The sequence below is a fragment of the Amblyomma mixtum genome, unplaced genomic scaffold, assembly GCF_055824585.1.
Source record: "Amblyomma mixtum isolate Tamu unplaced genomic scaffold, ASM5582458v1 scaffold_31, whole genome shotgun sequence".
Classification (NCBI taxonomy): Eukaryota; Metazoa; Arthropoda; class Arachnida; order Ixodida; family Ixodidae; genus Amblyomma; species Amblyomma mixtum.
This window is the reverse complement of record NW_028317728.1, coordinates 355,761-499,939: the sequence shown is the minus strand read 5'-3', so window position 1 is coordinate 499,939 and position 144,179 is coordinate 355,761. Positions and strand designations below refer to the sequence as shown.

At 46.7% G+C, this 144,179-nt stretch overlaps 1 long non-coding RNA gene, 1 other non-coding gene and 1 pseudogene across 2 annotated transcripts; 1 reads left to right on the top strand and 2 right to left on the bottom strand.

Annotated features, from left to right (window-relative positions):
* Window positions 1-1,636: 1,636 nt before the first annotated feature.
* On the bottom strand, window positions 1,637-8,410 carry LOC149324461 (uncharacterized). Its single transcript, XR_016286839.1, has 3 exons — window positions 8,340-8,410; window positions 4,503-4,625; window positions 1,637-1,718 (listed from the first exon to the last, which is right to left on the bottom strand). It is a non-coding gene; the product is annotated as an uncharacterized LOC149324461 (long non-coding RNA).
* Window positions 8,411-23,378: 14,968 nt separating this feature from the next.
* LOC149324459 (uncharacterized) lies at window positions 23,379-81,496 on the bottom strand (annotated as a pseudogene).
* On the top strand, window positions 26,600-26,671 carry TRNAP-CGG (transfer RNA proline (anticodon CGG)). Its single transcript has one exon. It is a non-coding gene; the product is annotated as a tRNA-Pro (tRNA).
* Window positions 81,497-144,179: the final 62,683 nt, after the last annotated feature.

Here is a 144,179-nt window from a genome sequence, read left to right as displayed (position 1 = left end):
TGGCCTATGCTAGACCACTGAGTGTCCTTAATGTTTCTAGCTAAAGTTCAACCCGGGGAGTTATCCACGCTGACTCTATTGCCTATGCGTGCGCGATCATGGGGGTTATTAAGGATGAATAGCACTAGATTATGTATAGTTTCTCATAGCTTAATCCACTTAGGGGTGACATTCCTATAACACCATGCCTGGCGTTGCCCGTAAAAGTCGCCGACAACCAGCAGCTGTGCTTTGGCAGCAAGTTTAAGGGTTTTGACTATCAGGTTGGCCAGGCCAGCGCCCTTCGGAGTGCAATACATGTTTAGGAGGAAAACGTTTGCGTCTTTCTTCTTCGGCATTATTTCCACTAGTCTGTATCCTTCTTTAGTGTACTCTAGTGTGTGTTGTATAGCAGTGATGTTGCGATGCACAAAGGTGGCAGTAATTGAGCCCGACGACGCCCTCGTTTCGTACCCCTGTGCCAGGTACGTCATAAAAACCCCGCTAATTTCGCCGTGCCACTAGCTTCCGGGATTACACTGGATTCCTGGATTCTAAGTGCCCGTGCAACTTTCGAGAGTTCCGTGCCCACTGTCCTCCGCATATCAAATCGCAGATCTATATATGCTACCTCGATGCTGTGGTAATTTTTGGCCGGACCTTCACAACTAACCCCTCATCCGTGTACTGGACTGCCTGAAGCACGCTTGTCTGGTACGTAATTAGAAGTGTTGCTTCGGTGAACCTAAGACGTCGGTGCTCCGGCGCCTCGTCGACCACGAAGGTGTCCGACCTGACCCCTAAAAGACCGCAGCTTTTACGTCAGACTGTAACGAAACGTCGAAATTTTCTCGGACTGTGCTCGTATCGTCACCGCTTTATTCCACGTTTTTCAGAGATTGCTCACCCACTCACGTGCCTCCTTCACAAAAACGCTCGCTATGAGTGGACACACTGTAAAAAAAAATGCTCCTCAGTACAGAGAAACCCGCTGGTAATGCGTTGCCGGAGGGTTTTCCGCAACATGAATACAGCGACTCCGTCCGACGGTTGTCACATTCTTGGTAACGGAAAGTTACGCTATGCTATGAACGAGAATGAAATCGTTTCTTTGCAACGAATGCTTCTGTTGTGTTCTTATTAAAGGTCCCGTAATGTGTATGCATACTTCCTCCGTTCACTTGGAAGTCATCTGATCTAGAACGGAAATAATCTGCATTGTAATTATGTACTATCGAGAGCAAAAATAACAGACCCCTGCCAGCGCGCGCCGATCCGCGCCAAACTGCACGTGAGCACCGCCTGACGAAGCGCTCCAAGTGCCGAGACCAGCGCAATGGCGTGCGCCCATCTCGAGGAGCGCTACGCATTGCGTGCCACTGCGCTCGTCTCAGCATCTGGAGTGCTTCGTCAAGCGGCGCTTGCATGCAGTTTACCACAGATCGGCACGCGCTGGCAGGGGTCTGTTATTTTTGCTCTCGATAATACTTTCAGTAGTACATGCACATGCATCTGTGTATAGCTTCTGCCCAGAACGTTCACTGCAGATATAGCAGTCCAGAGGCCGAGGAAATAAGTATTATGTACAAGACTTTCATGCATTTTATGTATTGCACACGTACAAAGAATGCAACTTAGAATGAAAGAGTGGCAAGTGTTTGGTTGAGTACAAGTACATACGTTTTATTTTCATGACAAATTGCACACATTGTACCTCTAAAAATTGCTTTCGGATCCATCTGAAAAGATAAAAAAATCCTCATTTAGTAGCCACACAACACCTATTATAAATTTCACAAATACATTTGAACTATCCGCTATTGAGCAATCGGCTTTCGTAGAAGCTTGTAAAAGCCATTTACTGAGAACCAAACCAACATGATTCATTGCCTAAAATTTATTTCTCATAACAGTAAACAGCAAAAACCACAGGGCCAGGAAGAAGCAGACAAAATGCGCTTGCTCGGACACCACTGTGTGCATGAAAGTCTTTACGGTTGTCTACAATTTTGTGTAAATATAAAGTAGCTAAGGATGGGTGCCAAATACAATTCAATGCAGATGCCTTTCATTACATAGTACTCAATGCACAACTTAGTGAGCAAGGAACATTGGTAACATCTGAAAAAGGCCAGACACTTGCCCACAAGCATGATGATGATGTGATTTTTGATGGCGCGAGGGAATGTGAGGACAAAGAGCACCATGGCACAAGGTATTTTCTTCATCTCAAGGTGGGGCAACGAACCATTTGGCAGGCATTTCACCCTAAAGAAGACGAGCACCAGGTGAGGAGAAAGCTTGTACCCATTGGATTGGTGGTTACCCAGCACTTGCCCACAAGCAATCAGGAAGCATACTTCCCCGAAACCTTATGCTTTCAGTCATAGTTTCCATTATCTCAGCATCTGCACGAAAATGTACTAATCTCTGATGTCAGTGAAAATGCAGCCACAGGTGCTGGTTGCAGCTCACTAAGGTATTCAAATATCTCTGCAGTGCGCCTCACGAGGAACAGATGCTTAAGTTTCCACAAAGGGACCCTTGCAGAAATTTAACCGAAGGCCGCTGCCATGTTAACCTTTTCAAAATGATGGCCCAGAAAGACAAAGTGTAGTCATGTGTCTGATGTAGAAAAAGGATGAAGGCATGAATCTTTCAGCTTCTTCAACAGCTGTGATGTGTAACTGGTATCGCTTGGTTTGGTTATTAGGGCTTAACGTCCCAAAGCAACTCAGGCTATGAGGGACGCCGTGTTGAAGGGCTCCGGAAATTTCGACCACCTGGGGTTTTTTAACATGCACTGACATCGCACAGCACACGGGCCTCTAGAATTTCTCCTCCATCGAAACTTGGCTGCCGCGGCCGGGATCGAACCCACGTCTTTCGGGTCAGCAGCCGGGCGCCGTAACCACTGAGCCACCGCGGCAGGGCTGTTGCTGGTATTGCTTCGCACAGCTTCAGTCTTCTCTTTGACATTTCGTGAAATCATTCCATATCTGTGAAAGATCTCGCTCGCAAACATTTTGGTTCTAATGAAGGAACAAAAAAGACCCATGTCCTAGGCCTTTTTTTGTGACACTAAAGGAAGGCTCGCTTTTAGGGTCATTATTAAGAAGAGGTCCATGTGGCAACAAACTTCGAAACAATTTCTGCAAGGGCTGAGTGCTCTGAAGCCTAAGAATTTCTCATGAGGCGCCCTGTAGATTGAGTGCTCTGAAGCCTAAGAATCTCTCATGAGGTGCCCTGTAGATGCATCAGAACACCTAAGTAAGCTGTTACTGGGTCCTGTAAGTGCTATGTCATTTGCCATTAAGGGTATGTACTTTTCCTCGACACATGCAGTGATGATGTATATGTCGAGCGAAAGCATAAAAGACTTCGAAGAGTTGCGCTTCCGGATTGCTTGCGGAGGAAAGCACAAGAATCTGGTCATGCTCAGCTGTTACCTTTGCTTCTTTTTTGTTGAGTTCTGCAGTGAGTACTACATAATGACAGAAGGTATCTGCATCGACTCATGTTTAACATCTGTCTGTGCGACCTCCATCTTGCACGACACGACAGTCAACTCCATAATGCCCTTCATGCACCGAGTGTCAGTGTGTTCTGTCAGCTTCCTGGTCCTGTATTTTCTGTTCTTAAAGTTATTACTGCCTTCATTCTCCACTCCATGAAGCCTGAATGTGCTACACTGGGTTGCTCCATGCGTCATGCAGTAACCTGGCCATTTTTTTCATACATCGGAGGCACTCAGGTCGCAAGCCATGCTTACTATATTTAGCAGATAAGTGTACATGTGAGACATCATTTATAACCAATTTTAACAGTGGTATTTCATGCAAGAATATCTAAATGCTACTCAATTTTCGCTCAAATTTTCAGATACACACTCTTATTCAGATTAAAAACATAATTTGGCTACTGTGCTCTCGTGATGCCACGTCTTGAGTTTGCATCAGTAGCTTAGAATAGTGCCTCTGTTACCTCTGGCGATGAAATCGAAAATGTTCAACAGAAGATTGTATGCATCCTTTGTGATAGATATATTGAGCGCTGTCGTTTCTAAGACCACGACTTTCTTCTAGCAGACCTTGGTATGTCTACTCTTTATGACATGGATTTTCTACATAAAGTTGTGCTCGGCTCTATTGACTGCGAGCCGTTATTGATGTCACTGCGATTTCGTGTGCCTCAGGGAAAAACCACCAAATGCTATGATAGATTTTATCCTGACATGCATGCCATTTCACCAATGACTCGTTTGCAAATAACACAATTCAACTTTTTATGACACAGAAATATTTGCCTAATTTGCTGTTTTCATTGTTTATTCATTATGCTTGTTTTTCTTTACTATTATTATCATCGTATTTGTGACCATTTTTCTGTATTATGTCTGTTCACGTCATGGTGTTTGTATTGACTTAGTGTGCACTTGTTTAGGCCAATTGGCTGTTCAGGCACATTTAAAATAAAATATCTACCTATCTATTTAAGCAGAAGCACAGCACCAAGGTACTCACCAACTGTTTGAAGCACTGTGCGCAAGTTCTCGTGCCGACATGAATACAGGTACTTTGGAATGCACACTGTCCAAGTCTTCATCATGCCATGCCGCTCCAACTCCCTGGTAGCAAAATTTTCCACTAAAAAAAAAGAGCACTTTTGTTTATGGTAGACTAGTAATATTAAATTTTACTATATACTAGGTACTTCTCATCATTCTACCCCAGACTAAACCATACACCAGTGATCATCATGTTTTAATTTTGTTGTATATGATCACAAAATGTGGTGTAATTAACATGTTAGAAATTCTGGTCAAAATAAATCTGACAAAGTATTGTTTCAAAACATCTGGGCACAAGGAAGAATAAAGCTAGCCAGATAGCTTGGACGAATGATTTCAGTTTCATGCAAGCATCAGTACCCTTGCACACAAAATGTACAATTTAGTGGGTTTACCCTTCCAGAATGGAATTTCATGCTGCAAACATCTAGCTATGCGAAAAAAATGTTTAACTTCCATTCCAGACAAAGGAAAGAAAATTCCTCTGGTTTTTCTTCACAAGCCTCTGCAAGTATACAATTCAGTGAATCTACTCTGCAAGTACGTGAACCTACCAGCACGAGACAATGACAAGAAAGGAGACAAAGCAGGCGCTGACTCGCAACTGAAGTTTATTGAAGTAAACAGGGAGTACATAGAAAAGCCAAACAACACCACAAACCACACAGTTACAGATATGCTGTACCACAACATGAGTAAAAGATCGCTCTTAACTTTCCTCTCATCTAAATAGTCCAACTCGTTGCATATGAACACGGTGGACAGCACACTCACAGATTTGTCACCGAGTCATAAGATGTGTCTAGCCTCGATAATTTTCCGGTTAATCTGCTCCGAATGTATCGCCAAAATGAGTGTTGCCAAAAGGAATGGCTAGCAGCCTTCACATTCCTTGCGATTTACAGATAAGTTAGAACCCCTACCAATATCCAAATATCTCTTGTGCTCCCGTACTCTTACATTCACACACCTTCGAGTTTGACCAACATAAACCCAACCCCAAGATAACAGTATCCGATACACCACATACATTTTACAAGGCACATATGCTTTTCCCGGACCAAATTCACAAAATTATTCTTAACAATTTTACAGTTTGTAGACAACTTATTAGGGGCCAAAAGCACCATTTCTGCGCCATACATTCTGACCACATTTTTCAAATTGTGCGACAATCTACGTATGTACAGTAACACAGTCGATCGTTTGGTATCTCGATGGCTGGCCCTGGCCGTATCCTGCCAATCCCTGTGAAGGGGTTTTAGCTTTAACATGCTAAAGGGAAGAATGGCGCAGCATCAAGTAATAAGGACAGCAGGACAACAAGCACACGCACAAGTGCCAACCTTGGAATGTATACAGAATCCAAGAGCACGTGCTTGACAATCAGCACTGACAGTCAAGGAAATGAGAAAACACTGATTTGAACATTCAAGATTGAATGAGCCCGACCCTTGACTGCCAACGCTGAATGTCAAGCACACGCTCTTGGATTCTGTATCTGCTCCAAGGTTGGCACTAATGCGTGTGTGCTCTCCTGCTGTCCTCGTTACATGATGCTATGCCATTCTTACCTTTAGCATGTCTGACCAACTTGATCAATCTTATACGCTCAGCTTTAACAATTTATCACACACTCCTGCAATAGCATGGTTGGGGAATAATGCTTTCGTAAGCCTTAAAATCTGCTCATGGAGACCACTTGTCATGCTGTGAAAGCATCACTTCATCAATACCGAGCCTAGCCTAGATGACGCAATGCTATCTTTCACTAGCTTAGAATAGTTCGGCCAAATAGTCAAGTAGCTGCTTGACACTCCTGGGTGAATATCGGCAGCATACAGGGCATGTGCAGAACATCAAGGTGAAGCCCAGAAACCGCAGCTCTTTTTGATGGGACATTTCCTCTAAGGAAATGCTAAGTTAAAGAAAGGCCTTGCTCCTTAAACAACTTAACAATATGCACAGGTCCCACACTATCGCAACCTTTTGTAAAAGACCAGAAAATCAGACGCAGTGAAAGATTTTCCCTCAGCCCATGCAAGTTCTTGGCAATCACGCCATCCACCCTGCTTAAGAGAATATTACTTAGCACAGAGGCATTCAATCGATACATATACTAGACTTTTGAACATATGCCGCACAGCCACACTCCAGAAACATGCTCTTCAAATAAAAGGAGGTAAGTCCAAAAAATAAAGACTATTACGCACCTGTTCCTAAACACAAGCTCATCATTGTGCTCCGATATACATTCACATGCTTTTCATAAGGTCCTCATACGGGATGGAATAAAATAGTTCTACATCGACACTAACCACCAGACAATCTGCTGGATTGCCATTCTTCAGATACTCAACCACGCTGCGAATTGAGTACAAGAAACCGATCTTCAAGATGCGAAGTAGACAAATGCTTTTGCAAATAACCAGACAAAATTTTGCAAGAACCCTTTTCTGAAATTTATCGGAAGAGCATGGTAGTGAATAGCATTTATTTTAAGAGCATGGCTGTAGAGTACTGCAGTGTGGTATGTGTTCAAAAATCTGGTATATGTAGTGGTTCGAAGATGGGCTTGTGCTAAGAGATATTTTAAGTAGGGTGTATAGAATGATTGTCAAGGACTTGCATGGACTGGGGGAAAAAATCTTTTGCTATGTTGATGATTTTCTGGTCTTTTACAAAGGTTCTGATAATTTGGGATGTGAACATATTCTCAAGCTGTTTAAGGAGCAAGGCCTTTGTCTTAGGTTTACCTTGGAGCAAATGTCGCCACAAAAAGAGCTGCGGTTTCTGGACCTTACCTTGATAAGTTGATCTGCACACACCATGTGTGCTGGTGATATTCACCCAGGAGTGTTAAGCTGCTACTTGGACACAGGTTGGCTATTACAAGCTAGTGAAAGTTAGCATTGGACTGTCAAGCCTGGGCTCAGAATTGATGAAGTCATGCTTTCTTAGCATGACGACTAGTTTCCAAGAGCACATTTTAGGTTAATGAACGCAGGATTTCCTAACGAGGTTATTTGCAAGAGCATACAATAAATTGTTAAGGAAGCCGAAAGCTTTTCACGGCGACCGGCGCAATCAGGCCGGGGCCAGCCAGCGAGATGCCAAAAGACCGGTTGTGTTACTGTACGTACATAGATTGTCGCACAAATTGAAAAATGCGGCCAGAAGGTATGATGGAAAAGCGATTTTCTTGGCCCCTAATAAGTTGTTTAAAATATGTAAAATTTTTAAGAATAATTCTGTGAATGTGGCTAGAGAAAAGTACACATGTGGAGTGAAATGTATATGTACCTTGCAAAATGAACATGGTATCAGACCCTGTATCTTGTGGTCGGGTCTATATAGGTCAAACTGGAAGGTGTATCAATGTAAGATTACAGGAGCACAAGAGGGTAGGGGTTCTAACTTTTCTGTATATTGCAAGGGATGTGAAGGCTGCTACCCTTTCCTTTTGGCAGCACACATTTTGGCAGTAAATTCAGAGAAGATTAAATGGTAGATTATTGAGGCTAGACACGCCTTACGACTCGGTGACTAATGTGCAAGTGTGTTGTCTATCGCACTAACACGCAATGAATTGGACTATCTCGATCAGGGGAATGTTCAGGGGCATTGACTCATGTTGTCATGTATGCTTATCTATAATTGTGTGGTTTGTGGTGTTGCTTGGCTTCTTCATGTATTCCCTATTCACTTCAATAAACTATGGCCGCGACTCAGCGACTGTCTTGTCTCTTGTCTAGTCTTTCGCACTGGTAGATTCACCATGATGTCTCACCTCTGCAGAAATCCAACACGACATTTTCCTCTTCACACTTGAGGTTCAGTGCATAATAAGGCCAACGCCAGTCAATCGCAAGAAAAGTTCATGGCTCCATTAACACCGCCTCCTGCTTACAAGACACAGTGCGGCATTCATTGTAGATTCTACCTGCAACACAGAACGCAAAGTTTTAGTTTGAGTGGACTAAACTAGGAAAGCGGCACAAAATATCTACAGCCAAACGGCCGAGCTGAAAGAAATAGAGGGTAGCGTAATAGTGAATATACTGATATAGTTTTGTGTAACATCTTCTATTCATATAAAATGTACACTTTTTTTTCTTATGCTGACGCCTGGGTACACTATTTTGTGCACTTATTGCATGGGCCCGAACTAGCAGCTTGCTAAGGCAACAGATGCTTTTATCACCCTGTTTGTATAACCTTCATCCAAAGTGAATAAACTGATACTGATATTGCATGCAAGATATATGCATGATATATTGTGATATTCAACACTGCTACCATTGGCTTAGCCAACTATTTATGCATAACAAAAAATGCAGTATCACATAAATACTGATACAGTACTATTAGCGTTAATATTAGCAGTGCAGGTTCAATGAAAAAAAAGGGGCCTAGTGCGAGCTGCCATTCCCACAGCAGGCTTGTGACCAATCGCCAGTTTAAAGGAAAAAGGAATGACTGAAAAGGGAAAGAGCCAGTAGGAAGGAAGACGGGCATAAAAGGACTTAGGATACAATAGGCAGGCAAAGTTATTTAGACAGCAACCACAAAAGAAACATTAACACCCAAGTAAAGATGTACAAGACCAACCATACCATTGTGCACAGTGGATAACTTGTTAACCTCATTTAGCCCAAAATATATTTTCATATATACTTGTCCTATAAAGTGATTACATTCATTAATAGCATAACTGACCGACTGAAACCAAAACAGGGGTGAAGGGCGGTGAATGAGCCCTAGGCGTGATGCTTTTGCCTTCCTAGTGGGACACAGAAGGATCATTCAGTCGAACATCGTGTCTATGAGATTAATATGTAGTTTAATATTAGCGGAAAAATAGAACAACAAAGCAAGCAATGTAGCTGAACATTGTTCTATGCATATGAGAAAAAAAATCATTATGAATAACCAAATATGCAATGTTTGTAGCTGCACATTTCTTCACACACGTGTCTAAAACATGCGCATGATTTGCCACAAGATAGTGTCTCATTTAGATAGGGTACCTGCTATGGTAGTAGTGCACAATCAGGCTGGAATGAAATGCAAACAGCGCCTATGAACAAGACAAAATATTTCACCTGTGTGATTTCAGCTTGAGTATGCAGCTAGCCTGGTTCCTGTTTCTGGTTAAGAGATCTACCTAATACACATATATGAACCCTTCCTAAATGTATACCTCGCCGCAAAGTAGAAAAGTACTGCACATGTATGTTCGGATTTCGTTCCGGCCTAACTGTAAATGCATAATGTGTGTCTAATGCTCATCATTATCAGTCAAGGCTGTCACTTCCAACACCAAGCAGATAAATGAAACCTGCAAAAACTCCTTGAAGGCAAGAGTCTGGAGACAAGCTTCTAGACCCACTCTGAAGGATGTAGATTTGGTATTTAGTGTGGCATATAATTACTTCTGCATTAATAGCGAGCATGTAAGGCCAATACAAGGTGCTTCTGAATTTGGTCGCCTAAAATTTGCTTGGGAGAACGCAAAATAATGCTAAAGAGCAATCTATAGACACAGTATTGCATGCTGAATAAACAACAAGAAAAAAAGAAGGCAATGCTCTGGAAGCACCTTCAGTCATTCAAGACAAAAATTATGAGGCATGCTGATGCTGCTGCTTGAACAACAGAAAAAAGCCACTACTGCTTACTTACAATAAACGCTTTCTCTGAGCAAGCAATGAAAGAGAGCTGTAACTCATGAAACCTCACGTCATTCTTTTTACAAAAAAGGAATTTAAAAGGTTGCAATGCAAGAATCCCTGCCATAATAGTATTCTCCTCACACTTGGGTTACACAAGCCAAGGCTTTTAACAGCATGGGTTTTTGCATGTGTTCATTCTGAAGCATTACCCGGTTGAAGCGACACAAAATATTTACTTCCCCATGAACCTGTGCGTGTAGCATAATCACAGAAAATATTTTTTACACTGGACAGAAATACAACAGCATAGTGGTGTAACTGACACACAACAGGCTTCGGGGACAGTGCAAGACAATGATCTGAAATCCTACACAACAGACCTGCGCCATTACAATGGCTAAATCCTTGATAGTACTATTTAACAGCCATCTAAATGCTCGTGCGCAACAGGTGGGAGCACTATACTGCGAAGCAACAGTAAACCTTTGTCACTAGTCTAAACAAAAGTGCGCCTCATTGCGACTTCCACTAAACTTTTTTGCTCCCAGTGCAACAAAGCAAGTACACAGGGGGCTCGAATGGCAACGATACGATGTGTTAGGCTATCATGTCATCATCTTAACATAAACAATGCATGTGGTCTCTGTTCCGGACTGCCAATCAGCCTCGAGAAGACAAAGATGCTTATAAAAAAAGAACAAAGCAACAAGCTCTCAAACCTCACAGTGAACATAGAAGTAGCAGAACCATGTAACCTAGCCAGTAGTTCGAAGCTAAGCAGCAGAAGAAAATATGTTAAGGCCAGGACTGAGCAAACAGAAAATCATGGAGGAAACCTGAAAGCAGCAATAAGCAATGAGAGTGGAGTTGCCTTGATGTTCATTGTCAATACCTACTGCTCAAAGTAAAGGAAACCAGGGTATAAGAAATACAGGATTTCATATTATGCTTTGAGCAAATGCAGAGAGAATGAAACAGGGTAGAGATTTGTCTTATAACATTTTCACTCTTTACTTTGCACCAGAGGAAAATAAATTTGTGTGCAGTTCACCTACTGCTTGGCACTGTCCTAGAAGGAATGAATCCAGGTCTCGAAAAGTCTACAGAGAGAATACTGATGCTGCATGTGCATTTCTCTCTAGACTCCCTCGTTTATTCCTTCCCTTAGGTTCAGGAGTCCACCGAGAGACAGTTACTGCCCCATTTCCTTTCCTAAAAAACCAATTTTAATTTCATTTCTCTCAACTGTCCTGAAATGTGCATAAGTTACCAATTTTTTTAGTGCCCTATTAAATACTGTAATTTTTGCAAGGAATATGAGGTTGATGAACAGAAAAAAAAAATGTCTGGAATGGTACCTTTGGTAACTTGGCACCTGGACAAACAGCTGACCCACTGGGCGTCCCCAGGGGCTCTGCTGCGAGGCGTCCCTTGCAACAGTAGCCGGTTGTCCAGATCCAAAGGAACCATGCGAATGATTACCGAAAAGTTTAAGGACAGCAGATGCATGAACACAAAACAGCTTTTCAGCACTGCTGCAGTGGGATGAACGGTTCCAAATCTCTAGACTATACGTGGTAATAAATATATTACCAGAAGACCATCTCGAGCGCAGAATGATCTCAAATAGAGTTCAGTAAAGCAGAAAGTTGGGCTAGTTGGTATCGATCCATCAAAAAACGGAGCACAGAAAAACACGCAGAACACAGGGAGAGCGGACAGGACAAGCACATTCAACACGCACTACCAACATGGACAGCTTGTGCTTAATTGAATCGAAAAGTTTACGCTGACCGACCAATGTTACTTCAAATAGAGACAGAAAGTGCATGCACGTTGTGCTGATGTTACCGTGAACATAACATGCGACGAGACACAGGGTTACAATACAAACAAAAAACCGCTTTCAAAATTTGAGAACAAATTGCTCACCTTCTCACAAGTTCAAACCGGAGACGATGCCGTGTGGCTGCCGCCAGTCACTCGTGATGCCCAGAAACAGTAAAAACGCAATGCCGCTGACTTTCCTTGAGCAATTTCCAGTCGATTAAACTTCGAACTGTTCGCACCGACCACCGTTCACCTCACCAAGCATGTGTGCACGGATGCGGGCAAGTCAGCCGCGCAAAACTCCGAGCACGATGCCATTTGCAGAGCTATGGCTATGCTATGGCTATGGTGGCTAGCAGAGCTGCACGGGAAATTCATAGCCCCATTCGCGTATTCGCGTCCGCAAAAGCGCACCACTTTGAAAACATATCAGATGTATTTAATTTTACCGTAGCTTTTTTAGCTGACAACTTGAATGGTTTTACATATTAAAATTTTCTTTTCGTTTCATGAGCGTTGTTACCACAAGAGCGCAGGGCATGCAGCTTGGCCATGACGAGTCGAAGCGCTAGCCAAGCCCGCAGTCGGAACCATGCACGGAGTATGTGTGGTGTTGAGTGAACAGGTGCTTTAGAACGGTTTTTGTTCTTCCGTGTTCGCTGCGTGCGTCCTGCGCGCTGTATTGTCGTTACGGTGTGTGTATGTGTGCGGCCCGGTGTTGAGTGAACAGGTGCTTTAGAACGGTTTTTGTTCTTCCGTGTTCGCTGCGTGCGTCCTGCGCGCTGTATTGTCGTTACGGTGTGTGTATGTGTGCGGCCCGTACGCCGCATTGGAGTGTACGACCGCTTGCTGTCCCATGCGGCATCGATGCATAGTAAAACGACCGTGCAGAATGTGAGTCACAATGACAGTGGCCCTGCACTAAAGAGGAGACGAAGCCGGCGGAAAAGCTGCTCACCCTCGTGGGACTGCAAGAATCTGGCGAGGAACGGTCGACACGCGTTTCGGTGGATGATTTCGTTTATCAAGCTAAAAAATTCAGCACTGGCCAATAGCACTGATGAGCTGCTGCTGCGTCATGATAAACACCTGTCTAATGTTTATTACAAGCTTGTTGGATGTGAACGTGGCCATGAGTGGTATTCGTCGAGCAGCGGCCCTCAGGAGGTGGAACCAGTCGACACCTGAAGACGATTACTGTTTGCCCGCGCCCTGGCGCCTCGCTTCCAACCGTATGCGTTGGCGTTATTTATATCTGATTTTCACACGTAGTGGAACTGTCGCAAACATTACAGCCGCATCTTTCAAACGTGCCGTGTGAAGAGGACCATTTTTCATATTTTTTTGAGGGAGGGGGTGGGGGGAATGAGCGGCTGCTCAAATGTCATTCTTTATTATTTTGAGCTTATTTTCCATAAATGTGCCAGGTTGTCCCATTCTTGCCTCTTGGTTGCATGTAAGCAGTGCATTTATTGGGCATAAATTTCTTTGCTGTTGTATTTGCACAGGGTTAATGATTCTCATTGTATTGTGGTGACACATCATTGTATACACTCCTTGCAGAATGTCTAAGGGGGTAATAAATTACTGAGCAGAGAGTATGCCCTGTGATAAATGCGAGGAACATTACTGATTTACTTCACACTTGGCATGTTCTGTTGTCGTTAGTGGTTATGTATGCCTTGCCTGCTGCTTTCCAGTGTAGGGGCGAGAGGCATGTCAAGCTGTCAAGAGAGGCAAGCATGTCAAGAGAGGCATGTCAAGGGGATTCGCGGCCACAAGAGCATATCGGTGACTTGTGCTCTCTGCTTTCTAGATCCTGCCGCAAGCTTACCAAGACTGGGCGTCGTGCAAGCTTCTCGCCATCGACCCATCGTATCATCGAAAGCCTTACCTGTCATCTGGTGGCTCCGTTGCGTGACACCGCGGAACGAGACTCGTCCTGTGACGTCATCGACGGAGACAACGCCACCTGGAGCAGATTCATCGCCAGGGACGCCTATAAAGCCACCTTCCGCCTTCGCATTTCTGGGATTCGCGGCCACAAGAGCATATCGGTGACTTGTGCTCTCTGCTTTCTAGATCCTGCCGCAAGCTTACCAAGACTGGGCATCGTGCAAGCTTCTCGCCATCGACCCATCGTATCATCGAAAGCCTTACCTGTCATCTGGTGTCTCCGTTGCGTGACACCGCGGAACGAGACTCGTCCTGTGACGTCATCGACGGAGACAACGCCACCTGGAGCAGATTCATCGCCAGGGACGCCTATAAAGCCACCTTCCGCCTTCGCATTTCTGGGATTCGCGGCCACAAGAGCATATCGGTGACTTGTGCTCTCTGCTTTCTAGGTAGGCCTTTTTACTTACTGCTCAATTTTTAGCATATTCCTGTGGCCGCTGATCCCAATTGCTGTGTTTCAATGGGTGTGGATTTGTGCACGTATCGCGCTCGCATCGGCTCATTTTCTTCCTGTCGCGTGCATGTGTGTGAACATGACTATCGATTTAGACCAGGGGCGGGACTAGTCCGTGAACTTTGCCCGAGACCCACTTCATTCCTGCTTTCTACATGCCTGTCCCTACTTTTGCTTTGTGCGGGTGATGTCGAAGCAAACCCCGGACCAAAGGTTGATGATGTGCTCGCACTACTAAAAGAATGCCATGCTGAAACGACAGAAACGCTAAAAGAAATCAAACAGGACATAAACAACATCCAGGACCGTGTTGCTGTAATAGAGAAAAATGTGTCCGCTGTACTTGATATGAAGAACAACATCGACACCGTGTCTTCTTCTGTAGAAGACGTCAAGACAAACATACGCAAAACAAACGATGATCTTACAGGTGTAGTCGAGGATATGAACAACAGAATGAGACGGAACAACTTGATTATTAAAGGACTCTCTGAAGAAGAACACGAAGGCTATGCAGAAACAGAAAAAATAGTTAAGGATTTCTTTAGCGAGCATCTCGAGATACAGTGCGGTGACATCGAACGTGCCCATCGCCTTGGCCAGCCGCGTTCTGATCAAGCTCGACCAATCATAGTTAAGTTCCTGAACTTTAAATCTAAACTTGAAGCATTTCGAAATGCACATAAATTAAAAGATCTCACGGAACCAAAAGTTTGGCTAGACGAAGATTTCTCCCCAAAAGTTCTTCATGCACGAAAAAAGCTGCGCGACTTCGCCAAAGCAAATATCAAAGAAAACGAGCGTTATTCCGTAAGATTTGACAAACTTCACATGAAAAATGGTGTTTACCGGTATGATTCTGCAACAGACAGCGTGAATAAACTTCCTTCAAGGCATATGCCCCCCGAGAATTGACAGTCTACCGCAAAGAAAATCAACCGTATCAAAACCAAACCAATCTCATTGGTCTTGGCAAACTTCCGCAGCATACACAACAAAGTAGATGCACTTAAAGCTATTACACATACCTGCTCTGCTGATATCATCGTGGGTACGGAAACGTGGCTAACAGAAGACGTTTCATGTCATGACATCGCGCTCCCATCATCGTTCGTATTATTTAGGAAAGATAGGGCTGATTCTCGACGAGGAGGAGGAGTGCTGATCGCGATTAACGAAGACTTCCATGCATCTCTTATCCCTATCGACTCACCCTTAGAAATAGTCTGGGTTTCCGCTCAACTTGGCCATATGCTTTGCATTATAGGCGCGTGTTATAGACCACCAAGTAGCCAACCTGAATTCATTGAACTCTTAAACGACGCTATCGAGCAGATCCTTGTAAAGCACCCGAATTGCCTCCTATTTTTAGCAGGTGACTTTAACTTTCCTGCGATTAACTGGACGACGCTAACCGTTGACTCCAATAATTACCGACAGGACAACATTAACTTCCTTCACTTACTTCAATATCACCAGCTCACCCAAATTGTTCACGAGCCCACTCGCGGTAAGCATATCCTGGACCTCATCTTAACAACCCATCCTGAGCTCTCAGAGATCCACGTCTTGGAAGAATTAAGTGACCACAAAGTTGTGCACTGTTCCCTTTCTCTTCCACGGAGCGACAAAACAAAAATGAAAAAGCTTATCTACAATTACGCACGCGCGGACGTTGAAAAAATGAACCTGTTGCTGGAAACTTTCACAAATAGTTTTAAGGCCAATTTTCATAATCGCACGGTCAGTGAAAATTGGAAGTTGTTTCGTGACAAGCTAAAAGAAGTTGAAGATTCCTGCGTGCCAAAACGAATGATAAGCACACGTAATAACGATCCTTGGTTTACCACAGATGTCAACAGGGCACTAAATAGGAAGAAAAGAGCATTTAGGAAAGCCGTTCGAACAAAGGAAACTACAGACTGGGAAAACTACAAAAGCATTTCTAAAATAGCTGAAAAACAAATTTCGGAAGCCAAAAACAAATATTTTAATTTTACACTTCCTAGTTTGATAACAACAGACCCTAGGAAATTTTGGAACACTGTTAATCCTAAAAGCGCTAGTACGGTTCCTGTTCTTTTGGGTGTAGACGGCAGCACTCTACCTATAGAACAATGTGCAGAACAATTTAACAACCACTTCTCACAAGTTTTTACAGATGAATTGCCCATTTGCAATCCACTGCAGCTTCCTGAGGCCAATATCCAGATTCCTTTTTCACCCATTCACATATCTGCTCTTGGCGTGGCTCGTGCAATTGACCGCCTACCCCACCACACTAGCCCAGGACCCGATGGTATCAACGCGAAGCTGTTAAAAATAACCTGCCAGCACACAGCTTTCCTGCTATCACTCATTTTCCAACAGTCACTCGATACAACATGTGTGCCAGAAGATTGGAGGTCCGCTTATGTAATCCCGGTATTTAAATCTGGAGACAGATCCGTTCCTAATAATTACAGGCCAATTTCATTAACCTCGATATGTTGCAAGGTATTCGAACACATAATATACACAAATATTATGACTCATCTTAACCAGAACAACTTGCTTCACAACAACCAGCATGGCTTCCGCAAACATTTATCGTGCCAGACACAGTTATTTGAGCTAACAACGGACCTTCATCAAGCAATCGATTCTTCCCTCTACATTGACTCCATCTTTATTGATTTCTCTAAAGCCTTCGATCGCGTGCCTCATAACCGTCTGATGATAAAAATACGCAACTTGCAGCTGGATCAACATACTACGCAGTGGATTAACGCATTTCTAACAAACCGCTTTCAGTCAGTTAAATTAGGGAGCTTCTTATCAAGACGTACAGGTGTTGCTTCAGGAGTACCTCAGGGTTCGGTGCTGGGTCCACTGCTTTTCTTAATATATATTAATGACATCGCGTCGAACATAACATCAACAATACGATTATTTGCAGATGACTGTGTAATTTACCGAATAATATCTAGCCCTCGCGACATCGTTGCTCTCCAGACTGATCTTGATGAGCTAACTAATTGGTGCGGCAGGTGGCAAATGGTAATTAACGCCGATAAAACTAAACACCTCAAGTTTACTTCCGTTGCCAACATGAGCCCTAATGCCTACTCAGTTAATAATACTACCATTGAAACTGCAGCGTCGGTAAAATACCTGGGTGTAAATTTTAACTCTAATTTATCCTGGAGCGCTCATATTGAACAAATCACTAACAAAGCCTTAAAAAAACTTGGTCTTCTTAAACGCCGACTGCACCAAGCCAACCAGGACACAAAACTACACGCATTCAACATGCTGATCAGGCCTGCGATAGAATACGCGTCGGTGATCTGGAACCCTCATCACGTCTATCTCATCAACATGTTGGAATCTATTCAAAACAAAGCTGCTCGTTTCATCCTTTCCCGTTACTCTCGGTATCAAAGTGTAACAGCACTGAAACTATCGCTCCATCTCTCGCCTCTGGTCATGCGCAGAAAATTCAGCCGTTTATCCTTTTTCCATACTATCTACCACAGCAACACACCATTTTCAAGCTCTCATCTTCTCCCGGCACCGCACACATCGGCTCGTGTAGATCACAAGCAGAAGATTAAACCTATTTTCGCTCGGACAGAACGATACAAATACTCACCATTAGTCTTGTCTATCGAAGAGTGGAATTCGCTTCCTTCTAGCATTGCGACTATCGCTGAAACATCCTCATTTCAAACAGCTCTTTGGTCCTATTTAGAAAATTCTAACATATGTTGATGTGCGTTCTTTTTTTTGTTTCTTGTTTTTTTTTTCTTGGTTGCTCTAGTGTGTGTGTGTGCTGGCCGTAACGTTCCGCAAAATGTTAGATGCTGTGTTTAGTAACTTTCGAAGCCGGGATTTTTCTCGATTTTTTGCGCGGTTTGCTACATGTGCATTTTTTTCAAATACCTCATATTAGCTTTTTTTTGTTCCTCTTATTAACTTGTACCTGCCTTCTTAACTTGTTTACTTCTGTTTTCAGCCGTTTGTATTCTGTGTTTTATATCTGTTGTTTTCTTTGATGAATCCCCCCCTATGTAATGCCCGCATTGGGCCTTTAGGGTATTGAAATAAAATACATAAATAAAGCTCCACTTAGCAGCTTTTTTCCGTCCACTCTTTACTGGTAAACATGGTAAAATAAACTGAACATAATGCATGCTTGCTGAGACTTAGCTTAGACTACAATTCATTTATTTACTCTCAGGGCCTATCAGCGCCAGATAGAGGAGTGGGTGGCTAACAAAAATACATGTGTAATAGGCAGATTAGTTAAGGTGATTATACACAGCATACTTGAAGGCGTCGGATGCAGTGATGGACATGACAAAGGCAGAGAAGACGTGACAGTTGGAAACGTAGAAAAGTAGAGATCTGCGTGAGCTTACACATGACTTAAGGTGAACACTAGCAAAAAATTAAGAAGGTGCAGAAGACTGAGGCCAGAGTTAAAGCTAGTTTAACAAAGAAAAGAACCTCTCAGCAAGCCAAAATGAGCACATGCAAGCAGTTACGTAAACATGGAACATAAAACTTTTTGGATGGAAGAAAAGCCAAGGCACATTGCTCATTGTGACGTTGCTTAAAAAGTGGGTGTCTAGTTGTTCACCTTCATATCTGGTCCTTCCACACCTAGCAACTGAAATGCCATCAATGAGGAGCATCTCCAATCACTCTAATTGCATGGGAGGTACACATCTCCAGATGTCAGAGGCTTGGTGTCTCATTTTAGTCTAGATAGTTTGGTAGATATAAACATTGCCACATCTAAGAGGCATGTGGTAGCCTTGTAGGGGGTGTATTTTGTAAGTCTTACAGCATGTTGTGCAATGCTGGCATGTTTCATTATTTACATTGCAGTAATATGTTAGCACAGGCGAGAAAGTTTGTAACTGAGCAGAAAAAAACAATATTCATTCCATGTCTTAGCCGCATTCTTAGTACCATATAAAACATAGTGCGTGTAAGGAACTCCTCATTTTTTTATAATTTTTCTTTCTGAGCACTGGTTTTTTTGTAAGTTAGCAGGGTTCTACAGTCTTCTGTGGCTGTCGACTGGCCCGCATGTTTGTCAAAGCTGCAGAGTTCATGATGGGTCGTGTCAGTGCAAGCTAAATAAAGGTGGATAGGAAATTCATGCTTCCAGAGTACATTCCAGAAAAAACAGCCATTATTTCCTAGTCAGGATGAGGGAACAGCACCAACGGTGCTCATCCTCCTTGTCACTGCAGCAATTATGGCTGCTCACTGCTTTTTTGCAGCGTTTCATTTATCCGCAGGAAGACCAGGCATGAATGGCCGGCTATAGGTACCTAATAAATTGAACATTGCAATTAGCAATATTTTGTTGCGCCTGTGCTTTTGTTATCCGTGAAGGAGTTAGCGTTTTTGATTGATGGTTGTGTAGCAAAGATGTGACTGCTACATTGCACTGCATTCACAAATTTGTTTGCCCATGCTTTGGGCTTTCTCAGTGGTTCGTTTCCTTATCAAACGGCAGACGGAAATTCGGCTTTCACCTTGTGCACTTTCATCATGTTTGTAATGTATTTTCAGCTGGTGTTCAGTTTCAGTTTAGAGAAGTTGTCTAACAATTGTCTGTGTCTAAATTTTTTTTATCTCTTGACCTCATTAAGCTGCATTTCTAAATGATTTATTAATTGCATTTATTAATTGTTACCCTGTCATGTGGTTAGCAACATGGTGAAAATATTTTTTTATGAAGTCAACGTTCTTCTTTTAAAGTTATAGCAAAGTAAGTCCTTTGTTATTTAATGTTGCTTACAATTTGTAGCAATCCCTCAACGTTGAAACAACATTATGCGTCACTTGGGTCTCATTTGATTATCACCCCCCCTCGGATCTTCACCTTTGCACATGGGGTTAATCTCATTTTCGCCATGCTAGTTTGTGGACATTGTTGAACAAGAGTAAACCACACAGATCGGAAATGGGACGTCATGTGGTGCCTAGTCCGGGGGCCAACAGTTACGGCGAGTAATACGTTTCAGAAAATGCATAATACGGCCAGCCACCTTCACGAATGTGTTACGGATGGACCCTCCATTTCAGATGCAACAGAGCAAGCGTTCGTTCTGTTATGGAGAGTTTGTACGTAACATTCACGGAATTTTTTTGCAGTGTAAATTCAACGACGTAGAGTCCCCCGGCATAAGGCTGGGCAGCAAAGGTACCCCGCAAGGCGCCGTACTGTCCCCCTTCTTATTCAACATAGCGGTAAGAGGTCTCCCGGCCATGCTGAACAAGACCCCTGATCTAAAATTCAGCATGTACGCGGACGACATAAACATGTGGATGAATAACGGAAGCGACGCGGAAATTGAGTGGAGTCTTCAAAGGGCAGCAGACGTAGTGGTGAAGTACGCGGCCGAAAGAGGCCTGGCGTGCTCACCGCAGAAGTCAGAGCTCTTCGTGTACAATAGCGACAGCAGGAACAAGAGAGACGTAGAAATTAAAGTGGTGGTGGGAGGCCTGGAGGTGCCCAGGGTCGAGGAAATGAGGATCCTAGGCATGTTTGTCAACAAGAAAGGCAACAACACCAATACCATAAAGAAATTAGCCACATATGCAGACCAAGTGGTAGGCATATTCAGGAGGGTAGTGGTAAAAGGGCGAGGACTAAAAGAAAGGAATCTCCTGAGAATGTCGCAGGCGTACGTAATAAGTCGGATCTGCTACGCGACGCCGTACCTAAACATGAACAAGGGAGAAATAGAGAAGGTAGACAGAATATTGAGGAAATGCGCCAAGCGAGCTCTGGGACTTCCGATAACTACTACGTCGACGGAGCGGCTTGAAAAAATGGGGGTACACAACAGATGGGTTGAGCTGGCAGAGGGGGTGAGAATATCCCAATTAGAACGGCTCGGCCAGTCTGAAACGGGCAGAACAATACTCGAATGGGTGGGAATCCGGCCAGAAAGTAGCACGCACAAGATGGTAAACATCCCGGCAGGAATCAGGGCCAAGATATGCGTCCCACCTATGCCGCGGAACATGCACCCCGTGTATAACAAGGAAAGGCGAGAACATAGGGCTAAGGCCTACGAGAGGAAGATGAAGGAGCGACCGGCAGACCAGGTGGCGTACGTAGACGCGGCGTGCGGACAGCACGGGGCGGCTGTATCCGCTGTGGTCGACGGGGCAGGAGTACCAACGGTAGCGGCTTCGAGCCGCACGAGAGATGCCAATGCGGCGGAATAGTTGGCGATAGCGCTCGCTTGCGTCGGTACCAAGGCCACGACGATTTTAAGTGACAGCAAAACTGCAGTAAGAAACTTCGCGAAAGGAAGAATCTCGGAAGAGGCCAAACACGTCCTCGAGGCGAGGCCAATAGAACGTAACATAGAGATAATATGGATCCCAGCGCATGAGTCTATTGCAGGGAATGAGGCTACACATGAGCTTTCCCGCGCTCTCTATCACCGGGCGGCCGCAGAGCAGCCCTCCCGCATAGACATGAAAGATAGCCTAATTTCATACCACGAGATCACGGAACATTATAAGCTGAGCAGGAGGGTCTATCCGCCGCCCGACCGTTCCCTCGCAAAAGAGGAGGCAATTGCGTGGAGAAGATTGCAAGGGGGGAATCATATAAGCACCTTCTGGGTATACATAACAATCTCCAAAAAGGAGAAAGAACAATATTGTATAACGTGCGGGGAGAGGGGCACTCTCGACCATGTCATATGGGAATGTGCTGGAAGCCCGGGGGCCGAGCAAAAGATAGAAGATAGAGAAGCCTGGGAGACCTTGCTGCGGAGCGAGGACCCCGCTCAGCAGCAACAAGCCATCCGCCTGGCGGCTGAGGCCGTGAAGAGACAATGTGTCTTCACCAGACCTTAGTTTGCGAGGCTCCTAAGTAGGGCTCCCTTAGGCCTGCGTGCCGGGGGGTCCAAAAAGGAGTCTAATTTCAGTGGAAATAAACGTTTTGATGATGATGATGATGAACGGGAGCTAAAAGCATTCCATGCTTAAAAACACCTTTGTGGCGTTCGCGAGACCAGAAGATGCGACAGACTGGGGGTGGAAGTAACGACACAGATGTGACATGCAAAAAAAGGGTATGGCCTCAGAGGACGCAGTCTGTGGTGCTCTATGTATTTTAGTATACTTCTCAGTTCTGAAAAGAGGTGAGGGTGCCGTGGCATTCGTTAATGCCCCTTTCCACTGTCTTAAATTTAAACATAAAATATGATTGTCGTTGCTCCCGCTCACGAGTGTTTTTGAAGCCAGTCTGTAGTGTCGTTACTTTGTCAACTCGTGGCCTTTCTCGCGATGCTGTATCGGAAGAGGGAGATTGGGGACGGATTGAGTATGTGAGCGGTGATTATTAAACCTGAGTTGGATTGACTGGCCCCGGAGAGAATGTTTAAAATTTAAATGCGTTCTTTTAGCCAGCACTGTAGTTTACATGTGTTTGCATATTTGGCATCGGTTTTTTACGCATTGTGCCCAACCCACAGCCCTCGGTTTGTTAACTGTGGAATGGATGACATGGTTTTGTAAATTTTTTGGTCTTCTGTATGTTACCTGGGGCACCGTTGAGGAAATTTTGAAAAGCCGATCACACCGTTCTATGATATTGAACTGTTTCTTTAAGATTTCGTTAATGTTCGGTAGGTTGTTTTTGAAGGTTATTATGAGATTTCAGCGCTGTAGTCTCATACTGACCTGCACAAGCAACCTACGGAACATTGAAAAAATTCTCAAGAAGCACTTCAATATCATAGAACAGAGCCACTCCTTTCGAAAATCTCCTAAACGGTCCCCCAGGTAACATACAAGGGACCAAAAAATTACAAAACCATGTTGTCCATTCGACAGTCGATTAACCGAGAGCTGTGGGTTGCACACCTTGCGGAAAAAACCGATGTCAAGTCTGCAAACACATGCAAACCACAGCACTGGCTAAAAGCACCCATTCAAATTTTAAACATTCTATCTGGGAAGATTCAAACTGCGATTCCAGCAACGTTGTTTATATACTAGAATGTGGCGACTGTGTAATGCAAGTCATAGGCAAAATGAACAATTATTTCCTATTCAGGTATAATAATCACCACTCATATAGTCATTCCCTTTCCAGCCTTCCTCTTCAAAAGAAATCTGCGAAAAAGGCCACGTGTTTGACAAACTTAAAGTAACAATACCAAAGAGTGGCTTCAAAAGACTCGTGAGCGCGAGCAACGAGGATCATATTTAATTTTTTAATTGAACACAGTGCAAAGGTTCCTTATCGAAAGTTACGGCACCCTCACCTCTCTTTCCAAGTCAGAGGCCTACAAAAATACACAAAGTACCCCTGACTGCGTAGTCAGAGGTCGTAGCCCTTTTTTGCATACCACATCTGGGTCGTTACTTTCTCCCCCAGTATTGCTCATCTTCTGATCTCGCGAAGGCCACATAAGCATTTTAGACGCAGCTCTTAGGCGCCCGTTTCTGCGTTTCGTGGCGTCGCCGTCGATATCGGCGTTGTCCGCTGTAACCACGAGAGGGTAAATGCGGAACCTTCTCCCCTTCTTAGAAAAAAAAAAAAACAAGAGCGCCGTGCGGAGGAACCCCTGGAGAGCGACTAGCCTTATGTGCGGGGCTGCCCACTCTCCCACCGCTTGCCGACGCGGCGCGAGGGGGATTGCCGTCGATTGTTCTAGACTGTCCGAGACGTTTCTACGCGATGTTGACGGAGATGGCGTAGCCTTGCGTGCGCTAAGAGATGCCTCTCACATCTTCACTGGCGCCACGGCGGCGGCGCCACGACAGAAAGTTCCACATGCTCCTCGAAGACACTCCTGGCCTTTGACCAATGAGGCCTTTGACCAGCGCGAGAAGGAGAACGAGAAGGAGACTGCGCTGCCGACACTGTGTGTATGTCCATGCCTGCCTTGGTGCGAAGAAGACAGACGTGAAGCGAGCCTATATAAGAGGGCGCTGACCACCCGAGCCGCCGTTTTAGCTTCAGTGAAGAAATAGTGTTTTGTTTGTTTACTTCTCTCTCTTGTGGTAGTGCACTTTAAGTGCAATAATTATTTTGTATTGTATTCTCTCCCAAGTGTAACTTTACTTTTAGCAGTATGACAGAAGCCAACAGCCACAGTGGCTGTTGGCTTCTCTCATACTTATACGAGCCCCTCATCCCCTTTCCTTGTCTGCTTAATTGCTTAACGAGGGCCTCGGTTCTGGCAGACTTGATGCCTTAGGAAGCATGAGAGGGTTCTCACACAGCTTCCACCCTCGTCGTTCGATGACGTTCTACCTCACATCAGCGGTAACTCAGGACGTGCTACGTCCGCCGCTTAAGAACGTGGGTGGCGCTGGTGAACACTCCCAAGGTTAGGTTATTTGTAAACATAAATACCCCCAAAAGCAGAAGGGTTGACAGCCGTCGCCGTAGCTCAGCGGTAGAACACCGGACGCGTAATTCGGAGGTCGTGGGTTCGGATCCCACCGGCGGCATGTGGTTGTTTTTTCTTCTGCTTTTCTAATCAATTACCTTTAAGCGATAACATATGCAGTAAAACTCTAAATCGAACAGCACAGATTAAATAAATTAATTAAAAAATCCCCTGTGTCCCTTGGTTTCTTTGGCTGTTGGCTTCTCTCATACTTTTAGAAGGGTGTTTCTTGAAGAAGGAATATGTCTGAAAAAGAAAAAGCTGTCTGTAATTGTACATACATGTCTTGCTCGCATTGTTAACCTCAATCTGTCGAAAACATGAAACAGCTGATGAGCTGCGCTCAAATTTCGTATTAGGAAATAGCGTAATCGTTGGCATTTCTTTTCTCCTTCTTTTCCTTTCTTTGTTTTTCCTTCTTTCTTTTCTCAATTCGATTTTCACCGCTCTTTGAGCTGGCGTTTTTTACACTGGTAACATTTCTTCAGGGACCACCCCTCCGCCCCCCCCCCCCCCCCCCCCCCGCCTTTTTTTCTCTCATAGTCCAGCCTCAGCGGCGAAACCGGCAGCGGTGCAGTGTTGCCGGATGCCGAGAAAAACACTGCTTTAGGGTTTGTTTTTATTGCTCCCTCCGTTGCTGGGTTCTCCTGCCCTCGCGGCCTGTAGGAGCGACAAGTTCCCGCATTTTTTCACGAAGATTGCTGCGCGGCAAGGCACGCTGTCGGCCATCTCAGCTCAGCGCGACGCGCCCGTCAATAAGGAAGCATGCAGTGCTTAACAAAGCAGGGGCCCATCCGGATATTGTATTTTCCTACTCCTCACATGTTCTGCGCACTCTCCATATTTTCATACGAGTCTGACTCCCCTTTTTCCTCTCCATGCTTAATCCTCCGTGCTCTCCATGCTACATTGTTGCAGGTTGGTAGTGTCTTGCTTTACTTTACGCTAGTACGCTGTCACTGCTGGTGAGTGTCTAGTTGTTTTTATCTTTGCACTGATAAATGTGTTTGTCGCCATGGCAAATGAAGCCCCCAAAAATGCTTGCCTGTCATGTGAAGAGACCTTTGAATAAGCTGAAGGATTAATTTCATGTCAGGCATGCAAACCGCGATGTCGTCTATATACTTGTTTCGGTTTACCAGACAGAGGAGCAAAACCCCGTGGCAGTTCAAATAAAAGGAACTGGAAGTGCCCTGGACGCAAACCTACTGCTCATGAATCCCAAGGGCAGGATAAGGGTAACAGTACACATCTGGATGTTGCCGAAATAATGCCGGTGGCATGTGGTTGTTTTTTCTTCTGCTTTTCTAATCAATTAGCTTTAAGCAATAACATATTCAGTAATATTGCAAATTGATCAACTTCAAAAAATAAATAAATTAATTAAAAAACCCCTGTGCCCCTTGGTTTCTTTGGCTGTTGGCTTCTCTCATATTTATAACGAGCCGCTCATTCCCCTTTCCTTGACTGCTTAATTGCCTAACGAGGGCCTCGGTTCTGGCAGACTTGATGCCTTAGGAAGCATTATAGGGTTCTCACACAGCTTCCACCCTCGTCGTTCGATGACGTTCTACCTCACATCAGCGGTATCTCAGGACGTGCTACGTCCGCCGCTAAAGAACGTGGGTGGCGCTGGTGAACACTCCCAAGGTTAGGTTATTTGTCAACATAAATACCCCTGAAAGCAGAAGGTTTCACAGCCGTCGCCGTAGCTCAGTGGTAGAGCACCGTACGCGGAATTCGGAGGTCGTGGGTTCGGATCCCACCTGCGGCATGTGGTTGTTTTTTCTTCTGCTTTTCTAATCAATTAGCTTTAAGCGATAATATATTCATTAATATTGTAAATTGATCAAATCCACAAAATAAATAAATAAATTAAAAATTCCCTGTGCCCTTTGGTTTCTGTGGCTGTTGGCTTCTCTCTTATATATATATATATATATATATATATATATATATATATATATATATATATATACTTCGCGATATACTTTTTTAAGCAGTCAAGCACTTCATGCTCTTGCAAGTATATATATATATATATATATATATATATATACTTGCGAGAGCATGAAGTGCTTGACTGCTTAAACGAGTATATAGCGAAGTATACGCTGCATTACAGGAAACGTTTTTAAGGTGGAAGCCTTTAATGTCTCATCGTTGTAAGCAGGAGTTGTCGACAGAAATGTCACGCTTTTCAATTGGTCGAAACGGTCGTGACGTCATAGTGCGCGAATTTCAAACGGGGCAAATTATACTTTGGCTAGTAACCATGCAACCAATTGAAGGGATCATACAGTGATGCTCCAAGTAAGTGGGACTGAGCTTAGTTAATTGCTTAATTACCCAATTTAGCCTAATTAACTTTTCTAGTCACGCCATAGAAATAAATAAAACCGAGTAGGAAATTGGTCGAGCTCGGGAATCGAACCCCGGTCTTCGGAGTGCGAGACGAGCATGCTATTCACTCCGCCGTGCCAGCTCGATGGTTTGGAATGAACAAAGGCGCGTCTAGTGAATACGGTGTCTTCGCTCACTCCCATCCTCCTTCCTTCCCTTCCGGCGATGTTCAGGTGTCCACCGAGATATGAGAGACCGATACATTTCTTTTCGTCAAAAATCAATTTACCGACGAGTAGAACCGAATGTGCGATGGCGTTCTATGGACTCCCTGGCAGCGTTGCAAGACGCTGTCGCGTTCCACTCTTAGAGGCGAAGGTTAACATCTTAACGACACATCAGTGACCGCACTTTAGGTCAAAAAAGTGCCTGACTGAATTTTGACGGGTGTCCACCGAGATATGTGCGACTGCTACTGCGTAATTTCCTTTCCTCAAATACAATTTTCATTTTCTTCATTACGGGCCCTCTTTGTCTTTCTTCTTTCACTTCCACTTCCTCCCTTCCTCAACGGTGCGGTTCAGGTGTACACCGAGATGACAGAGAATTACTGCGCCATTTCCTTTCTTCAAAAAGCGTTGCATTCAAAGGGCAAGGCATCACGCCGAACGGGTGATGGCGTTCCGTGGACTCCCTGGCAGCGCTACAACACGCCGTTGCGTTCCACTCCTAATGGCGAGGTTTAGCGTCATTAATTAGCAGTTAATTACTACTCAAGCATTAATCAGTAATTAACTATTAATTAAATGATTTGTCATCACTTAGTAACTAGTACACAATAATATGTGACGCCACCAGTCAGAAGCAGTCAAAGTGGTGCTGAAAACGCTTCCCCTCTACGCACTTCAGACAGCCGAAGTGCCCCCTGAATTTTTTTTATTTCACTCGAAGTTTGGATTGGAGGCCGATCTTTTTCTACTGTAAAAAAAGATCGGTCATTCGCTGTGTGTGTGTACGTTCGTGCGTGCGTGTGTGTGTTATTACACCTATATGCTAGCGCACAGAGTTTTATTTGCTAAACCTTGCCGTTTATATACGAGAGCCAGAGTATGGTTACGCTCCTTGAGCAGAAGGTGCTCCTTCAGCAGAAGGCGCTCCTGGAGCAGAAGGTGCTCCTGGAGCAGAAGGTTCTCCTTGAGTAGAAGGTGCGCCATCGTCTGAATATTTAGGCACAATGTTGCAGGTGTCACGGCCTTTCATTTGTTCTTTCTTCGTGCACTGAAACGCTTCAGTGAATACGTCGAAGGTACTTAGTGCGTAGTTGACTCTGGAACACATTAACAGCAGATGTTAAAAGTCAGAATCATCCCACATGTACATTTATTGCCGTGATAGTCAAAAGTTAGCAGTTTTCTGACCGAGCACAAAAATGGAGTAGAGATGGCTACAATATTAACCAACTCGACGTTTAAGCTGTTGTGTTAAATTGGTAACCGTCGATCCACGGCTTCAGCAGTACCGTGGGAGCTGCATTTAAGGGCAGAAAATAGCGCAATATGCACAGAATGCGCAGTCTTCTGTAGGCGCTACTGTTGTACTAAAGATGGACGCCTTCACTCTGCCCGGCGGACACAAGAGCCGCATTTGTGCCTGCGTGGGCCCATGGTCCATCCGCACTTGAGCCGACCTTATGAATTCTGTGAAAGAGGCTGCCCGACTGGCCGTTGAAGCACAGGGAAAAATGATGCGCACGAGCCGCAGACGAAGCGGCGGATGCAGCTCGGCTAGGGGTTGGCACAGTGCCATGCAGGATGCCAAGGAATAGGAACACAATTTCGATAGACGATTGAGTCCCTATGGCCAGCGAAGGCCATTCGCCAATCAAAACTGTGGACTCTCACTATAGCAACAGGGAATCGCGGCGCTCGACTATTTCCTCCTGTAGTCTTTATATAGGGCGTTCGAGATTCGAGTTTTATTTTTCAGAAGATGCTGTACTGTATTTTAGCACAAGTTAGAAAGTTTGTTCTTCGGCCAAAGCATTCAACAAGACTTTCTATCCAAAGCTGCATTCTTTAGTTGGATTCCGCAGCACTTTAGGGAATAAAAGCAAAATTTGCTTAAATGCGAGGGCGCTTCTGATTTCTGTTTTGATAATTTTGTGCCGTTTTGGACTGAATAAATAGCTGGATTTTACTCAATTTTCTTTTAGATATTTCGAGAATAAATTTTAGTACCCACGCCCATTAGTCTCCTTTAAAAAGGGATTATTAAATCAAAATATATATTCAGGATATCGTAAATATTTTGTCTACTACTACACAACTCTATGGGCACGACCAACATTACGGATTCTCGCTACGAAATGGCCATTACAATGTTTTCTAGAATTAGGATGAAGGTCTGGGCGGCTACTGAATAAGTTAGCGTTAATAACTTCCTGGAAGCACGCCTTATCTGCGAACATAAAAAAAAATTGCAAAATTCTCATTAAGTAAATGCATAAGTAATCTTTACTTCCGTCCCGTTTTCAAGCCTACTGTTTCTTCTGTGTCTGCATGCAGCTGTATTCGAGTTCAACTTACGGTTCTGGTTGTCTTGCCTTCTTGCGCTTCCAGCCGGTTATTACCACTATGATGTTTCTCGTTTTATTTTTATTAATTTACATTACAATACTGCCGCGCTCAGTCGAGAGCCTAACAGACGGGCTTGAACAATCATTTTTGTTCAGGTACAAGCACACGCGTGAGTAACACAATGGGAAATGACCCAATTAATCAAAATACAAATAATAAGGTAATACAAAAATAGAATAAAAACAATGTAGAATATAATGAACAAAAGCCGTGCACGTAAAAAAGAAAAGCAAAACGGGAAATTTTAAAGAACAAGAAAATGTATTACAATACTACGTATTGTCAGTGTTACTTAAAAGGGAATCGGAAACAAACATTAGTAGACCATAATTATCTTTTCTAACGAGCCCTAGCTGTGAAACGAACCTGGATAATAAATTTTTCGTTGTTAATGACGAGATAACTTTATTCCATTTTCTAATAACACGAGGAAAAAATTAGTACCTGAATATATCGTTAGAAAAATAATACTCAGTGTATGCTTGTGCCGATGCCGCGTTTTACTCTATTGACCCAGTACCCAGGTACTTTATCGACCCAGACCCCGTACAGTCCAACTCCTCGTAGTTCTCTTAATAGGCTGCTCATTTCCGCCGCGTCGAAGTAGCAGTGCCTTTCTTTTCATTGTCCCTTCTTTATGGATAGTGTCTCCACCACCTCTGTTTGGCTCGATCTGCCATAATCCTGTTTGTGCGGTGTTTATTCCCGTCATATGGAAGCAGCTAACCCGTAGCAGTGCCTATTTGCAGTTCATTCCTTTTGCATAGGTACTTTTTGAAAAAAAAAGAGTGGTTTATACTAAAATGTAATGTTTAGGCTTTTTTTAAAGCGGCAGCTGTTGTAGGCTCGTTCCCTGGGTTTAGGGTGATCGTAGTAAGAGTATTAGTAGTAGTAGTACGAGTAAGGGTCGACGTAACCGAGAGTCGACGTAATAATGTTCCGTCTCTTTTGCTTTCGAAATTGCAGTGCTTATGCAAATTGACCCTGTGCTTTATTATGTCTGAATTCTGTATGCCCTGCTGCCTTGTAATGGGCCCCGGGCCTAGTCAAACTACTCTGAAGTAGATTTTTGCCTAGGGGCCTTTTTCTCTTTTAGAGAAATAAAGAATCTGTGTATGCATGTATATACATGTATATAGGGGGTGGCAACACGCGCGACAACGCGACAAGGAAGAATTGCGACATTCTGAGAATGTTCGTCAGTAGGGTGCGGAAACACGCGGGGGGGTGGGGGGGTGCAATGGATGCAGCAGGGTAAGGCATGCGTGCGGGTATTCGGTACCGGATAGGAGTTGCCATGCAATGAGGGGAAGAAGGGCAACCATAGGAGGAAAAGGCAATGATGAGCGTTGGGTGGTTCCTCAGGGTGGTTCGCTCGGACATCACCCGGAGGATGGTTGACGAGGAAGGGGGAGGAGGGTTACTGCGTAAAAAGAGTGTGGCATGAGTGATGGACTGCGGAGCTGGAAGGTGCGTGCCACGCCAATCATTCGGAAGGTGGTTATCATGAAAGCAGGGGGTAAGGCGAGAGCGCAGAAATGCGCAAGTGAAAAGTGGTGGGGACGGGAAAAATCCAGGTGTTGTTAACGTGGGCGGATGGTGTACACTGGCGAGTGCTAACAAAAATAGCACGCCCCGTCTGTGGTACCTCACGCTGAAAATACCGTCAGAGGCGAAGCGCGGGCTGTTGCACCACGTTACTGAAGTGGTGGCCTGGAAAGGTGTGCTACTACCTAAAGACTTAAAACTGCTTAAAGCTGTAAAAGAGCGCTCGATACCTTCATATACACTTATGCCGCTTTCGAAATGCTTACATTTTTTTCTCAAAACAAGAATACCAGAACAGTTCCCTGTGAATTTTGCATTGCTCAGTTGTAAAGGTTGCGTGCCTTTTTCTATTGAAAAAAAAAAGCAGAAGCTTAAATAAAGCGGGAGAGGCTCAACCACCCTGCCTCAAGGGGAAACTGAAAGTTACCAAAACGCAATAGAGTTCGAAGGATGAGCTGCATACATCATAATCTTACAGACGTTTATAAATCGTGGCTCAAAGAGATGGTTCTGCTACTTCATCACTTGCAAAAAAGCAAAGTTACAGTTGTTACCTTTTTTCATCGTCCCTTGTAGCACCGGCCCCGCAGTGCCTCTGAAAAATAGCATCATAACAATATTTTTTACTTATTTCTGCACATCTCATATATAAGGTCGACTCAGGCGCTCAGTGTTTTGCACCTACAGAGAAGTGAACTTAATTTAATAAGTATTCTTTTTTTATTTTGTTCCGAAAGCAGCCCTACGGGAGTCGCCGAGCCATTTAGTGCAGCTGACGAAATACCATACTGCGCATGCGCGAGGAGCAGGGATGTCACAGACCGCACAGCTGGCGCGCCGCCGCCATCGCTGCGCGGGTTACTCAAAGGCAGTGCTGCCAACCTCCAGCGGCGCTTCTCCCCCAGTTTCCGAAAAAAATGGCCTACATTTTCCTAAATACGAAAAATAGCTTTCAATTGTGAAAAAAAATGTATATTTATGGGTAGTTCAGTAGCAAGGTTTTTCATGCAGCTACCCTAGTACTAGACGTTGATAAGCAAATTAGCTTTATGTCTGAAATGAAGTATCTAAAATGAAGAACTTTTAAATGAAGCTACGTCTATGTGTTTTTTTTTTCACCGTACGCAAGATAATAGTAAATATATGTATCGGCATGTGGAACTAACTGAATTTTTTTTCCCTCACACTGTGCGTTTTGACTTCAGCCGAAGTTTACCACGTGTAAAATGACTGAAGGTCGCTTGAGAAAGGTACGGAAACTTCGATGTAAAAGCTGTTTGTCCATTCGCTGCGATTGCTCTAGAGGGTGGCTGACGTAGCGGTTTGAGTCAAAACATTGAAGCAGTTTTTTTTACAGCTTTTGTACTCCTCATGTGATCTCACCTTGTTCGTCGTGGTGGAACTGGGAATAATGGTTTTGGGGCGTCTAACGCCCGAAAGCCACGCAGGCTATGAAGGACGCCGCAGTGAAGGGCTCCGCAAATTTCGACCCCCTGGGGATCCTTAACATGCACTGACGTCGCACACCACACGGGCCTGTAGAATTTCACCTCCATCGAAATTCAACCGCCGAAGACCGGCATCAAACCCCTCGTCTTCGGGGTCAGCAGCCGAGCCACTGAGCCACCACGGCGGCAGAAGTGGGAATTGTTTCCCTGGTTGGACTAGCTAAGATTTCCAGCAAGGTGCTCCTTTCTCAAACAAAAATGACGCCCTTGTTATTTCCTAGTTATCAAAATAAACATGCAGCTATGCTTACTACATAGGAATTTCAAGTCGTTCAGCGCGCCCCAATTACAGCGTGACGAAGGGGCGCACGTGTTGAGGGAAGGCGGTGGCACGCCAGATCACAGCAGCGGGTGCCACTGGCCACGTCAGGGACCATACACGTCCGACTACGTCCGTGTAAAAGCTGGTTCACATGCATGCAAGCGACTGAAAATTGAGCAGCGCAGTGCTGCAAAAAATTAGTAACTTGTGGGAAGAATCGCCTCTCTGACTGCTGGAGCCGCCGAGATGGCTCTAAACACCTTTTGCGCCACAGCAGCAAATCGTTTTCTGTTGTGCGGGCCTCCGTAAGGTTTAGAGAAAAAGCAACGAAAAGCTTGTACTGTCTTCCTAAATAGAGGGAGAGAAAAAGGAAACTCTCCGAGCAAATGAAATTCCCTAGATTATCAAAAACGTCTTCTCCCCTAAACAACGTACAAATTCTATAGATCTAGGGAAGAATCTCTAGGGTTGGCAGCACTGCTCAAAGATGCCGCCGCCGGGCTCGCCAGTTCCGCATGTGCAGTAGAGGCGCATAGCTAGTGAGCCGGGGCCGCCGCTGCTGCCGCACGCTCTCCACCGCCTCTCTCTCTCTCTCTCTGCTCGTTGCTTTCGCAGTCCTCCAGGTTTAACTAGAGCTAAACCATTTCAAATTTCTGTGAACAAGGCACTAAGCCTGAGTTACTCCATCGGACTCCACCTACTTTTTGAGAAAATAAGTTTGACCAGGAGACCTTTAAAGGTTTAAAAAATTTGCTTCCCAAGTAGTTGAGTATCCGTCATATGCGGGCTATGCTCATAGATTGTAGAAAAGGGTTGACATATTGCAGCCTTTGTTCAGTATAAAGAACCGCAGAGGCTTGCTTGCTAGCCGCTTAGCGGGGTTATGTAGGATATCTGCCAGATAGACATCGGTAGGAGTGAGGATACGAGTTCCTCCCGGCTTCGGGAAATTGGGGTAAGAAAGCATGAAGTGAAGTGGCAGAGCCACGCTGCAGAGCTTGGAAACAAACCGCGTCCCCTTATTAGGCTTCTCAACGATGGTACCGGATAGAGGTGAAAGAAAAGATGTTTAGTTGACCAACTAAACCTGAGTCTCTTTTTACTTGACTTTTAAAGCAAAAATGATATCATGTTAAAATGAAGGCCGTCAACACCACGCGCCAGCGAAAGTTAACAATTTATGAGTCAGCATTGCAGTTCAAAATATCGAACATCAAACATATGCCCTTCAAATCTCCTTTAAATGGCTGCCTCACGTTGATATCGAAGGAATTGCGTCGCTGACGTGTTTAGGCATCAAATAAAGACGAAGTTTGTGTATTTTGTTCTTCAGAAGTTCACGGTATTGCGGCGACAATGCCACGCGCATCGACGCCTTTTTACATACGTGGAAAGAAGGAAAGTAAATTCAGTGAGTTTTCAAAAGGTTTATTCTTTACGCTCAGTATATGAAACCCAATGCCGGCTAAGAGAGTAAAAAATTTTAGTTCGAGTTCAATGTCGACCGTTATATAGATTTCACAATATTGCCCTCAGTATAAAACTTAGAACAGAACTCTTGATTACAAATTTTTATAGGTATCCAACGCTAATTTATTACTCCCTCTCACGTATATATAATAGCGATTTGCTGTACAATCCACAACTACACACCTCACTGACGTTCCTCTACACGGTATTCAAGTAACAACATGCGAAAGGTGATAACATCTCATCGTACAAACCCATATGTATTATGAAGCGCCTCAGCAGATACAGGTGCGAAATAAAATGTCATATTTCTTCAAGGAATGCCTGAAGCAGTGGCCGTAATGAGAGCTGCGTCTGCGAGAGTTGAGGTTTAGTACGCCATGGAATGAAAATCCAGAGACAGGCGTCTGGCATATTTATTTTAAGGGCCCAGCTTCATATTCCTCTCTTAAGAAAGTAAAGGGACAAACAATTTTGGCCTTTAGTGTGGTGTTTATGGTAAGGCTTTGGCATCCTTTTTGGTATGAAATATATTGCGGTAATTGTAACTGATTAGAGCAAGATTCACTCCATTATTCCTCAGAGTTCCAAAAGTTATAAGAGAAGTGCGCAATTCTAAAGTGCCCTCCCCTCCCTGCCCACAGCCAGCGCCTCCTATTCTGAGGTACACCCGGATATCACCTTTTTTAAAGTATACAACAAAGCGCTAGTTAAAATACCTGACAAAACAAGCTTCGTATCACTCTTGTTGAGACCTGACGCAATTTTTCAAGAATTTTGCATTGTTAAAGCAAAAATTGTGCTGAAGCCTGAGGAGATTACATGTTGTATTCGCATACTTCTGCCATAAGACTGAAACAGTCCTTCACAGCCGACATAGCACATCATGTCGTACTCTGCATTGTTTCATGTGCTGACTAAGGTGACATCTGAGAAATGGGAAGAGCAGAGCATCAATGTCTATACTTTGTAAGCAATTTCATACCGCCTGCTGTTTTGAGGCAATATTGTGGTACAAAAGAATGCGTGTGTCATGTCATTCGTATAATTGGTTCGAGCGACCATCGCCAAAATGCAAAAAATTTCTGTCACCTTCCCGTTTAGGTTCGAACGTGAGAAGTGATTTTTCCCCAGTTTTCTTGCGGAAAACTCAATAGTAATATCTCTATGGTGTTTTAGACGGTCGACGCATCAATCGTTTTTTCGTAAACGATTTAAAAAGAGAAATACCGTGGTAGTAAATTCTATTGTATACCATGCACTGGAAAGCTAAATTACGCCACATGTCGGAATAACCAGCATGTAGCAGAAATAAGATTTGCTCTCTCAAGTTATTGCGACAGTTTACTTGAGAGAGGTAGTACGTACCTGACCATATGCCCTGAAGAACATTTGCTTTAGCAAGCGCCCATCTTGAATTTCGGTGCATGGAGCCTTGCACTGGTTCATGCGGTTCCAAAATGCCTGCATGCGAAATGAAAAAAATGAAGAGCCTTTTGCTTCGTCTAACATCTTCCTCGGCAAAAAATATCTACCATGATTATTACGTCTCCAAACAACTATGAAACTTGCTCTACTGTCAGCGTATATGATTTATATGTCAATAGTCCACAGTTCTCCAAAAAAAGCTTTTTTTCGCTGTATATCAACACAAACCGAATGTAGTTGGTGTGCGAGAACTGCGTTATTTATTCAGAGCACTCTGCCTACAATGACGCTGAAGGTGAGTGCAACTCCGGGAACAAAACTGCGAGAAGTGAACGTACTCGAACGTCATTTGTGTAGAGGAAGTGTTTCAAATATAATGACTTCAGCCTGAGAGGCAAAACAAGTGGTTTTATGCTCTATCTGCGCTTTTGTGAGGAATGGATTTCACTGTATGTACAGTTATAGCAAAACGGTACTGAAGTTCATATTGTTGCTGGTGCCTGAAGAGGACATTCCTTCCTGACTTCAATAGCTTACAGTGCCTCTTTAACACAGCAGTGTTAAAGGATTCGTTGTCCAGAAAAGCCGGTGTTGGCGTTGTTGGTGTCGGCGTTCTGTGCGAAAAATTACGAGCAAGACTCTAACAGATGGTGCCCACAAAAGGAAGCGGATGGGCTGCCTAGGTCACGTGACCTTGTGCATGATCAGAAGCTGCCCACCGGATAGTGAGCAAAGCGCTCACTCTGGGAGGTCGCAGTTGAATTAATGACAGGTCCCTCATGAGAGCAACGTGGCTCGCACAACGCCCTTCGCTGGGAGCACCTGCCATCGCAGGGCCGTAGAACATCGCTTGACCGCAGCACCGCTGCGCCAGGAGGGGTATGAGGACTCCTAGGGAACTTTTAATGATGCGCTCAGAGTGACCTTGCATCCTAGTAAAACACGATGAGAGAGAGATGTGGGCGGCAGGTATTGACAACGTTGTGCCAGAAACGCGGCGCTGCAGCAGTAGGCCGTCGGCGTTCACTGTGTTCATTGGCGTTGACATTTTACACTGCGATCATTTTAAGGAAAGAAAGTGCGCATAACTGGGTCCCTGGTTCAACGGACTCTTGAATCGCGCTTATAGGTGCATGGGGTGATGGCGGAGAGATGTGGGCTGTATGACAACTCTTTGAATCAAACATTAACTGCCACCTGCCAGGGTGGCAGAATGGGTGGGGATTTTAATGTACATAAGAAGACAAACAAGGATTTCTTGCCACTTATGCGGGAGAACATCCCATTCCACTTGCTCGTAACTCCTCCCACGTCTGTGACATCCTTGCGAAATGCATAGACACCGTCTTTCAGGACCAGGCATTAGGAAGTAACGTAATCGTCAGCAATTTTTTCATAAAGTTATCATAAAAATATGTCAAAAGAGCAATAAAATATGCGGTTTATGCGTGTGTTCGGGATTGGTTCTGCAGCGGCTTGCCCTAGGAATTTAAAATATCGTAGACAAGCTCACGGAAGCATTCGCCGCCATAAAGTTGCACGGACTGTACAAAACAAGGCGGAGAGACATGTATTGGCCAGCTTGGGCCTCGAAATTGATGGCGGACGGCCCCAAATCGACACCCCTGCGCATACGAAAACTTGTAGTCGTAAAACGTCTGCCTAAAAACATGGAAACCGAAAAACACGAATGCAGCAGAACGGCAAGGGCAAAAGCCCTACACGCAAAGTACAAAGACCAACGATGATTGCTATACGTAGACGGACAAGACTATGGAACGAGGGATTGCATGTTTGAGGTTTGAGTGGTTACTCAGCCACGCTTGGGCGCATCAGGTCACGTGGTCTCAGCGGCCAAAGTACATACCAAAAATGTGAAATCATGGAAGAAGCTGCCATAGATATGGCCATTGTCCAAATAGGTGGTGACGTAATCATAAGCGAGTCTAAAATGAGCCATATGTCCTTTGCGAGGGGTCCAGGGTCATCCTGCGGCATCTAAATTCGATTTAAACTTCAACCCGACACTCATACTAGAGACTAGGCCTAATCTCAGGCGCTCCTGAGATTCTTAAAGGACTCAAGGTTGTCTTCCTGTCAATAAACTCTAAGCTTTAAGTGTGAGCCTTCTGTCCCCTTGAAATAGTGGTCGATGGGCACTTGAAAAACTCATTTCACTGCCACTGTTTTTCCTTTTCCCCTCTCTGTTCCCCCCCTTCCTCCCAAGTTTAGGTAGCCTACTGGGCGTCGCTTAGTTAACCTGCCTGCCTTTCCGTCCATTTCTCTCTCTATGTCTCTCTAGATCTAATCTCGACCCAGACAATTCGGACAATCCCGGAAATGAAGTTGCCTACAACCACGCTCGAGGTTGCGTCGGCCTAGGAGTGGCTGTTTGTGACTCGGATTTAGTCAATTAGGGTCTGACCACTTTTCATGAGATCACCTACCACTACCGCCAGGGGAGGCTAAGCATGCCGCTTTGGCACACCTCCCTCATCAAAAACAAGAATAATCTGGCGCGCACTCCAAACCTACCGCATCCCTTTCCGCAGGTATTTGCGCACATATTTCCAGATTTAATCCGTCTACACTGTAGACTTTGTGGAGACCTAACTACCGTAGATCACAAAATATTGAACTGCCCAGGGGATCTCCCTCTTTCAGATTTGTGGCTTCTCTCGCACTAAAAGCATAGGAAGATGTGCTTCTTAACCCGGACCCAACCATGCAAGTTGCTTAGTGGTGCCAAACGAGCGGCTAAGGTCACTTCCAACCATCAACTGACGCCCATCTGGCTCAGCTGACTACCCACTAATCCCACCCTTGACTCACTCACTACATTTGTATTGTCCACGCTCCCTCTGCGATGTTCGTCTTTTCTGTTGGCGCACGAGGGGGCCAGCCTTTTTATTCTTTCTACACCGTATTTTTCACCGGCATTAAGACATGGTACGGTTGACACAATACTGTACGGATGACACCACATTGAAAACTAAGCCTTGGATAAGAGCTACAAGGAGTTATCAACAAGGTCTAGTTAGAAAGCGAAAGGAGCTGCCGCAAGCCTACTATACAAGTTATATATTACATAATAGGCCTCCACAATGCACACTTGATGAAGTTTCGGCCAGGCGTAACGTCTGCGGCAGGGTGTGGTGTGTGATACGGCTAATGTTTAAAGGGAAATCTTATTATAGAAGGCTTCGCATGGTTGATATGATCACAGGTGAGCGCGAACCCCAACGTAAGCGACGAAGGTAGTGCGCTGGGTGGTAAATCTTTATTGAGTTGTCAAAGGCGCCAAAGGCCTGAAATTTAGGGATCGGCCAGAATGTTTTGGAATCTGGCAGCCTCTAGAGCAAGACCGAGGAGTGCTCGTCTCGGAAGTGTGGTATGCGCGCGCAGGGGTGTACGGCGATTGCCAAGTCCAGACGATTTAAAAGCTGTCTGCTGAAATACCGCAATATTTGCATGTCGGCGCATACCGTTCGAGAAAGATAAGAGGTCTCTTCGGATTTGGAAAAGTGTCCGTGTGGAGTTCACGCCAAAGGAGGGCCTCCATCAGTTGTAATTTGTCTGTGCCGACCTAGATAGCGGTGGTGAGAAAAAGCGATAGTGGTGGAGCAGGTCGCATGCAGTGATTCAGGGGTTCTTCCTCACCGGGCAGTTCAATTCATCAGCCAGGAATCTGCATATGACTGGAAAGTTTTCACCGACTCTAAAGCAGCCCTTCAAGGCCTGCAAGGTGCCCTACGCCGCGGGTCACACGAACAACTCGTTACAGAAATCCGCAAGCTATACCATGACGCCACAGATAAAGGTCATGACATAAATTTCCAGTGGCTGCCAGGCCACTGCGGTATTCATGGATATCACCAGGCCGACGAAGCTGCCCGTTCTGCCTACAGTGCCGGAATCTCTGTCACTATCCCAGTAACGAGAGCTGACGCAGAGTGTGGGCTTCGTCCCTTGAGGCTGGAGCTCACACTTTCAGCGTGGAACACGGGAGAGTTCTGCAACTGTCGCCTCAGGGCATTGGATCCTGGACTGTGCCTCCGTCTTCCATGTCATGCAGCGCGTCGTGAAGCAACATTACTGTGCCGTCTATGGCTCGGCGTTGCCTTCACGAATCAGTATGATTTCCGGATCGCGATGGCCGACAGCCCTTCTTGTGTAAACTGTGCCTGTGAAGAGACAATCAATCATCTCTTGCGTGGGTGCCTTGTCTTAGTTAACGAAAGACTTAAGCTGCGTTGTGCTCTGGACCGCCTTTATCCTCGCCCTTTCACAGAGGTCAAATTTCTCGGTCCGTGGCCACAACAGTCGACTGTCGTCAAGGCTTACAAGACATTGTTTTGTTTTTTTACGAGAGACTGACTTGATTGACAGATTGTGACTGTGTTTCCCGTTCCCTCTCTCTTCCCTCATTAATCCCCTTATTCCCTTCCGCAGAGCAGGGTAGCCAGCCGGAAGCCTTTCTGGTTAACGTCCCGGCCTTTCCCCTCTCTCGCTGTCTCTCTCTATGTACCCGTCCAAGTCTTTGTGTGCATTCATGGCATTCATGTTGCCTAATATAATTATCTCGCACTCTCCTCCTAGGTCATCAATGTTGCTTGTGATACATTCTAACATTTTCCTGTTTTCCTCTTTGGCACTAACTGCTGTCAGCCGGTAACCAACGCCAACGATTGTTTGCGCCCCAGTCACTCATCCTTCTAGCCATAAATGTTCCTTGCATTCTTTTTTGACCGTTTGCCGATTCATGCTTTTATGAATGAATGCCCCAATTCCACCCTCCTTTCTGCTTCCCTCTGTTCTATTGAAATATTGCCATGCGTAGTCAGGATTACAGGGTGGTGTCTCCATATGTCTTCCTCTAACTCATATGTGATTAATTCCTCCTGCCCTAACTGTTCCTCTATTTCCTTCGTTATCAGCCTATTCCTGCTGCCTTGCATTTTAATGTACCCTTTACCAGAATTAACTTGTAACTGGCGATAGTGCTTATTTTTCGTATGGTTCCATCGTTTCATTGACCTTGGTTATTCCCTTGGTTAGTCCCTGGTTATTCTTTGGTTATTCCCTCGGTCCCCCAAAAAAGCAATTGCTTGGCGACCAATCCTACCCCCGCGCTCTTGTCATTGGTACCACTGCAGTGCATGCCACCTTGTGCAAACGGGATTGAGCTGGCCTCGTATACGTCCCTGTTAACGTCCATTGTGTTGTATTCAAGTAGTCTATTCATTACCCAAACAAGACGGTTAAACTCACCGACCCTCTCCCCATTCCCGCTAGACTGCCTTTGGGACCCTGGGATTATGCATATGGGCACATGGACCCCCTCAGAGGCCTCTATAAGCATCTGTTTCTCGAGGTTGTGACTCCTCCCGTTCAGCACATCGTAGATACCAGCATGGAATAACATTAAGGTGTTCGTTATCCATGTTGTCCCCTATCACCTCCTGGGCTTTTTCCATTAAGCTTACCATGCACTTTCCTGGCTGGGCCTCCACCTGCGCCCGCCTGTCCACCTTCACTGTCGATAAAACACATTCCTCAGCCCTCGCTACGATCGGGTCACCCACAACCACTACCCTTCTGCGCTCTAACCGTTCGCTTCCTACCTGCGACTGTTGCCCCCGAGATCGTGCTAGCTCGCTCTCCTGCCGCCGCTCGCTACTGCCGCGCGTCACCGTGCCTGTTGTTACTATAGCGCCCGGCGACGCTATAGAGCGCCGGCGCTGAGATCGGCGTTCCCGAGACAGAGGAAAATAAAGATGGACAGCGCGTGCTCAGAGCGCACTCCCGGCACGGGCTGTTCGGAACTAGGAGCCTGCCACGCTGGGCATCTTGCTCTGGTGCTCCGCTGCGACCCCGCAAATCTTCAACAGTGGTGGCGCGGCGAACCGTGCCTTCTATCCCAGCGGCGTCCTAGCATGGTGTACTGGCAGGACCCAAGTTTCGACCCACCGCTCCCAGCGTTCCGGCCTGCAGGCGTCGGCGGGTGGTTCGCCCAACTGGAGGCTGCGATGTACCTGAACGGCATTACCATCCAGCCGTTTAAACACGCAGTCCTTTGCGACATCCTCCGGCCCGACCTGCTGCGTCGGCTCACCTACTCTGTTTTCGGCTGCCGGCCATACGATGAGCTGCGTATCTTCAACATTACATTTCTTTCTTCCCCACAAAAAGCCTGCTCCGCTGCTGCGCTGTAAGATCGACGAGCTTCCGTGTTACTAAGACACAAACAGCGCCATCTACGTCATGGATATTGCATTACTATTGCGATTCACAGCCACCTTCGCTATATCCGCCCTTATAAAAATTTCTATAGACAGTCCATAGACTGTCTATAGACTTTAGTCTATGAAGTCTATAGACTGTCTATAGACAAATCCTTTAGACTGGTCTATAGACAGTCTATAGATTTATGGCCATACACTTTTAGTAGACTTTTGTCTATAGACAGTCTATAGACAAATGTCTACAGAAAGTCTATAGGTCTATAGGAAGTCTATAGACACAGGTCTATAGACAGTCTATAGACGATCTATAGACTTATGGTTATACATTTCCTATAGGTCGTCTGTAGTCCGTCTATAGACACTTGTCTATAGACGGACTATAGACGACCTGTGGACTTATGGCCATTGACTTCCTGTAGATTACTGTCTATAGACAGTCTACAGACAAAAGTCTACTGGTTCAGTAGACATATGTCTATAGACTGTCTATAGACATTCCATAGGTGTGTGGCTTGGCAGTGCTATAGGCCTTTGTCTATAGACAGTCTATAGACCTCTGTCTACTAAACTATTAGTAGACCATTATCTATAGACTGCCCAGACTGCCCACAATCATTGAAAAAGGTCACCAGACAGAGTTCACACATGAAACAATCAACATACTTACAAATTTAGTTTATTTCCAAGCTATCCAGGCTGGGAATATGCAATACAAGCACCATAAGAATGCACCACAATAACATAAAAGTTGAAAGCAACAGTCCGGCTAGTTTCCTCAGAAGCATTCTTGTGGCCTGTCTGCAGTAAATCATCCGGGCATGTTCACCTGTACAGCACAAAGGAAAAAAAAATAGAAGAGGAACTGAAAAAAAAATTCCCATTCCATCTCTACACATGTGCTTTACAATGCAAGGCATATCCTGGCTATGCCATTCTAGAAAGGCAATCTTGATCTTCTGGTTTGGTTTTATGGGGTTCAAAGACCCAAGGCGACACAGGCTACGAGACGCTAAAGTGAAAGGCTGGGGAATAATTTCGGTCACCTGTGCAGAGTACACAGGCCTTTAGCATTTTGCCTCTATTAAAATGCGACCGCCTAGGCCGGAATCGAACCTGCATCTTTCAGGTCGCCATACGAACATGATAGCCACTGAGCTATCACGCCGGCTCAATCATTTCAGTAAATACACGACAGATTATAAGTGTCGTCATAAAACATTGTAACAAAGACCCCTCTCTAAATCCAGTACTGATATTGATTTCTGTATGGCAATACTGTTACAGCCAATACTGATCTCTTTATGGCAATCATTTTACACTGTTTATAACATAAGACTTCGAACAATTGTGCCACATATCTGCATTGACTCGCAAGCTTCTGTTAAGAATGCCACCTCCATAAATTACAGATTCACTGCACCTTATAGAGGGATCCAAAAAGGAGAATATTGCAGCATTTATTCTTATAACCGCTATAGAAGAAGCGCTTCAGAATACCCTGCGTGAATTAAGCATGGTACACCCGGCCAAACTTTTAACTGGCTCGGGTGTTGCATCGCTAAATGCACCTTGTAAAAAAGGTGCCTTTCGGCTACACTGCTGGCATAGTCATGCTGTAATTTAACGAGTGAAATGTCATTTCGTGGTTCCTTTTTGTTCATATAATGTTTGAGTGCAGTACTTACGTGTTTAGATCAACGTTATCAGAAAAATTCGGCTGCCACTACGAACAGCTGAAACAAGCGGCATACGCAGCAATGGATCTTGTCCATATGGCCTCATCCTCTGGGTAAAGTACCACTCTTTTCATGGCGGACAAGTCGTTTACCCAGATTAGTGCAAATGCGCCACCATAATCATTGCTGCGTATTCCGCTTGTTTCGGCTCTTCGTAGCGGCAGACGATGAATATTTCTGATAACTTTGATCTAAACATGCAAGTACTCCACTCAAACATTATATTAACAAAAAGAAACTATGAAATTCCATCTCACGCATCAAATTACAACATGAATATTCCAGCAGTGTAGCCAAAAGGCACCTTTTTAAGGCGGAAGCCTTTAATGCCTCATCGTTGTAGGCAGGAGTTGTCGACAGAAAATGTCACGCTTTTCAATTGGTCGAAATGCTCGTGACGTCACAGTGCGCGAATTTCAAATGGGGCCAATTGTACTTTGGCAAGTAACCATGCAACCAATCAAAGGGATCGTATAGTGATGCTCCAACTAAGTTGGACTGAGTTTGGTTAATTGCTTAATTAATCAATTAGCCTAATTAAGACAGAGGAGAATGAAGAGGTCAGAAGAAAGAGGAAAAGAAAAGAAAGACGCGCGCCGCAGCGACAACAGCGTCCGCGGAAGACGCCGCTGCTGAAAAAAACAGATAAGTACGAAACCGCGTTCACTCCACCGCCACGCACTTCCACACTCAGTTCGACGTTGTTCGTTTCATATACGTTGTGTCGAACATCCTAGACAGTTCCAACAATTGACAGGTGAATGAGAGAACACGATGGATAGAAATAAGTAATATAAATATGAAATAGCCTAATTAACCTTTCTAGTTAGACCGCATAAATCAATAAAACCGAGAACGAAATTGGTCGAGTTGGGGAATCGAACCAGGGTCTCCGGAGTGCGATACGAGCACGCTAGCCACTCCGTAATGCCAGCTGAATGGTTTGGAATGAACAAAGGCGCGTCTAGCTAATACGGCGTCTTCGTTCACTCCCATCTTCCCCCTTTCCCTTACGGCGAGGTGCAGGTGTCCACCCAGATATGCGAGAGAGAGATACATTTCCTTTCCTCAAAAAATAAATTTACCGTCCAGCAAGGCGTACAGCCGAATTGGCGATGGCGTTCTGTGGACTCCCTGGCAGCGTTGCAAGACGCTGTCGCGTTCCACTCTTACAGGCGAAGCTTAACATGTTAACCAGACATCAGTAACACACGCAGACAGCCAATGGACGCGTCATTCGCTGGCAGCACTTGAATCATCATTCACAACCACATTCGTGACAGAATGCTGTACTAAGGCTTTCGCCTTGCACCACTTTAGTCGCCAAAGTGACTCCTAATTTTTTACAGGGGCATTTAGCGATGCAACACCTATGCCAGTTAAAGATTTGGCCGAGTGTACGTAAGCCGATACTCAAACGTGCACAAGCTATACAAAACAAGCAGGCAGAAGCAACCAGTTCACCACAGATTTGCGCCTATAACTTGAAGCACAAAGACGGAACAGCATACTCGTACTTCTGCACGCACTCTTAGAAACAAGCAGGTTGCAGCGCTTCCATGCCGCGCTCATTATTAAGAAAACTAATACAGTACACAGAGGCTGCAGCTGCGCCGTTTCAAAAGCAGTCGAGAGGTTGAGACAGCAAATTACTGTCACGATAAAATACCGCCTGAAATTCACTTAGTTTTTCCTTCAAGTGCAGCTCCAACAGCGCAGTAAAGAGGTGTGTTTCTTGCATGGAGGCAGCCTAACCCAACGCTGCTAGAAAAATCAGCGAAAGCATTGAACGTGCTCAAAGTAGGAAGTATTTCAATGAATCAATTAACGCCTTCAACAGGCGCAGCTATAATAACACGAGAGCTTAATTTAATTTTAGGCGCAAATAAGCGGCGAGTCACATCGGCGCTTTCGTAACGTAGCAGTCTGAAATCAGAAACACATACTTTGCCTCTCGCGCAAATGGTATTCAAGAAATCTGTGCACGCGTGAGCGGGATTCATGAACGAACCACTCGGAACGAAATGTGCGCCACCTCTTGTCGAGCCGACCTTTACCCAGCTTTCAAAATGAAGTGCCCGCAAGCCAGCGACGGCGGCCAACGGCTCTGATGACAGACACGGACGAATGCATACGTGTGCAACGAAGGGGAGATGGGATGGAGCTCGTGGGTTCTTCGCGGTGTTTGAGCTCGACGGCCATTCGCGCTGGCAACGAATTTTATTCACCGATCACACTATAAGCATTCCTCCAGCGCCGCTTGAATACAACTTTGACAAACGTCTTCTCGCGCTCCAGTCTATAGCGTTACAAGACACCTTTGCTGAAACTTCGGCGTCCACGACGCGCACCGAGCGAGCGTCCATACGTAGCAAGCAATGCACACTTCAAAAAGAACAGCACTCCATGGTCCAGAGAGGCGATAACACAAAGATAAGAAAATAAATGTAATCCACCACTGAACGAGACTGTATGTAAGTACGTTTTCGGAGGTGCAAAGTAAATTGAGCTCACACGGCGCTAACTAACACACAGTTCCATTTCGGCCGTAATAAAGAGGCTAAACGACAATTCTGGCCGCGCATCTACCTTGAAAAACGAAAAATCTAGTAGACAGCTCGCGAGGAGCGGCTTATCATCAAGGGCATCGCACAGACTAACTTTCCGCGCGTTAGTAAAGACAGAGGGACAGAGATAAGCGGCATTAGTCGGAAACCCCATGGGTTCCGCCTTAGAAACGAAGATAGGACGTTTGTAACTGCGCACATAATCTGTTCTGCGCACACAGCTCTGCTTAGAGTGGTTTAGGAGACCAAATGAATAAAATATAAACGTGTAGACTTACCGTAAGCGGACGATGAAGCTGGATTTTGAAGAAAATGTAATCCGCGAAAAGCACGCCAACGCCAATGATGCAGCCACGCACAGGGTTGTTTGCAGCCCGAATGATTTTCCGCCGTCTCGAGGTAAAATGGGTAAAACGTGAAACAGAAACCCATTTCACGGTCGTATCTTTATCGCTCGCACTCTTGCCGTGTGCAGCTTGATCTGATATCCAAGACCACAGAAGGCAATTGGTTTATAAGCTTAAATTCTTCGCTTACCCTCTAAAAATCTTATTGTTTTCGTGAAAACAGAACCGAAATCTAACTTCTTGTCGGTATACGCGCCGCATCTCCCAGCGAATAGTATGTTGTACAATTCTCAAATGATAATTATAAGGTTGCATAGCATAACGTATTTTTGCGTGTGTTCGTGTTTAGAAAACTGATATGCGCCACATCAGCGTGTCATCGGCTCCGAAGCAACAGGTGCAAGGGTAGGAACTAGGGGTGTGCGAATATTCGAAATTTTCGAATATAGTTCGAATATTATATTTTTAGTATTCGTATTCGATTCGAAATCCAAGTATTCGTGTTGTTTCGAATATTCGATCCGACGCGAATATACGTATCTAGCCGAATATTCTATTCTGAGCACCGGCGTTCATATCGGTCCGTAAGTCCTTTCGACAGAGACATAGCAACACGGCGGCGCCTAGAGCAATGCGTAACGTTGGGCCATGCCGTAGCTGACTGCGCTGACGAGCTTCTTTGTGGCTATACCTGCGAAGCTGGTATAGTCAGAGCTGTGCACGAAGTGCCTCGCAATACGTCCCAGTTCATTGCCAAGTGGGAGTGCATTTTCTGTGGCTAGAGGAGTCGTTAAGGGAACTACTTCTGCCTGACCATGTGGAGCAGCGGGTTTTCCCTTCTCGATAACCTTTTATGTTCATCTCAGCAACGCGCTTTTGTGCTTATGGCAAGCTAGCCTTAATCAGTGCTGTGTACTAGCCATCTTCTCTGATATTTCCACTCTTCTAAGAATAATGTGCGAGACTTTGATGCTTTTTGTGCAGCCACACACACCTTTTGTGTTCATTTAATCATTGATAGTTAAACTGTGATGTTCTTGGGCGCTCAAATAAACGTTTTGTAGTGGTTAAATGCATCTGTTCTTGATTATTCGATATTCGATTCGATATTCGGAACCAAGTATTCGTATTCGATTCGTATTCGAAAAATTTGATATTCGCACACCCCTAGTAGGAACGAAAAAATACTGGCTTTGTGATTGTTGCGTCGCAGCACTTATTCACGTGAATACAAACTGCAAAGGTAGAAATGGCAGATGTTAATCGCACAGAGGACCAGGCTCTTTGAGATTAATCTAAAGTTTTTCTTAGGCATGGGCGCTTCCTTGAATTCTCACACCCGTATTTCCCCCTTTATTTTCAGGACGTTTCAAACAGAAATGTAGAACCTTTGATGAAATGTTTCTGATTTCAGCGCGTTGGACAGTAACGATCGAAAGATGGAATGGAATTGTGTAGAGCGATTCCTTTAAGGGACAGCGTATTCGTTCGATGTACTACAGTTTGCGGGCGCCCTTACTTCAAGACCGGCTGCCTTTCCTCGGCTTACTTGTTAGCATTAATATCTAATTGTATTGACAATATACGACACGGTATAACGAAAAGGAGCTTGTCAATGCTCCTGAAAACAATATACAGGAGGGTGTCGTAATGGCCTTACGCAATACTTTTTAATTTCCATAATAGCGAAGGAGGTGGGGAACTCCCGACATAGTTGCGGTCACTAGATGCAGGTCCCCTCAACATGCAGTGCAAAAATGAATTGACATTGTTCTGGACTTAGTCGAAAGTCAGTGTATCGAACATTGTTAGATAAAATTACGATTGTTACAGACTGGTCTATAGGCAGTAGACTATCTATAGTGTACAGTCTATAGACGAAAGGAAATTGAGGTAGTTGTAGACTGCAGTCTATAGAGAGTCTATAGACCGTCTATAGACAAAAGGAAATTGAAGGAGCTATAGACCTTGGTCTATAGAGAGTCTATAGACCGTCTATAGACGAAAGGATATTGTGGCAGCTATAGACCTTAGTCTATAGACCGTCTATAAACGAAAGAAAATTTAAGCAGTTATAGACTTTAGTCTATAGAGAGTCTATGGACAAAAGAAAATTGAGGCAGCTAGAGACCTTAGTCTATAGCGAGTCTATAAACCGTCTATAGACGAAAGGAAACTGAAGCAGTCATAGACTTTAGTCTATAGACAGTCTATAGACAATAGGAAATTGAGGCAGCTATAGACCTTAGTCTATAGCGAGTCTATAGACCGTCTATAGACGAAAGGAAATTAAAGCAATTATAGACTTTAGTCTATAGACAGTCTATAGACAAAAGGAAATTGAGGCGGCTATAGACCTTAATCTACAGCGAGTCTATAGACCGTCTATAGACGAAAGGAAATTGAAGCAATTATAGACTTTAGTGTATAGACAGTCTATAGACAAAAGGAAATTGAGGCGGCTATAGAACTTAGGCTATAGCGAGTCTATAGACCGTCTATAGACGAAAGGAAATGGAGGTAGTTATAGACTTCAGTCTATAGCGAGTATATAGACCGTCTATAGACAAAAGGAAATTGAGCCAGCTATAGGTTTTAGTCTATAAAGTGTCTATAGACAGTCTATAGACAAAAGGAAATTGAGGCAGCTATAGATCTTAGTCTATAGAGAGTCTATAGACAGTCTATAGACGAAAGGAAAATGAGGCAGCTATAGACCTTAGTCTATAAAGGGTCTATAGACAGTCTATAGACGAAAGGAAATTGAGGCGGCTATAGACCTTAGTCTATAGAGAGTATGTAGACCGTCTACAGACAAAAGGAAATTGAAGCAGCTGTAGACTTTAGTCCATAGATTTTCTATAGACTGTCTATAGACAAAAGGAAAAGTCTATAGGATGGCTATAAAGTCTATAAAAAGTCTATAGAAAGTCTATAGACCATTTTTATAAGGGCGTATATTTCCTCGTTATATCAAATAATATATTTTATAATCGTAGTATTGAAGAAGCGTAGCTTGTTTGGCCAGTTGGTGCATGGTACGTAGAAAACCAGCGAAAAGGACGCATTCACAAGGAAGAGAAGTACACAGGACAACGCTGGAAACACAACTGAAAATTCTTTACTTGGTGGATCGCCAACATCAGAACAGGGCGCACATGCGCGAGAGCACCACAAACGCTATCAAAACACCAACACAATCTCATTAAGCGAGCGAAGATTGCATGTGGCAACCTATGTCCCACTTATGAAACTATACTCTTTTGCTGTGAACCTAACAGAGCTGTCGCTGACGCATTAAGTTCCTAAATGCTTGATTTTAAAAGCTTCTAAGATTTCTCGTTCTATCTGTGTTTTGCCGCGGCCGATGATAATCGTAGATGGATCGTTTAACACCATCCGGATCCCCCTGCGACACACAGTTCGGCCGTAATATGGCCGTATGAATTTCCTCGGACTCCAAGGTTTGGGTGTGGGAAGGTTCAGAAGAGCAAGGTTCCTGGCTAGTTGGTAATGCATTTAAAGGAAGAAACAGCGCGACGAAACACGGACACACGCCCGTGTTTCGTCGCGCTGTTTCTTCCTTTAAGTGGGAAGGTTGTCTTTTGCGAATCCGACACATATTTTGGGCTTCATCTCAGCTCGTTATTTTATCCTCAGGAACATGCCAAGTCATTTTACACCTCTTGCAACTTTCTCCATCACATTGGTGGCCCCCCGATTTTATGCAAATGTTTGCCTGTGGTGGGGGCGAGGGTAGGATTTAACTTCGATGGCCCCTGTACTGGCACATATATAATCGCTCAAAAGTGGAGGCATCGAATGAGGCGCTACACGCTCAATGTTGCTATGTGATAGAGTGTCGCCAAGTAAAACAATTTAGCGTATTTTCTCAAAAAGGCGTAGATTGTTGTAATATATATTCCTAGAGGCTACATTCAGAACCTTCCTGCGGACATGAAACGCATTCCCTCGGTACACCGTTCCTTCATGGAAATAATCGCTTTAAGGAGCCGTATATTCGCACTGTGACCGCAAAAAAATGTTTCGGAGGCCACAAATTATTTATGCTTTTATGGAGGCTTAAACTGAGCTCTCCAAATGGGTGTGTCAGAGAACAAGCGATTTTGTGCATATCTGGCCAAATTTTTGATAGGTTTGCATTTAGAGTGTAGTTGCAAGCCGGCGCTGTGCGCAAGCATCAAAGGTGGGAGGGGGGGGCTTCGTTTCAGGCTCTGACCGCGCCAAGATGATCGAGTGTCATAGCCAGCACATCTTTTAAGCTTGAGAAGTCGTTCAATGCTGATACCTAGAGCGACGCCGTCGACAGCGTTAATGAGGAGTGGCGTCCAAAAAGCCAGTTGGACGAGCTGCGCGGGGCTTTCGCCACCGGTGCTGCCGGGAAATAAAGCAGTGCCCGCAACGTAGGACAGCGCGGAGAAGGAGTACGAGAATTACGCGCTTGCGGAGGTGCACTATCACTGACGCTGGATGCGCGAGAAATCAGCGTTCGAGCCAGATTTCATGCCCTAAGAGCCGAGGTACTTTCTCGCTAGCGTCAGAAGGGAACGGCACAAGAGAACACTTTTCACCTGTGCCCCACGGGCAATAGGTGTGTGCACAATGCCATGGTGCCACCAATGTGCTCATCCCATATTTTACGCGAATCCACCGGCACCAGCGCAGCTGTCGCCGGCCAATATCGTCATCACGGAAGAACCTGGTATGCTTTTGCTCACTTCAGCCCGTTAAGCAGCCGATCGTAATCAGCGCGTATTTATTGTTGCAAGATAACAATATTTGCATTCCAGACTATAGTTCAGGATCGTCTGCTCCCTCCCCCCCCCCACTTTTTTCATTTGAATCGCGTTCCATTAACTCTATGTTGAAATCATTGGGGATCATCTTTCTGAGCGCGCATGCTCCGCACCTTTATAAACTGTTTCTATGATTAACGGCTGAACTCTCATCGCAGATGTGCGATCATCTAACGCACGAAAAACTTGCAATATATTAGTCATCCGTCGTCTCTCTGCTATTTAAACTCCGGGCAAACTCCAGCTTAATCAGTGCAGCTAGTGGAACGAGGAAGAATTTGTTATACTGCTCATTTAACTTCTGTCTTCCCATGTCACCTGATAGTCGCTTTTGTTCCTACCGAGGCCTAGAAAACCATACTTTACACATAAGAAATCATTCACTGCAGTGTTGTGCTTTATTTCAAACAGGAAACACGTAACGAATATTTCGCTTTCCAAACATTTCCAGAGCAATCCCAGCTTCTGCTTGCCATAGGCACGTTAGCCAAAAGCACTTATACGGTTGTTATTTGTATACCTTCAATATAAGATTAGTGTGGCTTCCCTGACCGAATTAGATCTTACATGCTTTCGGTGTGGTAGAGAGGAAGGGAGAGATATGTAACATTTAAGCTGAATATTACAGCCTCTTGATTATATCATTTCATTTCAAATAAGAAGAAAAAAGATACAGTAAAAATGCAGAAATACATCTAAGTGAAATAACAGCAAACAAGCAAGCCCAAGAGAAACAAGAATTATACTGTCCCTCGAGGTCCTTGCCATTGCGCATGCCCTCCAGTCATTTGCCCTCCTTCCCTCTCTTCAAAAGTACAGTCTATTCAGACTCACAAGCCGCTATACACCACATACAGAAACGCACCCTAACCCCTTCTCTTCAACAGGAGGTCGAACGAGCGATCTCCGCTTTGCAGCCTTCCATCGTTTTCCTCCGCTGGGTCCCTGGGCATTCAGGGATTGACGGCAATGAGCTGGCTCATCAGCTCGCCCGTGCCACACTTTTCCGGGCACCGTTGATCCCCTGGCCGAAGCCCTCGGAGGACGGTGGGAGACTCACCCTTCGCCGCAGCATAAAAGAGGTCTACCTCGAGTCCGCCTCGACAAACGCGTTTACCTTCCCCCTCATCCATCACTCACGGCGCCGGAGGCTCGCCTTCATCGGCATGTTCAAATGAATGAAGTCATCACCCCGTCTCGCCTCTTTCTCTATCGCTATCGATCGGACCCTTCCTGTCCCAATTGCCCCTGTATCTATGCGGACCTTGCCCATTGCCTCTTCTATTGCCCGGCTGCTCAGCAGTCGGGTTCCTACCCCCCACCTTCTTTATCCATCACCACTTGGCTCGACTGGCTTGGCGCTGAAGGGGAGGAAGAACAGCGACTTCTGGTCGCCCAGGCGTTCGACATGCTCAGCCTGTAAATTTTGGCCGAATAAAGGTCTTCTACTACTACTACTAAGGCGCAGAAATGCAACTAAACGAAGTAAATAAAAATACAAAGGGTGCAGTCTATTCAGGATTGCTGAAGTTTTAGCTTCTTACGGAATTTTTTTCTATCTGTGCATTCGACTATGTTTTCGGGGAAATAACTCCATAAGACTACTCCATGAGGAAAAATGAGCTACTCATTGCAAGGGTGCCGGTGGAAATTCGTGCTACAGACTGGCTGTGGCTTAAACGGCAAGATCTTCTTAGTGGTGCTGTTAGTAGCTCATTTCTGGACCGTGGCTGATAATAAAATGTGTGAAGATGGCACAAACGAGATATGATGCGGTGTGATGCGAGGGACGGCAAGTCGAGGTCTCTTTTCATAGAGGTGACGCTGGAATGTCTTCAATAGTTCGAGGTGATAAATCGTGCTTCACGGTTTTGAATGGCTTCCAGGTTTGCGGCGAGATATTGCCACGCGCTACGCATGGGCCCTGAGGAAGAACGAAGGAGTGCACACTCAGAAAAAAAGACAAAGTCCAGTATCCTACGGCTGGCGCACCAGGCTCTGGTCGACCTGTCTCGTAAATGGCATTTGTGAATAGAACCTGTAACAGTGTGGTGCAAGTGCTGGGTCGATCACCACGGACCCCTCTCGACAACACTGCAGCCGAAAAATTGCCGGATTGCCACCGTTGCCCGTGCAATCCGGCACGGATTGCCCAAGTAAGCCGAAGCACGTCCGACCGGCGCAGCAACACCGCTTGGAAGCACTACCGTGAACCGCGGACGTTTTCCGGGAAGGCTGGCGAAGGCGTAGATGATTGGCTCACCAATTACCAGCGGGTGAGCAAATACAACCGCTGGGATGCCACTCTTCAGCTGGACAATCTCGTTTTCTTTCTCGAAGGCACCGCGCTAACTAGGTTAGAAAATCCTGAGGCGTCCATAACGAGGTGGGACCGCTTCGTGGAAGAGCTCCGCAGCTGCTTCGGAGATACCGTTGGCAAACAAAAATGAGCTTAGCAGTCTTTGCTTCAGAGAGCGCAAGTGCCTGGAGAGACCTGCACGACATACATAGAAGAGGTATTGAAGAAGCTGGGCAAAGACGTTAATCCCAGGATGTCCGACGAAGATCGAGTTGGCCATCTTCTTAAGGGCATCGCAGAGGACGTCTACAGCTTTCTTATTAGTAAAGAAAATTTAGACTCGCCCACGGATATCATCAAACACTGCTGCATCTTTGAAGCTCTAAAGCTCCGTCGAATTACTCCCAAGTTCGGCCGCCTGCCTAACGTCACCACCCTCGCCAGCGTGGATTTCCACGAGCCTGTGAATGCTGCGACTCTCCCTGACGTCATTCGTCAAATCGTGCGTGACGAACTCACCCGGCATCAAGATCTTGGGTGCCGCAGTGAAGTTCCGTATCGAGCTATTCTCTGCAGGCAGCTCCGGCCTACCGCTACTCCCCTTGGAGTTAGTCCAGTCAGGCCCCTACCAGTGCTACTCGCATCGATTACAGCGACGCTCCTTGGATAACCCGCCCAGCCCCAGTGCATGAGCTCGTCCGCAACGCCGCATGCGGCAGCCGGAGTACGATGGCCGCTTCGACACTGGCTACGAAGAGTGTTATTCTGAGTGCTCCCGCGTCCCCCCAGTTTGTTACCGCTGTGGTCTGATCGGTCACATCTCTAGATTCTGCCGTCGCCAGAGCCAGTTTTCACGCTCCCAGCTCCAATGGTCGTATTCTCACACGAGTTTCAATGCGCCTTTTCATGACTGTGTCTTTACATCATCTCAGAGCCCATCCAGTTACGTGCAACTACGGAACGACTCCCTTCCCTCTGAGTCTCTGACCGAAGTCTCACTGCACCTCCGCACTGCTCTCGCTGCTCACCTTCTCCCCAACGTCGTTCCCTACCGTCGCCGGGAAACTAGCGTGTGCGGCCGATGGAGGTGCAGTCGCCGGGTCATCGATGGTGCGAATTCCTCTGCTGATTGTTATGTTAAGGAGCCGCCTTGAAGTTTTAGTAGACAGTATATGCGTCATGGCCACAGTAGACACTGGTGCCAAGGTGTCAGTGATGAGTTCAACCTTAAAGAATCGTCTGGGTCGTAAAATAATGTTCGCTTGGGATAGTGCTGTTATATTCCGTGGTGTGGGGGGAGAATCATTGGCTCGGATTGGTATTTGTTTTGTGAATCTAGTGATCGCTGGCGACATGTTCCGAACTGAATTCACGGTGCTCTCTCGTTCTACACAGAACATCGTCCTAGGTATTGACTTTTTGCACCAGTGCGGCGCTAATCTCGACTTGCGCAGTGTTGGCATATCATAAAGTCCTGGCCTTCGGTCAGCTCTCATAGAAGACTCACCAGTGGTTGCCCAGGCGTTTTCTGTCTCTGCAGAAACCGTAGTTCCAGCGATGTCTGCCATATTTGTTCCCGCTGTGTCCTCGAGCACCATTTCTTATGCCTTCGATGCTGTGGTGGAACCTTGTTCCCTTAACTGTGCAAAGAAAACTGTGCTGGTACCCCGCAGCGTCGTCCGTGCGACCAAGGGCTATGCCACTCTTTGGACTCTCAATCATTCCAACGAACCTGCAAAATTGCCACATGGTTTCAAACTTGCCGGCTTTGAAGAAGGGCATTCTGGGCCAGTTGGCGCGCTCACTGATAACGTGTCTTGTCCAACTAGACGCCGCGACCTGACCGAATCTCAGTTCCTAGCTATGGTGAACAAATGCCTACCCACCAGCGACCGCCGGGTACTAGTGGCCGTTCTCATGAAGCATGCGGCGTGGTTGACTTCGGTCACGACCAACCACCGCCGATTCCAGCTTCCCGTACCCATCACATGATCAATACTAGATCTGCACAACTGATTCGACAGAAGCCATACCGCGTCTCGCCTTCCGAACGTCAGATAATCGATGAACAATCCATGATATGTTGCACCGCGGCATTATTCATGAATCTTCAAGCCGGGGGGCCGCTCCGGTGATCCTCGTAAAAAAAGATAGATGGCACATGGCGATTTTGTGTCGACTATCGCTGGCTTAACACTGTCACCAAGAAGGATGTTTACTCGCTCCCAAGCGTTGATGATGCCATCGACTGCCTCCACTCAGCCTCCTACTTTTCCTCGGTGGATTTACGGTCCGGATACTGGCAGATCCCGAAGCACCTGAATGACAAAGAGAACACGGCGTTCGTGACCCCCGACGGGTTGCATGAATTTATTGTTATGCATTCGGCCTTTGCAACGCTCCTGCTACTTTTGAACGATTTATGGATACGCTTTTACGCGGCCTGAAGTGGCAAGTTTGCATGTGTTATCGGACGATGTTGTTATTTTTGAGGGATCTTCGCCGAACATAACAGCTGCTTAGCCGTTGTCCTAGACTTCATAGAGAGAGCGGGCCTCGTGCTGAACTCCAAGAAGTGTCGCTTTGGTGAGCGCCAAATTACTGTGCTTGGTCATCTGGTTGACAAGGATGGCGTCAGGCCCGACCCGCAGAAGTTTGAAGCTGTAAGGAGTGTCAAGGAGCCCAAATCAGTGAAAGAGCTCAGGAGTTTCTTAGGAATTTGCTCAGATTTTCGGCATTTCGTTCCCAAGTTTTCTGATTTGGCCAACCCGCTTACAAGTCTCCTGCAGAAAGACACTCCTTTCCATTGGACTGCCGAATGCGACTCCGCGTTTCGCCAGCTCAAGTTTTTCCTTACCTCGCGGTCAATGTTCCGTCATTTCTGCCCGAAAGCGCCCACTGAACTCCACACTGACGCTAGCGGCATGGGCGTGGGTGCTTTGCTCATCCAACGCCATGAGGGCTATCAGCATGTTGTCGCTTATGCTAGTCGCACCCTCAGCAAGTCGGAAAGCAATTACACTGTAACAGAGCAACAGTGTCTCGCCGTTGTATTCGGCGTACAACGATTTCGTACGTACCTTTATAGACGTGCTTTTACAGTCCTCACATACCATGTTTCTCTGTGCTGGCTTGTCAATGTACGCGACCCCTGGGGTCGGTTGGCCCATTGGCGTTACGCCTGCAGGACTTCAACTTCAAAGTGTCTTACAAAAGTGGCCGCCAACACGCCGACGCAGATTGCCTCTCGCGGCTACTACTTCCGATGATGAAAACTTTGACGAATATCTCGCTGCCGTTTCCGAAGAGTTTCCAGATCTTGGCAATTTCCAGATGGAAGAACGCAATGATCAGCATTTGGCGCCGCTTTTTGCCGAAGCCCGTGACCCGACATCCGCAAGCCCTTTCTGCATTCGCGACGGTTTACTCTCTAGAACGAATTACTCGTCTGGAGGTGCGCGCTTTCTCCTCATCGTTCCGTCTAGTCTGTATTCCTTTGTTCTACACGCAATGCACGATGAGGTTATGGCTGTGCACTTGGGATTTGCCAGGACCCTTAACCGCACCAAAGAACGTTTTTACTGGCCAGAAATGCGTCGCACGGTTCAGAGCTACATTGCCAGCTGCATGTAGTGTCAGCGGTTCAAGCTTCCCACAACTTCTTCGCAGGGACGCCTGCATCTTGTGCGACCTCCAAGCACACCATATGAACAAGTTGGTCTCGATTTGCTTGGCCCGTTTCCCCGCTCGTCCCACGGTAACCGCTGGGTCATCGTGTGCGTTGATCGCCTAACCCGTTACTGTGAAACCGCCGCCCTACTTTGCACTCCGGCTGTTGAAGTCTCGCTCTTTCTTCTTCATGCTTTCATCCTCTGGCATGGACCTCCTCGTGTCGTTACCAGTGACTGTGCTCGCCAGTCTACGGCAGACGTTGTGGAAGAGCTTCTTCCCCTTCGTTTATGCTATTTTCGCCACTCGACGCCGTACCACCCCCAGACGAATGGACTCGTTGAACGCACCAATCGAACACTTACGAACATGCTTGTCATGTATGTCGATTCCCGCCATAAGAACTGGAACAACGTGCTTCCCTTCATTACATACGCCTATAACACGTCGAGGCATGAAATAACTGGTTACAGCCCGTTCTGCCTTCTTTATGCCCGTCCATCTCGAAGCCCCCTTGACAGCATCTTGCCTTTCTCGCTGGACATCGAGCCTTCCATTGCAAACACTCTATGTCGAGCTGAAGAAGCCGTAAGATAGCCCGGATACGCACCTTGGCATCGCAGGATCGCTCTAAGCAGCGTTACGACCGCCGGCGCAAGAATGTCGGCTACCTGCTCGGTGACGTTGTATGGTTGTGGACGCCTCTCCGCAAGCCTGGCTATCCCAAAAGCTGCTGTCCCACTACACAGGCCCATTCATCGCTCTAGCTCGCCTCAATGACTTGAACTATGTGATCTCTCGCCAATCTATGCCAGGACGCCGCTCAAGGAAAACCCAAGTCGTACATGTCGCACGGCTAAAGCCTTTCCACTCTCGGGACCCAGATTGATTGATTGGCCCAGAGGGCTTCGTCTGCGATCGGGGAAGTGTCACGCGCTACACTTGGGCCCTGAGGAAAAACGAAGTGCACACTCAGAAGAAAAGAGGAAGTCCAGTATCCTGCCGCTGGCGCACCAGGCTCTGGTCGACCTGTCTTGTAAATAGCATTTGTGAATAGAACCTGTAACAATATGATTAAATATGTGTAATCCACGATAGCGATGGTGTCATGTGCAGGCCAAGGTATTTGTACAATGATGCATAGGGAAGGGGGGTAGAGTTCAGGTAGTATATATATATATATATATATATATATATATGCGGGAAAAAAATTCTTCGCAATTAGTGAGGCCGCTTCTTCGATGAACGTTTTGTGTACTAAATCTTGTGTTCATGATGAACGCGTCTGACCGACATCTTCTACTTTTGCGATTTACAGCTTTATGGGAATATTTCAAAACAATACTCCTTTTTTTTCCAAGGAAAGTTCCGTTTTCTCTTATACTCCGTTTTATACATCATGTACAACGCTGTGAAGGGTACGGAAGTAGTCCGCAACAAAAAAAATAAACAGTGGCGTATCACTACGCGCTGTTCTGTGGCCGTGGGGTCTAACGCGTCGCTTTGGAGAGTCGACAGGCAATGGGAGTGCTTGGGTTTATATCCCCCATGGTGAAACTTTTTTTTTCGCAGATTTTTTTTTCATCGCAAGTTGAATTTCGCGTGACTTGAATGAAAAAAACTCTTGTTGTTCAGAATCCCTTGAATATTATGCCGTGTTCTGAAATGAACAGCATGCATCTGCTCATTTTCATGCATACCGCATTAATGTAAGGTCCGAAATTCATTGTCAATGAACTGGCACCGGCTTTCGGTCAGCAGTGGCGGTTTTCTTCCCGATTCTGCAGGATTGTGACTATTCTTTTTAGATGCAAGTGAGAGGTTTGTGCGAAAGATGACATTCATTCGTCATGTTTAATTAATTAGCACAGTGTTGAGTGCTCTGCAGTAACCCGATTAACAAGGGACCTTCTGCAACTTTCCATTTCGCCGTTGCCGAGGAGCCCAATTCTTTGTAGGCCTGTCTTAAGGTTCCTGGCATGTTATGAATTCTTCTGTGCAACCGGTTAGTGGCTGATCCAGTCTTCGCCAAAAGAGTCTTGGACCGACTTTGGCACTGTGCTGTAGAGTAGCCCAAATGACTTCGTGGGAGCAATTGTTTTTACCGATGGCAAAGTTCAGAAGCAAGATGTCTGTTAATTTAGAATGATTGTGTATCATGTAGGAGCGCAGATAACTTATTCTAGACTTCTTAATCGCCTATTTTCTGACTGTATATGTGTCCCATTCTTGTGCATATCTGCAATTGTTTTGTTTTTGTTAAGATATCTTTCGTTCTTAAGCAAAGCGCGTTTTCCTTTGTCATTGAAGAGAGCTCTATAACTTGGCTATTATATGCGGCAAAAGAGCAGTATATTTAAACTTGTGGACACGAATCGTAGACACCAGTCGTCGTCGGGTCTCCACAAATATATTCGGCGGGACGCGCTCAGCCAGGCTGGAACGGAACAGCGCTGCGCCGGCCTTGCAGTTAAGAAGCCACGAAATCCAGTCTGGGCGTGCTTGGCAGGCGTACTGGGACAGTCGTCGTCTTCTGCTGCCGGACCACGATGGCACGCTACAGCCCCCCCCCCCCCCACCCCCTCTAGCGATGAAGACATGAGCGAGCAGTGAATGGCGAAAAGCGGATACTCTTGGCGCAAATCGTACGAGACGAGGACTGGCACGGTCGGGAGGGAATGCAGCGGCACAGTTAGCGATGACGTCGGTGTCAAGGTGAGCAGGTTTAAGGCGGTCAACTGAGATTGTGTCCTGCCGGCTGTTGATGAGCAGGAGAAAGTGCTTAGGAGCGCGCCGGAGCACTTCGTACGGACCATCATATGGTGGCCGTAAGGGCGGGCGTACGGCATCGTGGCGAACAAAGACGTCAGTGCACCGCTGAAGGTCGGAGGGGACGTGGACACGACGGGAATACTGGCGCTGACGTGGTGGAACGACAGTGCTCATAGCGCTACGTAGGCGGTAGGCGTAATCTGAGACGTCAGCAGGCGTGCGTGGTGAGGGCTCGCAGAATTCGCCAGGGATACGGAGAGTAGTGCCAAAGGTTAGCTCTGCTGCACAGGTAGAGGAGTCACTGCGAAGTGCAGTGCGGAGACCAAGCAGGACGAAGGGTAGGCGCTCAATCCATGGCGAAGAAAAGGCGGACGCCAGAAGTGAAGCTTTCAGCTGCCGGTGAAAACGCTCAATGACACCGTTTGAAATCGGGTGGTAAGAGGTCGTCTTGATGTGATTGGCGCCGAGGGGCCGAGATATGTTGGCAAATAAGGTGGAGTCAAATTGACGACCACGATCAGTCGTAATGGTGCAAGGGACACCGTAGCGGTTGATCCACAGTGTGATGAGTGCTCTTGCTATCGACTCCACTGTTATGTCCAGAAAGGACCTCGCTTCAGGTCATCTCGTGAACCGGTCAGCGGTGGTTCCCGCAGGGAGGAAGGGGACCGACAATGACGACGTGCAGATGGCTGAAGCGGGCGTCCGGGGACGGGAACGTGCCAAGCGGCGTCGCAGTGTGTCGATGCACTTTGCTTTGCTGACAGCTCAGGCACGCGCGCGACCAGCCGCGAACGTCGGCGTTGATGCGAGGCCAGACATAGCCAGCCGTGACAAGGTGCTCTGTTGCGCGAATGCCAGGATGGGCCAAAGAATGGACGGCATCCAAGACTGTTCGTCGGTATGAAGGAGGCACGTAGGGGCGAGGGCGACCGGTTGATGTATCACAAACGAGGGGTACGGCGCAGTCAGGGAGCATGACGTCCTCCAACACCAGGGAGGTGTCGCGCGTTCCAAACCGTTGCAACTCGGCATCGGCTCGTTGAGTAGCAGCCATAGCCGTGAAGTCGATGATTGGTCGTCCATTGTCCTTCGCGTTGACTTCAGCACGATAAAGAGCGTCGGCAACTATGTTGGACTTGCCGCTGACGTGAGGAATGTCACAGGTAAATTCGGAAACGTAGGCGAGCTGCCTGATTTCGCGAGGAGCGTAGGAAGTACTGCTGGATACCAGCGTGGACGTCAGAGATTTGTGGTCAGTGATGATATGAAAGCTGCGTCCCTCCAGAAAATGTGGGAAGTGCTTAACGGCTGAATATATTGCTAGCAGCCCTCGGCCGAAGGTGCTGTAGCGGCGTTCAGGGGGCGTAAGCTTCTTGGTAAAGAAGGTAATTGGCTGCCAAACACCAGCGACGACCTGTTGCAAGACCGAGCCGACAGCAGTGTCCGATGCGTCAACCATGACGGACGTGGGCGCGTCACATTTAGGATGAACCAGGAGCTGCGCTGCGCCGGCCTTGCAGTCAAGCAGCCACGAAATCCAGTCTGTGCGAGCTTGGCAAGCCTACTGGGACAGTCGTCGTCTTCTGCTGCCCGGCCACGATGGCACGCTACAAACTGATGGGTCAAATTATTTTTACACACACCACCTCGATATGGCCTTTTTTCCCGTGTTAAGTGTTAAATTTAGAACATAATAATGATTCAATCAGCGACAGAATATAGCACTGCCTCAAGAGTTGCAGATCTGTTATCGTGCACAAATGCATATGAAGGCAACACAGAGGCAAGTCAACTTGTCTCGATTTCCCTGCTCTCCTAGAAGAGCAGAAGCTGCTCAGGCAGGATTTTCATGCAGCCGGGTAAAAAAGAGTTCCAAGCTGTGGGAGCGTCAAGTAAAAATGCAGAAAAAGTTTTACAACGCTAGGAAAAAATATTTGGAAAGAGGAAACAATAAATGAGACAGGACAATAAAGAATGCCGAACGCGCAGTGTTTGCGAGAAATGGTTTATTCTGGAAACAGCCAGTGGCATGGATCACAGGGCATACAAATTAAAGGACACGTGCGGTGGATGTACATCAACACACAATCGGTCAAGTGCTCCAAAATTAAAAAAATGTACAGCCGTCGAACAAGAATACTTGATAAAACGAAAACCTGACCAATGTGCTAACAAAGACATGGCTCGAAACAAATTCACACTCAACTGAGCAAGAGCCAGCTTGAAATCATTCACACCTCCAAGAGATTAAGGACAAAACATACAGGACTGGCTACCGAAACACTGGCACTGCATAACATGTCAAAACGACCAGAGATTGACAGTAATGCAATACTACACGAAACCAGGAATTCCTTTTCAGGACATGAAGATCAGACACCCATACATACTTTTCCCAACCCTCACACACAAAATAAGGCCCATTCCTAGGGGTTTGTGAATGTTCGAACTTTTTGGACAGCACATTAAATAAATTTCTCTTTAGTTAGCCGAACGAATCAAACAGTACATGTTCAAAATTATTTTAAATGAATCCAATTTGCTCTCAAATTTTCACGTACTTTTCGAATAATTGACGCAACGCTTTATTAAGCTCCACCGTATTTTTCTGCAATGAATCGTCCAAAAACTGTACACATTGGCGACGTGTACCAGTATTCATATTCTAATTGGAAAAAGTACTATTTGCACTCCCTTACAAATTCTACTTCTATACAGACACTATTAGAATGACCACCTCACCACATACACCACAAGTTACTGCACGGTACAATTTGATGCAGTGAATTGCAATGATGCAATGATTTGATAGAAATGTTACAATTTTTGATGGAAATGTTACAATTTCCTAGGTAGACTGATCAACACACACACCCACATGCACATAAATTTCACATTTCCACCCACATACGCACAAAGGTGATCACAGCATGCCGATGAGTTCTCTCTCTTTCCTCTGTGCATGTGTATTACAAATCAATTCGAAATCAGACAAGTTCCTCGATTCCACTTAAATCTTCCTCACTGGAGATCCGTCATGGCTGCCGAGAGGTGCGGACGTGTGTCTCATCGCCTACGCAGTTTTTGACCATTCCGAACCGTACCAATCCCCAGCGCCACCAGATTTTATTTGGAGCTGAAAGAACTCACAAGCTGGCCCACCTGGACACCAAGTTCCGAACGGTAGGACCAAATATTGGCTCCTTATCGGACTTGAACGCTGCGCTTCGGACGGCGTCTCGCCGAGCCTACCGGCAGGACATCTTCGACTACGGGAATACATGGGCCGCTAGGCCTAACAAGGCAACGGTGGTGCGGCCTGAAATCGACCCCGCTCTGAGAACTACACATTCGAGCAGACCATGGACGGATTGCCCCAAAACTTGCCAGACGCCCAGGAGATCGATGAGGACGACCTGAACACCACTGACTCCGAGAGCCCGGTGAGCAACGCTGACGCGGCGTCCGCCAACCAGGAGCCGCCCAACCCTTACAACAACGACGCCAGCTGGGAATTGGCATTCTCCAAACGCCAGAAGAAACTCCAGAGGAAAAGCAGACGGATCGCTGTGGGAAACAATTCGACCACCCAAAACAATCCCGGCGAAGACAACTCAACTCACCCCTACCGACGGAGGGCCAGCCGCCGCCGGCAGAAACGCCAGCGGACAAGGAGCGGGACACCAGGCTAGGCGCAGGCTGCCTCCGCTCCCTAAGAACGATTTCAAAATTAGCATACGACCGAAGAAAGGACTTGCTGTCAGACAGCTTCACACCCACCAGGTAGCCCGCGCTGTAGTCGCAGCGTCCAACCACCAATGCAAAGACGAAGATTTCAACATAAGGCTCCGGCCAGGATCTAACAACATTATCGTAAGCACACCACATGAACCAGCTGCCCAACTCGTGAGACGCATTACCAGCCTCACCTTTGCGGGACGCGCATTTGAGATGAACACCTACGTGGCCGCGCCGGACGATGTCCAACGTGGCGTGATACATGGAATTGATCCCGGGACGACACCGGAAGAACTCAAGGCCAATTTACGAGTGCGTACCCAAGGAGTCACCATACTCACCGCCCGGATGTTAGGAAAAACCAAGACGGCCGTCATCACATTTGACGGTCCCATTGTCCCAAAATATGTTATCTACTACAGGGGCGAGACGGCATGCTACCTATACCGCCCCACGAGACAAGTGTGTTATGTGTGTTTCCAGCAAGGCCACCGCTCCGACGTGTGCCCCACACCCAATGTACGCGCGTGTAGCCAGTGCGGAACGCAAAACCGCCAGCTGGACATTCCTGCACTCCAAAGTGCGTGATCTGTGGTGAGGCTCACCCTACCGGGTCGAAGGACTGCAGCGAACGACTCAAGAAAGTCAGAAATCAGCGAACCAAGACCGCCCTCTACAACGATACAGGTGGAAACGCCAGCAACAGCGGCGGATGCGACAGCAGACGCCGCAGCCGCGGTGACCGCAGCAGACGGCCGCGTTGGTTCAGCTCGGAGGGAGAGACATCACGGAGCCGCGCGGGATCCCGCTCATTAGGGAACCGCTCGCGGTCCCATTCGTTCCCCCCCCCCTGCCGCCCCCTGCGGGGACGAATGCCGGGAACTAGCACCGGAAGTACGAAGAAGCCGGGTCCGCCCAGAAAAGCAGCAACAAGGTGAGCTGGAGAGCCGATGCTCCCGAGGTTGCTCCACACTCGAGTGGGACTGGTAACAAACACAACACCAATACAAACAACGCATGCAACCGTTACCTTGAGCATGGAGACGCAGAGAAAGCAGCACTTAAGCGCGAACTAGAACTTGCCCGCGTTAAACAGAATGAGTTGGAACACCAAATTGCGGAACCCACAAAGATAGTTCAAGACCTAAAATCCAACTGCCACCCGCTGTGGAACGCTGCACAAACGCACTCCTCGCTGCAGATGAGCGATGAGGAACGCTCAAACTTCAAAGCGGAAATACAACAGATGATGCAACAAATGATGCAACAGATGATGCATCAGGTACAAGCATAACTAGCAGAGCTACGGAGTGCCTTCCACAAACAAAAACACACAGAGAACATTAAGGAAAAGGCCTACAACCGCCCTGCGTTAGAAGCACTCGCCAATCCACCTACATCCCAGGGAACGGCCAATTGCACAAGCTCAAGAACCTAAATCATGGCTAACACGAACCACAGCAAACAAGACATCTTAGACATATGGCAATAGAACTGCAGAGGCTATCGCAAGAAACAAGGCCTCATCAAATAATTCATTCATGACGCAGCTAACACCGCCTGACGTTATCGCACTTCAAGAAACGGGCGCGACACCCACTCTCACGGGATACACATGCTACGACAGCCACATCACGGGAAAGACAGCCATCTTAGTGAGCAAGGCAGTAATAGCCATCAATCACGACAGCATACCCGACACTGACAGTGAGCATGTGATTGTAGAGATCGTACCGAATAAGAAAAGGAAAGGGGGAAGTGTATTCATCGTCGACGTGTACAGCCCCCCGAAGCAAAGAAAAGCAAAATTTTTTGAACTTTTTCGCGGTGTCCACAGACTAGCGAAAAACAATACGATAATCATCTTGGGGGATTTCAACGCCATGGACAAGAGGTGGGGGTACCAAAAGGCCACCATTAAAGGCAAAACTCTAACCGAGGTTGCAGATAACTTCAACTGCAACCTACTCACGGACCCAGTAACCCCTACCAGGGTTGGAAATATCGTCAGCATCGACACCTGCCCCGACCTGACATTCGTAACAGGAATCGGACAAACAGAATGGGAGAACCTATTGGTTAAATTTAGGCAGCGACCACTACATACTCAAGACGCAAGTAACCTCAGACAGGCTGAGACGCCAGTTGGGCGCGGCCAAAATAACGGACTGGAATGCGTTCCGCGAAGCATGCGACAGCAACCTTACCGAGAATGGCATACAGTCGTTAGAGGAATGGGAAAGCATGCTAAGGGATACGCAAGACAAGTACACCAAAACCATAAACCGAACAGCAGAAACACCCGAGGTGGACGGTCGGCTGCTCAAGCTCTGGGATGCTAGGCGCAGTCTCACCAGGAGATGGAAAAAAGGAAAACATAACAGGAAACTGAAGCTTAAAATCGCCGAAATTACAGCGAAAGCAGAGGAATACTCCACACAGCTGGCAAAATAAAATTGGCAACAATTCAGCGATTCTCTTAGTGGGACGCTAAGCACGGCACGGACTTGGGGTATCCTTAGAGCGCTCCTCGATCCGACTAAGACAAAAGCTGAAAACAATAAATCTATATATCGGTTCATTCACCAGTTCGAGGGCACTGACTCGGAACTTCTCGACAGATTGCGCGCCAAATGCTTTGGTAGCACGAACCCGCCGACCTATACAGGGCAGTACCGGGGAGACGATAACGCTCATCTGGACAGACCCATCACACGAGAAGAGGTCTACGCGGCCATGCGAAACACCACCAGAAATACGGCCGCGGGAGCGGATAAAATAAACAACGCACTCATCCGCAACCTCTGCGATGCGCTGGTCGCTGAACTGACAGACTTCCTCAAAAAACACTGGGAAGCTGAAACTCTCCCCGAGGAGTGGAAACATGCCGAAGTGGTCATGATACCCAACCCAGGCAAGAAACTGCAGATAGAAAATCTCAGGAGGATCTCGCTTACGTAATGCCTGGGAAAACTATACGAGCGAGTGGTAACGCAGAGACTTCAAAACTACATGGAAGACAACAAACTGATCCCTCACAGCATGTTCGTCTTTAGGGCAAAATTATCAGCTCAAGACGTACTCCTCCAAGTATATGAAGGTGTACTTCGGAACGTTCCTAGGGACGGAGAAAACGTTATAATGGCCCTAGACATCAAAGGGGCTTTTGACAATGTGAGCCACGAAGCAATCCTTACGGGCCTGGACAACCTGAACTGCGGGCGCAGGACGCACAGCTTCGTCAAAGTATTTCTATCAAACAGAACTGCAACCATCGGTATAGGAGAACTTCAGTCCGAGAAGTTTCGAACGCCTAATAAGGGAACACCTCAAGGGTCGGTTATTTCACCCACGCTATTCAACGTGGCCATGATCGGACTGGCGAAGCAACTAAAAGAAATCGACGACATATACCATGCCATTTATGCCGACGACATCACAATATGGACTAACAGTGGCTCACTTGGCGAAAAAGAGGATAGGCTACAAGAAGCGGCCACCTGCGTTGATAACTACGTCAAAGCAAAAGGGCTAGCATGCTCAACCGAAAAATCTGAGCTCTTACGCGTTTGGAGAGGAAAACAGAGCCGAACAGTCCCTACCAGTAAAGAACTTCGACTACAAGTTTACCTCGAATGAGAACCAATACCAGAGAAGACACTCATACGAGTACCAGGGATGTGGATGCAGTAAAATCAACGCTGTACTCATACCCTTGCGCTATTAAAGGCATCTACACTCCAACTGGTCAGCATGATTACGCGCATCTCACATAGACGTCATGGCATGCGAGAAGAAGACACACTCAAGCTGGTCAGGAGCCTAGTGGTCAGCTGGGCGACATACAGTCTCCCGAACTACAATCATATGAAAAGTGAAATACAACAGGCGGACGCGATTTTATGCAAAGCGTATAAAACCGCGCTTTGACTACCCCATAACACCTCAACTTAAAAGCTCTTAGCCTTGGGGCTGCACAACACGCTCGAGGAATTACGGGAAGCGCAGCATGCTGCCCAAATGCGCAGACTACAGCAGACCCCCACAGGCAGAATTCTTTTAAAGAAACTGAGCTACAACGAACAAATTCGAGAAATATTGAGTACTGAAACGATCCCCGATGAATACCGCAGCACGCTCAGGGTGGCACCAATGCCAAGAAACATGGACCCTAACCTCCACAAAGACCGAAAACAGGCAAGGGCCGACCGCTTACAGAAAACACACGCATCCCAGAATACAACAGTGTATGCGGACGCTGCCACAATTTCCATGACAAGAGGACAAGGCACCAACAACGCAGTGGCAACTGTAGTCAACTCGGAATTACACGAGATTACCAGCGACTCACTGCAAGACTGCACGATAGCTCAGGCTGGAGAAGCGGCCGTCGCTCTAGCGGCAGCGGAGGGCTATCGGACTGGGCGGTCACTGACAATTCTTACTGATTCACAAGCAGCCTGCCGCAACTATCTTTGCAGCAGAGTCGGTCCCAGAGCGCTCCGCATACTCTCCTCTGTATACTGCAAGACGCAACAAACACATGCAAAACCACACAAGCCGATCAAACATAAGATCATCTGGGTAGCGGGGAACACGGGGGTGGCAGGAAACCAAGAGGCGGACAGGATAGCTCGAGGATATACTAACTACCGAGCATCCAACGTCAACGACTTTGAGCAATCCCTGCCAGTACCTCGGGAATACTCGGCCATATCCGACAACTACAAAGGCAGCAGGATGCGGTACCCACCACCGCACAAATCTTTAAACAAAGAAGAGGCTGTCACATGGAGGCAACTTCAAACGGGGTCATATCCAAATCTAAACACACTAAGTAAAATTCACCCCACACTTTACGCACACAATTGTCCGTGGTGTCATGAAAAACCTACACTGTATCACATCACATGGGCATGTCATAAAGTCGACATCGTCCCAGTTGTACAAAACCCAAGTGTGGAGCAATGGGAGGGTCTGCTCTCCAGCGACGGCCGCGATGACCAGATCGGTTTCATACGGCGAGCTCAGCTGACGGCAGCATCCAGCGGAGCCCTGGAACAGGGGCAACCGATTGTTGCGGATGGACTCATCTGTCCACATGAAAAAAACACTTGTGCTAGAGCCAAATAAAGTTATCCTATCCTATCCTATCATCATTGGAATCAGTGCTCGACTCATCAGAGGAGGAGTTGCACGAGTCAGAAATGCTGAAGACAACCGGTTCAATTTCAGCGTCAACAATCATATCGCGTTGCCATGCTTCAGCCTCAACTTTCTCCACATGAACACAACAGCTTTGCCAGTTTTCCTGGCTTACAGACGCCAGTGCTTCCGGTAGGAGCTTTTCCACTTCAGCCAAAGTGAAATTTGTGCGACCTTCAACGTATCCCTTCACCTGGCTCCAAACAAGTTCTGTGGAATTAAACTCGTAGTGGTATGGTGGTAAACGAAGCACTTCGTGGCCATGGGTAGCTGCGAGGGTATAGATGCGGTACCCAACGCTGGGTGTGTTTACCTTTTAAGAAAGCTCCAGCAGTTCTGCTTTCACCATGTCCTGTGACCACGGAACAGCTTTCTTTGTGAGCCAAAGCTCAATATCAACTCTGCGTGCAGACGTGGTAGGTGCTTTTTCAAGAGCCACGCTACGATATGGAGCATTGTCCATGACGACAGTGCTATTGGCCGGAATGTTTCGCAAAAGCTTGTTGGTGAACCAATTCTCAAAATAGTTGCCATCCATCTCAGAGTGAAAATCAGCGTGGTTTCCCCTTCTTTGCTCTGAAGAAGTCAGCAGCATCTTCCACGTATCCTGTTGCCCTGCTTCCAGCATGTACAAGGATCAAACGGGCCCCCTTGTCCGAAGGCGCAGCCAATCCCGTTGTTAAACCTTTCAGAAAGGCATCCTAAGATGACTTCACAGTCTTGTCTTGCCAGACTTATTCTTTTGTGTGCCCTGCGTTGACCCAGGTTTCATCTAGGTAGTTATGCACCTGTAAATGCAAAACAACCGAGTACACCAGTTAATGTTTGTCAGTAAACAAACAGACTGCAGCATGTAAGCAGGCAACGCACTGCAAGAAACACTCTGCTGACCACTGTCTCACAAACAGCCGCTCAAAGACAATCGAGAAAAAAAATTATCTCGGCTTTATTGCTCCTTTGTTTGCGCTTATAATTCGCGCCCAGGCGGCATTTGGTAGCCACTTTATATTTACTGCATGTTCTAAGAGGTTGCAACGCTAACATGAGCTCTATGTGAAGCCAGTCTAAACGTGCTGCTTAAGAAAACAAGCAAGGAACGGTTCGTACTTGCCCTGTTCTCGGAATTCCTTGATCGCCCGCAGGTACCGGCGACGCAAGGCAATGATGTCACTTTTACTCGATCAGCGCAAGGTTCCGTTTTCTGTTTTCAAATGTGAATCCGATGTCCTTCATCAACCTCCACAACTTCATTTTCTTCAAGTTCGGCAGGTCGTCGTCCTCACTGACAGCCTTTAGCACACTGTCCAGTGTTGGGACTTCCCTCTTCGTGTACGTACTGTGCACTTTCACACGGATGCCATGGACTGTGAAGCTGTCATTCTTTACTGTTCGCGAGCTTGAAATCTTCACCTCGCGAGGTCTTTTCTTCGGAGACGCCAAAGGCCCACACAGACGTTCCGCCTTGATTTTGGCAACGGTACGGGGAGATAGTCCGGTGTCCTCGCTCACAGCGCTAAGTGCTTCCCTAACAGACTTCTCCTCAAAGCGGATCCTGGTACGGGCGTACACATTTGCAATTACTTGCTCGGCGTGCCTTGACAGCTTGGATGTACGAACCTTCGAGAAAATGCGAACAGTTGAGGTGGCCGGGGCCACTGAACAGGACGCCATTTTCTTAAAAGTGAAAGGAAGCCGCGCGGAAAGAGTAAACACGGCCAGGGTTGCGGAGACCGCGAAAACGTGAAATGGAAAAATACGACAAACGCAAAATACAACATCACATACCTCGATCGATTCGCTCGCAATAGCAGCGTTTTTTGTCGCGCTGATGACAAAATTATTATCCATCAAGCCTGCCGGCAAAGCATTTGTTATTTTTCTCACCACAAGTAACGCACTATTTTGTGTCACGGATGCAGGACACGCAAACAGGAGCGCTACCTTTAGCAGCGTTCCACCTGATGTATGAAACGGAGCATAGTGATCATGTAGAACCGGTGCCTCCCCTACAAGCCTAAATAAAGTCTTGAATTTTCCCATCGAGGCTTGCTATGCAAGGTTGGTTTGTACAGGAACTCTACGGGAGGTGCAAAATATCTGGCTTTGTTTGGGTGCTGACCATGACATACTTCTAAGAGTATGGTTGTTATATGACGATCAATTTTAAGTGTTCTTCAAGAAACTGAGAAAAAAAACGGTCATGATTTCTCCGCGCGCATTACTCCCCGTTAAGATAACGAATCATGATGAACATTAATTTTGTGAGTCTTGCAAGCGAAATACTGCAGCTTGCAATTCTGCAACGACATAAGAAAATTCAATTTATTCAGGTATATTTTGACGGCAGAAAGAAATGGAAAACACCTGCCCAGAAAAAGAATAATAGAAAAAAATAATTTTGTCGAGGGGTTTAGTTAATGTGGCATCAAGTTACCCTTGTAAGCATGCATTTTTCCGCGTTTTGAAAATGTTATTTTTCAATAATAAACGTGTTCAAGAGTGTTTGTAACAGGCACAATGTCGCAGTAAAAAAAAAAAAGATATGTTTAAGCCATTTAGCATTTGTGAGCACATTCGTGAATGTAGCAATGAGGAGTGGCATGTACTTAAAAAATCGCAAAACAGCATCCTCTGGGGGAAGATAAAACAAAATTATCCGAGATCACAGAAAAATCTTACAGCGTAAGATGTGCGCAATCCAATATGGTCTTGCAACTTGATGGATAGTGGTATGGAGTCGAATGTTTTCTGTGGGATTTAAACAAAAACAAAAAAATGATACACATAAGTTGATACAACAGTGTATAAAACTATTGGTATTGGCGGGGTGTATTGACAGTGAAGGCGCTCGCCCACTCAATTCCATTATTCGAGGTATATTGCTGGACATTATTCATTTATTGCTTCTACCCTGCTGAAAAAAAGTTCTATGATGCAATAACCTGATAGAGACATCATCATAGAATATCATACAATTTCTATGATATAGCATTCGATTTGTATGATATTCTATGGCATCCCTATGATGACTGTATGATTCTACAGAAATGTATGACATTTGTATGATAATTTTCTATAATTTGTATGATAAGTCTGTGATACTTGTATGACAAACTTCATGAGTTTATTGCATCGTACAAATTTTTTCAGCAGGGTAGAAACCTCAAACCCCCTAGGAATTTACCTGAAATACTAAAATACCCAGATTCGTTCAAATTAAAAGCATAACTACAATAATCAAAGCAATAAAACTGAAATATGCTTTTTTTGTTTGTTTCATCATACCGAAGGCTCGTCTGGAAGACCCCTTTCTTTTTCTTCGTGATGAAAAGTTCCAAATTAAATCCTATGGAGCTCAAATCATAGCTGAACGCAAGGATAATTTAAGTCACATTTCTTCGCCCGTGTGTTATTATTGTGAAGAGAAAACCGCAGGCAAGTCTTTATCGTTAGCGGGTTTTTACATGTTGCCGCATGCCGTAACTTCGTTGCCGGCTTTTTTCTGAAGGCTGAGAAATATGACGTTTACGAAGCATACACGAGGGGAATGTACGAAAATTTCAGCAACAAACGCTGGCCAAAACAGATATTTAGATACTCTAGACAGTTATCCGGAAGATTAGCTCAAGTAGAGGCTCTGAAGTTTTTGTTAAGTAAGCAAGCGTGCCATAGAGCATTTTATTCAAATTAAGCTGGAAGCATGCGGAAAAAAAATCTGTTATTAAATGACCATTTTTAAGTTACTTCCTTAGAAGCAGATTTTAGGCGGCGTTTTGGTACTAGGTGAAGTCTTGACGACAATGATGATATCGTCTCGGAATTACTATGGTGCGGCTGTGGGAGGTGACGAGAAATAGATAGCACAGCGAATACTGCAGAAAATATTAACACAGACGCTAGAGATGCAAAACGACAAGCAAAGAAATAAACTGACGCCGGCGCCAACTATATTCGGTGCTATTTGCTAATAAACTCAAGTTTCAGGCATGCTTTTGTTTTGATCTTTTGAAGAAAAGTTTTCTTTTTGAACACATCCACCGTGTCAAATGGCCAAATTTTGTTACAATTGTAAAAATCTAAGATAACAAAGAATTCTTGCCAAATTTCTAAAAATGGCGACCTGGAATGGTACCCATTGAAGCAGCATTGTTATGTTTATTGAGAGTTTTCTTCTAGAAAAAAAAACATACATTATGATCCTGGGAATAGTCACCACACTAAAATACTTCCTTGATGAATATACTGTCCGCAAAATTAATGAAACACCGCAAAATCAAAAGAAATATCCATTGAGTGACCTGCGATGGTTAATGGGAAGTCTCCTAAAAGTAGGTCAAATTACAAGCAATATGAAAATAACCTTTTTTTGTTCAAATGTTGAAAAGCTTTCACCACTAATAGATTCATAATTATGGGGTAAGCTACTCGCAATGCAACAAGAATATTTATGCTGAAAGTGCACTTCTGTGTGTACTATACTTATAATATCATGGTTCTTATATAGAGTAACTCAGGCTCAGACTCAATGTCCGGAACTTTGGGCTCTACATATCTCACTGCTGAATATATGAGCAATGAACTTTACTTGAAAATCTTCTTTGGGATCAGGTTCCTGCTTTTTTTTCCCGCGGCGCTCCTTCCTTTCAGACTTTTTTAGGCACGTTAAAACGTGCTTGAATCCTTTCTTAGTCTGGTTAGACCATTTGTATTTTCCTTGTTGGGGAAGTCCTGTAACGCAAAACAAGAAGAATATTTTACGGTGCATGGAAATAAATCAACATTGAGCCTTGTTTCCCCTTGACTTCTTTTCCCTTAAGGGGGTACGAGAACCTGTTATCTGCTCCAAATATCGCGCAGAGCAGCTCGAGCGCCTGGTTTGGCCCTTTGCTTCTCTACCGCATTTCTGATCATATCTACATCAAGCGCCCCACCCAGTATAGGAAGGAGGCGGCTATTCCCGCATGAAAGGTAACAAAATCTGGCATGCATAGACAACTCTTTTTGAGGATTTCAGATGTGAATTTATTTTAATCCTGTCCTAAAGTCATCCCTGGTGACTAAATATTTTGATCTAACGCTATATGGTTTTGGTCTCAGCATGCTCACAAAGCCATGTTTTGTACAATAAAGCTATCTGCTTAGTTTGTAACGAGGAATGCTCATCTGAAACGATTGTTGAACTCTAGATTGCATATCTGCATAAAAACGTGTCTTAGAAATATAGCTTCAAAATTTATATCTTATACATAGCAAAATGCGAGCTTTATTGCGACAATCGACGTGTTACAATTCATCCGCAAAAGCAGAACCATTCTTCTCTCACTCTTTTCGAAATTATAACAGAATGAGCGTTAGCAATGACGAGAAAGTGAAACTTTGAAAAATAACGTAAATTCTATTCCCCTAGTCGTCTTGTTTGTCACCTGGTACGTTAGTGTTCTGGGTAAGAAATACGCTATTATGTAATTAGGGAAAGCTCCGATCTCTCCTGTTCATTGTAATGCTATGAAGCTAGTCATCTGTTGTGGCAAACCCGCTGATTTCGTAATGCACTGGCATTATAATTGGCGCAGCTCATCTTGAATTTTCGACGACCAAAACATCATGTTCAAATCTGTACAGCATAACTACCACTATAACTTTGCAACAAAACCGATTAGGAATACAAAACAATAAGCAATGGAAGAAACTGAGAAATTGAAAATATATACCAAATTAGCCTTTTAAATTGCAGCGCAAAACTTACAGAATAATGCCCGAAATCGCAGGAGATTAAGATAGGTAGTAAACCATTCTATACAGATATAATGCAGCCACTGTCTTGCTATTTCCCAAACAATTATCTACCATTTCGAACCTTTGGGTTCACTCGCACTCAACTCTTAACCTACAAGTCTAGTGAAAAAAAACGGTGGTCTATTTCCGTAGTTGAGCCAAATGCGAATTAGATGAGAGCAGTTCTGTCTTCCCTTCGGTTCTGAGGTTCAGAACAAGTGCTCATAAAAGGCTGCTTTTCGGATAGCGATAATGGGTTGATGTCCATATATGCGGAACTGTCCATTCTCTACATTCATAGATCCCTGGGAGTCTCCCTACGCCTCCTGGCGCAGTGGTGCAGCGGTCCACCAATCCTCCACTTCTATGGCACGTGCTGCCATCGGTCGGGCCTGGGTTGCTTGGCCAGCGTCTGAGCTGCCGCATGTGTGTGTGTGTGTGTGTGTGTGTGTGTGTGTGTGTGTGTGTGTGTGTGTGTGTGTGTGTGTGTGTGTGTGTGTGTGTGTGTGTGTGTGTGTGTGTGTGTGTGTGTGTGTGTGTGTGTGTGTGTGTGTGTGTGTGTGTGTTTCCCAGCTAACTTGGATTAAGAGTTTGAAAAACCTACACGACGTTATCAGGCTTGTTATAGTGCGTCTTTACTTGTTGAGGTCTTCCTCCCATATTCGAAATCATGATATTGTCAGTGTTCGTGCGCGTGCATTCTGCTCTCGTGATAGCGCAATTATCGCCGCAGAAACGGGAGCCGCGCTTTTTTTGAACTGCCGCCCGAACCCACTGGCGCTTACATTGAACCAAGCACAACGCGAAGCGATGTCGTGGGCAGCACGACAGGTGCGAAGCGAGTGATGATTTTTTGGAATGCACAGATGAGAGCGCTGTAATCGCGGCGCTTTCCGCCGCGCGCTGTCACATGGTGTTTTTATGCGAAGCATATTACAATAGGTAACCCAAGCCCTTCGTGACGGTTACACGCCGTGCACACCACGTGACACAATGACGTCAGGAGAGATGAGAGACGGGGCTCCAACTCGTGCCGTCGCTGCGGTCGCACGCCGTGCAGACCACGTGGTATGGTGACGTCACACCACGTGACACAATGACGTCACGACAGATGACAGACGGGGCTCCAACTTGTGCCGTCGCTGCGGTTGCACGCCGTGTGAATCACGTGGTATGGTGACGTCATACTCCCGCGCATTTCGAACGCGCGTTCACACTCGGTGTAGGTGAAATGCTCGCTCCACAGGGCAGGCGGACGCGGCTTCCGTGGCAATCCAGGCGCTCACCCAACGCGCGTCTCGGGGTTAGTCGGCGTTCCGGTGTAGCCATGCCGTTGTCTTCCCCCACGACGAAGGCTTTTAGTGGTTGTTTTAAAATGACCAAGTATTCAACCAAGGAAAGCCATGTATTACCAAGCCTACCCATCAATATGCTTCGCATTTGACTAGGCTTAACCTTAGCTCAGCCATTTTTTAAACTCCGCAGACATTCGTTTATTCTGAATAAAAGCGACCACGCTAAGTCTATGTCGTTGGAACCGCCCGGGTTGGAAAATGGTTTTTGAGCAGCACAACTTTCATATTGGCTCCTGGAGCTATATTTATAAAGTTAATTTAGGTATCACTACTTATTATTCAAGTAGGACGAGGAAATGGAAGTGTAAGTTTGGATAAACCCTAACATCCACGCGATTTCTGTTCTGAAGAACGCTTAGGTTTTTTCGATATGTTGGTCCAAGTCAGCTGGAACACTGTATATACCGGGTGTCCCATCTAAATGTAACCAAACTTTTAAAAAAGACGAAGTGTCCTAGTTCAGTGAAACCAACTGAGGGTTGTTCATAGTCGCGTGGCCTAGTCCTGAGTATTTTTTTCGCTCTTCAAAGTTGATGAGTTAGTTAAGTTTAATTAGCTAACTTTTAAATTATTGACTTCAAGAAGAAAGTGTCAATGAAGAAAGTTTTAGATCGCCTCGGAAAACCGCTAGTAGTGCTGTTTCCGTCAAGTTACTATTTACGCAGCTTCATTTATTGGCCTTAAAAGAAAGTTATCACGTGACCAGCTGCTCGCTCTCTTCTCTGCCCCAATGTGTACCCAAAGTGTCATCGAGGAGAGGACTTCAGAAAAACTGGATTTTTTTCTTTGAGGCGCGTCTTTGGACGTTGACGTGACACAGCTGTCATGTGGAAGCTTTTTTTTTATTGTGCGGGTTATGGTTAAAGGCCGGTAAAAAAGCTACTTTACGTAAATATTACTTTGCTGCAAATGTCTCATTAAGCTGTTTCTCAAAGCGATCTACAACTTTTCCATTGACACTTTGTTCCTCAAGTAAATAATTATTTATTTATTGTTTCCTCAAGGGTCCACAGGGGACATTACATGAGGGGTAAAAAGGTAGTTAATTAAGCTTAACTAATTAGTCAACCTTGAAGGACGAAAAAAATACTGCAGACTAGGTCACGCGACTCTAAACAACCCTCAAGAAACCTCGTGTTTTTTAAAAGCTTGGTTACATTTAGCTGGGGCACCTGGTATATATAGGTTGGTTTGATTTGTGGGGTTTAACGTCCCAAAGCGACTCAGACTAAGAGGGACGCCGTAGTGAAGGACTTCGAAAATTTCGGCCACTTGGGGTTATTTAACGTGCACTGACATCGCACAGTACATGGGCCTCTATAATTTAGCCTCCATCGAAATTCGACCGCCGCGACCAGGATTGAATCCGTGTATTTCAGGTCAGCAGCCGCGCACCATAACCACTGAGCCACCGCGGTGGACCAACCGGCAAGTAAAGTTGAGGAGAGGGCCAGAGCATTTCCCAAATGAAGGTGGAAGGGTAGATGTCCTAAAAAAGGAATTTTATCCCCAGGAAAAGTGATTAGCAACAACATAACAAGAATAGAATAAATACAAATGACAAGCGAAACCATAGAATTGCACAAATAACTACAAATACAGCAAAAGATTGTGAAAATGCATCCTGAAATAGCTTTTACCGTAAACAGAATGATCACCAACAGCACAATCATAATATTGTGAGGACGAATACATATGACAGACAGGCGCCCAAACTTAAGAGTGTTTAACCAGAAAAGAGCAAATTTTTAATACGTCGACTAGAGATTAAAGTATTAAGAATGGTAGAATACATTGTAATACAGTCACCATAGCAGATTTAAAGGACAAAGCTTTGGGTGCCACACAGTTAACAAGATAAACATTTCAGGAAGACTTAGCCGCAAAGGCAGGAGAGTTTTCCAGCGCTCTCAGTAAAAATTAGGAGTCACTTTGGCGACTAAAGTGGTGCAAGGCGAAAGCCTGAGTACAGCATTCTGCCACGAATGTGGTTGTGAATGATGATTCAAGTGCTGCCAGCGAATGACGCGTCCATTAGCTGTCTGCGTGTGTTACTGATGTGTGGTTAACATGTTAAGCTTCGCCTGTAAGAGTGGAACACGACAGCGTCTTGCAACGCTGCCAGGGAGTCCACAGAACGCCATCGCCAATTTGGCTGTACGCCTTGCTGGACGGTAAATTTATTTTTTGAGGAAAGGAAATGTATCCCTCTCGCATATCTGGGTGGACACCTGCACCTCGCCGTAAGGGAAAGGGGGAAGATGGGAGTGAACGAAGACGCCGTATTAGCTAGACGCGCCTTTGTTCATTCCAAAACCATTCAGCTGGCATTACGGAGTGGCTAGCGTGCTCGTATCGCACTCCGGAGACCCTGGTTCGATTCCCTAACTCGACCAATTTCGTTCTCGGTTTTATTGATTTATGCGGTCTAACTAGAAAGGTTAATTAGGCTATTTCATATTTATATTATTGCATTTCTATCCATCGTGTTCTGTCATTCACCTGTCAAATGTTGGAACTGTCTAGGATGTTCGACACAATGTATATGAAACGAGCAACGTCGAACTGAATGGGGAAGTGCGTGGTGGTGGAGCGAAAGCTGCTTCGTACTTATCTGTTTTGTCAGCAGCGCCTCCTTCCGCGGACGCTGTTGTCTCTGCGACGCGCGTCCTTCTTTTCTTTTCCTCTTAACTTCTGACCTCTTTCCTCTCCCTTAATTAGGCTAATTGATTAATTAAGCAATTAACTAAACTCAGTCCTACTTACTTGGAGCATCACTATACGATCCCTTTGATTGGTTGCATGGTTACTAGCCAAAGTACAATTGGCCCCATTTGAAATTCGCGCACTGTGACGTCACGAGCATTTCGACCAATTGAAAAGCGTGACATTTTCTGTCGACAACTCCTGCTTACAACGATGAGGCATTAAAGGCTTCCGCCTTAATACCAGCTTACAAAGTTTTCAATTTAATTATTTGATATCATTCACGGGCATTCCAGTCGTAAAATGTCTGGAAGCCAGATTGCAGTACGGTGATCTGAAGCTTCCTAATTGATGACGTTTTGTGGTTACATGTCTAGAAAGAGGCATACCTGGTAGTGACCGTATGTGGGCTCTGTGCTAATTTATTTTTGTCGGAAATAAGGTTCAGCTTGCCCAATATACAGCGCAAGGCACACACCGCACTCGAGAGGACAGGCTGCGTTGCTGGCGTCACAGTTGAAGTCTCGAATTTTGAATGAGAAACACCACGCTGTGCTACGAACTTCTGCGACCGCCTTAATCGTCGATGGAGCTTACAGCGCGGTTTATTACAATATGTGCACCCTGAGACTTCACCGTTGTCTGGTTTCGAGGAGGTTACGGCATTTTTTATATATTTTGCCATCCAGTATACGACACGGGGTGTTAGGGAAGCAAGCGCTACTCTTTTAACTCTGAGCGAGAATGTGGTAATATTTTTGGAGAATAGCGTTGACATTCGGTGCTCATGTCCAGTAGGTTATCAGTTTAGTTGGGAAAGTTGTGCAGGCTTGGTGCTATTTATGATTGTGAAGCGTTCTCATCCTGCTGCTTTTCTCAGTGCATCGTCGTGGATGGGCTTCGAGTAGCGCTGTCGGACCGAATCCTTGCGGCGCGTCTTACAGTTAGAAGCGAAGTGCCCTTCATGGGAGCAGATGCATTTAAATCACATAATTCAGAAGACAGGAAACAAACGCCCTTAAAATTTGCTGCCTGTCTATCAGCTTTTGCCTCGTACGATTGTTGTTTTATATTACTGTGCAACGGATCTTACCTTTCATGGTTTGACTAGCAGCTAATTCCGGACTTTTATCCCATTCTTCTGGTTTCTTTGCAAATTCTTCAGTGGTACGTTTCTTGCTTATTCAGGTTTTGTCGAGTCTTTCTCTCCTCTGAGCAGAAATCTTTGCTATGTTCTGCATGCCTTAATCCTTAGAATGGTTCTGTTCATTTTTCTCTTCATTTGTTTACTTCGCATAAAACGCACTCGGCTTGCCTAACAATCCAGTTGTCACTCAGCTCAAGTAGTCTGGAGTAGAGCTCAAGTATGCCAAGCATGGCTGTTCTCTCTACTTTTGAGCTGCAATTCTTAACTTGCAACCGATTGCCAAATGAAATAAGTCATTTTAATCTGCTGGCATTCTCTTTGTCGTTCCACGAACGTTCCGCAATAGTTAGGTCTCCTAAGAAGCATCACCATCATTGTCAGCTTGACTACACCAGCCGCAAGGAAAAAGTGTCCAAATATCTCTTCAATTTCCCTCTCGTGTGGCAGGTGTGCCTAGATTATCCGTGCAATCTTCTCAGTGTCGTACGCCAAGCTGACAGTGTTATACCCTTTTCTAAGCTAAACTTCTCAAGGAATCCTATACCTTACCCTAATCACCATTGCTTATCTTACCTACGCCTCGGAATCCCTGTCTACGTCCGTTTCTTCATAGTATGGACAAAGGTGTGAAGAACTAGCATTTGCCCCCTGACATGACCGAAGCCACCAGTCACGGAAACCAAGGAGCATTGGAGATGCCTATTTTTAAGTTGTTGTTTTTCATCAGTGGGGATTAAGATAGCCAGACGGAAAACCAACTACATGTCTCGACCTCAGAATTTCGTGTCCGGGGCTATACCGACTGAGCTACAGCGACGGCTCTCTAATCTGCTATCGTGGGGGTTTATGTGTTGTATAAGCGAACGTTGAGAGTATTTACAAGCGCCACCTTCGGTGAGGCGGCCGGTGAGCGGCGTCACCTACCTTTACTTCCTCTAGTACCCGTGATGTGGGTGCCACCACATAGTATGCAGGCTGGGGTGCATGCCGGGGTGTCCTCTCGGGGGGTGGGGGACGCCACATCTTGGACAGCTGTGCATGCGCTTAAGTTGTGCATGCGCTGACGGCGCAGGCTTGGTTTATAATGGGGAGTTCGTTGATGGCGACCAGGCGGAGCGCGTCGGCTTGGTGAGGGGTGCTCATGATACTGGTGTTGTTTATGGGGTGAATGCGTAAGTGACTGGCGTGTGGGGCTTGGAGGTCCTTGGCCGCAGCTATCATGGCGAGGCGAAGCTGGCGCGGTTGAAGGTCGGTTAAAGAAAGGCCTCCGTTCGAGCGAAAGACGATCTTATAATCACCTGCAGGTAACAGTGGCTGGCGTTGCGACCTTTGCGCCACGAGGCGCGCCGCGCGTAGCTGGGACGCTTGGTGTGTGGAATCGGCAGGTCGTGAGCCGGCGCTGGCGTTCGCCTGGTCCTGGATCTTGGGTTTATGTTTATGGTGGGCGGCTACACTCAAGATATGCGTCCAGTCCCTGGGATCATAGTCCTTGGGGTTGATGTTCTCTCCGAGCACCTGCACCTCCATGTTCTCGTTGTAGGTGCGGTTTTAGGGAAGCGCAGGCTGGCGTTAGGTCTAGTGCGGCAGGTGGTCGGCTAAGGGTGGTTTGAGGCCCGTGGGCCCGCGTAGGCAGGACCGTCGACCACCAAATTGAAACAGATGGTAGCGCTCACATTTACGATCGGTGCAGTGAGGAGGTGGGCACTGCGTGGATCGTAATTCGAAAGAAATCGCCCTGTTTGTAGAGGGCCGATGCGCAGCGCGTTCGCACTCGCCGGCCCCCTAGTGAAATGTATACGCCGGCGGCTTTTCGACCGAACGAGCTGTATGCGCTGCATAATCCTGCGGCAGCTGGAGCAAGAGCAGATGTGTATCATGCTTAGTTTTTCGACGTGTTTTAGTGATGCACCTTCATATGTGCAAGCCAAGATATAATGAACTTTGAAAGGGCACTGTTCAACTCTTTCTCACTGTTACGCTACCTTGACAGCTAACTGCAGCAGGACATGAATATATACTGCTGGAAAGCTTCTCAGGGCAGATTCACGCAATCAGACTTTGCTAAAAATGCCGAAAGTGCCAGTGTATGCCGACCGACAGTATACCGACACGTAGGAAACGATTTCTTTGTTCATACACTGTCATTAAAAAATATTAATCTTGCCGAACTATGATTCATGACAGAAAATTACTGAATTCAGGTCTCGTCACGTCAAGGGGTGTCACAAATATGTCTATACACAATTTAATGAAATAGGCCACAGATGTATGCTTGCCCCATTATACAGATATGTTGGAGCACATTAATACAAGCCTAAGGTACTCGTCATGATGCGTTTCCGCGCAGGAGCCTGCTAAAGCAATATTTTCGACACCGCCAAATATTATGTATACAGCGCCCCACTTATGTCCTTGCGGATGATTGTACTTTTCCCGAGCCGGCGTTTCTTCAAATATATTTGGGTGAATTGCCTTTGTTTACATCCTCACGCGTTATGTACGATCATTGTATTTAAGTTTTGGTAACGATTCCAAAATTGAGGCCCACAGAAACGTAACGCATTTTAATCAGATCTTGCACTTGCACATTCTTGGCTCATTTTACGCTCTATTGCATAACTTTGAAGCCCGGCTGGAAGCCCTTCTGAGAGTTGCCGTATACAGAGGTTAAATAGCGACTATATGGCAGCCAATTGGGCTTTATGTAACAAGTAGAAGTCAAAGTAGGTAAAATTTTCCAGGAAAAGATGGAAACTCTTTTGCAAATACAGATGAAATATAGGTATAAACATCGGCCACATTTTCTCTGCCTTTTTCTTCCTGCCTGTTTTTTGAGGCACTTTTAAGGCAAATTTGTTCCAACCAAAACTGGAACGTTCTAATCGAATATACATCAAAACATCGCCCTTTTTCGCCCTTTTCCTTCATCCCTGTTTACTTTTAAGGACAATTTGATTCAACGAGAATTGAAAAATTTTCAGCCGAATAGGAGCTACAGGCAGCCATAGAATATATGCGAGCTGAAATGTGAGAGCAGGCTGCTTTGAACCAAACCCAACACGCTTACGGTGCACACTGGAATTGCACCGAAAGAGCGCAATTGCACAAAAAAAATTAGCAGCTCTGGAACAGGGATCACAGTTTTAAAATGATATTGCGAAAAACCTGCAAGCCAACTGGAAAAGTAGTGGATGCGTCATGGACAAAAAAAAAGTACAACTACACGTCATTCTATTATGATTTGGGAGTGCAATAGATTTGCAGATGTTGATGCCATTACCAAAAGTGATGTCACTTCCTTGCACCCAATAAGAATGGTCCAGTGTGGTGACACCTTGCCTTCAGCCAATGACTTAATTTTAAATCCTTAAGAAACATTTTCTTCACGATTGAAACATCGAGCTGCAAGGCGACCGACAACTCGCACCGTCGCATGGAGATTATTCAACGAGACAGTCCCGTGAAATGCGATCCCAGCTAGTGTGACATCTAGCAAGCGTACATTAATCAAGCATTTTAGACACGATATCAAAACGTGTTACCCTAGCTCACGCAAAGACGTGTACTTAGAAGGGGAGAAATATTTATAGCTGTTTCTATTAATCAAACATTTATAAAGCGCTTTGTACAAGAATCTTGCCATGAATTGTTCAACACAGCCGTGATATGATTACGAATAGAGTCAGGGGTTCAATTTCATTTCAGGGTAGACACTAAGCGCTGAGAGTTGACCACAGAGAAAAACTGCACATCGATAATGCAAAGAGGTTCTCAAAAAGTTTAGAAAATACGTACCCAGTTCTTCTAGTTTCCCTGCGTTCGGCGAGAAAGCTCCGCCTGAATTGTAGACAAAGAAAAAAATGTGTTTTGCATTAAAAATATGGCATAGTCATTCTTTAAATTTTGCTTACTTGTATGCCGTGAACAGCAGAAAGGAATTAGCAGTAATTACTTTACGCGGGGCGTTGCACTCGCCCATATTCGCCGGCCTGTAAATCCTTCATTCGCCTTCATTCATCTGGCATGCACTTCCGTTTGTCGCCCGATCACATTTTGGCGCAGGTGCTGGGTGCCATCTTCGTCCCAGCCCGCAGCTTAGAGACCTGCCCGTCGGCTGTTCGGAAGCGGGTAGTGAAGCGGGGCAAAGCGCTCTTGCAAGGCCCGACCGCCAATAAATCATTCCTTCACCTTAGCAGTGCTTTTCGCCCCTTCTGAACATATTTCACCGCACAGCACCAAATGTAAAATAATACTATTGTCTCAAACATTAGCTTCGAGGAAAATATCTAGAAACCATTTACTCTCTGTAGTATACAGTAAATAAGTTCGAATCTCGAAAATATTAGTAATGCTATTAATCAAGAACGTATGAAAGAACGATAGGGAGTACTGAAAAAAAGACAGAATTTTGTGAAGGCTAAACCTTTCTCACGTGCTTCTCACCAAAAGGCGATGGCAATGAGCGAACGAAGATCATTATCTTTATTGCGGATGAAAACAGCAGAGGCCTGCAAGTTAATAGTTCAGGACGCCTATTCATAGTGAAAAATCCTGTTGCGCGCTGTTTTATAATAGGCTGGGCGCTAACTGAAACGCTTAGAATAATACAAAGCTTTAGAAGCCTCTAACAGAGTGGTTTAATAAAGGCCCTTTTATGTCATGGCGTGCAGGGCGAAACCATGTCTAAAACAACCTAACTGTGGGTTTTGCAGCTCCCGAAGCTGCTATGACCAGGAAGGCAATATATGACGATGAAATCTAAAGAGTTTGCCTGCGCATGCTTGCATACAGATTATTTTTAACTAAATGGTATCGCTAGACATCACTTGTTCTGCCCGTAACACTCTCAGAACGTGTTCTAGACGAGCGTTTTCGCAAACTGTACTGCGGGCAAACCAGTATTGCATACCCCAGTTTCATTAATTTGAGGAGCTCCAAATAATCGGGGATCTAGACATTGCACTGAAAGGTGGTTCCGCCTCAGAGAGAGCGCACTAAGACTAACTCTACACTTAACACTTGTGTTGTCGGGCTGAAACCAATTTTTTTTTTATTACAGGAAAATATACGCACCTGAAATAGCAAGATAGGCATGGTTGCAGATATTTTAATATTAGTACCAATTCCGTGTCAATTTAAACATATTGCGACAGTCTATGTTATGCTTTCTGTTGACACAATTTCGTCGAGTAGCAATAAGTACATATAAGAACATATTACAAAGATATATGAGAACATGGTTCCTATTTTATAATAAATAATCCTGCCATCCTCAATACATAATTATTTAGAGAGAAGCTTGTCTGTTAATGATTTAAATGGCTTTCATTTTAAATAATGCGAATATTATCGTGAGTTGGGAGGCACGTAATGTTTCGAAGAACGATTTGTACTTAACTAACCTTCTTGAGTGAAGCCGAATGCCAATACTTCTCCAATAAGAGTTCCTGTTGCTCCAAAATGTTGAGACCTGAAATCAAATAAGACTTTTTTCACAAAACGACTAGATAAGTTGATATTTACGTCCAGTAGAACGAACTAGTATTCTATATTTCTTTGATTAATGTTATTCTAACTTTAAAGAATGCATTGGGAAAATTCCGTCCTCATTAAACGAGAGCAAGTTTTCGAACTCTGTGCGGTTATTTTTATCTGAATGAAAAGTGCTAATACAATTCTTAAAACAGGTGGTTATTGATTTTGGCATGAAGCCGAAGAGGATGGGTTTGTTGGAAACGAGCGAAATCTGCATTCTGCTGCTGACAGACACACGTGATTTTCTTTTAAAAATTGTTACAATTTTTTCGTTATTCTTGATGTTACCACGCTAAAAAGTAAGTTTGATGCGCACAGCAGCAGGAAAGTCATAATAGAAATGAAAGCCAATAAGACAAGCAGCACTTAAGTGCGTCAGTTTCACTTTCAATCTGAAAGCGGAACAATCAAACCGCGTTCGAGCGTAGTTTCTGAAACTTTCACGTGCTTTTTTAGCAACTACAGTAAGTTTACCAAAGAAAGCATTGCATTTGATACGATGCGCTCGCTCTGAAGCCATCCAGCTATTGTAATTTTTTAAACGTCTTTTCTGTGTGCTTTACAGGTGCAAATATTATTTTTGCGCTGAGAGGGCTGGGCGAGCTGTCGTGAAGACTGGGATAACATGAAAAATTCATAATTAATTTGGCGAGCAAGTAGAGCTGTCTCCACATGTGCAAGAGGCCCACGGTTATAATACCGGCACAATACTAATGTCTACTCGAAGAAAATATTTTGCGATGATCAGACATCTTACGGGACAATTTTAAGAAAGCAACAAGATATACCCTCTCAGGTTAATTCTGTAATTTCCATACAGAAAATGGTTTTCTCTAAGCTGAGGATCCTCAGAGGTGACAAATTTTCGGAGGATAAATTTGGGCGAAGATGGACTACGTGATGAATCCCGCGCAGTGAGCCAAAAGACAAAGCTGGCTTTTCGAACAGCTACTTCACAATGAATGATACTCATACCATCAGTCAGGTAAATAAAAAAAGGAAGAACGTATTTCAAACTCTCTCTCTCTCTCTCTCTCTATATATATATATATATATATATATACCACCATCGGCATGTGGTTGTTTTTTCTTCTGCTTTTCTAATCAATTAGCTTTAAGCGAAAACATATTCAGTAATATTCATACTTGATCAACACCACAAAAAATAAATTAATTAAAAAATCCCCTGTGCTCCTTGGTTTCTGTGGCTGCTGGCTTCTCTCATATATATATATTCCTCGATCGTCCACAATCACGGGTAAAATTGATAAAATAAATAATCAGGAAGGATCTTAGGCAAGCTTATACGGTCTCTCCGGTACTGTTAAGTTTTTGTTCATAACAGACATTCAGAGAACTGGTCTTGAACAACCTGCAGCAAACTGTTTTCAAAAGACCTCTGTAATATCCGATTCTATGATGTCATCACCTAGCTAACGAACTAGAATAACGACTTGCAATAGAAGGATCGAGTACCCACATTAGAACAGTTGAGGTAACTGAAGTAATCGTCAGCAATCTCTTTAGGTAACAATTGTTTACAGTTGCCAACAAAATGTTTGAAGGTAGCAGCAATTTTGGGCAAGTAGTGACTCCAGGCCTGAACCATGAGGGTAAAACACTTCAAGTAATTCGGTGAATTCAAGTTGTTTTGTACTTTCAGGCGGTGGTTTGAAGTTTACCAGATTCCTAAACCGCTTTAATTATTACAAGTGTGATAAAATGCGGAAAACAACACTATAACGAGAATGGTAGTTGTGGTGAGTAAAAATGTTAATGAAACAACGAGTAAAATAAACGACCCAAGCTGAAAGAAACGGCTAACGTCTTCTAGATTTCTTGGTTTTGTTGAGAAATGAAAGGAAAAGAGAGATTAGAGCACTTAGATCGGTAGGGCCTCGAAAAGACAAGAACAGTAAAAAATATGGCTTAGATGTGTTATAGACTTAGATGTGAAATAGACTGTGAAATGACTCAGATGTGAAATAGATATTTAGAGGGTGAACATTAGAAGTGGTCTTCCTCTCGAACGAAACCAATGTCTATCACGATTCCATTAACGAGTAGATACACTGCAACAAATCGTCATCTTCATGTTACAAATAGCGGAAAGAAATCATGTAAGGTAGAGCAGTTGTTCAGAGAGCTATTTGTGTTATGCTAGTTTATTGCCCCAGGTGTTTTCCTCACAAAATTATACTAATGGCGGTGCATGACTGTTGCTAGTAGGATGTAGATTTGGTTCCTTAAGCAGCATTTCTGATCTCGTTGGTACGAGCGGACAGCAGCGTGGCCAAAAAGGAATGCTTAAACTTCGCTTTATTTCATGATCTCTGTGTTAGGACTCAGTAGGGCACGTTAAAAAGCGCTAATAATTTATTTCAGAAAGCATACGTTTGTTTCTAGCAGCCTAAGAGATAACAGATATAATGCTAACAGCAGGAATACCTAGCTATCTGCTGCATGAATACTTGTTCAGTTTGTGGACCACAAATTTTGACGCCCAATATAAAATGACTATGAAATAATGCGAACTGCAAAATGCCCTCCGTATAAACTCATGAGTAATTCCATACTGAAATAAAGAGTTGCGCCCAGAAGCTATTTTTGGTGGAACAGCTCCAATATCAGGCGGATAATGCATATCTGTGTTGAAAACTATTAGAAGCTATTTAAACATACCAGTTCATTCCTGTGTGTCATTGTGACTAATTTTGCCTGTTATCAGTTCATATTTGGCAAAAAAACCAGAATATGGCATTGTTTACTTCAGTTGTTTTATGCGAAGCATATTGCTAGAGCTACCACTCACGCCGTCGCCGTGGGACCCCCCCGTGACACCGTGACGTCACACAACGTGACACCGTGACGTCACACCACGTGACACCGTGACGTCACACCACGTGGCACCGTGATGTCACACCACGTGCCACCGCGACGTCATACCACGTGGCACCGTGACGTCACACCACGTGACATCGGATGAGAGAGCCGGCCTCCACCTCGCGCCGTCGAACTGTGTTTCAACCAGTGCAGCCAGTGGTGTACCGACTCTGGTGCAAGAGTTAAACTGTGCTTTGTGTAGTGTAGTAGTATGAGTGTAGTGTAGTAGTGAGTGTAGTAGTATGTCGACTCGTTTGGAGCGTCGGAATGCCTATAGACGACAAAGGCGCGCCATGCAATCCTCCCGAAGAACGAGAGCACCGGCTGGAAGAGCGTTGTTTCTAATACAACCACTTGTATGTCCTTGTGTCTCATACTATAAAGAGAAGTTTATTCACTTCCAAACGATCAGGACAAAAATCTCTGCCTCTCCCGTAACCGAGAGTACAGTAAGCATGAAATGTTTACGGGCCTAATGTCATCTCGGAGGACACCCGAACCGCACCGTACAGGAAGGGAAGAACGCCACCACCCGTTCAGCGCGATGCCTTGCCATTTGAACCCAAGGTTTCTTGAGGAAAGGAAATGGCGCAGTAATTCTCTGCCATCTCGGTGGACACCCGAACCGCACCGTAAAGGAAGGGAGGAACGCCACCACCCGTTCGATGCGATGCCTTGCCCTTTGAACGCAGGCTTCCGTGGCAATCCAGGCGCTCACCCAACGCGCGTCTCGGGGTTAGTCGGCGTTCCGCTGTAGCCATGCCGTTGTCTTCCCCCACGACGAAGGCTTCTAGTGGTTGTATTAAAATGACCAAGTATTCAACCAAGGAAAGCCATGTATTACCAAGCCTAGCCACTAATATGCTTCGCATTCCCCAGGCTTAGCCAAGCTGAGCCTCAGCAATTTTTATTGTATGTTTTTACGGAAAAAGCAAAATAAAGATTTATTTGCCTCTAAGTGAGATTCTGATGCCACGATTCCAGTAAGGATCAATGAGTATAATTGATAAACCTACACGGTAATGTGTAGCATGTTGCTGACATCAGTGTACGATGATTTTCATGTCATATACGTTTAGTTAAAAACAAGAGATGTGAAAGGGGGCTTGCCTTACGGGTGCTACAAACAGCTGTTTCGATGATATAAAATGACTGATTGTCACTTAGTGTATGCGAGTAGTTTATAAATTTAAAAATCTTGCCATAAATGCGATATGATTGAAATTTGCTCCTTAATATTCACAGATTAACTATGTACACAGCCCCATCAGATCAAGAAAACACACGTTCAACAATATTCTGGAAGAGAGCTTGTTCTGGCTTAGTGGGTTCCTCTTCAGCGGAAAAGCAACGCGAAAAAAACGGCGACAAAATATTGCATATGTAGAGAACTATCCGATTACTGGGTATTGAGACCTCGCTCGTGGTTTTGGCGGAGTTTTTGAGAGCTTCTCACGAGAATATTGTCCGTCTTCAATCTATTGTGGTTTGCTGAAGCTGGAGAGACCTACAGCAATGTGAAACATTAAGGCACTACCAAATGAAGGCATATTTGGTTTCTACATCTTTGCAGTGTATGAGTTCCAAGAACTCATAATTCGCCTTATGAGCTGACTTCCTGAATGTATTCATTTTTAAGCACTTGGAGCAGGTTATGATTGGTTTGTCGATGCCGCTTGGAATTAGGCTGAGCATCATAAAATTGTTATGATTAGAAAGGACGGGTTCATTTGTAATCATTCTATCAGGTTCGATATCAAAATAAGCCCTTTTGTCGCCCTGTGACGTTAAGAGGTTTCATAGCTATTAGGAAATCATCCTCCATAAAGGTAGTTTTTGATACTCTGGTAACCTTTATCATGCTTTGGGCAGGCTGCTAGAAATTTCGATATTTCCTTCCCGTCCTTTTAGCTGCACATCCTGATGTCTGGCGCACAATGGGTGTCAAAGGACTTGTGTTTATAAGGGTAGCTTTTGTGGCGGCTGTAGGTAGGATGAAAAGTAAACTGCCAGGTCTTCCCACAGCTTGAGCTGAGCCACAATCGGTGTCACGTGCATACCGAAGAGAGTTGAAAGATTTGAGACGAAAGATTGAAAGAGCAGACGCGCGTCGCAACAACTGCGCTCGCCGAAGTGACGGCGCCGGCTTATGATACCCAAATTCCCTCCGCCAAGCGCATTTAAGATTATACAGTTTGAGAACGCCTCTGTTAGCATTATAACTTATCCTACCCGGATGTCGGTGTCTTTTTCAAATACCGATATCTAGAACTAGTTGAAACGTCATGTTGCAGTGGACAGTACTATGTGGAAACATTTGGAGGAAATACTGGCTGAAGATAGTGCTCTGGTCTAGGAATTCTAATGCACCTTCTGTTTGAGCAGGTTAAACATTGCTGTCCTGAGTGATTAATTTTTGGACCTGTTTAGAGTTTCTTGGTTGCGGCCACTTTAGAGGAGCCTGCCGACATAAAAACACAGGGATGTGAGGTGCTGTCTCCTGAGTGTTGCCAATGTTTAAGTGGTCCACCGGTCCTTGTGAGGGCAGTACATATGGCCAGTCTTGCAATTACTCAACTGGTCTCCAGTACTGCCTTTTCTCGAGAATTTTTTCGTGTAGATTTTAGGTCGGCGCAACCCCGAATAGTGCTGTCAAGCCTTATATGAGTATTCCCAGATTCCGAATTTTAGGGTATAGAAAACCTGGACGATGGAAGATAATAACGCTCTTGGAAACACTGCTATACATTTTCAAATGAGCGCTTGAAAGTAAGTTACCATGCTTGCAAGGAGACCTCATTTACATTGACGGCAGTTTATCGCCTCTATGCCCCAAAGCAAAGAAAACACAATGGGAGAGGAGACCAACCGGATACTCGCAGCTAGCCGCATTGCATCTGGAGAATCAATAGTCACTAGGTTATAAATTATCGCGTCTTAAAAAACTGACTGTTTTCTTTGTCAAGCAAAATTAACACCGATGCAGACTGAAAAACGAAGCCTAGGAAATGAAGCCTTTCGTTTAAACAATTTTAATTCCATTGAAGGACACTTTCATGCTCAACGGCGTATGCAGTTCTCAATTCTCCAGTCAAAGAAATAGAATTTTATGCTCTAGAGAAGGCAGTTAATGGGAATAAAAAAAGCATATGAAAGGCTTTTACGTTGTGCAATTATTGAGCCCTGGCTCTCTGCTCAATGTGACAGCATCAGAGTATGAAGCATGGTGAAAATTGCCCATTACCTACTTTGTAGGGCATCTGAACGTACTAAAAAATTTTCAGTGCTCTAGCTCTGGTTAAACTTGGAGGACTCCAAAAGCAACGAGGAGAGCGAGAAAGGCGATGGAGAGCGCGCAGCTGCGGCGGCGGCCCCGCAAGCAAGCTATGCGCCACTACTGCGCATGAGCAACTGGCGAGCACGGTGGCGCAATCTGAGTCAACCGCGCAGCGACGGTGGCGGCGTGCCAGCTGTGCGCCGTGTGACGTCCCTCCTCCTCACGCATGCGCAGTATGACCTTTCGTCAGCTCCGTGAAATGGCTCGGCGACTCGCGTAGTGTTGCTATCGCAAAAAAACGTTGCTCTGGCTCAACTCAGCTGGGTCAGGATGCACCGATCAAAAGCTGTGTTAAGCATGGTTCAGCTTTCGTTTAGCTGTTTCATCTTGAGTTTTGAACACATCAGTGAGAGCAAATTGTTTCAGCGAGAGCAATTACCCTGATGCATCATATGCCACTAGTTCAAGAGCTAGCGTCCAGAGCGACATTCGGCGCAGCGATTGAAGTGACTGCCGCGCGCAAGAGCGAATCACGTGACACATCACATGCCAAAAGCGCGTGAGGAGGAGTAGCCGAGCAGCAGCTAGTGTTGCCGAAGAGATCACAGCAAAGCGCGCAGCTGTAGCGATGTGAGCTGAATATGAATATCGAGGCACCTGCCACGCGCGGCTTTGCACAAGTGGCGTGCCTTCAGTTAGAGGCCAAATCTAAGTGCCAGATGAGCTTCACGCTCATCAAGGGTAGATTAGAGCGCTTCCCTGTAAAACCAATGAGAATTTTCTCGTCAAATTGGCAATCGAAGTGTTTTAAAATATTCTGGATGGTCTCCGCATGATAGGAGATGGTTTTACGTTTGTGGTGCCACAAGCGCCCTGCAGCACTAGCGGCGGCCAGACGCTCGCTTGGAAAAAAGGAAGAAGAAAAGAAGAGACCCGAGGCGCGGCGCAAACGAAGCGAGGAGACGAGCTCGGGCAACGGAGCAGACGAGGTGACGGCTTAACGGCTTCTTGAACCCGGGTGACCAGGCCTGGGGAAGCCATCCTCGCCCAGTGCAGCGCCACCAGGAGCCTGCTGTCTCCTGTCTCCCGCCTGCCTCTTGCTGCCTCGGAGAGTGGGCGCCGTGCCGGGCACAGGCAGGTGCTGCCCGCCCGGAGATCCTGCCGGCCTTGCTGTCGGTTCGTGCCTGCCGTCCCGTGGCTGGGACCTCCTTATGTGAAAAGGTGCCTTCCTGGCCGTGCCCGGCTGTCCAGACCTGGGCGGCCGTCTCCTCTCCGGTGCGTCGTCAAGGCCACTGGTGCTAGTGCTCCGAGCCCGACTTCCGGCCGCAGGGAGAACAGCCCTGCGGAGGTACTTGGCCCCGGCGCCTTTCTGGCGACGGGCAGCGGATTCTCACACCGGAGCCACTCCTCGACCCTCGGCCGCAGAGTTCCTACCCAACAGTGACTGCTCGCCTGTTTTAAGTAAAACCATTTTTGTTATATCTACAGACGTGCTCGGTCTGGGACGATTTTCTGGATCCTCCGGGGCCCCACCTCGGAGGACGCTCGAACCTGCTTGGGGGCCTTTTCCCCTCACAAATTTGGCGTCCGCGACAAGACCAGGCCGAGCAGCGTTTGCAGTTAACGGAGTTTGTGAGACAAGATGAGTGCGCTCGAGCTGGTTGCTGCAGGAGAGCGCATGGGTCTTCAGGGAGCCGCGCTACGGGCGTATGTCAGTGACGGACTGCGGAGAGCGCGTGAGGACCGTGCAGCTCAAAGGCTAGTGGAGATAGCATGCCATATGGCTGAGATATCCCATCGTAAGGAAGAATTATCGCGTCTTGAGGAAGAGCATCGTGTGCTCGAGTTGCATGTGGCTTGCTTAGATGCAAAGAAGGCTCTTAGGGTCGTGGATAGTGTTGAGCTTTCACATGACACAAAAGTCCCATTGCCAACGGAACATGAGTCGGGCATCTCTTATTGGAGCGCTGTCGAGGACCTCACAAGTATGGTCAGTGTGGAGCCTAGTTTCGAAGTAGCAGCATCTTGCCTAGAAGGCTCTCTTGAATTAAAACGTCCCTCAACGCAGGCCGACATTGGCGAGGAGCGTGCCCTCAGAGCGATTTATGACGAGCAAAAGAATCAGACTGCCTCTAAAAAAAGTAGAGGTTATTCTGACAGGACCGGGCACAGCGTTCGTAGAGGAGATTGTTGGTTTTTCGTGTGCTAGGGGAGAAATTCTTGGGGACGGTGTCTTGAATCAAAAGGGTGTAGACGACCACAAATGTGAAATCCATCGGGTTAAAACTTGCGAACAAAGTGGCTTCCAGATGCTCAGCAGAGCTGGAAGTGTCGAGCAAGCAGATGACCGTGGAGGCAATGTGTGTGATTCCTGCCCCACTAATTTCTGTTGTGCTCGGACAGATGGGCTTCAGGCGTTCGGTGTATTTCAGTGCGAGTCTGCGGAGGTAACTGGCGGCGCCAGATGTGATGGCAGCTCACTGAAGGTGTTTGCAAGTAGCGACCCGCTCAAAGAGCACGTGATGCTCACTTCGAATTGGGGTTCATTCGCGGATGAAGTACATAAGTTAATGCATTTGGTTGCATCGGCCGCATCGAAAAAACATGCCGATTCAGATCACATGGTTCCAGAATACAGCACCATACAGGACTCTGCTAGTAGTGGGCAGAGCGCCCGCCTCGGCTTCGGGAGGTGGTGGGTTCGACTCCCGCCACCGGCCGGGTACCCACCGGTTATCTCAAAATGGGTACAGGCTATGGCCCGGCCTGGTGCTCGGCTTACTAGGGCTACATTGCTTGGGAAAGGAGCCTGCGCCTTCAAATCCCGTCACTGTGGGCAGAGAGTCGTGTAGACAAAGCGGAAAAAAAAGGGCCACAAATTGGGCTTATGCCGCACGAGGCGGACTTATGGTTGCTTGACGGGGGAACTTATCACTCATCCGTCAAGGCAACTGTTTGGTCTAAGACCCTTTTCCCAAGCATTTCACCCTAGAAGAGCCGAGCACCAGGCCAGGGGAAATCTTGTACCCATTAAAGAAACCGGTGGGTACCCGGCGGCACTGGGGATCGAACCCAGCACCTCCCGAATGCGAGGCGGATGCTCTACCACAAGGCCATGCTTCGGTGCTTTGCTTTGGACACACTCATGCCGCCTTCTTCAGCCCCCACCACTGCTTACGCTCGGGACGCCATCTCCCAGGCCACGCTGGCGCGCCAAATAGCACGTAGTAGGCTCCAAGCCTCTCAAGTTTCCCAGAAGTCAGCCTACGACCGCCGTCACCAGGTCGTCGAATATACCCCAGGATCACTCGTCCTTCTCTGGACGCCCTCTCGCAGCGTCGGTCTCTCCGAGAAGCTCCTATCGCACTACCGTGGCCCTTACCGTGTCGTGCGCCGTGTTACCGACGTGAACTATGAAATTGCTCCCCTTGAAACCTCGCCCTCGTCATCTGGCGCCACCACCGACATCGTCCACGTCTGTCGCCTTAAACCTTACCAAGACGCTCATACGTCGCCGCCCTAACGCCGAGACGGCGTTTCAGCAGCCGGGGGTCCTGATGCGGGTGGACGACGACGACAAAGAGCGATGGCACGAGTGCGAAGAGTAGAAGACGACAACGAAGTTCGGACTGTGTTCTCGGTGCCGCTCGCAGCTGTTCTTGTCTATTTGTAAATATCTGTAAATATATTCTTTTCTGCAACAATATGGATTGGTTCAAGCAGGCATAGTAGGCATCCATTCTTGCTTGGATGGCGATATTAGCGAGAAAAGCGAGCTTGTCACTAGAGTGATTTCATGCCAACCAGGCCATGCAATGGCGCCAGTCCTTGCTGTTACGAAATGGTTGAAGGAGACCAAAATATCAAGCTGCAGTGAGCAGTGCTTCATTGTAGAGGTAAGGGAAGACACTGATATGCTGCCACAATCAGTTATCATGCATATTCTTGCCCAACAGAATGGTTTTATTCAGGCTCACGAAAAGGCTGGAGCGAGCCCTCTCTCTTGTGAATTCGGTTCATCCGTTGAAAAGGCGATAGAGCAGGGGCATTGTTCTGAATCTCGCGAGGGTTCAGGGATTGAAATGGAAAAAACGGCAAAAAGTATCAATCCCTTGGTTCACTACAAAATAGAAGAGATATCTGTGCAGAAGCCGTTGTGCCTTATATTTCCGCCATGTGTTGTTATGAAAACCAGCATGTTGTTCTGTTGGATCTTACGAGTGCCCATTGGTGGTTTTTCCCACACATTTCATAGGTGCGTTTTTAGGCTGCTGTAGGATGGAATCACCTAATGTAGAGTCCAGTGTCCGATAGTCTTCTCAGATGTCCCCTTAATGGCAAAACCTTTTTTTTGTTGCTGTTGTGTGTTTTTTTGGCCGTTTCGGCGGATATTGTGCCATGTGAACAGCATTTTGTGTTTTTTTTTCGTGGTAATTTTCCTGTACTTTGTGTCTATAGGCGGTGTGCTCTGTGTATAACCTTGATGTTTATATAGAATTGTCAAATTAGAATTTAAGTATCGGTGCATTTTTTTTCTTCCCATGTGCGCGTTAGACAGACTGACAACAACCAGTGGTTGGTGCTGTGCGTGAGAAAGTGTTCAGTGTGGTGTGCTGCAGTGCTCCGAACAGTACTCCGAGCAGTGAAGTTTTTTTTTTTAACTTCTCGAAGGGGGCGTGGCTTGGCGCAAGCGGCGCGAGGAGGCGAGCTCGGGCAGCGGAGCAGGCGAGGTCACGGCTGAACGGCTTCTTGAACCCGGGTGACCAGGCCTGGGGAAGCCATCCTCACCCAGTTCAGCGCCACCAGAAGCCTGCTGTCTCCTGTCTCCCGCCTCTCTCTTGCTGCCTCGGAGAGTGGGCGCCGTGCCGGGCACAGGCAGGTGTTGCCCGCCCGGAGATCCTGCCGGCCTTGCTGTCGGTTCGTGCCTGCCGTCCTGTGGCTGGAACCTCCTGTGAAAAGGTGCCTTCCTGGCCGTGTCCGGGTGTCCAGATCTGGGCGGGTGTCTCCTCTCTGGTGCGTCGTCAAGGCCACTGGTGCTAGTGCTCCGCGCCCGACTTCCGGCCGCAGGGAGAACAGCCCTGCGGAGGTACTTGGCCCTGACGCCTTTCTGGCGACGGGCAGCAAATTCTCACACCGGAGCCACTCCTAGACCCTCGGCCGCAGAGTTCCTACCCAACAGTGAGTGCTCGCCTGTTTTAAGTAAAACCATTTTTGTTATATCTACAGACGTGCTCGGTCTGGGACGATTTTCTGGATCCTCCGGGGCCCCACCTCGGAGGACGCTCGAACCTGCTTGGGGGACTTTTCCCCTCACAACGTTTAAGAAAATTTTTCTTCACTGCATGCTTGATTTGCTGGTTTTTTTTTGCGCTGGTTGCGAATTATTCTGCTTTTAATTCTATCAGCGGTGACGCAGTACATTGTGTCATTTCAGAAAACTTGAAAACCTCACATGAATTACTTTCTCGAAAATTCTGTATAGAACGTTGAGTGCGGAGAAAGAACTGATGATGGTTGGTTAACAAATAATGAAAGCCGCCGTGACTGTCTTACTGCTAGGATGACACCTAATCTTTTACGTGAGGGAAGGGAGCAAAGCGGGAGTGAGGGGCACGAAACTTAAGTGTCATAGTGTAGGACCCCTAATAATTTTGACCATCTTAGTTTATTTAACGTGCACTGACATCGCGCATCACATGGGTGCATTTGCGTTTCGTCTCCATCGAAGCCAGTCGCCTTGGCCGGGTTCCATCCCGGGCAGCAAACAGGCGCCTGTTGCGTTTCACCTCCGTCGAAATGTAGCCGCTGCCGTCAGGTTCGAATGCAGGTAGACCTAACTTGGCCAGTGTTACCCACATACCTAGGTACAAGTAGCTTGGGACGCGTGCTTGGCCAGGCTCTTTTGAATGCCACAAAAGAATAACTTTTAAAGAAAACCGGCAAAATCCAGTGGGCGCGCTGCATTACAACGGCATTCGTATGTGAATCGGTGTAACGGTTCACACATGGCAAAGAAAAGGTGCAAAATCCAGTGGGCGCGCTGCATTACACCGGCGTTCATATGTGAAGCGGTGCAACGGTTGACACATGGCAAAAAAAAGGTGCAAAATTCAGTGGGCGCGCTGCATTACACCGGCGTTAATATGTGAAGCGGTGTAACGGTTGACACATGGCTCGCACGAGTGCACTAGCCTCTAGACCACTGTGGGGGCGGAATTTTGAGTCCAGAACCCAGGCTCAAGATTCCAAGCCCAGGCCTGTGCATTGTAGCCGGGGATCAGGCCGGGCCCGCTATATTATCACTCTACTGAGCCCGCGCTCGGCCAGGCAAGTTCGACGTGAGGCCCATTTCCGCAGGAGCTCAACAGATAAATTGCTATGTGGCAGCAGTCTCCTGCTGCGCATGAAATGGCCAGCAAGGGCGCTCATATCCTAATAACATTGAGGTGTGATTTGTCTGGTAAACAAAAACGCCGGCATACAGTTCAGTCTGCTTCTGTGTGCGAAGACGTATAGCCGTGTAAAGGTGTAATCTCTGATGAGCAGATACTTTAAGCGGTAAACGAAATGAGCAGCAAGGGAAGTAGTGACGGACGTCTTCACATAACACACCACATTAACAAGTTGAAGGTGAAGCTAGGGCAACTTTTTTTTTAGATAGAATTTGCCATGCCCAATGAGTCAAGTAACACCAGGTTCTTTGGTAGACGAATACCAGGTTTACTGAGTGACCAGGTATCCATCTAAATAATTCAGTGCCACCGTTATTCTCGTGTAAGAAAGTGCGCCATAAAAAAAGCGAACAACGATGTAGGCGGGAATGCACGCAACGGCGTGAAAGGGTACAAGTGTGTAAACGGCCATATTGCCCAGCATTTACAGCAGCGAAAATAAAAGGCTTGCATACACGCGCAATAAACTCTTACGCGTGAATAATAATGAGTGATTTTTAAGGCTTTCTATCCCTAAACATAAAAACGCCTTCGAAGCCATCGCAAAGACATTGTTTTTTTTTTTTTTATTGTGCCCGCATTCGCGGGTTTAATTCACGGCCCCGGTGGTCGCCTGTCTATGGAATGAAAAGAATAAAGCATTTATTGCAAGACAAGGATGGCTCTCAGAGGAATAGCAAATGCGCTGTTTATTGCGTATAATGCGTTCGAAGACCCAACAGGCGCTGAAGAAGCATACTTTTATCCACTGGCGCTCCTGTCTTCGCACACATCACTTAAGGCGGAGCAATCGAATGAAGATCTTTCTTTAGCGGTTTTTATGAGAATTCAAATGTCTAGTTATGAGCACTATACACTAAACGGAGCAGATCCGGAGCCCCTCTGGTAGATCCGACACGGTGTGCTCGCTCATAGCAGACACAGCGCAATGCAGCAGCGCTGTGCATATTATTAGGTGGGTTCGCTCGTCTAAATAAGCCGTGTCAGGCGTTAGAACGCTCTGCCATGAACGTCGCTGTAGTGCAGCCCGCTGCTGGATTTTGCACCTTTTTAACCTGTCGTCTTTCGCTCAGAGTGGACAGGCGTGCTTGTCTTGGACCTACTGACGTTGGTTAAAGTCGTTCCACAAATGAGTGGTCTCATTTTGAAGCAGTGTAAAAGTTCTACTAGGGGTTTACAATAAACGGCTAGAAAGATTGCAGCTTCGGTGCACTTTCATTCCTGAGGCGTTCTGTGGAACCATGAAAGAAATACTGTATAGCTTTTGTTTTCTTCACGTGACCATAATGCCACTATAGCAGACAGCAAAAATAAATAAAGAAGAGTTCAGCAGTATTTCTCAGCCAGACCTTGCATGATTAGTGTCACTCATAGAACGCCACACGTCTACTTCACCGTCCAAAAATGAATTATAAGTCCTACACAGCCCCTCTTTGTGCGGGACCGAGCTCGCAACTTCATTTCCGGGCCCGCTGAAAGCCATTTTTTTCCGGCCCAACCAGCGCGAATCCGTGCAGTTCCCTACTAGCCTAATAATCTTCTCAGGAGCGATTGCGTTGGATGTTTGCGAAATTATTACGCAGAGACCATGAGGAGCCAGCCCTCCGCCACCGAGGACTATGCATTTGAGGTATCATAATAAACGCTGGAGCAGGCTTTTTGATCAAAGATTGACAATGTTTTTCTGTCTTATTCTTCGAAAAGCACATCTCTACGCTGCGAATGAACGCCTTTGGAGAAAAGCACATTCGTTTCCAAAGTTTCGGGTCATGAAACATATATTACGACATGAAGAACCATGTTTGCTTTTCATGTATATAAAGGGGCCATTGGATCAACGCGCTAAGTGTTGATCATTTCGAAAGAAAGGTGTGTATTTCCAATCGCTGCAAGTAGAGACAGAGAGACTTCAATGAATAATGGAGTGGTCTGCCTGGTTATAGGCCTCGCATACAACTCTAGATGAGGGTGAAAGAGAGAGACAGAAAAAAAGGTGACATCAAACATACGCAACACTCACGCACTCACAAACACACATGATTATCAAAGTATGCCCACTAAAACCGTGTCCTTTAGATGACTATCTAAGTAGGTTTGATATCTAGACATCGCCTGCAGTAAGAAATGACTGACGCTTCTTAACGCTTCTTCAGTGCGCGTGTATGGATCGTTTCCATTTGGCTCCCAGAACATCGAGGATATACAAACACAGTCACTGTTAAAAAAGCCGAGCGGTCAGTTCGCCTTTTCTCCTCTTTTTGTGATTCCCTCACTAATTGTTCTTAAGTGCTATGGAGATTTGGAAGCATTTCGCTGCCAATTATTGTGCAGCAGGGAAGTGCTTGTACACAGTGAGAAGCATATCAGTCTAGGTGCTGCGTGAATTCACCCATGCCAGGCCTGGCGGTGAGCTATCTAGGAGGGCGGGTTGAAATAGGGTAGTGGTAGGTGGGTGGTGCTCATTGAGGGCGTCTTGCTTTGTTACTGCTCATTCTTATGAGATTTGCCGCCTCTTGGTTGTTTCCCTGCAACGTGGGCCCTTCGCACGGTGAAATTGCGGAGGATGGAAGCAGGTGGATTTCGAACCTTTTGAATACCGCCTTGGTGGGTAATCTCATGCATGACATTCGCATTTCGTATGAAGGCATACGGTCGAAGGATGAGGTTTCCTGGAGCCCATGGCGGCGCACACTGAAAGAAACATTCAAGGCTCTCTGACTGGCATAATGATGCCCGAAAGAAAACGTTTCCTTGTCCTGTACTCAAGAACACAGCCACTTCCCCAAGGGCAGCGTTATAGAGAGCAACTGTATGGCAGGGCATTGGGAAGTTTATTTATGGTATTGTTCACACCTTCGTACATACCCAAGTACTTGTCTCGAAGGGCGAGCGAGACTTCGGGCGCGCTACAAGGGAAAGCTTTTAAAGTTCTGCTTCCACGGTGCTAGAATATGGCGCCCAGTCTGTGCTTCACGCGAGGGTGCATCCTTGTATTTTGACCTCTTTTGGAACCAACTTCCTTTTATTAACACGGAAAGTTGGAGAATCTTGTAGCCCAAAGGCAATATAATGCCACTCACAAAGCCAGATGTGGTTCAGGGTGCTGCTACCATTGTATGGCCGTATTGTCAGGAACATTGTGGTCAGAGGTTGACCCTAAGGACATACCACATTGGATATTCTTAGCTAGAGTTTCTAATAGCACTGCATGCGTCTGGTTGTTGTGGTGTGACGGGCCTTATGTACATGTCATTGACTGAACAACCACACGTGTTTACAGTTTGCCTTGATGAAAACGAGTTCTCATCGCTCCTTATTGGTACAGCGAATTCTTGTTCCCGGTAGGAGGCAGAAGAATCAATTATTTTGATTATGCGATCACTTTAGGTGTCACCCTTTTTGGAGCATAAAAATTATAGAAAACCTGGAAACTCTAGAATCTGGGACCATGAATGTCCCGGGTTCTATTTTAGAGATCTAAGACTTGACTCATCAAATTATAACCGTCGCAGAACAAACGTGTTGCACAGAAATCCATCAACGAAAGCAGACATCTATCGAGGGACTTCTCAGCTCCAGTAACGTATCGTTCAGCAAAGGTGTGTTTCTGGCTCGCTAAACCTTAATTCACTGGCATGGAGTGTTGTGCGATGCTGTGACAAAAACTCTCAAACGCGTTCCAAATTTCCTGTTCAGTTAGGAGACGTCGGCTGCTTCGACTTCGGATCCGACGACATTGATTTTTGCATGCAATGCTCCAACTTGGCAAGTTAACATTAGTGACTGCGACATTGCAACTAGCGTGGAAAGCACAAGGACAGCGACAAAAGGAAACGACGGGACAGCACGCTACCCTTCAACTGACGTTTTAATGCACACATAACAGATATTTACACTTATATTCGGCGTATGCTCAGGAGACTGTACCCCCGCCCCCTTCTCTTTATCACGAAGCAGGCTGTCATAACAAAGAGTAAACATTTAAACCAAATTGACGCGCAAGTTTTTCGACAGATAGATTATCTCTTTTTTTTTCGTGAGCGCTACTGAGGGTGTGCTCACGCAATTGTCCCCTGCCTTATCAATGCAAAATGCTTCAAATATCTTCCTATCACCCTGCCTATGAAGCCGCCTCACCACTCTCGTGTGGCTAAAGAGTGGAACGCATTTTTCTTCATTACCGCCTGTTGTTTTTACTTTGCATTTGCGGCAATGTGCGGCCAAATGGCCCCCCGCCATCAGAGCTGCGACAGCAGTCCGGTGTTTTCGTAGCCTTTCACTCAGGCACTGGCCTTTTTGGCCAATATAACACTTACCACATGTCACTGGATAAGATACACCACACCGATGGTGCAGTTCACAAACCGCGTGGCGTGTTTTGTTGCGCAGGTTTTTGCCTGGTAAGCATTATTCACCATTCGGCACATCCTAGACAGCGTTAGTATTTTCCAAGAATGTGGTAAGGGTCTGAGTTTTACTCGTGAGGTTCCTGATGAGGGTTGCTTACGTTACCTTGACCTCAGCATTAGCTTTAGTAGTAGCTCACTATGCTCGACATACTTCCCTCGTTCAAAAAAGACTGTTCTTAGCTATAATCCAGCCCATTCGGGAACCGTAAAAAGAGGGATAGCACGGAACTGCCTAAGAGCCGCTCTTCAGGAGTCTTGTGAACACAAAGTGAACGTGAGTGTTCAGCAGCAGGTCCTCCGTCTGCGTAGCGCTTGCTTCCCTGACAGCATACTCGCGTCCGTCGCTGAGAGCCTTATTAAAGAGCTCCGACCGGGACGCAAGACAGCAGGCTGCTGCAATGACGGCCCGGGGGGACGTCCGGTGCCTGTAGCCCTACATGCACAACTTGTCCCATCGCCTCAAAAGGGCCGCGGGAAAGTGCGGTATCCCTGTCGTTTTGACAGCCCCACAAAAGCTGTCTAGGATGTACCAAATGGTGAACAATGCTTACCAGGCAAAAACCTGCGCAACAAAACAAGCCACGGGGTTTTTGAACTGCACCATCGGTGGGGGGAATCTTATCCCACTGACCTGTGGTAAGTGTTATATTGGCCAAACAAGCCTGTGCCTGAATGAAAGGCTACGAAAACACCGGACTACAGTCGCAGCTCTGATGGCGGGGGGGGGGGGGGGGGGGGGGCATTTGGCCGCACATTGCCGCAAATTCAGAGTAAAAACAACAGGCGGTAATGAAGAAAAATGTGTTTCACTCTTTAGCCCACACGAGATTGCTGAGGCGGCTTCATAGGCAGGGTGATAGGGAGATATTTGAAGCATTTTGGATTGATAAGGCAGGGGACAAGTGTGTGAGCACACCCATAGTAGCCCTCACGAAAAAAAGCGAAAAAAAGAGATAATCTATCTGTCGAAAAACTTGCACGTCAATTTGGTTTGAATGTTTACTCTTTGTTATGACAACCTGCTTCGTGATAAAGAGAAGGGGCGGGGCTACAGTCTCCTGAGCATGCGCCGAATACAAGTGTAAAAATCTATTATGTGTGCATTAAAACGTCAGTTGAAGTCTAGCGTGCTCTCCCGTCGGTTCCTTTTGTCGCTGTCCTTGTGCTTTCCAGGCTAGTCGCAATGTCGCAGTCACTATCGAATACACACCAACTAGCCCAACTGTCTTCTATGATCATACTTCCATAGGGAACCGAAGCTGAAGTTTGCCGTGTCGATTGCAGCGCCATAACACACAGCACAGCGAGAGGAGCAAGCAGTTTTGTTGGCGCTCTTGGTGCTATTCCACGCCACCTTCCTGAGCTTATTGGCATGAGCTTCTGCGCCCTGTCGAAGCCACACGTGGTGCGTGTCAACTATCTGGGTTATGTCTACAAAAGCGAGGCAAATAGTACTAACAGCCAAACGCGCTCTTCTAATCGTTCAGAATGTGCTGTCGCATTTGTAGCGGCCCAAGCGACTGACGGCAGCAGTTTTTAGGCACATAGTGGAATAACTGCAGTGCCACCTGGGCAGCGCAGGTTCTCTATTACACGTTTACATTTCCTGCATTGTGTATCAGGCCAAAGCAAAATTTTATTATGCACTTTAACAGGGACTGCAAAAGTTGCCGCTCTATTTTCTTTCAGAAAAAGCCGTTCTCATATAGGATAATTGTATCAGCCATCTTGATTATAGTCAGCCTGACTGCGCCCATTTCAGGGAAGAGACCTCTCCCATATATCTCCAAACTGAATCTCTCCTTTGGCAGCTACAACCAATTTATCCCCGATAACTCCTGCATCTCTTCCACCCATTGAGCTGTCCGGTGGCCTCTCCTACGCTTGCTTTACCTTGGAAGGAAGTCTGGTACACTTAGCGACCATCGGTTTTCTTGCCTTAGCATACACGCCCTGGCCAAGCTCATTTGTTCCTCATAATTTTGACTAAGATATCAATAACACACGTTTATTTCATGACCAACTCTGCCCTCTTCCGCTCTCTTAACATTGTACCTATCATGTTTTTTCCATAGCTCACTGCGTGGTCCTTAAGTGGAACCCTTTTTGCTAGCCCCTGATTTCTGCCCCATAGAAGAGTACCAGTCAGATACTGTTATCATATATTTTTCTCTTCAGTATATATTGTCGAACTGCCAATCTTAATATGAGAAAAAGGTCCGAATACACTCCACCACATTTGTATTCTTCAACTTATTTCACTCTCGCGATCCGAGTCTGCGCCTTTACCCTCACCCTCATCCATCACTCACGGTGCCGGAGTCTCGCCTTCTTCGGCACATCCAAATGAATGCAATCATCACCCCGTCCCGCCTCTTTCTCTATCGCTATCGGTCGGACCCTTCTTGTCCCGACTGCCCCTGTATCTATGCGGACCTGGCCCATTGCTTCTCCTATTGCCCGGCTGCTCAGTAGTCGGGTTCCTTCCCCCCACGCTCTCTATCCATCACCACCTGGCTTGACTGGCTTGGCACTGAAGAGGAAAAAGAACAGCGACTTGTGGTCGCCCAGGCGGTCGACATGCTCGGCCTATAAATTCAGGTCGAATAAAGGTATTTTACTACTACTACTACTGCGGTCCTTACCTGCAATATCAGACGTTATGCCTCACAAGTTCCAGCACCTCTCTACCAATTGTAAACGGCTGCTTCCTTCGCAGACTGCTGAGAGTAACAGTGTTTTCTCCATGCAGATTTTAGACAAACTGTTTTGCTATGCCTCTCGAAGTCATTGAAAATGATTGCCAACTAATCCCCTGGGTCACCTAGCAAAGCAATATCATCAACGAATCGCGGATCACTAAGGTATGTTCCATTAACTCTTAGCCCCAACTATTCCCAGTCAAGTCTGTATGCCTCATGTGAACAGGTCTCGCGTACTTCGTTATTGAAATTGTAGTGGTGACTTTATGAAGTACTAATTGGTACTTTATAGAGTAGCAACCGTTATACATATCTTCCAATATTTTCACACAACACTCATCTACACCCTGATTCCGCAATGCTTGCATGACAGCTGAGCTTTCCACTGAGTCAAATGCTTTTTCGCAATCAATGAAGGCTATATATAAGGTTTGGTTATATTCTGCGCATTTCTCTATCGCCTCATTGATAGTAGAATTTGGTCTACTGTCGAGTAGCCTTTCAGAAATCCTGCGTCAAGATTTGGTTGATTGTTTGATAAGGCTGTTCCGACTCTATTCCGATGGCCTTAGTAATTACCATACATGTGACAGACACTGTACTGATCGATATATTCTTTGTTTTTTGAAGTTCTCGATGTCTCCTATCGTATGGCTTAAGATGATTTAAGCGTTTTTCAAAGCTTTTAGTACCCTTCAGCCTAGAAGGCTTTGCGATTCAGGGTACCTACTTTTTCTTGCACAACCTTTCCTCATCCTTTACTAGTTCTGCCTTTGCATGATCCTCGCGTGCTGCTTTCACCTTCTGCATTGCTGCTAAGGCTATATTGCTCTTTTATTACTGGCAGGACGTGCCATTGCTGTTGGCTACGGTCCCTCTCATTGAAATCCTGACTATATTGGCAACTGTGGAAATTTCTAAGCCAAAGCTTCACTACGCTGGGTAAAGCTAAGGTCACAGTTTTCGCAGATTTCACCTTTATTTGACCTTCAGATAAAAAAATGGCTGAGGCTTAGCTTAGGCTAAGCCTAGTCAGATGCGAAGCATATTGTCGCCGAGTTGCATATCGAGCACGCCGCTTGGCTAGACGTTCTTCACGCTCTTCATCAGTCTCTGTAGCACGCCGCAACTTGTGCTTCTCATTCCAACGAGCAGCCCTGTCTCCAGGAGGCATCTCTATCCCGTGTACGCCTAGCAGAGGCAGGCGCACCCCCTTGTATACCGCCGCTCCAGCATCACGTGTTCACTACAGCGCACCTAGCGGCAGAAGCAGGAAACACATTGGTCGCGACGCCTCGCGCGACGGCGCGAGCTGGGGCCCCGTTTCTCCTATGTCGTTACGTCACGCATCATGTGGTCCTCCTTGGTCGCGACGCCTCGCGCGACGGCGCGAGCTGGGCCCCCATTTCTCATCTGCTGTGACGTCACGCACCACGTGGTCATCCTTGGTCACGACGCCTCGCGCGACGGCGCGAGTTGGGCCCCCGTTTTTCATCTGCTGTGACGTCACGCATCGCGTGGTATGACATGGAGGTCACGGAAGGTCAATGGTAACGACACCGCCGCGCTCGAGGAGCTGGGTTGGGCTATTTTAGTATGCTTCGCATAAAAAAGGAAAGGAAAATGCATACCTGGCCCCCTGGGACAGTGGACCGCATATTCGCGCTTTAAGTTACGTGGCGTTAGCGACAGACGTGCGATGCATGGGTTGGCATTGACAACGTTGCGGCAGACACGCGGCACTGCAGGAATAGGCCGTCGATGTTCAATGTGTTCACTGGCGTTGACGCTAATGTTTTAGACTCCTATCATTTTAAGAAAAGGAAGTTAGCATATCTGTTTCCCTAGATAATTGGACACCTGAATCACGCTTATAGGTACGGGGGGATGGTGATAGTGATGCGATATGTGGCCTGCCAATAGCAGTCCTTGCCAATAGCTCTGAGCAGGCTATTTTACCTACCCTTTTTCATCACCAGCAGTTAAGATGTCTCACAATTTACCTTGACATGCGAGGCATAAATTTTGAAATATAGTTCGGAATTCCAAGCCAGGGCGACGACAACCAATATGTTTTTTACTGTCATGAGCTATGTGGAGGCGTTTGTTTGAATGTTTGGAAAGAATGGGTTGAGATTTGTATTTATTACCATTTTAAGCATTTTTGCCCCTGCCAAACACTCCAGATTATGTAAAATGTTTACAGCGCAGAAGTAAGTACATTGTGTTACGAAACGAGCCTCAGAAAAATTGCATACACTCACCCTGGCGCAACAGCCTTAAAATTGGGTTCTTGCAGTACACCTGCGGGCATTTCTGTAATGTAAAAAATACAGGAAATAAATTTCAATAATCTCACACCATAAAGAAAGTAAATCAAAAGTTCCTTTCATAATATCATACATTACAATTTATCCTGGATGCGAGAATGATTTTGCGAAAATTTACTAGTGTGGTGTCATGGCTTTTATCAACGTTTCCAATAGTCGAGATTTCTAGTGAGTTACTGGACACTTACAGGTTCTAAACCTTGAATTGTAACATGTGTCTACCGTCTCTTCCAAATGTAATCAGTGCGAGAGGTTTGCTTCTCAGCCGTACTGCAGAACTTTTTCAGCGCTTCTAAGCCCTAAATGTGCGCACTCTGAGGAGATCCTTTGGCCTTACCTTGCGAGATAATTTCTTCTTGAGAGGTTCCCTAAAAGTTCCGCTATGTGGGTGACATGCAAACCTCGATGCGCTGGTTGCTTCTGGGAGACACGCATGCTAGTATAACATTCCGCAATGACAGCTGCTGCGGTGTCTTCCCGAATACTATGGTCACACAGATGCAGTCTAATGTTGTCATTTTGCGCAAATGAAGTCAACAATAATAACATGCTGGGTTTGCGGGGCGCCTAGCGATTCGTGAGCATGGTTAAGCAGTCATGAAAGCGAATCCCGTGCACGAACTCAGTTGCTGCTTTGCTGTCCAGCTTCACATTAGCTTTCGAATAATTTCAGAACATCTCCACTATCCCGTCACACTCTGGAAGGGTTCGGGGTGTTTGTGAGCTGTGAAGTGTTCTGCTAGAAACTTTACACCACAAGCGCTTCTCGCATGCGTAGTCTGCAGGAACGCGTGCTAATAGCTGTAAAATCCAGCACGTTTTCTATTGTTTGAAGCTTTTTTTATACTTCTTGTTCATGAACATTTTCGTAATCCAGCTCTTGTCCGGGTCTCAATTCCAGACGTATATTTGACCTTTTTATTTTTTTCCGTCTAGTCGTGCCTTCAGGCTGCGTAAACAAAACATAGAGCTTCTCGTTTTCCTTTATAAGAGATTTTAGAGCTTCTATAGAAGCTCTAAAATCTCTAATCTTCAAAATTGACACTGTATTCAAGCGGAACATTCAATATGCTTCTTCGTATATGTAATAACGCCCTTAGATAAACCATTCCAATGAAATATTCCGGCAAATAAACCGATGTCCTTACGCAAAAAGGAAGAGACTCAATTTCGGGTATTGTTTCGTTTCGATAACTGCTACCTCATCTTTCCAAAAGGAGCATAACAAAAGTGTAAGAAATAGCAAACTTCGGTTAAAGCTACCAATTCTTAGCTGCCGGTTCGAATAAACAGGGCGCTAAAAGAATTAACTTCATCATACATTATTCACACAGGTGCCGCAAAGGCCTCAGAGAAGGAGTTTCTCTTGTTAAATCAACCTCGATGTTCTGAAACTACACGGCGTGAATACTTATTTCTAAAGGACTGCTAAGAAATTGAATGACGCAAATCGAAGCATTTAAAACGAAGAGAGTATCTTTTGTAACCTTCTATCGCGGCGTTGTTCAGCGCAGAACGTAATAGGAAGCAAAGATTCCAAATATTAAGAAGCTAACTGTATCTTAGGACTGTTCTCTGATATGAAAATAGGTGTTCCCAATTCCTTTTTGGAAGCCAGTAGTGTTTTATACTCAGTTATTGATAAATTTAAAAAGTAGGAGTTACAGTGAGTCCTCGTGGTAGCCAGGATAATCAAGAAAATAGTCTGCCACTAAAACGGGTTGCCCTAGAGGCCTCAGAAGATGAGTCGGTTCGTGGTGGAGTAGAGAGCATTACTCTATGTCAGCGTCGGTGGCAGCCTGCTTGTTTTCCAATTCTCCCTTTTTGATTGGGTTGTAAGCAAGATAAAATCGTTTTGCAAGCTAAAGATGCCCTTGTAATACCCTACCTTTATCTTTCAGCTTTAACTCCCTCAATCAAATTCAAATTCATCACGAATGACGTTGAATGTACTTTCGCTTTGAGTACCGCCGTGTGAATTCGCCCTGTTCTTTCAAGCTTTCTTCCTTACACTAATGGAAACAGCTCCTCTAGAAATGGCTTGGAGAATTGCCTTGTTAAATAAGAAAGAAAAGCAGCGAGCAGGTGTGCAGGTAAATACAGTGTTCCACCTAAGACATTACATAGTTTTTAAAAATATACTTTTTCAGTTAGAAGGACGCTTTTTGTTTGGCACAGCATTGTCAGTGACGTAGTACATCGGAATTCTGCCAAGATGTGGTACCTAGCACGCTGGTTAACTAATATCGAATATTAAACATGAACTATCCCTGTTAGCCTCCTTAATTATTATGAGGCCTGTACCCCACAGTAAGGAATATCCATATCAGTTTTAGAATTTCGAAACCATGGTTACCCTCGGCACTATGGCCCAACAAATTTTGGCTACATCGCGCCAAAATACATCCGCTTTCGAAAAGCTTGTAGGAAAAGCAACCTCTAGTGCAAGCAACTCGCCGAAATAACCAAAATTTGTTGGACCACGGCACCAACGGTAAACATAATTTCGAAATTCTAAAAACTGATATGGATATTACTTACGGTGGGCTACACACCTCTCAATAATTAGGGAGCCTAGGATTAGTAGTTAAAAAGGTGGCTATTCAATATTAGTTAACTGCTGCTAGTAAGCACGTTTTTGCTGTGTTCTTATGTACTACACTGCTAACAATGCTATGCCAAAAAAGCACTTCTAACTCGAAATGCCTAGTTTTAAAAATTGTGTTAAGTTTTAGGTGAAAGACCCCGTATAAACTGATGGGTATCAAGAGGAAATTAAGAAAGACCCGCGTTTTGTGCCGAATGTCGAGATCCATTTATTGTACGTTATCGAAGCACAGGTTACACAATGCTTGCATACCGAGGAACTCCGAAAGCCATGGAATATTGAGCGACCTTCTATTGAATCTGGTAAAAAGCAGTTGCAAAACCTTTGTAATGAATTACGTAACTCTGGCACGATGAGTGTAACATGTCAAAAAGGTTCATGCACTTCAATTTTATGTAAAAAATTAGAACACATGCCGCTAAATGAATGCTATATTGATAATGTTAATAAAGCATAAACTAATACTATACAACTATGCTATGGTTGGTATAAATAGGGTCATTGGGATGAGTTTGCTTACACTACGGTGGGCAGGTTGTGATGCTGCCACAAGGTCATAAGTAAAGAGAAGACAAGTTTCTGCTCGGGAATTTCATGTCTGGAGCAGTGCTTTAGCCCTAACAGTGATTTGGAATACCAAACAGAAGTCAAGTAATATAACCTTTGCATAATTCATATCTACTGTTTAAAAATCATTTTTGTGTTGGCAGGCGTTGAAAGCAGGCCTGGCACTGAATTTTCTCATTTACTCTGGCTGCCACGGCTTTCTGTTCAGCCTTTGAAGGCAGTGTTCAATACAGGTGAAGCCGTCGACTCCTAGTAATTGAAGTTGCTGCTTTGACGCCAGGTGATCAAGAGAGAGTTTGCGCGTAGGAGAAAATGTTCAATAAGGCAACCACAGAATAGGCCATAGAACTATTCACGGTTGAATGGCGTTCCTAAAGAACTCTGTTTAGGAGGAAGCCAGTCACCCAGAGTACTTGGAAGTGGGCGATGATGCTGCCGTTTGGTTAAACTGTATGAGGTTTGTAAAAAATATCCCACGCTTCTAACGCTTCTATGGGAAGAAGTGGTTCAGTTGGTTTGCACGATTTTTCGGTCCTGATTTCGTAAGTTGTACTCAAAGTTTACAGCTTTTAAATTTATGTTTTTAAGTTGTTTCACCCATATTGTAGACGGAATATATCTCAGGGCAACGTCCGTATCCTTAATCTGCCTTTCTTAAATTTATGTAGCTTAAAAATCAAATTATTCACTATAATCAAGTTTTATTACTTTCACTCGCAGCTTATACAGATATAATGCTGATCAAAAACTTTTGTTGTATCGCAGGCTAGACACTGCTTATTCCTCACAGAGTATAGGCTCTTTATTTGCTATGCATTTTAAGGCATATCCGGGCTCACAATATAAGGAATTATATGCCGAGCGCAGTGGTACTTTTGTTTCTTATTTTCTAGTATTATATCAATTGAAAATTACGCTTTTAAAGAAGCTTTTGCAGCACTTGTTTTGAAACGAAATTTTTGCTTTTTGCATACGGTGAAATGCTCTTAGAGATGAACATACCATGGAGGCATGTAAAATTTTGTTTCCTAGTTTTGTATTCTGCTTCAGCTTTCGCTCCTGCTTCAGTGTTAATAAAAATGGCATTGTAATGTGATTATGATTAAAGAAGGAACATAGCGTTCGAATGCATCAAAACGCATTCAACTTATTATTATATACCCGCGTTTGGTCGTGTAGTCGCTACAGGTTTTTGTTTTACTCTTCTTTGTCTCTGAGCATGCGTGTAACGTTATTATGAAGTTTTTCATCTGTCGCCATGAAGTACTTTAGAAAACAGTCATCCTGCTCTAGGTTTTTGAGAGAGAAAAAAAGAGAGATTTTAACCGGCGTGAATATTCGCTGACATGCTACTCTGCATTGGGGAAGAAATATGGGAGTGAAAGAGGAAAAAGAGTAGAAGAAAAGAGTGCGGTCATTCAGGAGGATTAGAACGCAATAGTTTACTGCATGGTAGCATCTTTTGATAAACTAAAGTCAAGTTCTGTGCATGTGCGGTAGGATGGTGAAGTTGTTCGGGCAGTTTAAACTTTGTCTAAAACACCAATAGATTCTAAATAACCAAATCAGAATATTTCAGCCCGTCGCTGCGGTCTGTAAAAGCCTAAAGGACCTAATATACAGTCTTCAGTGAGTGGCACATGGGTGACCGATGGCATGCTTTTTTCATAGTGCTCGCATTCGTTGGCATACGCTGGATATTCGAAGTGAATATGAAGTACAGTCTCAATTGAGCCGCTGCTGTCGCAATACGGAGTTTGCTTGCTTGAAAGGGCATCGTAGACTGCTCGTACATGCAACATTAAGACGAAGGTGATGATAGATTGTTTCTAGAAGACGTGGAAGCCCGAGGGGTAGTCTTCATTTCAGCTGTGGACCAGTTGAATAGAGAAAGGGGTAATGATGACTTGGCCAGTTCAAGCGACGGTTCTTTTCATCCTCGGTATATGGTTTGGTGAGTCGGCACGCTACTGAATTTGTGATGATGCGCTTGTAGATACGACGCTGTAAACCTGTGCGGGCCGCTTCATCGGCTCTCACATTTGTAGCATGCCAGAGTGAGCTGGAATGCTGTGAAAAAATGTACAGTTGCCTTCATCAACACGTATGTGGGGCAGGCACCCAGTGCCATGACAAATTGGCTGGTGATTTGTTCTCTTCAATAGGTTGGACAAGGTTTGTAGCGCTCCTTGCGAGACCGTGAAGATTACCCAGTGCATTGTGTTATGACGCAAGATATAGGAGACAGCTTCTTTTATTCCGTATGGATCTGCTGTGGTGGAGGATGTCCTACGCTGTAGTCGCCATGAAAGCATTTGACCAGATGAGGGCCCATAAAAGCCGCATGATAAGGATTTGTGAAAAGTTGAGCCATCAGTGAAAATGGGTGTAACTTGCGAATACTGCACAGGTAAGTATTTCAGAGCTGTTTTTAGGAGCGCAGCCTGCGGCATACCGTTTTTCCCAATGGGACCCAGAAGCCTAGGCTTTTTATAATGTAGCGCGCCGCTGCTAGATGAACAATGCCAAGGGGTAACACCTTATATCAGAAGGTGTGAACTAAAGCCATGCTGACACTAGTGAAGTTGGGTGTTCGGTCTAATAGAGTAGTTCTAAGGACTGCATTTTACAGAATGCAATCTTAGCTCGGCCAAACTGGTTAAGGACACGCTGGCAGTTTTGTTTTGTCCTGTAGGGTCTCCCCGGTCTGTGATAAGTTGTTTGTTGAAATATGTATTTTACAGCATGAAGAACCAATTTTGGTGAGTCGTTGGGCACCGGAGTATCATTCTCCAACTGGATCTTTACCAATACAATGCTTGAGGACTTTAGAGCACAGGGCGTGTCAGGGATCGGTTTCTATTGCAAACATGTTCCAATATGTGGCACTAACACTCTTATCCTTCTTTTTGATCCCCCTAAGCAGAAGCGAATGAAAAGTGTGAAACAAAGCCATCACAACAGAAGGCAGGCGTCTCACGATAAGGTAAGACTAGCAACGAAGAAAATGAGAGCCAGCATTCAACAACGAATTTGCAAACCTTAGCTGTGTATTAGATATGATATGAAATTACCTATGCTTTAACAAATTCTAGGTACTGCTGTGGACAAGATATTAAGAGTTTAGATGAGTCCAGTCACAACTGAGGTGATCACGCGAGCCCGCTGGCAACTTAGGTTTGCAAACCTGGCGTTTCGGCTCTAGTCAAGACGAGAAAGTATTGTGAGTCGTTGAATATTGTTCACAGAGCTTTGGGCATTCAATATTTGTACGAAAGCAGAAGTCGACAGTGGATTTAATTTGATCTTTCCCTGTATCCTGGAGACCTTTGGCAAATATACGAAAAATTTAGTTTAACTTCGGGACCAAAGTTGTCGTTCTGACGAACATGACAGTAGATCATTCCTTCCAGTTATGGCTTCTTCGAAAACTTTCTGCCAAGTCGTTTGGTTTGATATAAAAACTTTCGACAATAACACGCAATAGTTAAAGTTAAAAAACATTACCAAGTGCTGTGTAGTGTTGAATATAGGAGCCTTTTGTTTGCAACGGTGACTCCGTCCATCTGAAACACACAGAGAGAACGCAAATACTGTGTGGCCTTTATAAAGCATACAGAGCGTATAGCTTCAAATGGAGACCATTGAACCACCCAGCATGCCACGTTGATTTCCAGAGAACGAAAGCATTTGGACGCCTTTTGGATGGAAAGGCACAAACGTCGCTTTCTTATTATTCAAGTGGAAGTGGTTGGCAGACAGCCATGTGATTACCTGTTAAATACAGGCATTTGGTTTCTCTTAGTATGCATGAAGACTACAGCCGAAAATGGGCATTTGAATGGTCAACATGTCACTGTAGCATGCACAAAAAGGATTCCCAAAGTTGAACCTTGACGGACTTCAAAAGTCTAAACAAATCAATTAGATAAAGCACTATGCATCGCTGCAGGTTGTCTCTCACGATTTCGAAAACTCTGGAACAGTAAAATCAAAAAAGCGTAATTTCCTTGAGGCTTAATTTTTTGTATTATATTGGAATGGTTTACAAAATCGAAGCCTTTGCAGAATTGTGGGAAAATTTTATTAAAAACAGTGTAGTTTATAATTTATGTATTATAAATTGTTTAAAATCTACCACTGCTTCTTGACTGATTTAGATGGCTGAAAACCATACTGCTTGTGTAAAGTTAAATCTATACCAGCTAAGAAGTTGGTTAACTTGGAAATTTGAAATATAATACCTTTGAGTTCTTTACTGTATACTGACAAAAGTTTTGTAATATTTACTTGTTCATTCTTCAGAGCTGCCAGGACGCGGATTGATCGCTTTGCAGTTCAAGACGAGACCAGATCTATCTTGAATTGTCGTACAAAGGCAGAACCAATTCTATATTGTTGCAGATTATTGCGGTTACTACGAAGTTGAAGTTAGGCTCTATTCTGACAGCAGGACAGTTGTCAAGACGCTTGAGAAAAAGAAAATAATATGTCCTACTAAGGAGCAACCTCCTGTAAATTGTGGCACATCATATAGAGCATGGAAGAAAAAAAGGAAAAATTTACAAAGTATACATACACCTGCACGTGAAAACATATTGTTTGTACAAAGCGGGAACGACACCGTATCTTGAAAGTTCGTTGTCATCTTCAAGCTGTCCACATTGGAAAACCGCAAGCATCCTCTTAAACCTACGCCGAGAACGCTTGTTACTATCGTGGCCGCCGAGTCATTAAGTTTTTTTTTGGACGGTGGCCCAGCCAAAAACAGCTTCATTTGGATCCTATTCGCTGCCTTCTTCACTAGCGGACTACCGTCATCACTACATGACACCCTTTGAAGGTGCTGGTTGTGTTCTTGAACCAAACACAAACTGCAAGCCTTGGCAGTAGACCTCTTCGTTTTTCTCCTGTCGACCTGCCACTATATTATAGAACCAGCCGACGTCTACAAGGGGACCTTCCTGAGTTCTGGACCCTGCAGTAGCGCACCCTATAGCGAAAATACTCCTGAACGTCCACAATGAGTCAGCCATAGATGTCGGCTCCGATAAACCTGAAGCAGCTGCGGGTGCCGCCGACATTCAACGGCTCCAAGGCGAGGACCCCAAAATCGTCCTCAATCCCCTTAAACGCGCAATAGTCAGGAACTCCAACTAGGTTGCAATCGCAGCCAAGAAAATCAGCATTCTCGAGGGCCTCCCAACAGCGCCGTCCGGTCTGTTTCCACTGCGGTTAGCCCTGACTATCCTCCGACACTGTCCACAGAGAACAATCGGTCTCTGAGGTTTCTCGTGCTACGCAGTCGTAAGCGCACTTCCGTCGCTCCGACTACAGGCAAGAACGCTCCTCGAGGTGAGGTTCGCCACGTGTGATGTGTGCGATTTTCAACGCCGCCTCGCAGCTTCGAAGCCGCCGTGCGAAGAAGGTTCCCAGCATGCTTACGGGAAACTAAAGACAGCAACCTCTCGAGATGTAGTTGCTTTAGAGCAAGTGCTGAAGATCCTCCTGTGATGCCGACGTACAGAGACATCGCGTCCGACGCGACAAACTCGCACACGATGCTAAGTCTAACAGCGGCACAAAGCAAGTGTAGGTGCGACATCAGCCAGAAATTCCCCAACGATAGTCTCTACCCATGGTTCATGTACCTGACGAAGCCGTGAACTGACGCCGAGGACGAAGTGGAACGCAACAGCCAGGAGATCCGTGGCTATCAGCAGCCAAAATGTTACCGATATAGTCCACGAAGGTGCCGTTAATGATCAGTAAAACATTCGGCGTGCAGCTAGGGACAGTCACGATCGCTTGGGACCACCCAGAAATTCGCACCACAAAAGCATACCTTTGTCGTCACGGGGGCTATGCACAGCGCGAGTGACCGTAAACCTCAGTGATTTTCAGGCGGTTATTGACCTTCGATCTAATATCACCACGCTTTAGACGGACGAAGCCATCTCTTCGATGACAATCTTATAGCGTCATGTTGCCGTCAGTGCCCGGGATGAATATGTGAGCGTCCCACCCCGCTCAAGCGTCATCTCCACTGTAGATGCCACGGAAGCCAAAAGCAGTGAAGCCATCAGCCAGTGGAACACGAAGTTGCTTCTGCACAGGGGAATAGACATCGCAAGAGGGACCGTTCATCACCGCAATCGCAAAGCGGAAGTGCTGTCGACAAACGCTGGCAAAAAAAAACGTCAACAAAGGCCCACTAAATTGGATTTCTCGACTAAATCACTGGCAAATGAGATACTTCGCTCTCTTCAACGCATTCGGAGAAAGCCTGCTTCCCCAAGACCACACACCTACCTTCAAAATTAACGCAGCGCTGCAGAGTCACAGAAAATATCATATATGGTCTCCTTCAGAGTTATAGCGACAATTTCTCTGCCTCGTAAAAGGCCCGAAAAACATCTCTTGCAAAGCGTCGCATTAAAACATGTGAAGACACTAGTTCTCTGCTCGAAAGTCCCTATTGTGCCTCGACGCGTGAACGACAAGCCATCCCGGACTAAGATGAGGAAATGGTGCGCAGCGATGTTATGCAGCTATCGAAGAACACCTGGCGAGCCCCGGTCGTCTCATGAAAGAAACGTAATTTCCCATCTTTCGTTGATTACCGCCAATTGTCCTACCTAAGCAAGAAATCTTTATGACCGTTATCCCGCATCGACCATCGCTTTAGCCGCTTCTGGAGCCGCCAAAGAGTCGCCGTAGATCGTCCCAAAGAGCAGGTACTGTCAAATCGAGGTCGATGAAGACAGCGTGAGAAGACCACCTTCATCGCGTCTAGTTTCCTCTAAGAGTTTAAGCTAATGCCATTCGGATTTTACTGTGCTCCAGCAAATTTTCAGAGTGGAATAAAGAAAGTACTGGCGGGCCTCAAGAGACAAATTTATCTTGTATACTCAGAGGACGTTGTCGACGTCTCCTCGACCATTGAACGTCATCTAAAAAGGTTCCGATAGTGCTAGAGACAACCAAGCCATCACGGTTTACCCTGAAGCCACAGTAAAGCTATTCCACCAATGATCAGCTGATATTTCTATTCGGTATTACAAGCTGCAAAGGATTACAGCCGGACCCGTCGATAAACACCGCTATCGCACAGTTTTTAGGGCACACCTACAAGAAAACTCTGAGTGAGTTCTTGAGGCTGGATGCGTAATATCAACGATTTGTAAAGTACTTTTGTGATTTGGTTTTGGAAAGTACGCAGCTAACGAGGTCTGAATAGCCATTTATGGAGGAAGGATCGCTGCAGGACGCATTCTAGGAACTTGTGCTGCTTACAGTCGCAATGCGTGAATTTCAACCAACACGCGGACAATGAAAATCATGTCGACAGAAATGTTGGTCTAGGCGCGGTTCTCATGCAGAAGTGAGGCCGCGAAAGAGGAATAGACAGTAGCCAGTCGCTTTTTGTCTAAAGAAGGGTCAACTGCTCCACGACGCAGGAGTACCCCGTGATATTGTCTAGCACACTGAAATTCCGCCCAAACTTTTACGCAGGCGTTTCAAAGTTCGACTGAGCATCACGCGAAGCGCTGGCTCGCAACCTAAAGGTTCCGTCTGGCTGCCTTGCTTGATGAGTACGAGAGTTCGACGTTAGCGTCCCTACAAGTCCGGACACAAACACCCTGCCGTCGATTGTCTGTCACGAGCCCCTGCAGATGCACCGCCGTATGACCGCGATGGTGATGTCATTCCAGGGCATATCAGCTCCAGTACTGTTGCTCGGCAGCAGCGCTCAGACCAAAACCCCCAACGACTCATGCAGTACTTGGGCGGTGCGATGTGCACGCGAAACCATCGAGGGATTGGTTTCATCGACACGGTGGTGCGTCGACACTATTGGGTGCGTCGACACGGTGGTGGTACGGATAACGAAGCGCCGCGCGTGCCAGCCCCGCGTTGCGCGTAGGCACGTGCGAATGGTGTGTGCACGCCGGGCACGAGGAGCGGAGAGCTGACGTGTCAAAAAACACAGGTGTGAAGGAGGATACTGCAGCGGAAATCTGGCCGTTCATTCGTGGAGCTGGCAGCCGTCGGACGTTGGGTCCGTGCTGCCAGGGTCTTCTCTTCAATCCATGATGCAAGCCAACCGCGTCCCGTTCCAGCGTGGAGGTGGCATCGTCGGACGTTTGCGCCGTGCTGCCGGAGAGGTCCCTCGAATTACCGACGCAAGCTCACTGCCTCCCATTCAAGCATAGAGGTGGAAGCCGTTGGACGTTGGGTCCGTGCTGCCAGACACTTCACTTGGATCAGAGGCGCCGGCCTACTGCGTCGCTTTCAAGTTTGGAAGTGGCAGCCAATGGGGTGAGGACCCGTGCTACCGATGCTTCTTTGGATGGGCTGCATGAGCCTACGGTGTTTGGGGACGCCATCGAAAGGACCTAACTACAGTGCTCTTGCTGCAGCTGCCATGTTCTTCGGGGCAGCTGACAGGAGTTCATCAGCGTCTCCGGTGTTCATCTCCGCTCCTTACCACCTGGCTCTGAACCACCGCTTCCCTCGACGCAACGCCAGCGACGCATCGCAGATCATCAACCCGCGTCCTTGCTGCCGTCAAGGCAATCCCGCTTCACCTGAGACGCTTTGTATGTGTTGAACTCTTTCCTTTTATCTCTAGTGTTGTACGCGTGTCGAGTGTGTGTTTTTCTTGGTGTTTTCGTTTTTAAGCATGAAATGCTTTTAGCTCCCGTTGTCGGCAATATGGTGACGTCACGCCGAGACCGCGAGCCAACATCCGGGCACTGAATTCCACTCATCCCGGCACTGAAACGAGAACATCCGGACACCGTACGAGATTTAACGAGACAACGCGAGAGCAAGAGGGGAGTTCCGGGGCGAGAAGAGATTTTGGCTCAAAAACTGCTTCCACGCCATCCCGAAGGATGGCGCTGCGGTCCCACACTCACGCATGTAAAAGACCGGCCGCTTGGCATTCAGACGCGCTGCATATACATTCTTCGCGCTCTAAGGGACGCCAACACCTTTGGGCCCATAGACGCGTCGCAGCCGCCTGCTTTCGTCGACGCCGCCGGTGCCGTCGCGCCTACACCTGCCACATTACCCGCTGACACCAAGACCTGCAGCCCGGCACCAGCGTCGCAGATTGCGCCTCAGGCTGACGATTCGTCGGCAGACATGGACTTCATGGCGTCCCCGGTAGACGACACTCCATCCCCGGAAATCGGCTGGAGCACCATCGGTGCCAGCCGTAAGCCTGCTTCCGCCACCCGACCCCGCTCCGAGCTCATCACTGTTGGAATACAACTCCCTCCTGGTACCCTCAATCCCAAGCTGCCTCTCTACGACGTGCTCGCCGCAGTCACCTCAGCTGCACAACTTTCCTCCAAGACCAGTGCAGACATCACCCTTCAGGCCAAGCCAGCCCAAAGCCTTGTGTTTTTAAAAACTCATTCTCCTCTCACCGCCCACCTCCTACTTTCGATCACGCACCTTCACCTTCACGGTAAGCCTGTCAGCATCAAAACTTATTCCCCCCATCCTCCCATCTCATGCCTCGGCGTCATCCATAACGTCGGTGGCCACTTCACTCCAGATGAGCTCATGCATGATCTAGAGTCTTTCAAAACAGATATTCTCGCTGCTCGCATGATGGGATCCACTCAATCAGTGCTCATTACGTTCGCTGGTACCGTCATCCCCTACTTTGTTTATTTCAAACGCGTTGCCTTCCGGTGCCGTCCTCATAAACCTAAGCCTCCCGCCTGCACCCGTTGTCTCACTCTAGGCCACCGCGCCCACCAATGCCCCCAGCACAGCGTTCCGGCCAAGTGCCGTCGCTGTGCTGGTCCTCTACCCGCTGACCCTTCCGCTCACGTGTGTGCACAGCCCTGGTGCGTTCATTGCAAGGTGAACACCCACTCCTCCCTCGACCCCACTTGCCCCTTTCTCCTTGCTAAACAACGCGAGTGTGCTAAAACTGCATACCTCCGACGCCTAGCTTTGCGCCGGGCCACTCAACCCACCACCCCCTCCTCCTCCTCCTCTATTCATGAATCTCCATCAGCTCTGATCACGTCACCACCAGGCTCCTACGCCGCCGTAGTTAAAGGATCCTCGGTGCCAGCGTCCCTCTCTTCCACTAAACCACCCTCTCCATCCTTGATTGACGAGAGCCGCTCCTTCGACCTCCGGCTGGCAATGCTGGAACGCCAGCAGCGAGAGCAGCAGCGCATTTCCCACGATCTACAACAGCAGATACATGCCTTGACTCAAACCCTCCAGACAACCACCTCCTCTCTTACCTCCCAGCTTAGCAAGCTAAATGAGCACCTTGCCACGTTCACCACTCCCTCCTCCAGCGCCCAGGTCGCCCCTTTGGCTGACCTTGTCGAAACCACCACACAGGCACATCACACTCGCTTGGTTCAGCTGGCAACTTCGGTTCTCCAGATTCTTACCACCCTCCAAGCACAATCAAAGCAATTGGAATCCTTCACATCTATGCTCCAATCCGTCCATGAGTCACTGCCCCCGGCAAAAAAGAAGGAACGCGTACCACCGCGTTCCTCTCCACTATCATAATGGCGTTTGGCGAGGACCTCGAGATTGTGCAGTGGAACTGCCGAAATCTTTGACACAATAAGACCCCCCTCCACCAGTATCTACTCACCCGCCCCTCTCTGCATCATTTTCTCCTTCTCCAGGAGACCCGGACGGCCCGCAATGTCCCAGGCTACCGCGCCTACCATGCCACTACGGCCACACCACTTGCGTCTATTTATGTACGCAGTGACGTGCTCGTAGAGCAAATTGACATCCCCTCCACCCTCCTTAAATATTTAGTTGGTGTGGTTTATTACCACCCAGCTTCCCGCATCTCACTCGTCATTTCGTCTTTTTACAACCCCCCTGTCACTTCCTCTTTATTCTCTGCTCTGGGCAAATTCCTTCACTCTCTTCCTTCTACCTCCCATCTCCTCTTTGGTGGTGACTTTAATGCCCCTCACACACTCTGGGGCTACCCACAAACCCTCAAACCCGGCCGCCTCCTCCATTGTCTGTCCCAGGAACGCCACCTCACCCTTCTTAATACTCCTGGCTCTCCTACTCGAGCGGGCACTGCCTAACAACGCCCCACGACACCCGACCTCACTTTCTCTCGGGGTTCACTTTCCTTTCACTGGCAGGTGACAGCCGAAACTCTTCTAAGTGACCACTTTCTCATCCATATCACCGCCTCTTTTTCCCACATCCCTCGCTGTCATCCGGTTATTCACACTGACTGGCATGCTTTTCGCACTAATCTCGCCACCGACTCCTTTCAATCCTACGACGACTGGACGTCGCGCATCTCTGCAGCGCTCACGTCCAGTAGCCGTCGCGTTCGCTCTCGTTACCCAATCCAAGACCCAGATCCTCACCTTCTCCGTTTATGGCGTCGCCGTAAACGTCTTGAACGCTCCTTTCGCTCCCAACCATACAATGTCCAACTTTCCTCCCGGATCACTGCTCTGCGGGCCGAGATCGTCGCCCACTGCGCCTCCCTCGAGCACTCTCGTTGGAGTGCTCTTTGTGATGGCCTTGATTCTTCTTTGCACTCGAGATCCGCATGGTCTTTCTTTAAATCTCTCCTTGGCACTAAGCCTGCCCTTGCTCCCACTCTAGCTAAAGCCCTCACTCAGGGGACTCCCTCCGAAGTTTTTGATCAACTCGCCTCTCTCTACCTCCTGCCCCCTCTGGCACCCTCCTACCCGGTGTACTCAGGTGGACCTAACCCCGATCTGGACCAATGCTTCACTCTCCGGGAGCTCGAATCTGCTCTGGCTGCTAATGCTACACGCTCGGCTCCCGGTGAGGATGCCATTACATACACCACACTTCGTAACCTTCCTGATTGCGCCAAAGAATTCCTCCTTCAAACCTACAATGAGGCCTGGCAGAGCGGCTGCTTGCCGAGCTCCTGGACATCCTCCCTTATTTCTATGATTCCAAAGCCGGGCAAACCTCCCTCTCTCTCTAACCTCCGCCCAATCTCCCTGACGTCGTGCGTTGGTAAGACCCTTGAGCGAATGGCTCTGACTCGCCTCTCTGATTTTCTTGAGGCACGGGAGTTCTTCCCCCATTCTCTCATTGGCTTCCGACGCCGCGTCTGTGCACAGGACATGTTTCTGATTCTCCAGCAAACGTTTCTGTCCCCTACACCCACTCAAATTTACGCACTTCTGACCGTCGATGTTCGCAAGGCCTTTGACGGTGTTTGCCACGATCACATCCTTTCTCAACTCGCCTCTTTAAATTGTGGCTCCCGCATGTACTCCTATATCCGCTCATTCCTCTCTAAACGTGTGGCTCGCTTTCGAGTAGATACCCACTTGTCTAACCCACACCACCTCACCCGTGGCACTCATCAAGGTGCTGTTCTCTCTCCTACCCTTTTCAATCTCGCTATGGCCCCTCTCGCCTCCCAGCTAGCTGAAATTCCCGACCTGCATCATATATTTTACGCCGATGACATCACACTCTGGTGTTCATCTGGCTCTCCCGGTCACGTACAGGACACCCTGCAACGTGGCCTAGATCTCATCGACTCCTTTCTCACCACCGCTGCCCTCTCTCCTGCTCCTGAGAAATCCGAGCTTCTCCTTCTCAACCATTCCTCCTACCAGCGCTCACACAACCACTTCGTCTCTTTCCACCTTTCTGGCTCTCCCATTCCTGTCCTCACACAGTGCAAAGTTCTTGGCTTCCCTTTGCATGCGGGTAAGAGTGTGCAAGCCCTCCACCGCGCTGTCACCACCTGCCACTCTGTAACTCACCTCCTGCGGCGCGTGGTCACTAGACGCTCAGGTCTCCACGAGGCTCACGCGTGCCGAGTTGCCCACGCGCTGGCCCTCAACAAGGTCCTGTACTTTGCACCCTACGCTTCCTTCACTCAGACTCAACTTAACGCTCTCGAGACTGCCCTTGTGGGCCTCTACAAGGCAGCTCTCAACCTCCCTATCACTACCTCTACCACTAAGCTCTTTGCCACAGGCCTCTTCCATCCTCTTCGTTCTCTTCCCAGTCTCCATCGTGACTCGCAGCTTGCCCGGCTTTCCCTTACTCGTCAGGGTCAGTGGTTATTGACTCAAGCGGGTATCTCGCCCATTCCAATCTCCCCGTTTACCTCTCCTATTCCCACACCCGCTCCCAATCTTCGTATCCTTCCCCTCCCGACCAACATGTCCCCCGTCCTGCACGCCGGACGTCGTCATGCGGCCGCACAGCACCATTCCCCTCTCTTTGATACCCAGGGTGTAGCTTACACAGATGCCTCTTTCGTGGCTCCTCGAGGTTCCTGCGGCTACGCCCGGTACCATCCACACCTCCCTGCTCCTGAAACCCACACCAGCGGGCCGTATCTACACCCTCCAGACGCATTGTCCCTCGAGGTTCTCGCCATTGCGCATGCCCTCCAGTCATTTTCCCTCCTTCCCTCTCTCCAAGAGTACACAGTCTATTCAGACTCTCAAGCCGCTATACACCACATACAGAAACGCACCCTGACCCCTTCTCTCCAACAGGAGGTCGAATGAGCGGTCTCCGCACTGCAGCCTTCCATCGTTTTCCTCCGCTGGGTCCCTGGGCATTCAGGGATTGACGGCAATGAGCTGGCCCATCAGCTCGCCCGCGACACACTTTTCCGGGCACCGTTGATCCCCTGGCCCAAGCCCTCGGAGGACGGTGGGAGACTCACCCTTCGCCGCACCATAAAAGAGGTCTACCTTGAGCTCCGCCTCGACAAACGCCTTTACCCTCCCCCTCATCCATCACTCACGGTGCCGGAGTCTTGCCTTCTTCGGCACATTCAGATGAATGCAGTTATCACCCCGTCCCGCCTCTTCCTCTATCGCTATCGATCGGTCCCTTCCTGTCCCAACTGCCCCTGTATCTATGCGGACCTGGCCCATTGCCTCTTCTATTGCCCGGCTCCTCAGCAGTCGGGTTCCTTCCCCCACCCTCTCTATCCATCACCACCTGGCTCGACTGGCTTGGCGCTGAAGGGGAAGAACAGCGGCTTCTGGTCGCCCAGGCGGTCGACATGCTCGGCCTATAAATTTTGGTCGAATAAAAGTCTTTTACTACTACTACTACTACTACATTCTTGTCAGGCCTGCTTCTCATCGTGTCCGCGTACGCTTCTGCATCGTCCTGCATTCCAATCCCACCACCGTCACAGCTGCTTGCTTAAGCCGAGCAATGGAGCCTGATGAAAGGAGAGGTAGAAACGTCTTGCGGAAAGCGATCGCTTTGCGAGTGATACGCCACAGCAGAAGACTACTCGCCCCTGCCCGCAACGCCATGATTATGCGGCCGCTCCCGAAAGCGACAAGGCCGCCACGGTTCGCGGCTGCCTACCTAAGCCCGCTCTATTGCAGGCGATCGCTTCGACGCAACAAGAAGAGTGTGGTGTGGTGTGTTGAACACTAGATCCATTTCCATGCACCTACAACCAATGTTTTATGCCCGTAAACATTTCATGCTTACTCTACTCTCGCTTACCGGAGAGGCAGAGATTTTTTATTGGCTCCTTTCCTTTAAAGTATACACATGGCTTCGTGTTGTTTTGTTTCATCTCGTTGTTTTCTTCCTCGAACCTACACGCGATAGCATTCCCCTTCGGCAGTCCGGGACGCGTCACTCAATTCGCGACAGACGGTAAGGTAACTTTGCTTTCAGCGTCGTTCAAGCGGGGATTGCCCTTAATATGCCTATAAAATAATATCCTCGGGAAGAACATTTAAGCCAACAAAACCGGCTACCTGTTTGCAAGTGAGAATCTTTTCGAAGACATTGGAAAAACTTCTCACCACGGGCTTACAGCTGGGTTTTGTAGCGCCCTCAGCAGCCCTGAAGACAAGTGCTCCGCTGTCACGCGTTATGTGAAACAGGTCGAGAATGTCAGCGAGGAAAGATGCCTCCACCCGAGCAGCACAGTTACTGAGCCCCACTAAACCCCCGTGGAGGCCCTTTCAGAAGATCAGCATTGACTTCTTGGATGTTTCCTGATGTTATCAGCTGGAAAAAAGTGGATCAACGAAGCGACCGACTACTTGACCCATTAGGCCAAAAAAAAAAACGTGCCGAACGGTAGAGCAGTAATTGTCGACATTTTTTTGTGCAATCGATCTTTCCGCAACACAGTGTTCCCAAGGCACCTTCGTGGACAGATAATAAGCGTTCGTGGTTTGAGCTAACGCAAGCCATCCTGCGCTACAGTCAAACAAGCCACCGGAGGATGACTGTATACCATCTGCAGACCAACGGGCTTAGAGGGACCTTTAACATGACCATAGCACACGTGGTTGCCATATTTATGTCGACGCCGAACGCGACTCTTGGGGAATTATTCTACCTTAGATCGTCTTGAACACCGCAGTGCCAGAGGCCATACAAATGACACTGTTTAGGCGCGTCCTTTATCGGAAGCCACGACCGCACTTGACGCCATGCTAACTTACGTCAATGGAGAAGATAACCAAGATACAACCACCTACCTACAGCGGGCTGAAGAAGCACGACGCCTGTCGTGGCACCGCATGCATTACTGACCAACAGCACACCGACACCCGACAATACAACCTTCCTCGGCGCCACGCAGATTTCAAGCCCTGCGAGCGTGTATGGGAAGAGACGCCCATTCGCAACCGCAGACTGAGTGAAAGGCTTCCGCGCCTCTACGTCGGCACGTTCAATATCATTCGTCGACTGGGGAGCTTCACAATACCGAACTGGCCCCCGACGGAAAGACAGCATCACAGGCGCGCCGCGCACGGCCAGAAGTTATATATGCTGCGCGGCGGAAGTGTATTATGCGGGCTAATGAACAGTGTGCTTGCATTTTCATTGATCGGTTTCGCACTCTATGTTACTATTTTTCCCACATATATTTTCATCGCAAAGCATCGTGCCGATGCTTCTTTAAAAGTGTGCTTATGGCGGAGGGGTTTGTAATGTTTGTTCATTTCTTAAAGCTGCCGGACGCGTTTTTATATCTTGGTGTGGTGCGAGTAGCGAGCAGATTTATTTTTAATGATCGCACATGGGCAGAAAATATTTTACGTTGTTCCAGAAAGTTGTGGTTACTTTGCACACCTCGAGTCGAAAGTTCCCTGCCAGGTTGAAGTTGAGCATAGCGAGAGCGATTAGTATGCTGTTTCACGACTACCCACTATGCTTGTTGCTATCGCTGCCACAGAGCCATTGACTTGTTTATGGACGCAGGTCTGTCCGAAATAATGGTTTACTTGGAAGCGGCTTTCGCTGTCGTTATGACTACCGGACTGCCATCGACACTTTGAGAGCGTTCAAGGGTGGCTACGTTGAACGCTGTCATGGTTGTACAGTACAGATAAACACCCCGAAAGCAGAAGACTGTAGTGCCGGCGCCTCAGTGTAGTTGGTAGGACACCAGACCAGAATTCGGAGGTCGTGGGTTGAGATCTCATTGGTATGCGGGTGTTTTTCATGTGATTTATAATAAGTTATCTTAAATTAATTACCCTAGCAATTTTTCATCAATGAACCCCACAAATTATTTTTAAAAAAACTTCCCATTTAGCCCTGCTTTCAGTGACTGTTGGCTTCCTTCACGGATGGCATAAGGAACCCCTCTTTTCTCTTCCCTGGTCCCCTTAATATCTAAGGAGGGCCTTGATTCTCCCAGCCTTGATGCCAAATGTAGCATAAGGTGGTTCTCGCACAGCTGTTCTCTCCCCGTTCGATCGCGCTCCTACGTGGCACTCGCAGTAATAGAGAACGTACCCTGTCTGCCGCGATGGTTGAGAGTGGCGCTGACGGACTGTCAAGGTTATTAGGTTACACTACCTATAAACACCCTAAAAACAGACTGGACAGGCACCGCCTCACTCAGCGGTAGCCCCGTACGCGAAATACTGAGGTTATGAGTTCGGATGCCACCGGCGGCTTATGGTTGTTTTAAGGCGAAAGCCTTTAATGTCTCATCGTTGTAGGCAGCAGTTGTCGACAGAAATGTCACGCTTTTCAATTGGCCCAAACAGTCGTGACGTCACAGTGCGCGAATTTCAAACAGGGCCAATTGGACTTTGGCTAGTAACCATGCAACCAATTGAAGGGATCATATAGTGATGTTCCAAGGAAGTGGGACTGAGCTTAGTTAATTGCTTAATTACCCAATTAGCCTAATTAACTTTTCTAGTCAGGCCATATAAATAAATAAAACCAAGTAGGAAATTAGTCGAGCTCGGGAATCGAACCCCAGTCTTCGGAGTGCGAGACGAGCATACTATCCACTCCGCCATGCCAGCTCGATGTATTGGAATGAACAAAGGCGCGTCTAGTGAATACGGTGTCTTCGCTCACTGCCATCCTCCTCCCTTCCCTTCCGGCGAGGTTTAGGTGTTCATGGACATATGAGAGACAGATCCATTTCCTTTCCTCAAAAACCAATTTACCGACGAGCGAGGCGTAAAACCGAATGGCGATGACGTCCTATGGACTCCCTGGCAGCGTTGCAAGGCGCTGTCGCGTTCAACTCTTAGAGGCGAAGCTTTACATCTTAACCACACATCAGTGACCGCACTTTAGGTCAAAAAATTGCACCCCCCCCCCTGAATTTTGACGGGTGTTCACCGAGATATGTGAGACAGTTACTGCGTAATTTCCTTTCCTCAAATACAATTTTCATTTTGCCGCCGCGGTGGCTCAGTGGCTATGGTGCTCGGCTGCTGGCCCGAAAGACGCGGGTTCGATCCCGGCCGCGGCGGTTGAATTTCTTTGGAGGAGAAATTCGAGGCCCGTGTACTGTGCGATGTCAGTGCACGTTAAAGAACCCCAGGTGGTCGAAATTTCCGGAGCCCTCCACTACGGCGTCTCTCATAGCCTCAGTCGCTTTGGGACGTTAAACCGCATAAACCAACCAACAATTTTCATTTTCTTCATTACGGGCCATCTTTGTCTTTCTTCTTTCACTCCCACTTCCTCCTTTCCTCTACGGTGCGGTTCAGGTATCCACCGAGATGACAGAGAATTACTGCACCATTTCCTTTCCTCAAAAAGCGTTGCGTTCAAATGGCAAGGCATCGCGCCGAACGGGTGGTGGCATTCCGTGGACTCCCTGGCAGCGCTGCAACACGCTGTCGCGTTCCACTCCTAAAGGCGAAGCTTAAGCCTCATTAATTAGCAGTTAATTAGTATTCAGGCACTAATCAGTAATTAATCATTGATTAGCGATTTCTCCTCACTTAGTAATTAGTACTCAATTACATGTGACGCCACCAGTGCCACAGAAGCAGTCAAAGTGGTGCGGAAAACGCTTTCGCCTCTACGCACTTTAGACAGAAAGTAGATTGAGGTTGAAAGTGACCTCGCCCGCTCCACTGAAGTACCGCGGGTAAAGTCAAAGTGTCCCCTGAATTTTTTCTTCTGCTCTCTAATCAACTATTTTTCATATAATTACCTTATTTATCTCTCAATGATGACCGCCACAAATTATCAAAAAAAACACCCCCATGCTACTTGGCTTCGATAGCTGTTGGCGTCCGTCATGCATGTGATAACGAGCCCATCTTTTCCCTCACCTTGCCCTCTCACACTACTAATTAGCACGTCTCAGCTGTAGTTTAATTCGCTGCACCTCTCTAATGGTTATGCAGAAAAAGCAAAAAAGCATACATCTGAATAAAACAGATTATTTCACAAATTGCGGAAGTCTTAGGCAAACCACACGGCGTGCTTCAATAAGCTCCATGACATTCAATTCAATACGAGCTGGTTCCTCGAACAGCACTGCTAGGCTAGTCTCAGTATGCAGGGTATTTCACAAATTTTCCACAATTTTTAAAAATAGGTTTTTTGAGTTAGAAGAGCGCTTTCTTCGACATAGCATTGTCAGCTGTGTAGCACAGCAGAATACAACTAAGGCAAGCTAACTAGCAGGCTGGTTCACTAATAATGTGTAGTTGACTTTTAAACTATTCCTTTTAGACTCCTTAATTATTGAGAGGCGTGTAACATCAGTTTTTTTTAATTTCGAAACCGTGGTTACCGTCGGTGCAGTGGTCGAACGAAATGTGGCTACCTCACGCCAAATTGCATGCCCTTTCGTGAAGCTTGCACGCAAAGCACCCTCTTCAGTGAATGGAAGTCCTCAAAATAGCCAGAATTTGTTGGCCCACAGCTTCGAGGGTAACAGCATTTTGAAAAATCTGAAAACTGATATGGATATTAGTTTTGGTGGGAAACACGCTTCTAGATGATTAAGGAGCCAAACAGTAATATTTAAAAAGCTAACTATTCAATATTAGTTAACCAGCCTGCTGGCTAGCACGTCTTTGCTCTATTCTTATGTACTATACTGCTTACAAAGCCTTGCGAAAAAAAAAACGCTGTTCTTGCTCAAAAAGACTATTTTAAAACTCATATGTCTAACTAAGGTGAAACACTGTGCATATGACTCCAACTGACTATGAGCACGCAGCCTACAGCCACCCTATTCGGACCAAGTTTCCCATCTTGCGCTTAGGGACGCATTTTTTCAGCACCCAAGCCCAGATATTGCCCCATTTGTGGCTCGCATCCAACTCACTACTAGTCCACATTGGAATGCCCTAATCTTTCCTGAACAATATTAGAAAAAAAAATTGCACAAATTCGATAAGCGTGTAAAAGTAGAATTGCATGAATGTTGGCTTGTATTCTTACGTTACTGTTAGTTTTATAATCGTGGCTTATAATTCTGTTTTTATTAGGGTTTAAACGTAGCAAAACCGAGTAGGATGTGTCAGCGCGCTTGACGCAACCCCGCCTCAAAAGCAACTGCATGAGTGTACACAGCACTAGCAGCACTCTTCCATCACCGCGGCGCGGTTGCTTTGTTAATTCCGAATCTGATGGTTCCCCCACGCCAGGGGTGGTGACGTTCGGAGCGTGCCGGGGACGCAGCGTTGGCAGCAGTATTGGCCAAGCGTTGGCGCTAGGAACGTAAGCCATGTTCTGGGATGGCGGGAACGACTATAGTAATGACACAAAATCACAAACATCGCGGAATTCGCGAGATCTTTCCTGCGGTTCACCCATTGGAATACTGATTTCGTTCAAATACCCCATACCACACCCCTCCTCCTCCTCCTAGTGGGATGCCATCTGGAATAGAATAGCAGTAAAATATCAACACCAAGCCGTCTTCCATACGATGTCCTGGACTGCAAACTGGGCCCTCTACTAGGGGCTCCGCACTCTGGAATCCTCTACCCAACCAATGGTCACAATAAAAGCTTTTTTTCTGGCTCTCTGCTTTCGTGCATGCCCAGCTAAAAAGAAAAACAACATTTAAAAACCCCGAAAATGAAACTGCACATGCTTTCGCAGTGTATTCCTATCTAAGCGCCAAAATGACTACTTATTTTTGGCGCGATAGAGTTAAGGTTCCTGTACTGCAGATTCTCCTTGTCGGCGGCCTCGGGCGTTTTGATTAAAAATGTAATTAATCCTCCCGTCACATACGTTAAGTGACCTTGTGTGATCATTACAACATGCCCATTGTGGTAGGCGGCAATGAAATTAATGAGTGCTGGTGCCATCTACCAGGGCATTGGCGCCTCGGAGAATCGTTGCACCAATGCGCCAGGACCGGTATAAATACTCCTTATGATCAAAGCATGTGAAGCAGAAAACGACCAATTCCTCACATATCAACAGGTATTAAGAACCAGGCCGAAGTGATATAGAAAAAAGACGCCAGGCCGCTGAAGGTAGCCATTACGCTATCGCAACATAGCCTTAAGGTGGAGCTTTAGTGTTGCCCCAAGATTTTGCAAAAGAAAAAAAACTGTGCCGAGATTAAGCCTTTTTTACTGAATAATAATTACAACAGATAACTCGTTTCTTCATATTAAATTCTGGTTGTAACCAGCTCGCATAAGCGTGGGGTAGCTTATGTGCAAAGCTGGCCTGTGCAGCTGCGTTACCAAACAACTTTACCAAAAGCGCACTCTGACAAGGTGGAGAATCCACTCAAAGTGTGCAGGTATATCAAGCACATTTACCTAGAAATATGCTTGCCCCAAGGGAAGGAAAAAAAAACATGCTTATTCAACTTCCTGAGAAAAAAAAGAATAGGATGTACAAAAAAGAGTTCGAAATGATTTTGCTTGAATTAGATAGACATCACACCAACGATTGCCGCAGAGTCTGCGTACATTACATTAGAGAATGACAAAGGAACTGAGACCCCACTGAAATGAACACCTGCATGGCGCTAGGCTAGCTAGGTTTAAAAATGTCATACTTACATCTCATTTTCTTTGTACGGCATCCGAATTTGCTTCAGCGTTTGCAGAAAAATGTTTTCTCTGTGCCTGAAGAAGAACAGTACCAAAGCCGAACTTTCTTTTGGCACCTGGAGCTGCAAGAAGTAATAAGGTTCAATAGTGAAAAGAATGAAACTCGTAAGAAATCGCGCTTTTTATATCCAGTTGCTCTTCTAAGGTATCAATGAAGTATCTTTGTAGAACTCCTTGCAAAGCTCTAGTCATCAAGAATATTTCAGCCTTACGAAAGCCGAAAACAAATTGATGCTGAACTGAATTTTGGTTCGGCTTGGTAGGGTTTAAGGAGCGATTAAGGATAGGAGTTACGCCGTATTACACGGCTCTGGATAATTTTGACGAGCCCAGGTTGTTTACAGTTCACTGAAATCGCACAGTGCTCGGTGATGACAGTTTGGCATTGATTAGCAGTTTGGCATTGCGTCAGGCTTTTCATCCTTACTGAACCAAAGCATGTGAGTTTGCAAATTTCTTTTCGCAGTACTGCAGTGTAAAAACTGCGCTTACTTCGTGCCGCAAATCACGCCAAAATGCACCCGATGCAACCCAGACAGAGCTATTTCCTTTTCCTTGAAGGACAAGCATTGGGCCAAGCCACAATACGCTGAATAATTTCGCTTCTCAAAAGTGACTTAATTCTGAACCAAAAACCCTCTACCAGAAGACTAAATAAACTGCTCGCAACAACAAGAGAAAGAAGCAACATAAGGATGTTACTTTTCGATTAGAATCAACCTATCTCGCATCCTCAAGAGCTATGTCATGGACCAGAGCCCAGCGGGATAAATCGCAATAAATTCTTCCCCGCTCAACCTAGACGAAAGTGCAATCATTCGTTTTAAATGAAAACTTAAGACTCAAAATGTGGCATCAAGCGAAAATTCTACCAAGCGTACTTTCCAGGTGGCCGTGAGTCGAGGCTTACACGCAGGGCTTTCCATAAAAAGTACTTGTCAGACCATCTAACCGGAATCGGGCAAATGTAGCCGAAAAGGCAAAAACGCCGTTTCCTTATTGGAAAAGTCAAAGTGAGGTCAAGAACTCCCATTTTGGCTTCGGAACGCAGAACGCGACTACAAAGACATCAAAACTAGCCCCCGAGAAATACAGAGAACTTGGTAATCTACCTCGCTTTCTACAAAAGCTGAACTAACTGTCTGCTTGCTCTGCCAGCAGTGCACCACAACCACTCGCTAGAAAGGAAACATCCAGTCAGAAGGCTGACATCACCTTCGCTGTTCTGAGAGCAACAGCTCACGTTTTAAAAACCTTTAAACACGACACCCACTACCGAATTGTACTATATGGTGGTCACAAAAGCATCTTGAGATCAAGCAGACTTAGTGGGAAACTGAGAAATCTTACTTTCTGATCAACAAACCGCTATACTGCGCTATACAGCGACTGAACTTCAAAAAGTTATTTCCGCGCCATAACGTCAGGTTGCCAGTCTGGCGTTTATAATCCGCGACATTTTCGGAAAAAGTAAGAAATATTTTCTTCTGTGAGCAACAATTGCCTAATCCCGATAATTTCTACCAACTGCTCGGAACGAGTTCTACATTGCGGCCACGTTGGCTGCAGCACTGCAATATATTAAGGGCGGAACACTACTAAACCACGAGCCAAGCTTGATCCCGGTGTGCCTCGCTGGTAGCCCCGTCTGACTCAGCCACAGATGCCAGAGATGAAGAGGGGACCAGAATGAAGAAAGAGAAAAACGGCAAGACAGAAAGCAAAGATTTCTTGAACCCAATGCATAATATAGCAGGCAAGGAACAAGAAGTAAAGGACGACAATGAGTTCCAATCACGTAACGAAAGAGAACCAGGTCGATCAAGCAAGGAACAAATGACACCCCGAGGGAGGGAGGGTAAACGCCGACGTCAGAAAGAACTGCACGCCGCGCTGACTTCTAGCAAAAAGGGGCTGTAGAATACAAGCGTGAGTCGCGGAACATCCTCACCAAGCTCACAAGCATTGACAAGACAATTTTCAAAAGCTTCCAGAAAGGTCTAAGCCCTCTCTGGAGGTAATGGAACCACCGGGCACCATCTGGACGTCCTTCTTACCGAGGTTGTAAAAGTGAAGATCCTCACCTTATAGTGTACACATGACGACGCACGTATCAGGGATCAAGTGGAAGAAGCCTGGGCAACACGAGGAAGACCCATGTGGCGGTACTTGGCGAAATCCTACAGCGACCTGACAAGCAGCCTGGAAGCGACCGCGCAGCAACCATAGTAACTTCTGAGAAACTAAACCAGGAAGTTGTTTACAAAAAAATTAAATGAAGGGATTCATCCAATTCAACTCAACATAAAAGATACGACACTGAGACCAGGGTTGGAGGTGATAGTCACGACATCATATGAGCCTGCATCCCTCAAAATGGTCAGCAAGGAAATCCTACAGCAGAAAAGCCTTCACAGATTTGAAATAAAGCTTTAGCTTAAGCGCAACAAAATAACAAGGAAAGAAAAAGACTTTGCTAGCCATGGCAGCTGTCATCGAAACCTGGAGCATCCGAGCTGCGGGCAGCGTGAAAAAGGACGGTGAGAATAGAGCGAGAGGAAAAGGAGGAGTGATTATGCGTGTGAAAGAATAAATTCAGAAAAAAAAAACACAATCTTACTGATGGCAAGGTCTGTCACCTAGAAGATGCTCGATGATATGCAACCAAACTCGTCTCTGTGAAGTATGTTTTGTTGCGTTGGCTTATCGACATTTAATTGTCCCCTTTTTAATAGATCAAACATGCGAAATTCGCTCGAAAAAGAGGAAGGTATTGCCCGCTAGTGCACACTCTAAAAAAGCCACGAGTTCACAATGTCAACGTGTGTGTAAAAATTCCCATAAATAAATAGACATACATTCATGCTCTCCAGGAGTTTATCTTTACTGCAAGTCATTTAACTATATATTTTGAGTCTAAACCAAATTTCTTGAAATTTTATCTGAGAAAAAGAATAGACCAGAACAATACTTACTAAATCGTATTGCTCTTCTATGAAAGAAGCATCAAGAAGATCATTTGGAGCACCCATGTGACTTTGGATGTCGTTTATCTGTTTGAAGAAAGAAGCAGCTGAAGATATTACCGAAAAGTTTATCTACAAACACACAGCTTTCTAATAATTTTTTTTCTTAAGATGATATGCCTGTTTACAAAGTAATCTTATGGTAACCAAATGTTCCTTTAAACACATCCCTGCTGAAAAAAAGTTCTATGATGCAATAACCTCTTAGATCATTTATCATAGAATATCATACAATCTGTATGACATATCATACAATCTGTATGATATATAATACGAATTGTATGATATATCATACAGATTGTATGATATGTCATACAGATTGTATGATATTCTATGATGAATGATCTATGAGGTTATTGCATCATAGAACTTTTTTTCAGCAGAGATGGCAGTCGGTGGTCGTTTGGTGTTTAACTTGAAGGCATTTAAAATTCGCAAAAATATGGCGAAAATTTGAGTGTTCCAAATGAGAGAGTACGCGCACGCAAGACATGCTGTCTATGCTGGCAAGAAGCTTTATTCTGTAAAACTTCTTTAGCTGCCCCAGAAATATTTCTTATGAACCACGTCAATACCTAAACTTGTCAAAAAGTGCAATTTTCAGCACCCACGGGCAGTGCTTGAAGAACGTCTCCGCTGAAATGTACCAAGATTAAAAAAAATGATGTTCTCCGGAACTGAATTAGTTAAGGTCCTCAAGAGTGATTTGAAACACCGGGAAGTATTTTGCTCGTTATTACTACCTTAAAACTAGGAGCCATAATAAACCATTCTTTATATATTGCTTTAAACTCTCATGAGCCAATCGAAAGATGATGGAGTGCCATGAAGGTGATCCGCTAAAGTGGCATTCCTCCAGGTAGCTTTAACTTAGCCATTTTTTTTTCAGAAAATAAAAAAGGAGAAAAAGTTTAAATATCACCCCACACCGTACTCCGTGTGTGCCAGAATTGGCCAAGATTGCAGGGCTCCTATTCAAACAGCGATTTTGTAAAACCCTACGAGATTCCCGCCTTCTGCGCCGAACCCGAAGGAGCTGTGGACTGCAGTCGGCGTGTAGTTTGGGCGCGGCGCAGGCCGCCGCTGGCGGTGATCGTATCGAACGACGCCATTTTTGGATCCACGGTAATATTCTTTCTTCTTCAAAACTTTGGTCTAACTCTCTTTGTTAATTTGCACTCATCCCTGATAACACATGTAACCTCAACTACGTTGCTTTATGTTATGTTATTTCTATTATTTATGCTATATTATGTTATGTTATTTCTGTCTTCGGTTATAAAATATATTTGCCATTGTTTCAGCATGTACACTGCACATCAATCTAAACCTTGTTTTTTTCTTCTGGTAATGCTTCTAGAATGTACTGATCTCTTTACTGCATATGCTATTTATTTTTCGGACCAATGAATTGTGGTTCTTCTTTTCTTTGATTGGCTTCTGATGTAAGCCAATTTTGTTATTAACTATTACCTGTTGCATATATCTCTTCTGCCTTTTCAAAATCTATCATGTTCAAGAAAAACTAATGCTTTGAAGACGTGTCCTCTGAATAATTGAATTTTTATTGCTTTCTGTCGTGTGTTAAAAATATGTTTAGCAAATATGTGTGTAAATGACACGTCATGCTGCCTTGAACTGTCGGGGCGCAGAGGCTCTGTCAGGCATTTTGCCTTTACCTCTGGCCCCTACACGGAGAGAATCCGTGAAACAATAAACAAACAAACTTCCAACCTGCGCGGTGAATCAAACATACAAAGCAAAAGTTTGAAGGCCTCGCCAAACGAATGCCCCGTCGGCATTCGTCTCTTCATTGGCTGCCGATGGCAACTGGTGGAGGTTTCATGAGTTCCGGTGCCGTAGCGCCTGCTCTTGCACTCGGCGAGGTATGCTTGCTCGTCTAGTGCTACAATACTTTCATTTTAGTTTTAAGTGGCACTTAAGACTTCCGCTGCAGACATCCCTCCAAAAATAAGTACAAAAGGGCGCATTGTTGCGACCACCACATTCGAAAACTGCCAGCGACAAAGAATCTTAGAAAAGACATATCTTCGGGATTCTGCAAATAAATTGACTGCGGGTGGCGTCATTGACGCGTATAGTAAATTTTTAGGCTTTGTTCGTAGCGCATCTGTATATTCTTGTCTGATAGACGTTGCAAAGTGCGTGGCAGACGTCGTGGGAGAAAGTTGAGCAGTTCTGGCGGTGTTGTTATACAGCTTGTGGGGTTACTGGCACGGTTCGGACCCTGAACTCAGGGCCAACGCCACTCCGCTAGCTCGATTACACCTGTGGCCGCGAAGAACACACCTCCGAGGAATAAGCCCGCAGGCAAAACCTTTAATTGGGATCTCCCAATGTCTTTCCTCGGTCGCGCGCAGGCAGCAGCGGCAGGCAACAGGCACAGGACACAGGCACGGGAGACAGGCACAGAGCAGTTCAGGTCACCTGGGCCGCCGCTGGTGTCGCGTCCGCTCTCTCTCAAGGCTCGCTGTCAACTCTCCGTCAGACTGTCCCGCGCGCGCGGCCCGCGCGGCCGCCGAAACCGAGAGGGGTGGGTAAGGAGGGCTGCCGACGTGACGACGCGTAGTCGCGGGCGCCTCCCCTCCGCTCCCTCCGCAGCTGCGCCTAGTCGGGGGCCGCCGGAGGAAGAGCCGCGGTAGGCCACGAGAGAGAGAAGGGTGCATCCGGCGGGCGAGAGGCAACATGAATCCCCACACCCTCCCTCTCTCAATAGTGACCTCCACCCGCTGAAGCGAACTCGGCGGATCAGCAGGTCCATGCCGCCTTTCCGGAGACTGGGCCCCGGGATGGTAGCTCTGCGCCTGGGGTGAGGGCTAGACCAGGATGGCGCCCGCGAAAGCCGGCCTGCTCCGCACTCAGGCCGCCCATCGTCAGCTCGGCCCGCGCTGCTCCGGAACCGCCGCCGATGCCCCGCGCGATGGCGTGGGGGCGAAGTTCGGCGGCTCGATCCCCGGCCGCGCGCCGCTCTCCGTGGCCGTCGTTGAAGCCAGGGCCGTAAATCAGGGCAGCCGGAGGGGGGGGCGCTCGGCCTCTCCGAGCGGGCGTCTTGCAGTGCTCCGGGTACAGGAACTACACCGGCTTGTGTATGCACACAGGCAGGGTGGGCACGAGACCTCTCGCACCAGGCTTTGCTGTGGTCGGCATGGGTCACATTCGGCGATCTCGCCCAGTTCGGATATTGTGACGTCGGGGGCAAGGATCTCCTTGCATTCGGGCCACCGTGCGCGATCTCGCGCGTCTGGCGTTCCTTCGCCGTTGTCGGCATGGGTCACATTCGGCGATCTCGCCGAGTTCGGATATTGTGACGTCGGGGGCAAGGACATCCTTGCATTAGGCCCACCGTGCGCGATCTCGCGCGTCTGGCGTTCCTTCGCCGTTTGCTCGATCTCGAGCTGTATTGGCAACCGACGCCGCCGTGTGCGTGATCTCACGCGTTCGGCATTCTCCCGTTGCCCCAGCGAGCTCGCTGGCTTCGGGTATTATAGCGATGCCTGTAGAGATCTCTCTGGGCTTCGCTCGCCTCTGCACAATCTTGCGCGGGTGGCGTTTCAGCTTCCAGAGCAACCTCCCTCTGGAAGTACTGTTTCAGCTCTCCCACGTGAATGGGTCCGCTGATTCGGCCCGATCTCGGGTCTTTCAGCCGGTAGTTAAGCCGCGAAAGCTTCTCAGCGATCAGGAAGGGTCCCACCCATTTGGGCGCTAGACTGGCCGCGAAACCTGCGGTTGCATCGCTGAGTGCGTGATTGCGCTTGAGAACGAGGTCTCCCATCTGAAAGTCCACGTCTCTGTGTGCGCGATCATAAGTGGCCTTTTGAGTTGCCCTGGCCTTCGCGCGGCTGCGGTTCGCCTCCTTAATGGCATTTGCGAAACGCTCGCGCAATCGCCTTGCGTAGTCGTCAACATCTGCCGTGACTTCGCGGACACTCTCCGACCCTTCCATCAGGATTGTGTCCATAGGCGTGTTCAGCTCCCTGCCAAACATGAGAAAAGCCGGCGTGAAGCCGGTCGAGCGATTTGTGCTCGTGCGCAGAGCGAGGGAGATGGCGTCCAAGTGCTCATCCCAATCATTGTGCGATCTCGCATATGCGCCCAGGAGCGGCTTGATATCTCGATTTCGGCGCTCGCTCACATTGGACTGGGGATGGTAGCACGTGGTTTTCTGCCGCCGGACACCCATTGCTGCACACGTATCACGGAAAACTTTCGATGTGAAATACGTGACATTGTCAGTGATCAGCCGCTTTGGGAAGCCGTAGCGGCAAAACACTTCACACAGCTTTGCCAGGATCTCCCGGGCAGTCGCTTTTCGCAGCGGGTACAATTCAGCGATCCCACTGAAGTGACACATGACTACCAGCACGTATTTGTACCCTCGTTTGCTGCGCGGCAGCGGCCCCATCAAATCGCACGCCAGGATCTCCCAGGCCTTGGTGCTTAGGATGGGTTGGAGTAAGCCAGGTGGCTTTCCACCTCTAGGCTTTCTCTCTTGGCAGACGTGGCATGTTCGTACATATCTACATACGTCAGCCTTCATTCCCGGCCAGGTAGCAAACCGACAAAGCTTCTGCCATGTCTTTGGAGCGCTCCCGTGACCGTCTGCGTCGTGATAGTGCCGCAGAGCGGCGCGCCGCAGTTTGCGCGGAATAACGGCTTTGAAACACTCACCCGAGGCCTCTTTGCCTGGCACGTATTTTAGCAAAGCTCCATCACGGTCCAGCAGGAAGTTCTCCAACTCACTCGCCGCAATACCAGCGACACTAGAGTTAGCGCCAACCACACTACCAGTGGCTTCACAGCGCAATTTGGCCTGACTCGTCGGAGTGCCTGTCTCTTCACTAAGACTATTGATCAACTCCTGACAGAATGAGTCTTCCTGCTGAGCCTTGACAAGCTCTTCTCTGCTGAACGCAACCTCGAGAGGGATCCCCGCTCCAACGAGGTGCACGTGCCCTCGGGGCTTCGAAAACGGGGCACTCCCCGCAACGAGCTCCTTCCGCAGAGGGGGAGACAGCTGCCACTCTGCCTCCTCCTCGTCCTGGCCGGCCGGTTGGGTGTCAGTGACCGGCGCCCGTGACAGCGCATCTGCGACTACATTTGCAGTGCCTTTGCGGTAACGCACTTCGAACTCGAAGCGTTGCAGTGTCAGGGCCTCCCGCGCAAGCTTCCCGCTGGGCTCACGCAGGCGTTTCAGCCAGGTTAAGGCCATATGGTCGGTCTCGACCGTGAACTTTGTTCCCTCTACGTACATCTCGAACCTTCGAAGTGCGTACATGATGGCCAGGCATTCCTTTTCTGTCGCTGAGTAATTGCGTTCTGCCGGCGTCAGGGCGCGGCTCGCAAATGCCACAGGTAGGAGTTCATGCCCCTCCATCTGAAGGAGTACTGCTCCCACCCCGATATCACAGGCATCTGTCTGGATAACAAATCTGTTATCCAGACAGATGCCTGTAATAGCTGCCGTCTCAGCGATAGCGTCCGAGAGCAGATAGAAGCTCTTTTCCTGCTCGTCTCCCCATATCCACGGAGAAGACTTTCTTAGCAATCTTGCCAAGGGCGCTTGCAGTCGCACGCAGTTAGGAATGAAATGGCGATAGTATCCCACCATGCCAAGGTAACGGCGAGCACCGCTCACATCTTTAGGCGCAGGAAACTCCAGGATCGCCCGAAGCTTCTCTGGATCAGGAGACACCTGTCCCCGTTTTACTCGATATCCAAGCAAGCTCACCTGAGCCTGGCAGATTTGCACCTTTGCGGGATTGAGCGTGATGCCAGCCGCCCTGAGATTTCCCAGGACATCTCTCAGGTGATCGAGGTGCTCCTCGAAAGTTTGAGAGGAGACGATCACATCGTCCAGGTATGCGAGAGCGTGATGCCATCTGGCGTCTCCGAGTACACGGTCCATCAATCTTTGGAATGTGCTCAGAGCTCCGGACAAACCGAAAGGCATTCTCGTGAAGTAAAACAGACCTCTGTGACACGTGAAGGCCGTTTTGCACTCATCGCCCGGTCGCATTTCGACCTGCAGGTACCCCTTACTTGCGTCAAGTATCGAGAAGAACTTAGAGCCACCGAGATTTGAGACGATCTCGTCTATTCTCGGGAAGGGGTACGCATCTTTCTTTGTGGCCGCATTCAGCCGCCGATAGTCAACGCACAAGCGCCACGTGCGATCTTTCTTCGGCACAAGAACCACTGGGAACCCCCAGGGACTGGAAGAGCGGCATATGAGACCAGCATCGAGCAACTCCTGGAGCGCCTCGTCGATAGCTTGCCGCCTGGCAGCACTGACGGGCCTTGGGTTACATTTCCAGGGCAGCGCGTCACTCGTATCTATGCGGTGCTGCACCAAACTAGTGCATCCCGGCTGGTCCGTGAATATCTCGTCAAAGTCATCCAACAAAGACAAGAGGCGGTCACGTTCGAGCTGTGTCAGCGCACCGGCATCTGCCAGTAAGTTGTGCATTTTCTTCCCCGATCTCGGAGGAAAACGGTGCTGACAGGCCGCCGCTGCCGATCTCGGCATTGGGCGGGGAAACCCGCTGTCTCTTAGCTTGCCGACATCTGTCGGTACAGCCTGCCTTCCCTTCTCCGACCGCGGATAGGGAGCATTGAAGCGGGCCGCTGGTGCCGATCCCGGCAGTTGGCGGTGCGGGCTTTGCTCGTGGGAGGTATTTCGCTCCTCCGCGGGCGTGTCGGCCGTGCGTTCTGACAACGATCTCGTTGCAGTCGGCGGGTCGACAAAGGGCCTCAGTGGGGCGCACGGGCTCTCCCGATATCCGCCACGGGCGATGTCTACAACCAGTCCAGTTTTCGCCAAGAACTCTCGGCCTAGAATAACTGGCACTGTGAGACCAGGCAGGTGAACGAAACGCATTCTGCGCACACGCTGATCCCAGCGCAGTGCGAGGCGAACGTCACCGCAGGACCGCACTTCTCCGCTAGCTAGCTGGAGTGGCGTCCTGCGCTGTCGCAACCGAACGGATCTCCGCCGGAGCTGGGAAACGACCTCGTCTCCTATTAGCAAGATGCTTGCCCCCGTGTCCAGCAACGCCTTAAAGGTTCTCCCCGCAACTGCGAGGTCCATGAAAGGAGCAGGCGTGTTAGTTGGTTCCCCAACTTTGAATGCGGACGTGACGGGGATGGGCTCCCGAGCGTTGGTAGCCTCCGCCGGTGCTGCTACCGGCGGCCTGCCTCGTTTCCCGATCTCGAGGGGCAGTTTCTGGCTATGTGACCACTCTGGCCACAATTAAAGCAGCGCACAGATCTCCATGCTTCTCGCTGCGACGCTCGGGGGGTCTCAATGGCACCTCGGCCATCCAGCCGTACACGGATCTCCGTGGGTGCTTTCTGAGCAGGTGTGGGCTTTTGTCGCGGTACCCCGCAGATCTCCGGGGGTTGTGTATCAGCACTCCGCAGCCCGTACCTGTAGGGATCCAGAGCACGATCCGATATTTCGAACGGCATCCGCTCGTTCGTGAACGCACCTGCCGTGGGAGTGATCTCACCGCTTACCGCTGCAACGCCGCTCCAGGCACACCTTGGCTCGAGGCACTCCTCAGCCGGCGGTGGGGGCCGGTATTTACGGGCCGCTGAAATTTGAGCCTGCACTCGGCGCGCTTCAATGGCAAGCTCGTTCATATCGCTGCATCTGCAGCCCCTCAAGTAGAGGGAAAATGTCGGATGGCTCTGCCAGATGACACGTTCCACTCGCTCCGAACTCGGAGCTCCTGGGTCTGCATATTCATGCAGCTCTTGCATCGCTCGTACGAACTCGACAAGCGATTCATCCGGGGCCTGTGTCCGCAGTTCAAGCTCTCGTCGCATACGCAGCTTGTAATCGTATGGAAGGAACTCCTCCCTGAACAAGCGTCGAAAATCAGCCATGTTGCCTGCTGTGTGGCCAACCAACTGGTACCACCGGGCGGCTTGATCAACGAGTGCGACGGGGAGAACTCGTCTCAGAATCTCGCTCTCGCTCAGGTCATTCGCTAGCTCGTACCGGCGTAGGGCCAGCAGAAAGTCATTCGCACTTTGCTTGTCGCTGTAGCCACTATAGTTCGGTATCGGCACTACGATCCGAGGGCCGGGCGAGCGCGCTAATTGCAACATCTGCTGCAAAACGTTTGCGAGGACGTTTGCGATGTTCTCTCCTTCCGCCGGACACACTGCGCGCTCTTCTGACACCTGGCTGGGTGCGCGTCCCACATTTGCGGGCGTAGTTAGAGCGGGGCGAACTGGCCAGCTTTTGTCTGAGGCGGGGAAAGGGTTGCCTTCGCCAACTGGCGGTGGCTTGTAGTGGTGCTCGGGACCTCCCGGAGCTATGTGCGCTGCGTCACCCTCTGCCATCTGGCGGGGAGCGCTGCCCGCATCTGCAGGCGTCGACACAGTTAGACCACCTGGTCTGAATGCGAGTGCAGGAGTTGAAAGCAGCGAGTAGCCGACGCCAACTGGCAATGACTCAACGAGCAGTCCAGGATCTCCTGGGTGGAAACTCGGTTTGCGAACTGCATCTGCGGACGCGGCTGAGACGTAGCGGAGCGTTTGGAAGCCAC